This window comes from Perna viridis, chromosome 3 (assembly GCF_037379345.1).
Source record: "Perna viridis isolate PV_CMFRI_1.1 ecotype Kerala chromosome 3, ASM3737934v1, whole genome shotgun sequence".
Classification (NCBI taxonomy): Eukaryota; Metazoa; Mollusca; class Bivalvia; order Mytilida; family Mytilidae; genus Perna; species Perna viridis.
In genome coordinates, this window is record NC_142447.1 from 43,654,291 (window position 1) to 43,798,469 (window position 144,179).

General features: G+C 32.6%; 5 protein-coding genes and 2 long non-coding RNA genes across 8 annotated transcripts; 4 read left to right on the forward strand and 3 right to left on the reverse strand.

The window, feature by feature from the left end:
• Nucleotides 1-394: 394 nt before the first annotated feature.
• LOC148622380 (BTB/POZ domain-containing protein 1-like) lies at nucleotides 395-25,076 on the reverse strand. Of its 2 annotated transcripts, none has more exons than XM_088572255.1 (5): nucleotides 24,985-25,076; nucleotides 10,503-11,895; nucleotides 6,669-6,756; nucleotides 5,698-5,844; nucleotides 395-1,818 (listed from the first exon to the last, which is right to left on the reverse strand). In XM_088572255.1, exons 2-5 carry the CDS (start codon nucleotides 11,843-11,845, stop codon nucleotides 1,660-1,662), a joined length of 1,737 nt encoding a protein of 578 aa, XP_088428381.1. In that variant the 5' UTR covers nucleotides 11,846-11,895; nucleotides 24,985-25,076; the 3' UTR covers nucleotides 395-1,659. The 2 variants fall into 2 exon arrangements, with proteins under 2 accessions (XP_088428381.1, XP_088428380.1); XM_088572254.1 differs by lacking the exon at nucleotides 24,985-25,076 and adding an exon at nucleotides 13,228-13,369.
• Nucleotides 20,536-23,215, forward strand: LOC148622381 (uncharacterized). The gene is made up of 4 exons (XR_015920633.1): nucleotides 20,536-21,293; nucleotides 22,415-22,453; nucleotides 22,661-22,716; nucleotides 23,126-23,215. It is a non-coding gene; the product is annotated as an uncharacterized LOC148622381 (long non-coding RNA).
• On the forward strand, nucleotides 25,067-70,007 carry LOC148622382 (protein mono-ADP-ribosyltransferase PARP6-like). The gene is made up of 23 exons (XM_088572253.1): nucleotides 25,067-25,273; nucleotides 28,126-28,221; nucleotides 30,444-30,533; nucleotides 31,171-31,340; nucleotides 31,559-31,650; nucleotides 34,378-34,441; nucleotides 36,721-36,811; nucleotides 37,214-37,286; nucleotides 37,897-37,992; nucleotides 40,957-41,106; nucleotides 41,377-41,644; nucleotides 42,890-42,985; nucleotides 44,537-44,629; nucleotides 45,706-45,831; nucleotides 47,596-47,729; nucleotides 48,161-48,209; nucleotides 48,877-48,989; nucleotides 50,608-50,680; nucleotides 51,074-51,169; nucleotides 51,999-52,059; nucleotides 53,482-53,566; nucleotides 53,884-53,982; nucleotides 69,589-70,007. The coding sequence occupies exons 1-22, from the start codon at nucleotides 25,186-25,188 to the stop codon at nucleotides 53,975-53,977; spliced, it is 2,298 nt and encodes a 765-aa protein (XP_088428379.1). The 5' UTR covers nucleotides 25,067-25,185; the 3' UTR covers nucleotides 53,978-53,982; nucleotides 69,589-70,007.
• A 10,228-nt stretch (nucleotides 70,008-80,235) lies between these two features.
• On the forward strand, nucleotides 80,236-86,182 carry LOC148622383 (max dimerization protein 1-like). Its single transcript, XM_088572256.1, has 6 exons — nucleotides 80,236-80,423; nucleotides 80,534-80,621; nucleotides 82,157-82,186; nucleotides 82,489-82,603; nucleotides 83,505-83,682; nucleotides 83,975-86,182. Exons 1-6 carry the CDS (start codon nucleotides 80,366-80,368, stop codon nucleotides 84,109-84,111), a joined length of 606 nt encoding a protein of 201 aa, XP_088428382.1. The 5' UTR covers nucleotides 80,236-80,365; the 3' UTR covers nucleotides 84,112-86,182.
• Nucleotides 86,183-99,442: 13,260 nt separating this feature from the next.
• Nucleotides 99,443-103,124, reverse strand: LOC148622384 (RYamide receptor-like). The gene is made up of 2 exons (XM_088572257.1): nucleotides 101,354-103,124; nucleotides 99,443-100,802 (listed from the first exon to the last, which is right to left on the reverse strand). The coding sequence occupies exons 1-2, from the start codon at nucleotides 102,110-102,112 to the stop codon at nucleotides 100,488-100,490; spliced, it is 1,074 nt and encodes a 357-aa protein (XP_088428383.1). The 5' UTR covers nucleotides 102,113-103,124; the 3' UTR covers nucleotides 99,443-100,487.
• Nucleotides 103,125-103,296: 172 nt separating this feature from the next.
• LOC148622385 (uncharacterized) lies at nucleotides 103,297-137,448 on the forward strand. The gene is made up of 19 exons (XM_088572258.1): nucleotides 103,297-103,435; nucleotides 108,201-108,785; nucleotides 117,987-118,061; nucleotides 119,015-119,182; nucleotides 119,397-119,478; nucleotides 120,343-120,512; nucleotides 120,814-121,005; nucleotides 121,406-121,524; nucleotides 121,798-121,981; nucleotides 124,723-124,881; nucleotides 125,887-126,045; nucleotides 126,654-126,776; nucleotides 128,606-128,797; nucleotides 129,342-129,538; nucleotides 130,713-131,288; nucleotides 132,547-132,701; nucleotides 134,739-134,776; nucleotides 135,105-135,170; nucleotides 135,444-137,448. The coding sequence occupies exons 1-18, from the start codon at nucleotides 103,375-103,377 to the stop codon at nucleotides 135,146-135,148; spliced, it is 3,279 nt and encodes a 1,092-aa protein (XP_088428384.1). The 5' UTR covers nucleotides 103,297-103,374; the 3' UTR covers nucleotides 135,149-135,170; nucleotides 135,444-137,448.
• Nucleotides 114,722-119,941, reverse strand: LOC148622386 (uncharacterized). The gene is made up of 5 exons (XR_015920634.1): nucleotides 119,782-119,941; nucleotides 118,749-119,483; nucleotides 115,527-118,391; nucleotides 115,065-115,132; nucleotides 114,722-114,758 (listed from the first exon to the last, which is right to left on the reverse strand). It is a non-coding gene; the product is annotated as an uncharacterized LOC148622386 (long non-coding RNA).
• Nucleotides 137,449-144,179: the final 6,731 nt, after the last annotated feature.

Genomic DNA, 144,179 nt, shown 5'->3' on the forward strand with positions numbered 1-144,179 from the left:
GTGGTTAGTAGTGAGACCTATCTCTTTGCTAGAGTAACTGCCCTTGAAAACTATAATAGATAAAAAAACTTTCAATTGATGAAATAATCTTTACGAAAAACCTACAAAATTCTCCTTGAATCAAAGTTGTTGGATGACTCCTTGTTAGAATTATTGACCTTCAAAGGCACAAAAAAAGAACTAGGTAAGTAATTCCTAGCAGCCTCTAGTCAAAAATTGCTCACTTTTGACTTTACTAAGAGTTCTAATTCTGTCTAACTGAAATTAGATCTTGTTCATATTTTCCCTATATCAAATGATTGCTCCCTTTGAGGAAATTAAGAAAGGAAAATAACCTTTTAAAACACTTGTAACATTTCAACCAGGCATTTAAAGAATAATAAAACAATTGAAATATTTTATAACATTTTAACACCACTGATAAATAAATAGGGACATGATCCTACATTACACAAATAACAAACATCTGAAAGCACTTCATTACTTATAACTAAATATGTATAAGTATCTGTATTAAAATTTACAGCATTTTAATAAAATTGACAAATGTTGTCATATAAATTACAGAAACAGTTAACTATAGAATGTGAGATAATATAAGCTGCAGGTAAAGCCTCCTTCTATTGACACAAATACAAAACCTGACAAAATATAAATGCTACAATATTATCAGAAACACATATCACATGATGATTCCAATATAAGATATGATAATGAAATTATGGATTCATCAGGTTGATCGTAATCACTTTACTTGCATCAAGTATTCAGTTGTCCTTTTTAGTTTATCCAGCAATTTTATGGCATTAAGTATATGACTATAATTTACGCTCAACACATCTGCATGCATTGTTCTATAAACAATAACAACAAATAAGTCTGCAAACAATCAAATCTCTCTAATAAAGGCAAGAAATACCCTAATTTCAACAGGTAATTTCAGTAGCCCAAAGAATAAAATAGAGCATTAAGGAAAAGCAGAGTTAAAAAAGAAATACAAAGGAAGAGGAACAATGTAATTTACAGCATCTTAAATTCATCCACAATGTTATAGTAAGTAAGGATTCCAGTGATCACATTTAACACAATATTACTATTCCATTGATAAAATTCTTAAAGACTTTTAAGAAAATTTAAGAAGAATACAATAAACTTCTCCAAAACAGGAGACCAAAGTCTGGAAATGTGTAGTCAAAAAGACTGAAGGTGGTAAAAACAATCAGAGAGAAAGCATTTTCAACTGATTAATTGTATGAAAAAAAAGAAATGTCAGGAAGTTGTTAACGTATATTTGGTGGAATGCTCTAAAGGTCCAAACAAAATTGATCCTCTTCATTCCATAGAGCAATCATTTGGGGCATGGGTAATATGAAGTGTTCTCCAGAGAATCAGCAATCAAACATTTAAAAAAAATTCATCCGAGATATGCCAAATGTAATATTTGGAGAGGCCTGTTCTTAATCGAAACCACACACTCCTCTGAAGTGACTTCTTTAACCAAGAACAAGTATAACTTGAAACAAAGTAGTCAAACATCTCATCTTTATCCCAAGTTCAACACAGTTAATGATAAATTTGACTGTGAGGTATTTAACTTGATGTCACATGAGTAGAGCAATGACATATGACAATGTACTGATCTTGTTTACAACAATAACATTAGGTATAGAAAATAATTTCTGGTATCTGTCCATCTTCAACACTAGTTCCATTGTTGTTGCCTGCAGCATATGTAAATTGGAAAGTCACTTTGCCACTTGAAACAGATTCATGTGTAACCTTTCTTAAACCTTTGGCACCATAATATGAATCTGGACCCTGTAATTATAGATAAAACTCATCTGTATCAAATAAATAATTCTTATTTCTTCACTTACCAAAACCTGTCTGTATAATAGAATAATCCTTACTTATTCCTTACCACTTCAGGATCCTGTTTCATATAGGTGTAGGGACATAAAGCTATGAATGTTACCTAAAAATATCAACTTTGTTGTAATAATATAAATGATGTTCATAACATGATAAAATATATAAAAATAAGGAACAATAGTATTTGGCATTAGGTCATTATAATGATGTCATTATGGTGCCTAAATTTTACATCATTCAGCAAAAACTGCTCAGAATTGTAAATTTTGCAGTTTTTGCACACAAATTTACCTTTAGAAAACTACATCCACACTCAAGAAATAACTTTATATCTTCATATATGATGAACCGTGTAATAATGCATGTATTCAATAAATATGAAGTTGTTTCTTGGGATTGGGCACCATTTTCTTACCAAATTATGACCAGAAAGAGACCAAAAAGTGAAAATATGACAGAATATCTGAAAATATGTAAACTTCAAGCAATACTTATTTACTTTCAATGCAAGTGTTATCAGAAGTATTTATGTTTTCTCATTTGTGATGGATTCAAGTCTTCAAATTCACAATTAAATCATTCAACAATTTATAATAAATTTTCAGTTGACTGAATTTTAGGCCAATAAGACCCTTCTCCTTACAGTATCTCAAATTCAGTTTTCCTAAATCCTTTCTCATTGCAAAGGACTTCAGTCAACTTTTCTGTGATTTAAGTTAATACTATACATGTATTAAATTAGGAAAAGATTGTTTGTGAAAGAATAAATAATAGGTCTATGCAAATATGATATTTACAGTTGCCCAAATAAAACAAAAAGTATGTAGTTATGAAATTTTTACTTTTTCTCAACACGTGTATAACAAGTGTATGATTCAGTGAATTATTTTTCCATACTGCAAGTAGCAGTAAATATTATCTTTAAACAAGGTCCATTTTGTTTTCTTTTCCCTTATTATAACAAAACATGAAATAGCATGCATTTTGGTATAAGGTACATATATACCCCTACTCTTTTTTTCTCGAACACATTGGAATCTGACTACAACCTGTGCCCAATCTATATAAAGCCACTACAAATAAGAAATCAATCCGTCCATTGGGAGTTGATATATAAAGAATCTAAAAATATTACTGAGGTTTAGTACAAACCAGGAGTGCCTTTTCAAAACTAACAGCCAAATACTATGTTATATAAAATATCAGGCACTTAACAACTAGCACAGGAAGAAAGCATGCATGGAGGAGGTGGAAAAAGGCTTAAAATAATAACACCCTTTTCAATTCATTTTCTTGCAATTATAGTTCCTAAAGTTCGTGTGCAATAAGGTATTTTGAAAATCAGCCAGCTGATGCAGAGAGAACCTAATACGGCAGGGGACTGAAATGTTCTGGATACCTTACACCTGTTTACCATTACATATATCAAATCTTGATCTGTCAGTGTATAAATGCTTAACTACATTTAATCAATATATGCACCAATTTTCAACTTTTAAGTTTTACAAAATTAAAGTGGGTCAACTTGGTGTGCGTAACAGTGCACCTTAATATAACATGTATATAAGTGCAAGGTTGGGAAATCTTGTGGATATAAACAAACTGCAAAAAATAATCAACCACTGGTTATTCTTGATAAAATTATTATTTTAAAAGAAAGCATTGACAATTTATGATCATTCACAAACTCTTAATATATTTATGCCAATTTTTTATGGGAAAGCACACATGCTCTGTCTCAACCTGTGGTTGAGATCAGGAAATCTCTCACACCTAAAGATCAGAATTTTCTTGTCTCTCAAGTGAGAAAATTTTGTTGGACAGATGGAAGGTGAATCCAATATGAGTTGGTGTACTAAAATGTTTGTAGATCTATATTGTGGTGCGAAACATTTCTTCGCACAAAATCTCCCACATACCTGAAGAGCAATGTGGAAGACATTCATCAGGATGATTCTATTATGACCAACTCTCAATGGTAGTAACTTTTAGAGTACTTGCAAGCAGCTATATGTTGCTATTCTTTCCATATAGTTTCACAACTATGCCAAAGTCACTTTTTTAAGACTATGTATCTTCCATTCACTTTTGACTAAAATTCCAGAAACTGCTGTCTGACTCCTACATGAATGTAATCCTACATGTATGTTTGAGTTATTTTTGTCTCAACAGTCTTATTCATCAACAATTATCAACAACTTGGCCTGGGTTTCATAAATTGAGTTTTTTTTTTCTTCAAATCTTCATTTTAAAGCAATTTGATTGGTAGAAATTGGATCCCCTCACTTTTCTATGACTTGTAGATGGATTTCTCAGCACTTTTTTGGCTAATTTGACTTGAAAGGCTTACAGCAAAATAAAAAATGTACCATTTATCAAGGAGGTTGGAGATAAACAAGAGGCTCCCAGGAGCCTGAATTGCTCATCTTGTTGAATTTTGCCTTTCAAAGGCAATAAATTAAACAAGAAGTTGTCCAACAATTTTGACCCAAGAAGTCTTTGGTAGGACTTGTCACAAGATCTTTTCAAAAATTGAAAGTTTCTTTTCCTCTATCATAGTTTTCAAGATATTGACTTAAAACTACTAAAAAAAGTCATTTTTCTCCTTTCAAGGGCAATAACTCTTACAAGGAGTCTGAAGACTTTTGTAGTCCTAATAATATGGATCATTTCAGCTATTGAAAGAATTTTGATAAACCTAATAGTTTTGGAGATATGTGAAAAACTACTGTCTGACCCCTATGTTATATTTTAAGTAATGGCGGCCATGTTTTTCGATGAATCAAAAATCCCCACATCAGTTCTATGCAGTACACCCCAAAGAATATTCATACCAAGTTTGGTTTCAATTGGTCCAGTAGTGTCAGAGGAGAAGATTTTTGAAAGAAATAATATTAAAAATAGCAAAAATCATTGAAAAAGAGCAATAACTCCAACATGGCTTAATGGATTAAAACCAAAATTTGACCAGAGATAGATCTCATCATGCTGAACACTTTTACCCACGTCAGAATTCAGCCAAACCTAACGATTTAGGAGATATATGTCTGACCCCTATGTTATATTTTTAGTAACAGCAGTCATCTCTTTCGACAAATCAAAAAATCCCCACACCAGTTCTATGCAGGATACCCCAAAGAACATTCATACCAAGTTTGGTTATAATTAGTCAAGTAGTTTCAAAGGCAAAGAGTTTTGTATAATTGTTAACGACAATGACGGATGACGACGAAGGATGCCAAGTGATGGTAATAGCTCACATGGCCTTTGGTCAGGTGAGCTAAAAAGAAATCCTGTAGGGGGTTCCAGCTAAATCTGAAAGCCTTACAGCTTTGCCAAATAGCCTGTTCAATAGTGTACAAATATATTTTCTGACCCTACCATTTAAAACAGAAATTAAACAAAAGGCTGCAAAAAGCTCGAATCACTCACCTGGTTCGATAAGAAGCATTCTATTTTTGTAAAAGCAGCCATATTTTTTTCTTGGATAAAAATTCCAAACACTCAAACCTAAGCAATCATACCAATGTCCAGAATTGTCAAAGGAGAAGATTTTTTAAGGAAATAACAATAAAAAAAGTGAAAAAATGTCATAAAAGGGAAATAACTCCCAACATAGCTAAACAGATTAACATGAAAATTTAACCACAGATAGATCTCATCATGCTGAACATTTTAACTCTATCAGAATTTGGCTAAACTAAAACGGTTAATGATATATGTGCAAAAAAGTTCTGTCTGATCACTATGTTCTATTTTAAGTAACAGTGGCCATATTTTTAAACAACAACATATTTAAATCCCAAACTAAGGTAAATATCAAACCTTCAATGTGGCACATGCTGTGTAGCTAGTGTTGGGCAGAATTTCTACAGGTTCCTTGAACATGACTCTGAAGGTTGAGTTTGACCCATCACATTGGAAGCTGGTATCATTGTGTCCCATTACTTTCCCTGTATCTGATTGGATTATCTACACGTTAAAAAAATAACACCTTTATCAAAACCTGATCCCAAATGGATATAAGTCATTTAAAACTTGATGCAAATGTAAGAAACATTATGAAACGAAGAAGTATGAATATGAAAGAGTAAATAAAGGTAATGTTTTTCTTATTTCTTTGATTGCTACTCTTGACTTGTTTGGTTTATAACATTAAACTTCAAATGGTCATCTGTTGTTTAAAGCAGAAGTGCAACTGAAAATAAGCTTATTTAGTTCATTCATATTACGTAAACAAGCTGCACCATCATTACATAATATTTCTGTTCTCTCTTAACTGATTTTGTTTTTATGACTTATTGTGGACAGTTACAATGAGGTTCAGACAGATCATACTCTACCATTATATGTCAGTCTAGAAGGACCTATGCAGGTTCAGGGACTAGCTACATGTATATTATCCATTACGCCCATGCAACCATCCTTTGAGAGTTTATAAGAAGCATACAGCTCTTGTTCTCGCCTTTGTCTTGTAAGGGATACACTAGTTTGTAGGTGTTAAGGTAAACTCAAATTATTTTACATTCTATACCTTACTTCATGTAAATTGATACATCTTGAAAGTTTCTTTCTGATTTTCATTATAAAATTGAAATCGATCTGGAAAGGAGAATCTAAGCCTTCAAGTGTCCATACCATGAGTAAATGTCTAACACTTGATATTTGTTGTCTTTTGTGTATTGATCATATCATTATTTTTCTATTCATTTTAAAAATGCATTTTACAATTTGACATGCAACATTAAGTCTGCCAGTTCTCATCAATATCATGTCTACCATTCATACTATAGTACCTGAATAGTAACATAATATTCTTTGGGTCCATGAATACTTCCATAAAGACCAAATCCAACCACAAATATTCTTCTGTTTACCATAAACCTATCAATTAAAATTTTAAAATACATTTAGATCATATGCATATATAATTCAATACTAAGCAATAAAACTGTTACTTGGTACATGGAAGAAGTAAGTACTTGCATTTGATTAATAAGCATATACATATACATAAGTAAATCAAGCTTTGCACATGTTTGTCTCAATTCTGTGAAATAAAAGTGCTGTAAGCACTGGAGGTTTTTAATTATTGTGAAAAAAAGTAGCATACACAGTCCATTTCAAAAATTCAATAATGCTAAATACAACTGTAATCATAAATTTGCATTTCCCATAAAATTTAAAAATTTTTCATCTGAAATGTTGAATCTGAATATTAATCTTTTTATATTGATTTCAGATATATGCATACATGTACATGGAACAGTTCATGTGATAGACTCTCCCCATTGACAGTCGGATGTAGAAGATTTTTACGTAAAAGGAATTTTTTATGTAAAAATTCAATTATTTTGTATTTTTCACAGAAAATATAGTAATTCAAAGCAAATTTTACTTGGTTCAAATAACTGCTCTGCACTTCATGTTTATAAATCATAAAAGATTTTGATATGCTTAATATATTAAATGCTTCTTGACACATTTTGCAAAAATTCGATTTCCTGAAAGCAATTTAATACTAAACATCTTTCAAGGCCAAAAAGAAGTCCCTCAAATCTTCATTTTATTTAATGACTTAATCTTAATTTCATTTGCATCAATGATAGGATATTTAAAAGGTGAATTACTGCCTGAAACACATTTACCGATTTTTAAAGAGATATTAATTGATATAAATAGCATTATATATAGACTATATTATGTGCATTGTTCAGAAACAAAAGATAACCGTTGACATAAGATATTTTGATCCTGAAGGATCAAAACCCCCACAAGCATGTAACCTCAACAAGTTGAAGGTTTTAAAAAAAAACTGAGTATATTAACTAAATCAGTCAATGCATTAATTATGAACATTTTTTAATTTGTGAGGTTAACATGTAGATGTACAATGTACATGTATGGTAATTTTAGCTCTTTGTAACATTTGATTATATTGTATAGCCCTGCAGTAACATATGTTAATAAATATGTAATTTCATATTGGCCCTGTTGTAGGTTTGAGGTCTGTCATATTGGTTGAGGCGGTCGTATTGGCGCAGAGGCATTGCTGAGGGCCAATAAAATTATCGAGGCCAATACGATTGACCGAAACCTACAACAGGGCCAATATGAAATTACATATTTATTGACAATTTTATTAATCAACACAACTAGATGATTTGTTGAACAGTTGTTTTCATGTTCTACAAAGAACATGAAGGTTCATTTGCTTTAATTAGTCTTAAGTATCCTTTTTGTATAAAATGGATTAATTGTGTTTCTGCAGCTTTTAGTCCTGGTGATCAAAGTTCATGAAATCCAATTCTAACTAAAGATGGGGGTGTCAAAAGACTGGAAGTTATGATGCTGTATTGGTCCTGGTTTGATCCATATTGGCCCAGTATAGATGCCTGGTTTGAATTCATATCAATTGGTCATTTTTTACATATTTTAACAAAAGTTGGGTAGTTGGTTAATAACATTTAATCATATTGTATAGGCCTGATGTCACATTTGATTATATTGTATAGCCCTGATGTCACATTTGATTATATTGTATAGCCCTGATGTCACATTTTTATTTTAGTGATCATGTGCAAAGTTTAGACAAAAAAGCCTGGTACACCCCTTTTCAAGACCCCAAATATTTTAGCATGCTTTACTTTAGTTTTATTTCTTTGAATGAAAAGAAAATTTTATAACTAAGTTTTCATAATGGTAATCAGTATGAATTCAATGAAAGATCTCAGAGCATGGAGACAGCTCAATTTCGGACTAACAGTAGGTTAAGCTATAATACCAAGATCTTTACTCATTAAGTCAAACAAAACAAAGTCCTGTTTAATGTAAAACTGTAAAAGACATAAAATTTAAGGCAAATAAAATAAAACATATATGATATACATGCATATATCCAACCTCGTCCTCCTACAGGCATGACAGCTTACACCTGCTTCATATTAAATTTTCACAATATGCAGCATTGTGGTAATCAAAAATTAGTAGATCTCAATGAAGGGTCTAAGAATTTTCACCTTGGATAAATTTTTTTTGTGGACTTTTTATCATCAAAATATGTACTTTTTTCTGTCAAAAAGATCAGATTATTTTGTTTGGCTCAAAACCATCATCACATTATTATTTTTCCTGACATTATTGATTTTTTTTGCAATTATAACTCAAAACCATATTTTCCTTCAAATTTTTAAACAAAATATTTTTCTGGTTTAAAAATTTTTAACACCAAAACAGTCATTTTGTAAAATTTTGAAATTGTATTACTTTCCTTTGCTTTGAAACATACATTGAGCCCCCAATAACATGGTCTGTTCCGTACACTTACTTCAAATCTGTTAAGAATATCTTTACACCATGAAAACTCAACAAAATATGTATGTAATCATGACTTATTCAGACAAAATTAAAGGGCATTGAGTAAGATGTGATTACCAGTATGATGAACATCTACAACATACTTTGATCTGTCTAAGGTAAAAGTCCCGTCTAAACATTTTCTACAGATATTTTTTATCAATACAAAATTTGTATCAGCAACAAAATTATACATTAGGACCTATCTAAACCAGACATTCTGAGTCTTTTTAGATCAGTTACTGTAAATGTAATTTTCGCTATCTTAACAGTGGACAGGTAAAAGCAAACAACAGAACCTGTGAAAATGATTTTCATGATTTTGTTTTTGAAACAGCAAAAATTTATATGTGCAAATATGTTCAATTAACAAAATCTGGGAAAATTAATATGTTTAACAGTACAATTCAATTGGAACTGTGTAAAATAAAAAGATGCCTAAATTAAACAAATATGTATATTTCAGCCCCTAAGAAATTCAGTTTTGATAGGTGTGAATATAAATACAATGGAATTTCACAATTATGAAATGGAACTCATGGAATATGACATGTATAGGGAAAGAATGAAAAGAAATGTGTTGAAAGAATGGAAATTTACACACAGCCAGCACTCCACAGTTTAGTTTAGTTTCGCACTTTTGGCTAGGGATGAAAAATGACATAAATGGAAACCGGTGGTTGCTATAGTGATTAAAAACGAAGAATCTATTGTTGATAAAACATTTTCTGAAAAAAGGTGACTTTTAAAAGTATTTTGCAATGTTTTATATATTTTCAATGTTGAAGGGGCTTTTTTTTCAATGACAATTTGATTTCATTGTGAAAGTGAAAGTCAATTTTTTACCAGGCTAAATTTAATAAGTGGATTACAAAGTGAAATAGCTCAAAATCTAACTGGTGATGCCCATATGAGGAAGGGGTTTTTGAAGGAAAAAGTTTGAACAGTTTCAGGGGATGAAATAAAAATTTCAGATATTTTGTGGGAAATTTGATATTTTTAAACCTGATTTTATGACCTTTTTTGCAAATTTTCGCATATTTTTGCAAGGTTTCTGTGGTAACCCTATATTCTGTGGGTAATTTTCTTCCAGAAAATTTTTACTGCATTCTGAAGGCCTTGGCTTGAGCTGTTTCTAGATATATAGATTTACAGGTGCTTGACAATTTTTTAAAGTGATAAAAGTTACAAAGCATCAGATTACAAGACCAAAATTAGGCAGTTCTACAATACTGTGGAGTGCTGGCACACTAGGAAGTCTATACTATAAATACCGGATCCTATCACTCGTTCCACTGTAGCCCCATCGACTCTCTATCTGACAAAACCTTGAGACAACTTGTTCTTTTCCTGTTAAACAACATCGTGGAACATCTAAAAAAGCAATTTGAGGTTTGGGATTTACTGTAAAGTACAGAAACAATTTTACAACTTCTTTATCTTCTAAAAGTCCACTTTGTGCTGCACCTTGAGCAAATTCCTCAACACTCATTAATGGAAACCTTATTAATCGCAGTGCACGACCTAACATACTGCGCTGGTTTTCTGGACTAGGCGGCAAGTTCTTCCTAGTGCACTCAGCCTCTGCCCAACGACAAACTGCTGCGAAAAGTTTAAATTCTCTGATCCCTAAAGTATCTCTTTCCAGGACACAACATAATGTTTCCAAGTCAATATCTGTGAAACCATCTGCTTGTAAAGCCTCATGGGTGTTTTTATCAATAGTTTCTAAACACAGTGCTGCCAACTGAGGTTCATCAAACAATCTTGCCTGGGTAAGTAACATAAATGCATTATCACTACTCAAATTCCTTTTCAAGAATTCAACACATTGTTTTTCTAGGGCAGGAACAGCATATTTTTTGGCTGCATACAAAGTTGTCATCACAGAATCAGAACAAATTTTCACTTCATCAGAATAAAGAAATCTTAACAAAGATATGAAAGCGGCAGGTTCAACATCAGGGATTTCTACTATTTCTTCTTGTGTTGCCATTGGACCATTAAACTGGGCATCAAAAACAGCACTCCCAACAGACAGAACAAACTTGTGAGCTGGTATTTTTTGTTGGTGAGGAGGGGCACCCACCATAAAATGTACATCAGCCATGATTTCAGTATTACACAAATAAGACAGTCGATCCTTTACACACGTTTTAGTTGCCTGCCAGTTATATGGAGCATTGCCACCATGCCCAAAAGCTGCTCCAACTGATGATATCACTGGTAACTTTTCAGGTAAAGAATCACTCTGAGTTGAGATTGGAGACACAAACTGACTAGAAAATATAGGCAATTCAGAAGAGGAGGGAATTCTGTCTATTTTCACTGGGTTTTGGACAGGCATGTCTATCATGGTATTCAGAGGAGAATCATTAGTATCATCCATAGCCTCAATGGGTTCAGCACATGCTCCGTTAGAGGCTGCCTGCTGTGGATGTAGTTGTGAATGGGTAAGAGAATTGAGTGGATTTCTAGGATTTGAATTAAGTTTCTGATTTGTACATAAATTTTTAGCAGTCTGATTTTCTTCTCTATTTGCATTTTTCTCATCATTTTTCCTTTCCTTCCTTTTTGAGTGTTTATCATGTTTATCTGGTTTCTCCTTTTCATCCATTTTCTTTTCTTTATGTAGAATTTTATAAAAGAATTTCAGTTCGACTTTACCTGAAAAGAGACAATTAAAATAATGGATCATGTACAACCCAAACAACAATATTATTACCAACACATGAAACATGTACATCAACTATTAATGATAAGTTTTCTTAGAATCAAATTCTTGCAAAAACATGCAAAAGTAATAGTTGTTTAAGATCCAAATCCTGTACCTGACTGAGAACTGATCATGGTACCAGCATATAGAAAATAACATCCTATCTGAGAAAAGCTAAAGAAACTGACAAGAGCATCAATTTAATGAATCTTTGTTCATCTTGACCTACATTGTACATGTTGGCCTCTCAAAAGTTACCCCCCCTTTTTCAAAAAAAAATATATATATATATATATTCAGTACATTATAGGCTTAAATATTTCTGAAGTACCCCAAAAAATCTCTTTTTAAATAGATTGATGTGCTACAACTTAGTAATGAAAAAAAACATAGCTTATAATTATTCATGTTATGTATTCACAAAGGAGGAGGTACAATAAGGGTCATATTTGGCCCTCTATTTTACAAAAAAAAAAAAAAGCAATTTTGATGCAAATGACAAAACTGCAATATGCATTGTTATATGGATGCTTTTATTTTCTAAAAATGGTTTTAAAATTTTCACTTTCATCATTTTTCAGTTCTCTGGAAGGTGAAAACCTGCAAGCCATTTTTCAATGCTATATTTGTTATTTTCAAGGGTCTCTGCCAGGGTGACCCAGGGATATCTTAACTAATTTGGACTACTATTTAAGTCATATCAACAATACTTTTGGGTCAAGTTAGCCAGACAATCAATAACTGAAAAATGTTCCAAAGTGTCCAATTTTGGCATATTTGGTGGAAGATTTTAGCTGATTTCCCAAGTTTCGAATCATATTCAATCATTGAAAACACAATATGCTTATAAATGTAAATGTGGTTGAACATGCTACATTGTAAGTCATTCATTTAACATTATAAACACTTATAACAAAAATTTCATATCAAATGTCTAATATCAAGTCATGCAGGGGGCCAAATATTGGCCATATCATTACCTATCCTTTTCAAAGCCACATTTAGAAAAATTTTGAAAAAAGACACAACATAACTTCACTTGTGCAGTCAATATCTATTAGTGTTGCTACAATTTTTTTTTAAATACCCCACTATCAATGGCATGGTCGACACAATCCCAAATATATTGTGCACTTTAATAACCCATACTCCATTATATCAATTTGTGAAAATGTAGCTATGTGTACCACATGTAGGAACAGCTAGTAAGACAATCAAAATATCAAGGAATCTCAAACAAAAAAATTAATTTGGATAGAAATATACATAAAAATCTGACTCACCCATGATGATTCCAAACTTATAAAAATCAAAATTTATCTACATGTACTATTATTTCCTTGTGTATGTACTTATATCATAATTTCCAAAATAGTACTTTTCACAGACAAAAACAAGGAAATTTTTTATCACTGATTAATTATCCCATACACTGTAAACAATAATCCCACAATTTACATAATTATATAATACACAAAGCCAGACCAATAATCACCAGAACCTCATCTCTAAGATAAACAATCAATTGATGGATTGAGTTACAAAGACTTGCATTCAAACAGCAGAACCATTATGTACAGTATTTGTTATCAGGAAAGGTTTCAAGGTTCACGGTCAATATAGTGTGATGTAGAAGGCTTATTTACTTTTATTTTCCTCAATACAAAGAATTTTCACTTTCCATTTACCCCTACATAACCAATCCCTGAATAAACTTGATACAAAATGTAAACAAAAACCTGAAACAAACTTGGGTTACTGTCTGAAGTTCTGAACCAATCTCTGAATAAACTTGGGATAAAATGTAGCTCCCTAACATAAACATTTAACAAACATGGTTACTGTCTGAAGTTCTGAACCAATCCCTGAATAAACAGGTTACTAACATATCAAAATTTCTAAACACTGCCATACATGTATGTACACTACTCAGTGTCCCGGGAAAATTCAAACAACATCCTGGTAAACTAGAAAATTTGAATTGCATCTGTACATCACATTTGTAATATCATCTACAAGAAAATCAGTTCAGATAGCATCACATCAAATCAAAATAGCTTCATATTACCATGCTGCTAAAAACACTGCCACTGCTAATGAGATTTGTCCTAGAACATCAAAATAGTAGTTCAAGCGTATAGTATGCACAGTATGCACATCTATATATCTATAATTCATAATAATTAACTTCACAAAATATAGAAGCAAATAAGGACATGTATACACAAGGTCTTAAACAGTTTAGAAATCTTGAAAAATAGTCTAAGTAAACAGACCTAGATTAAATCCATTACTCCTACCTAGCTTGATGAAGCTGTATGGTCACCATGTTACGGTATGCATATATGTATCTACACATCATAATATATGGAAGTATTCCAAGTGTTGCCGAAGAGACATGTCTACCAGGTCTATTATTGAGAAATCTTAAAAATTGAAAAGTAAATAGCCCCCATACAGTAATCATTACAAACATTGTTGAATCAAAATGCTTGTAAGGAATGCATATCTATAATGTACCATGTGTATTAATCTCATCATCATCTTAAAGCTGAGAGCTGTACCACAATCATGTTTTATCGAAAATTCTAAGATAATATTGTTATCATTATCATCTTTCTGTATACATCAGTGAGGATGAATCATCTCCAACCTCATCTCTATTTATCATGATCAATAAAAAAAAAACAACTTAATAGTCACTTAATAAATCAATTAAATCCTAATGATAAAGATACTATTTTAAAATTAATTCAAAACAAATAATGAACAAGAACAAAATTTGAAATAGATCTGTAACTTGTCATGGTAAAGTAATTCATCAATTATCAAATGTACATATGCAAGTTTGATGAAAAAATGAGTGGAAAACTTAGTTTTCACATAAAAAAGTCCAAAGTTTATAAGTAATCTAAAAATCAAGGAACTGGAACAAAATTCAAACTTGATCTGTTACTCATCATTATCAAGCAATTAATGTACTAAATACCAAATGAATATCTGCAAGCAAAACAAAACTAAATAGTTATGGGCACAACATTTAAAAATGATACAGCCTTGATCTGTAATTGTGCTTAATTAGACATTTGACACTAAGAATTTGACCCTTTTTTGACATAATTCCTGAATGATCCCAGTCACAACCACAGAAAATTACGACCCCCCTGCCCCCCCCCTCTCCTTTGATGTATGGCACCTTATAGTACGATTTAAAATTGACATTGCCCCTAATGGGACTTTATCTCTCTGCACCTGTTGAACCCTGTACATTCGGGGATCAATATGGACACACAATTAATGGTGGACACAATTTTTACGGAGCACTTTTTACGAACAATTTTGCTGCCATTCTAAAACACCCAACTCCAAGCAGAAATCAGTGCTATTTTTTTCCTGTTGTTGACAACACAGAATATGACTGCAAATTTACTTTAAACATAATTTTCTGACAATATGTACACATCTCTATGCTAATCTGACACTCCATTGAGTTTCACTACAATCCTGCAAGTCATTGAGGAGGAGTTGTGGACAATGCCTCAGACTTGCTGAAAAACGCCCAAGTCCAACAGCCATCATTTCTACAATTTTTGCCCCAACATAAATTCTAGACTAATGAAAAAATTGTTATTTCCAATGGATCGCTGTCAGCAAAAGTTTGCAGGTAAAACATCAATGAAGAATCCAGAGTGTGTATGAATTAGAGGAAATGTTTGTGAAGAATTACTTTTCATAATTTGATTTTGTGTTAAATATAAAAAGGAAAACATAAAAAAAACAGTATTGAAGTTATAATTACTACATTTAAAGACAAAAAGGTAAAATATTTACCTGTGAATAATTCATATATAAACATATACAGCAATGTACATTTTGAATACACAGATCAATTTTTAAATAATACATTAAATACGAAGTGACACATTTCGACACAGTACCTATAATGTTGTGTCACATGCGCTGAACAGCATTATTCAAAAATCATGGGGAGAACACTGGTATTGGATATACACAATGTATCACCACATTATGGACAACGAATCACTTTATAAAGATTAATTTCTACTGTGCAAATACATGTATTTGACAAATACTGTCAATTCAAAAGGTCTCAATTTTGTAGAACCACATGTGTAAACAAATTTCAATATTACCATTGGTGATGCAAAATGTCATCTTCTTCCTTACTTTTTTTTTTTTTTACATTTTCTGTAATTTCATCAGTATAGTATACATGTATTTCCCAAATTTTGTTTGTAAAAGTTAAAGGAAATATTATTCCTTTAAAATAGTGATAATTTTGGACTTGATTAAAAAGAAAATTCAATTTCTTTATTACAACTTATACATGTACCACAGTATACCTGTAAACCTCGAGTCTTTTCAAGAACTTGAAGATATCCAGCCTACGAAGGTTGTGTTTATGATTGTATGAACTGAAGAAATTCTGAACAGAGCTATTTAAATTCTAGAATAATCAGCATAGTTTTTCAAGGGAACTAACATAATGCATGAAGTTTTCCATAAACTTTACACATAGTTTATTAGTTCAATACGCAATGAAACAAAACACACATAAAAAACCTCCAGTTTTCAAACCAAATCTTCAGTTTTGAAGGGACCATGCACATGAACATTGTGCTTGCCTACTCCATATTAGTGGTTTATATATAAAGCATATATTAAAATTGTATTGATAACAAAAATACCCCACTAATTTAGGGTACAGAATTTTGGGTTACATATTTCTGTACTTTTAAAAATAGAAAATTAAATAACATAATCAATTTTTTTAAAAATCATTTCAAATCAGTGATTTTAGCCTAGTAATCATGCCATTTGGCAAATGTGTACACATTTTTATCTGAAAATATCAGGTAATAATGGAAACCTCACCAAAAAATATTTCGAAAAAGGGTACAAGTACAGGTCACACATTTGTATATGTACAGTATATAGTATGTGACCAATACCCATTTGTGCCCCACAAATTTCGCAAGACATGTGCAATGACATATTATTACTAGTTTGATAATCTACTTAGTTGTTTGTAGGTCCTTTTACTCTAATAAATCTGCTATTATCAGATTACCATTAAAAAAGCAAGGCCAGTTACAAATGTATATGCACACCAGAAATTTCTAAAGTGAGATGATTGAAATTTTACAAGTTTATTGACTAATCGAGGATGTACAATGTATAATGGGACAATAAAATGGCCAAGCATATTGTACCATTTTGGTTGTCTTTTAAAAGAAATGAAAAAAAAAAATGTTTGTAAAAAGAAATTAAAAGAAATATATGTACATGTACTTGCAATAGACCATGATTGTTTACCCTTTATCTATGTTGTGAAATTCAATCTAAGAAAATATAATCCACAGTAGAATAAATTTAAACAGTAAAAAAAGGAACAGTTTTAACAAAACAGGAACATACATGTATATACAGTTTAAAACTTTCATTAAACAGAGAAAAAAATGTGTGACTTAAAACTTTTAAGTAACATATTTTTCTCTGTTTAATGAAAGTTTCAATAATTTAAAGTCTACTTCACTTCATAGCACTATGAAAAAAAAAAACAAAAAAAAAAACACTTGTATCTGTTAACAATCAAATAAAAACAATACTTGAGAATAGATCTGAAAAAAAATATTTGTATCCCTTTTTGACATAAAATCAGGCTAAAATAGAATGAACTTGTTCTAAATTGTTGCTCAGAAGGTACAGTTCTATGAATAGGGGCATTCCAGAAATAGACTACTGGCAAAGTTGTTGATAAAAAAAGCATAAGTGCAAGTAAGTAGCCATTTTTTTTTTTAGATGAATTACCTATTCAAAGATAAATAACTTGTTTTTATTCCTTTTATAAGTGGCAAAATGAACTACCTGCATTGTAGTAGGTAGTGAGATTTAAATAGCCAGTCAACTGTCATGGGCTTGTCACTCAGGGACAGAGATATAATTTTGTCAGTCAAATTATGCTCTCCTGATATATTTGGCACCTAAATAAAAACCATGGGGTTTGGATAGCTCTAGTGAAATAGCTTGAGAGTCATTTGTGGCACAAAGACTGTTGAGCTGAGGAAAGTGTGGCAGGATGGGCTACCTGCATTGTAGTACACTATACTCAGAGTGGAATGGTCCTCTAACACTTAAGTCTGACCTGAGTGAATCTCTGTGTTACACCGACGTACAAGGGTTCAGAAACGGTAAAAAATACCAGTCATTGACCAACAAATTTTACAAATGACTGACGACCATTTTCCAATACCTGATATAAAAACTTGTCAACCCTTATAAATTACAGTCTGTGTGGTTTTCTTAGTGCATAGACATCCTGTCTACCTCTCTCTTACATGTAATTGTTTTTTGGAAATTAATTGACAGGTGTGTGCCAATATTAGCCGATGTGCAGCCACCTGTGACTATGATCTACCTGTAACTGATTAGTTGATTGCATAATTAAATTAATGGTACACGTGCAGTACCATTGCATATACAAATTAACTGAAGTCACTTGGAGAATTTTCATATATTTATAACTTGTTTTAATTAAGAAAAAGATTGACAAATCCGACATTTTCCTACTGATATTTCAGTGGTAGCGAATGCACATGGTGCTGAAACTAAAAATTAGTCGTAGTTTGTTATTATTAAATTATCGAATTATTGAATAATTTTAACACAGAAGTCAACAATTCATTTAAATCAATATACAAAATGTATTCACAATTTTCTTTTATAAATAATCAACATTTTTTTATCACTCGGAAGTTTTCGGCTGTTTGCTGATGTGATGAAAAAGTTGGAAATATACAATGTTTTGTTTACAAGTTAGAACCTCCACATGTGGTCGAAACCGAACTTGTTCAAATGTTCATATATTTTGTACAAAACATAATATAATGAAATAACACATATTACAATATTTATCTTTAAATAACTCTAAAAAAGGTTTTTTCTAAAGTTTATTCTTGATCTGAGCATGTAAAAGGCACAAACATCTGCTGAAGTTTGTTAAAATGACTGACCTAGGCTCTCAAAATTTCTGGACCCTTGCTGACATAGTCAGTGTTTAACACCCAGATCCCAACTACATGTAGCCAACACCAACCGTTAGTATATTGTAATAGTTGTAAAATTCAATGAGGCACAACAGGGAATTGTAAGTAATGATGTACATTCTGTTTCTGTTACTTCGGTAATTTGGAGCACTCCAATTAGGATTTAGTAATGTCATTAAAATTTGGTACATTCTATCTTTTAAAAATTTTGTACATGTTTAACTGGCATTTGTTGATATGTTATTTTTTATTTACAGCTACATCCAAGAAGTGAGAGATACATGTACATTGTGTATCATGTAGAAATATTACTTTGTATTTTTATTAATAATGCAATCTTTTGATATTTTGATTTTGCACTTTTAGATAGATAATCACTATAATAAATATAAATAAAACACTTCGAATACATTGATTGTTGTACCAACAGTTTTGATTCAAGTGTCTGGTGATGCTCTTTGTTTCTGATAGTTTTAACAATTAAACAGCTTTTCCAGAAATAAAAGTAACTACTTACAGGTCCCAAGCCATCAAGATTATGTGTACATAAGAACTGAGAAGTAGAAGCCATAAATCAGGGCTGCAAACATTGTCAGTAATACATTTTTATAAATTACAATAGGTTGTCCAAAGGAGGATGAGACAGGGACCTGGTTAAGTCTTCTTCAGCCAGTCATTTTCGACCACTTAAAATGTTAACTTTGAGACATTTCTTACATTGTATTCAAAGTACTTTTCAAATACAACCTACATATATCTTTATTTTAATCAAATTAATGATAAGTTTTGTTAAACTATTTCTGTTGACGATATATCTCACACCAGTTAAAACAACATTTGCAAATTTGTGAGACTCAAATATGGGATAAATTCAGAAATGAGAGCTGAAACTATAGTGAAATAAGAAGCTCTATTTGACAGTGATCCGTATTATACAACATTTTAAGGTAAAATGTTCACCAGGTTAGGGAGAACCACTAATTGACATACATGTATAATATCTCAAATTGACATATAATCCACCAATTGGCATATACAAGGATAGACTAATTAACATGTAATATACTGTTTTTCAAAATTAAATCTTTGTTTTAGAGTTGTGCGTCACTTTTCAAAACAAAACCCAATATATGACCCTTACTGAGCCCAAAATATATTTTCCTTTCGTTGAAGCATGCTGCATTACTTGAGCCTGTCTGTTTACAATATTTCTTTTGTTGTTTCAACTGTTCCATTGACCTTCAATAATGATGATTTAGTATTTTTATAGGGTCAGTATGCTCCTATTCAATTGAACAATACATGGCTCTTACCTGTTGAGTGAAACTCATGTTCACTTAACCGCACACATTACCGATTTCCATTGACTGATAATTAGGGTCAATGTAATGGATAAAATAACAATAGGTGAACATACAAATGCAATTTGCATTTAAATGCAGCATGATGTGTTAACATCTAGAACCAGGAATGACAGGTATGTCATCACACTTCAGCACGGTTTCCTGACACTTACTGACTTAGTGTAGGGAGGTCGGTAGTGCGTTTATCGATATTCTTGCGAGAGCAAAATTCTCAATTTTGAGTCAACTTTAGCACGTTAGAAAATGGTTAAAAATCCATTGCATGACAATAAAAAATATATGTAATTGAAGATAAGACATTTCTCTTTCTAAATATACAACTTTCATTGTTATTGGAGTTGATGGTCATTTGGTACAAACGTTTGAAGTGACGATACTTTGAGAAAAATGGCCGCCTGAAAAACTATGTGTCAAAGATCATACCTATTTCAAAATTCATTCCGCAAGCTATTACTGGACCGATTTTCTTCATTTATGGCTTAAATTTTTGGAAATATCTTCAATTTTGATAATCCGGTTGTCAGGCTAATTTTTTGGTTACAAAACATATTTTTTACGTAATTTTAAGGAAAAACATGTTGCAAAAAAATAGTTTTTGCGTACCCGGAATGCACTGACAGTCGGATTCCGAAAATTTAATCCTTTCTGCGTCCATCCGTAACCCTGGTTTCAGAAGAAAAACAATAATAGCTTGCGGAATCGATTGGATATTAGGGTGGTCAGGGCGTGGTTTTCACAAAAATTAAAGCGGGACCGGTTATCGTTCTTGCTAACCGGATGTTACTGATCCGCCATAGCTTCTGTTAAGATTTTCGAAAACTCGTGGATAAATGCCTTTTACCGACTGTTTTCTGGACGGATTTTTGACTGGTGGTGCAGACAACGATGGACCTAGGCCATGGAGGCCAATCACTTACGGTAAGTACCTAAATTATGTCTAATATAAGCCTAATCGCCCTGTTTCCGTAAGGTCAAATTCTAGAATGACCTTTTATCATCTGCAAGCTTAAAAACTATATTCACCTTCTTGGAAGGTCTGATTTTCGTTTGATTCTGCATGAGCTGATTTAAAAAAGATTACTCTCATTTAGCATTAGTTGGAATATGTTTCCATAACATTTTTATTAAACGATGAATATGTAATGAGGTAAATTCTCCCAACGTTTGATTGCAATCCATTCAAAATCTTTCGGACTTTATCGACTTTCCTATATTATCGGAAGTCTCTGTATTTTACCTTGCTTTTTTTCTATTGGTTGGGAGAATTTGCACATATTGCATTTAATTTCCTTGATAATTCAATTTTAATTTATATGTAGTGCTCAATTTATATGAAACTCACATGTTTAAGCATAAACCTTCTTTATATTTATTTTAACTGTTTTATTTATTCAAAATTATCATATGTAGAAAAAAAATCAACCTTAAATTGCTTCTTCAAATGATACACAACTTTTTTTTTCTGGTTTTCATTTTATCAGTTAATTATATTAATTATGACTTTTATTAGAACAATTAGCATGTAGCCCTGCTTGTACTTTACTTGATAAATAGAACTTATTTGATGAGATTTATATATGTGGCAATTGCATATTTTACATATGACCTGCATCTTCTTAAGTTTACTTTATATATTCATACTGTACAATTTTTAACAGCTAACTTACATATTCATTTTTTAGAGGATTGTAGATGCTCTACTTATTTAATATTCATATACATGTACAATTGCTTGGAAAAGGTTTAAAATCCTAGTAATATACATTATTTATCATTAAATTTTAATTAATTATGGTTTAATATTTTTTTGACCTTTTTAGGATTACATTGATTGACTCATAATACCAATCTTTTGTTGTATGTATATGAAACATACTTGTACTATGTTTTTTTCTTCTAATTATTGATTTATTTCAGAAGAAAGTATTAGTAAACAGGCTGCCTAAATATTTATTTTATTTTGTCATATAAAAAGTAAACACTGATGTAAATTTTATTATGATTTAGTTTTATTTTCTGTTTGTTTTTCATCATTTTAGTTTCATTTTGTTGAGTTCTGGAGATGTTTCGAATTCATGGTAAGTTAGTTTTTATACTTTGATTTAGTTTAGTAGCTTTATTTTAATAATAAAACTTTTGAGTCTTTTAATTATGGTAACAAATAAGCATTTACATTTGAATCATATATTACTTACAAAAACTGTCGATTAGTTTTGTGTTTAGACTCTGCTTTAAAACTGCCTCACAGTACATATTCATTGAATTCCACTACTTGTTTATTTCAGATGGCCTGAGCAGCATAGTGGGCTATGCTATGAGACGAATATGGACCGAGTCTGAGGTAGGACCATGTAGGGTACAGTAAGTAGGGTAGTTCCAGACACACCTGAACCCGATAACCTGATTGGTAAGAGAGTTCAACACTTGATAGAAGAACCAGACGGATCACGCAGCGAAATTATTCATATTAAGTTATTTAACATAACATTAATATAACCTTATAAAACAATCTTCTTGTTTTGAAATGAAGATAATTATTCTGGAAAAGGAAGTTTGGTGTTTTTAACTCCTCGCCACATCTTTTGTCAACCGCTTTGTGAGCAACCAACATCAAATAAAGTTTTACATTTTTTCAGATTGTTAGCAAACCAGATTATGATTTAATAGAAAGTAAACTAACTGTAAGTAAATTGATAAGGTAAATGATGTTAATAGGTGTAATGTCCTTATGTACATAATCTCTTTTGTAGATTTGGCAGACATAGTAGATCCTGGTGAAGAAACCCTTCTGGCCTGAAATGGAAACTTCGAAAAGTTCATTAAACTTAATCAAATGATGATATTTTGTTTATTATCATTTAATGTACATAATAGTACACATGAGGAAACAGCTAGAGCTTCAAAGTTCCCTAGTGAAAGGATGCGCATTGGTTCAAGTCAATGTATTCATAAAAATTTTCTCAATTTCTTGGGAAAACAGCATTTGTTTTTGAAATTTTATTCAATTTTAACATAATAATGAGATTATTATTATGTTAAAAGACCCTATTTAAACAAGAAACCATTACAAGACTACATTAGGAAACTTAGAATTGACCAGACCTTGATATAATATTATTTTGCCACTTTTTGCGGCAAAAATGTATGTTTATTTTGATTATCGTCTGGCTTCATTTAAGGTATAGGCCTAACAAATTTTCATCCACATTAAACATTTTATAGCAAAATAAGATGAAAGTATCTTCATGTGATAGCTTAGATTCTAAGCTTTAAAATGGTACCACATAAGTATATGGTAGGTTGATATTTTTATCAATATAAGCATAAATATGCGGGTTTTTTTTTAAATCTGAAATTTTCAGAAATGTTCGATTTACCCCCATTTTTCAACATTTGCTTGTTGGTTTTTAAATATAATTCAATTATTTCTTGATAAAAATGTGTTTTTACATATTTAATCACAATAACAATAACTGTCATGTGCTAAAAACTGCTTTTAAATTCAAAATGTCTTTTTTTGTCTGACCTTTCGCCATTTTTTCCACTGAAAATAGCTCTAAAATTTACCCTAAAATGTAAATTTTCGACCTCAAAAAATTTTTTTGAGCTGAAAAACATGATTTTTCAAGTCAAGCAACTTTATTGCCACACAAAACAAGTGACAGAAAAAATTAAATATTTTTTTTGAATTCTTAGTAAGCAAAAATGTATTTTTTTGTTGAAAAAACACATTTAAAAAAAAGGGGGTCTGCCGCAGTGTTTCTGATTCCAATGAAAAACAAATCAGAGGTTTTGACATAATATTTTTTTATTTATTTCTGTTTAATGGATTACTCTTGAAAGAACAGCAAAGTATCATATTTCTACTACCTTCCAATTTCCAAATATGAATATCCAAAAATGGCACTTTAATTCACGATGCTGTTGACACATAGCAAAAAAAAACTAAGTCCAAAGTGTTTTTTTTGCCAATTTTAAAAAAGTGTAATTTTCTTTGTATCTAAGATACAAGTTTCCTGAATGGCTTAAATCAAAGTATGAAATGGCTTTATTTAAATGATTAAGACACAATGTATGAATTTCTTCACCTGTTTGACTTATGTGGGCCACAGAAGTGCCCAAAATGTGACATTTTTGCCTTCGCAAGAAAAATGACAAAAATTTTGAACTTTAAATTGTAATAACTTTTGAACCCCTTGACCGATTTTAAAAATTTTTGCACCAGTAAGTTACATTTCTTGGGCTCTTTCAAACTAATATAAACTTGTACATTTTCTATATACTTCATATTTTGACTGACCTCCCTACTTAGTGAAAGGAATGCCCCTTTTACAATTAAAGATGTTTTTGAGAAAATAGTGAATTATATGTCATTTGGTCTATCCTTGTATAAGTCAATCGGTGGATTATATGTCAGTTGAGATATAATACATCAATTAGTGGTTCTCCCTGACTTCTTGAACTTGTTCAAGCTCCTGTATCTGTCACTCTTCCAGTCAGTGATTCATGTAGGTCATGGAGTACTCTAGATTTATTATCGAGACCATTCAACTTTTTTTCTGGTAAATTAATATTAAAATAATATTACTGCATGTAAATGACAACTTACTGAACTACATATCCATACAAAATTAAAGAGAAATTGACAGGACAGCAACAACAATAAAACCGGAAGTTGAAAATTGCAAGTTACGCATGCGTAGCTGTAAAGGGAGACAATATATCATAAACAAATGTTTCTGAAAATTGTTGAATTGCACAACTATAATTGAACTACTTATTTATTTCCACGTTCTAAGGAACTGGCGAAATGTCGTCTTCCAAGCGAACACAGAGGTTTATCACCGATGCTGGACTTGCAGAAAAAATGAGTCAGGAAAGTTCTCTACCGTTTAGAGGTAATTTTCGAAATGAAAACATTTTAATATCAGACTATATACATCAACTTTCACTTTGTCATCCTTTGTTTTGACAGTTGGATATTTATCCAAATTAGTAAAATGTTTGTCCCAATAAAGTTTATACTGTTTTTAGTTACTCATAAGGCATATCCGGAGAATTTCGAATGGTCAACAAAGTATTCACTTTAATTTCAAACCAATACTGTGGCAGGACTGCCTTACAAGTTACATGCATTATAGAAGGTAGTGAGATTAAGTTAATATACTAATGGATGTATTCTTTAGCCAAATCAGATTGTTGCTGGCTTGATATCAAGTAGTCTAGGGTTCGTGGACAGTGCACATGAATAATTGATCTTTTAGCCAAGCCAATTAACTACAACTGGCTATTTAAATCTCACTACCTGCAAATGTACTATGACACAGATAGTCTGTCCTGCCCCATCTGATGAGTCTTCATTTCATGAAAAAGTCTTACACTTCTAGCTCACTAGATATCTAAAATCCCTGTGGGTTTATTAGTTTATTGTTAAGTGTCAAATATAAAAGAGTATGATTTGCCTCCCAAAATTATACATGTTCAGCTGAATTGGTTTATTGATGTCTTGTCACCATGCGATGTAGGCTATTATCGTCAGTGGCAGAAGATAAAACCAAATTATTAACAATATAAGTACATGTCATGTGTACAAATTGAACTGACAATCCATTACATTTTCAGTCCATCTGGTTGGTTGTCTATTCCTCCCTATCCAATCAATACCCTAGTTAATCCCTCTCTTGATAAAAAAGGTGTAGGGTTGGCAACTGTTTAAGATGCTGGATTTGTAATCAAGAGGTTAACTTTGCTTTTGCTTGAGCAGAACATGTGCCCAACCTAGGGTTTTTACTGATTTTCCAGCCTGAAATATCAGGCTTTCTAAGCTTTCTCAAAAGATCTGTTTGTTATATTGCACTGAAGTAGACTCATTAAGGCCATAATATATAACCTGTGTTTCTGCTAACCCTTCAGGTCCTAATTTTTTGTGGTCATTTTTTGACCAGCACTAATGTGAGGTACATAGGTGTAACCAGTAAGAGGTTGAAGTTGAATATATTGATATTTTTAAAAATTATAATTATAAGGAGTATAGGACTAAGGTATGGTGTATATGTCAACGAGACAAAAACCCCACTGGGATGAGAATGTCAGCCAAAAGCCCCTCTATTGGTCTTCAATGAATGGCGAGGAATTACTCCTTTACAAGTATTTCTGTATTTGAGAGTGAGTTCCTTGTATGGGTTGAAAAAATTTGTGAATGTTTTTGCGAGCTTGTGATATCAAAAACCTTGAGGTAGTAATTTCTTGGTTAAAAATGAAGATTCCTTTCTTTAAAATCTGAAATGTTGTTACAAATAAGAACAAATGAAACCAACCGTAATATGTAAACACCATATGATGGTGACAAGGGGCAACACCATCTAAAAATGGATATTTGACAATATGTTATGAAAAGTCATCCCTTTTATCATAAATTTTAGTATTAAGTCTACCATTATCAATACGAATACATGTACAAAGATCCAGAAACTTATAAATAATGAAGTCATCATTATTTAGAGCCAAAATATCATCCAAATATCTATTATTTGTTATTAATTTTTTCTATCAAATGTTGATGGAAGGGTCTATTTATTCTAGCTATAAACTGTGATTTGTAACAGTAGAGAAAGAGGTCTGCAATAAGTGGTGCACAATTGGCCATACCTCAAGATTTCTGGAAATTGTGTCCATACTATTCATCTGTTCATTAACATCTGTAACATTTTGGTATTCCTTTAAGGCATAAATATTCTGGTATATACATGTACATGTACATGATGTACATGTGTATAATTTATTCAACAGCACAAGACAAAAGAATTTCAGGCTAAAGTTATTTTACCAACTTAAATGTTCTTTTAAAAAATGTACTTTTAAGATATAGAAGAAAAATACTTCTTATTCTAGATATTTACATCTGTAAAATTTTTATACCCCACACAACAAAGTCGGGGAAGGTATAATGTTTTTGACCTGTCTGTCAGTCCATCTTCAGTTTTCCAAACTCGTTTTGAAACGCTTGCAGATTTTGACATGATTTTTGGTATATAAGTTCACCATGATATGTTACAGGTTACGCTCTGATGATTTATACAGGAATTATGGCCTTGAAATTAGCAATATTTACAGAAATAACCATCTTTCGGACTTTTTTTTCTATATGCTTACAGATATTGACATGTTTTTTAGTATATAAATTCACCATGATAAGTTACAGGATATCGGTGTGTTTGGTCCCACTCCAATGATTTTTTCCAAAATTACAGGTCTTGCTCTAAGCTAATTTCACAGAAATAACCGTTTTTTATACTTATTTTTCTAAATGCTTACAGATTTTGACATGATTTTTTGTATATAAGATCACCATGATAAGTTACAGGTCAAGTGTACGTTTTGTTCCACTATGATGATATTTACGTGGATTAGTTATAACTAAAAGAAATCACAGTCTAGAGTTTGAAATTACCATTCTGAGTAACAGAATTTAGCTAAAGAAAAATCTTTTTTGAATTTTACTTTGTTGCAGTCTTTTCTAATGCCTGAAAAAACACTCCTTTTTTGTCACGGTCCTTCTACATGTATTTCTCTTACAAACAAATTTACTTTAGTATTTAACATGGGGACACATGGGATATGTGAGTGCGCTCACTAAGGTTCTTTAATTTTGAATATATTGACTTTCAAGCTGTGAACAGACACTGAAAGATTTTTGACATTGCAGTTTTCTTAGAACTGCTGTCAGTAAAAGAACACATTTTTTTTTCAGATTTTACTTTGTCGGAGTCAACTTTTTCTTTTAGTGTGTCAATGGAAACTCCTAAGTTTGAGAAATGCACTATTGTTGTGACAGAAGATTACCCAGGTACGAATTTGTTTAACTGCAATATACAACTTTACTTGTAATTCAGTGCATACAATGTATCTGAAATGATGTATTGTCTGGAAAGGAAACTAGAGGTTTGTTGAAATGTCAATGCCACAATATATTTTTCCTTGAATAGGTGTATTAAATATGTTGTTACATGTAATTGTATCATTGATGTGAGATAATGATGACAGAATACCAGTTCAGGGGGTGTGTTTTGCCATAGCTGTGAATTACAGATAAAAAAAGTACTAAGGTGAAATGGGAATTTTTTTTGTTTTAAGTAGCAGTCTTTGAAAGAATCATGCAAATTTTGTAAAATGTGATACACCTGATAAAAGGCTATATATTTTTATTTTCATTATTAAAATAAGCAGCATTGTAGGTCTAAATGATGAAATGTGTAATTATTCATTTCAATCTGTCTCCTCTTAGGAGATAATCAACATGGAAAATCCAATAGTTTCTGTTGTTTTTTTGTGTCATTTACAGAGTTATCTCACCTAATTTTGAAATCTACAGTACATTCTGTGTAAATTTTATCTCCTATAAACAAGGGTTGTATGAAAAGCTACATGTTACTTTCTGTTTACTATGACATTTTAAACGAAATATAAAAAATAAAAATATGTAGGCTTTCCAACCATGAATCATGTTTTGCATGATTCTTATGTGGGGTGCTACTTAACTACAAATCTGTGAACTAATGAGGTGTTGTTACAATGATTAAGGCAAAATAATTTTGAAATCAATTTCTATTAGTTTTTTTTAAGCCACTTAAAATATTTGAATACTTCAAGTTATGATTTGTCTTGATAAAAGATCATTTTTAAAAAGATATTCTTATTAAGTACCAGTCCATATAAAATTCGGACACTGCCAGTGGTAAAGTGATTCATGGTGAAGAAAAAACCACCAAACATAAATGATTCTTTTTCAGTCTACATATGCTATAATCTCACAAAACGATGATCATCTCTGCATTTAGATCTACACTTTTTAGAAAAAACATACATTCATCTCCAACTAAATGCAACCAAATGAAATCAAATCAAGAACAATAACTTGCAAAGTGCCAAATTCATGTACAATCTATATAATTTTTATCTGTAAAGCGCAGCAATCAATCTAATTAAAATTAGCCCCTCTGATTTTTATTTGTTTCGCCGTACATCAAAAACAAAAAACGCAAGGTCTAATTTTTAATTAGACTGCGCAACAACCAAATGAAAAACTGTGGTTGGTTATGTGATCAATTTAGTATACATACATCCTGGGACTGTTGAAATAAAAAAAACCAAAAATTGTGTTGAAAAGTGAAATATGATTTTTTAAAAATAAATTTAATGAGTATACATGTATAGGATTGAATTAAAACTATCGTTATTATCGAAGTACATATTAAACACAAATGTAAACATGTAATCTTCATATTCTTTATTTATTTGCAATTTCATTATCAATAAGTTGACATTATTTTTTTTGGGAGTATAAATAATTGTTAGTTAAATGAAATAAGATAAACATCATATAATTGAACATTAACTTGATTTTACTTTTAAGTTTTATAACATGATGCAATTTAGTTCTTAAATATCCTTTAACAATTTTAATCGTCCAGGAACATATTTGCTAGTATTATGACTTTGCTCAATTATCGTTTGTTAATGAACATTTTAATTTGCCTCTTCATTGTCATATGCTTATAAAAATTGGGAAGTGCTTCTTTGAGTCATTATTGTGGTGCTCAGTCATATCATATTTATTTAGAATTTTGTTCTTTAGTTTTTATTCATAGTATCCATTAAATATAAAAGAAGAAACAGGTGATTAAAATCAGAAAAAAAATGGAAGATCATTAAAGAAAAAATGTTCAGACAGAAAGCCAACCAATACCACTTAATCATTTCACAAAATGCAAATAAATGAAATTACCGAAAATACTAACAAACAATATGAGATCGACAGATACAAAATGTACATGTGTATTTAAGGTTAAAATGCTATAAAAACATAGGTAGCACTTTTTTTTTTATAATTGGCTGTTTTCATTGTTATTGAGATTTGCAATGGAACAAGTGGGATATTATCAGCCTGAATGGAGTCAATTCTTCCCTCACAATTGTTCAATCACTATTCATGGTCATTTCTCTTTACTTGAATTCAATCATTTTAATTATATGTACTATGTATACAGGTACTTTAATTTTTGTATTCAGATAACACATTTATATGTAAGTTTGGGGTAACAGAAGAAACTGAAGTTACAAACAATAGCTTACCTCAGATTCTCCAAAAACTACACAGTGGTAAGTTTTCTAAGATAGTTACATGGGGCAAATTGTTCAAATGTTCAAGTTATATTCTACGGTGTAGAATTATCTTAGCATGAATTAACCCATATTTCTGATGGTTAAATTAAATTAAGGTCAGATTCAGTTCCTGTTATATAATTTTCATCTGTACAACTTAATATTCTTAAGATAAGGCATTTTTTTATTGCGATCATACATTTGTGGCTTTTAGGCAATATCACATTAGATTTTTTTCCATACTTAACTCCTTAGTGTTCCAGTGTTCCCTACTGATGGGTTTTGTTGGGCATGGGCATCTTGAACTTGTTGATTGGTTTTATAAATACTCTGGCCTTTTCTGCCAATTTCCTTCAAGAGATGTTTATGCTCACATGATAGCCCTTCAAATGTGCCTCTGATATGCTAGAGTGCCCATTTCTCACCTTGATAAAGTAGCCTTTTTTCAAAAGCTGCAACAGGGAATACAGATACTATGTTCCCAATATTCACATTATAAACTGAAAAACTGCTTTTTTCTGTTAACACAAAAAAAGTCACCTACATTTGTTGTACATGATATGTACAGACAAGGCCAGTCTGGTGAATATTATAATGAAGTACATATTTTATGGTATTTTTTAATATCTTTTAGATTTAACTAGTCCAGTAGACATGGTGAGTCAGTCTAATCTATCTGTTACTATGGCAACACATAGATCTATCAGTATGGAGTCCTCAGGGTCCAGTTATATGGACTGTAGGTCTACAGTATCTGATGAGTCTGAAGAGGAAGATATGGACTATTACTATAAGAATGATGGTGTAAGTTCCAAATCCAGTGTGAGGAAATCCTGTCTTGAATGCTGATTAAATCATGTTAAGGAAATTTTTGTAACTTTAAAACTTGACCTAAAGAAAACATTTAATAAAAGAAAAGCTGTAAAATCAAATGGAAATGAGAAAAAGAAACCACATTGTGTGGGTTTTATATTTGATATATATATATATGGACAAATAATTCACATTGATACTTTTTTAAGGGTGAAGAAGTAGGTCATAGAATATGTCCAACCTTGGAAAAAGATATGGAAAAATTAGTGGATTTATATGGTGAAGCTGCTTTATCATTTAGGTAATGTTGTGGTATACAAATGTATAAAGATTTTAATTGGTATAAATACGAAATGACATGACAATGATAAGTAATGAAAGTATAGTATCATGTAAAAACAAAAGAATTGTTAACGGTGTCATCTGGCCTGGACACAATTAAAAATATCTAATGCGTTTCATTAATGACATATCAACTCAAACTTTATATTTTTTATTTAATCATACAAACTTTGAAATACAAAACAGTATATCAGTTGTATATGTGATACAAGATGTACATACATTGTAGTTGCTTTTCACTATTATAAGAACGAATGAAATGCAGAAAAAAATACAGGTATTTTCCTATAAATATTTCCTGGTTTTAATGTATGATTTCACATTTTGTTAATGCTATTTTTCAAGAGGCTGTCCATGTAGCAATCAGGCAAATCCTATGATATGGATGGCACAACATAATTGTCTCCCACTGATTTTTTTATTCAAATGTAATTTTTATATCATACATAAGGTATGTATGGCAAAGTTTTTAATCAAAATGGATGGCTCAGAAAATTACATCATACAAAAGATATGTATGGCAGTTTTTTTTTTAAATCAACAATGGATGATTAAGGAAATTATATCATACAAAAGGTATGAATGGCAAAGTTTTTTTTTAAAATCAACAATGGATGGCTCAGAAAATTACATCATACAAAAGATATGTATGGCAAAGTTTTTTTTTAAAATCAACAATGGATGGCTCAGAAAATTATATCATACAAAAGGTATGTATGGCGATGTTTTTTTTTTTTAATCAACAATGGATGGCTCAGAAAATTATATCATACAAAAGGTATGTATGGCATAGTTTTTTTTAAAATCAACAATGGATGACTAAGGAAATTATATCATACAAAAGGTATGTATGGCATAGTTTTTTTTTAAAATCAACAATGGATGGCTCAGAAAATTATATCATACAAAAGGTATGTATGGCATAGTTTTTTTTTAAATCAACAATTGATGACCAAGGAAATTATATCATACAAAAAGTATGCATGGCAAAGTTTTTTTTAAATCAACAATGGATGGCTCAGAAAATTATATCATACAAAAAAGTATGTATGGCAAGGTTTTTTTAAATCAACAATGGATGGCTCAGAAAATTACATTATACAAAAGGTATGTATGGCGATGTTTTTTTTTTAAATCAACAATGGATGTCTCAGAAAATTATATCATACAAAAGGTATGTATGGCGAAGTTTTTTTTTAAAATCAACAATGGATGGCTCAGAAAATTATATCATACAAAAGGTATGTATGGCGAAGTTTTTTTTAAAATCAACAATGGATGACTAAGGAAATTATATCATACAAAAGGTATGTATGGCATAGTTTTTTTTTAAATCAAACAATGGATGGCTCAGAAAATTATATCATACAAAAAAGTATGTATGGCAAGGTTTTTTCAAATCAACAATGGATGACTAAGGAAATTATATCATACAAAAGGTATGTATGGCAAAGTTTTTTTTAAATCAACAATGGATGTCTCAGAAAATTACATCATACAAAAAGTATGTATGGCGAAGTTTTTTTTTAAAATCAACAATGGATGGCTCAGAAAATTATATCATACAAAAGGTATGTATGGCGAAGTTTTTTTAAAAATCAACAATGGATGGCTCAGAAAATTACATCATACAAAAAGTATGTATGGCAAAGTTTTTTTTTTAAATCAACAATGGATGACTCAGGAAATTATATCATACAAAAGGTATGTATGGCAAAGTTTTTTTTTAAAATCAACAATGGATGGCTCAGAAAATTACATCATACAAAAGGTATGTATGGCGAAGCTTTTTTTAAAATCAACAATGGATGGCTCAGAAAATTGTTTTAAAGGTCCTTAATGAAGCAACAAAATTTTTCACAAATTGAAGGAGTTTTCAATGTTCTAGGTAATTTAATTCTCTGTTACAGTTAATAAAAAACTCTCATTCAACTTTGAGGAAAGATGCATTTGTGATATGAAATGGATGAAAATTGGTTGAAACAAAAATTTTTCATATGCCACCCACTGCCTGTTTTTTGCATGGATGCCCTCTTCAATAATTAACCTAATTACTTAGATATGAAGAACTATATGTGTTACATTTCAGCAGTTGTATACATCATTACATATATCATAAATTATCATTACCAGTTTCACAACTGTCTCAAAATGATTTTTACCTACACAATTACCACACTTGTTATAGTGTGACCTGACCATTTGTTCATTGGAGAAAACCAAGGGCATATACTCTTTAAGGTGAAGGAAACCATTTGGTCACTTCCAAAAAGACCTAATTAATTATGATACTGAATATTTTTATGACATATTTCATATAACTTGTTCAGCAATTAATTTACATTAGTCAGACATTAAAAAAGTATCAAGATGAAGGTTAATGACATTTCCCTGCTCAGTTATAGTAACTATAAATAGAAGATCTAAAGTCCAAAGGATTTCCCTTTGAGTGGTGTTACTGTAAGACCTTAAGATTAGCAGTCAGATATTTAAAGGATTATGGGTATGTTTTAACTTGTATACAACATTTTTTACTTTTATATACTCTATGCATGTAAATTTCTATCAAAGATTTTATTTGATGTAAAGATGATTGAGTCATAGTCCTTAACCTTGATTAGAAATGACACAGAATGTCTATGTAACAGACACAGCATGTGAAACTTGTGTGTTTTTTCTTCTTCAGGTTATTGGATGCTATAGATGAGATAGACATACAGATAAACCTTCCCCTCAGTTCAATCATTGATGTAAGTATGAAATAAGGTCATGAAATGTCACAGAATTTTGATAAATAATTGAATTAAAATTCAGGAAATCAATTATGCTTTAAAGTACCAATCCATAAAAGTTCAGACACTGTCAGTGGTAGAGGTAATTCATGGTGCAGAAATACCCACAGAAAAATTGATCTTTTTTTATCTACATAAGCCATATGTTTACGTAACTATATGTGTAATTGTTCTGAATACAGATTAACATTTTGGAGAAAACCATACATTCATATCCCACTCGATTCAGTCAAACTAAGACTGATGACTTCTGTAAAGAGATAATTTGATTTACAATCTATATATTTTTTTCTCAAAATATGATGCATAAATCATCTCTTGATTTTTATGAAGACTGCTGGTTAATTTTTGATGAATAAACACATTGTTAAGATTGTAAGCAAGTATAAAGTGTTATAATCCCCACTCAGGAGTATCTTTTTTGTTTGTCTGCTGGTCTGTTCATCACAATACAATTTGTGTAAAATTTTTCTCGATCTCCATTTTAGGTCAACTGGCCCAAAGGGCCATCTGAGCTGTTGCCATCACTTGGCATCTGTTTCTGTCATCCGTCATCATCATCTACTGGACCAATTTGAACCAAACTTGGGATGAATGTTACTTAGGGTATTCTGCCTAGAACAGATGTGGGGATTTTTTATCCTTTGACAAATATGGTCTGCCATTTGTAAAACTAGAACATATATGTCATACAGCATTTTTTCTCCAAAACAATTAGATTTTGTCTAATTTGACAGAGTAAAAGTGTTCAGCATGATGAGATTTATTTGAGGTCAAATTTTCGTGTTAATCTGTTAAGCTATGTTGCCTTTTTTTGGATTTATTTTGCTGTTTTAATGTAATTTCTATAAAAATCTTCTCAGACACTACTTGACAGATAACAGCCTGACTTGAATTGATTATTCATTAGGATATTCTGCCTTGACCTAACGTGGTTATTTGGATCCATAAAAAAATATGGCTGTGTTACTTAAATTAGAACGTATGGGTCTGCAGGAGTTTTCACATACATTTATATCTCCAAAATTGTTAGGTTAATCCCCCTTATTCTTTCAAAGGTACTGGTTGCTTAAGTTGATTATTGATGATTAAGTATTAGGCTTTGACTTGATTAGTTGTAAATTGGCTCTGATTTTGAGTTTGCTGCACCCATGCTTCCTAGTCGTTTGGGCTAAAGCTTTTTAAAGTAACAAATACATGTAGTAGCTGAAAACTTTGGTTGCATTTGTTTGATATATGGCAGATTCCATTTTAATGTATTATAAATGTTTTACACAATGGGTAAATTGTCAACTAAAAATTGATTGTTACTGGTTGTTTCTTAGCAAAGTTAACATTTTATAGTAAATACAGGTACATGCATTGTATATGCATTGAATACAAGTTCAAGAAGTGGGTCAAATAGGGGGCCTTAGTAGTTAGCAGTTTTGTTTTGATTGTTTGAAAGTGTAGAAATCATCAAGTTTGAAAATATAATTTCTGTAAGCTTGATATTCCCTCTTTTACATGTTTTAGAAGCTAAATGATGAGTTTAATGCAAGTGTACCATGTATACCTGAAATTTAAAATGCATCTTCAAGAAGCTATTAATTCTCAATTCTTTGTTTTCTCAGCTAAGAAACGAGAGCATTTTTCACACTAAGCTTTTATCTTTCCATTACATTGAATGGGATAGCTTAACCTTTCCTATGTGGAAATATTGCATCAAGCTTTTTGGCAAGATTTAATGATTTGAAATTTGTACATATACTGCTGATAGCAAAGCTTTTTATTAATACTCACATTTCCTGTATGTCTAATGTTTATTTTCAATTTTTGTTTGATCTTTAACCAAATACAGGAAGGCGCTTTTGAATCTATCGGTAAACATAAAAATTTTCGTTGCTCGTGGATTTTTCAATCCGTAGATATTTCCTTATTTTTTCAAGGAAATTTCACATTGCATTGGGATTTCTAATTCCCAGTTTTACTGAACTTCAAAGTCGGTACCCTGAGAATAATAGCCCTTCCACAGTATTTTAATGTTCTTTTTCAGCTGAATATGATAAAAGATCACCCTTTTGCAACTTCTGGTTGAATTTATATATTGAGTTCCATCAATCACAGACATTATTGATGTTATTGTATGTATGCTTTTATTTTCTATTCCTTTGGCACTGATATGTTTAATTTTGGTTTTTTTTTTTGCTGAAAAATATTTGATAAATTTGGATTTATTTGTTAATCTACCATTTAAGGCTCCTGTTGCTGAGGCTTGGAGACTTAATAGAGATGAACCACTCTGTGTATTTCTACATCTGTCATATGCCAATTACCTTGATATTCCCAGTGAGTCAATTCATATTGTAATATCTTTAAATACTTTATGTGTTTCTAGGGTCAATTTTACATTTGAAAAATTGGAATATTGGAAAAAAATACTAAGACATCGAAACAAAAGGGACAATCAGAAACATCATAATTCAAAGACTTGGCAAAAAATGTGAAAACAGGAAACAGAGATGATCTACATTCATAAGATAGACAAAAGAATAAAAATACAATTACGTTTGAAAACTTAAAATAAGGAAAACAATACAGCACACACAACTTTGAAAGAATCTGTTCAAAATCCACTTGTATCAATCAAGCTTGCTCTTCTATATACACCCAAGGTAATGTTACATGTACATGTTTTCAGCTTGCAAGTTAGATTAAGTTTATTTTATTTTTCTTTTCTGAAAATTTAAGGTCCTCCAAAAATTGAAGTGTTTCAGAGCTCTATGAAGCATGAAAGGAATGGAATAGCTAGTCAGATGAAAAAGTAAGAATGGTGGAGTTGTTTTGTGCAGATGTTATATTTGTTCACTGAAGAAAGTTATGTTCAATGGATGTACAAGATCAAATTTAGATAAATTTACCTTTGATGAGCTGTATTATGGTATATTGCTGTCAAACAGCCTACATATTGTGCCAAAATCATCCAGTGGGGGCATTTTCTTAATGAGCTTGCTCTCAGTATTTCTAGTTTTGTAAAAGATAACTTATGTGTGGGATAACTTGAACATTAGTATCCTTAGTGTCCTTGAATGCTCAGGGTTTCAATGTCTTTGGTTATATAAAGCTGTGCCTTGTGAAGCATTCTAGTCTTATTTGTTTTAATAACCCTTATCCTTGTATAATTTGTAGTCTTTGTTAATGATTATAACTTGGACATTATAATAGTAACAAAATTGTATATAATACCTTGTGACAAAGAAAAACTTCACCTTTTTAACATATTTTAAAATGGTCATTTTATCAGATAAGTATAAAATTTGTGTTATTTAAAGTTCCTTAATTTGTATTTGGAACATATTGCTAGACAGAAATGATTTCAGTGTTGTTTATAATATATGTGTGGTTGTTTTAACTTTTTCCTTTTTTTATTATAGAATTATAGAATCTTTTGTGTTTAATCAGTGGCCTAAAAATAGCAATAGACAGATGGAAGATTATCATCGACGCCACGAGATGGTTTATCAACAGAGGTACATTAGGTTTGAACTTCTAAAACATATTTTGCAGAAAAAATGTGGGTTATTATTTTCAGATACAAAAATGTACTAACTATTTGCCAATTTATGGTATTCTGTAACACATTCACACATGGCACAAACTAAAGTTGATTCAAAATGTGACCTAAATGGCTAATCGAAGTTGCAAGGGTATAATGTATTTGACCCATCCGTCAGTCCGTCTGTCAGTCCATCTTCAGTTTTCCGGACTTTTTTTCTAAACGCTTGCTGATATTGACATAGTTTTTGGTATATAAGTTCACCATGATAAGTTACAGGTCAAGTTTAGGTTTTGTCCTGCTTTGATGACTTTTACCGAAATTGCAGGCCTTGAACTTAGCAAAATTCACAGATATAACAGTTTTCAGGACTTTTTTTCTAAATGCCTGCAGATTATGACATGATTTTTGGTCTATAAGTTCAATATGATAAATTACAGGTCAAGAGTACATTTTGTTCTGCTACGATGATATTTACTTTGGGTTGAATAAACTCAAAGAAATCACAATCTGGAGTTTGAAAGTACCATTCCGAGTAGTAGAATTAGTTAGAAGATAAAATCTTATTCCTCTATTTATTGGGGTCCTTCAACATGTATTTCTCTTACAAACAAATTTACTTGAGTATTCAACATGGGGACGCATGGAGTATGTGAGTGCGCTCACTAGGGTTCTTAAATTGCACTTAGATTAATAGGTAACAACTTTTGTTTGTATTATAAAATACCAGATTATATTTTTTTTATCAATTAACAGTCATAATTATGACGGATTCATTAGACTAATTTCACACCTGGTTGCCCACACTTGACATGTTTGCAGTTTTTTATGCCTGATCTAAGGGCTTCAGAATTGAGTATAGATAATGAAACTCAATTGTCTACATGTAGATATACGGGTATACTAGTACCTATAGAAATTCATCATTGATCCCTAGTCCTAATAAAAGGAATTTGTATTTAACAATTTTAATTTTAGCTGTCTTTTTGTAATAGCCAAATAAACAAAAATTAGATTGAGGTGAAAACTTCATTCCTTAAACACACACACAAAAAAATGATATTCATAATTGTTGCTCTTATGAACCTTTTTTATAACAAAACAAAATGGGACTTTTAATACACATTATCAGTTTGATAACTTGCAAAGTGTTGGACAGAATATTTCAAGAAAATCTGGTTTACTGTCAATACAACAGCCTCTTGTTATTTTGTTCTCACTATCATACTTCAATTCCTAATACATAGTATTTAATGAAAGAGGTTAACATAGAGTTAAGTAACAAGCCCTTTTTCAACAGCTCTCTAAGGGTGAGTTTCTAACTTCTATAAATATTGTGATATCTTTCATAATTGTATTTACCAGTGTATTTTCAAATAATCTTTATTTTTTTTACATAAGATTAGTTTGTATTGGTATACATTTAACATGATATTTAGTAGAAAACTAAATGAGTTGAAAAAGGGTGAAATCAACAAGTTTATCAGAAAAACACTTACCGTAAATATGATGTCACTATACTGCGGTCACTTGCATTATAGTCAAAAGTTTATTTTAGATTAAAACAATTAAGTACATAAGACTTTTATGAATAAATATTTTCCTGCAATAATTGGTCTTAGAATGTGGTTTAATTTTTTTGAGGACCAATATTTTGGGCAAGTGAATCTACTGAATGGGTTGAAGTATCATACTTCAGTATTATTAATTCTCCATGAAATTCAACCCAACTTGGAACACACAAAAAACTCTTTGCATTAAATGAGAACCCAAAGGCAATGTCACAAAGCCAAGTAGTTTTAACAGCAAGGAGATGCTACCATTTGCTTTGCCCTTTGTCTTATTCATGACTTACAGTAAAAAAAGTGAATCTGTAGCATTAAGTGTAACTTCCCACTTTCTTTTAAGTCTTTTGAATTATTGAAGATTTTATTTTAATCTTGATACTTGATATATGGACAATAAATCACCTTTATATATATATATATATATATATATATATATATATATATATATAGGGGTCTGAAACTGGACAACAAACCGCCTTTATATATATATGTATATAGGGGTCTGAAACTGGACAACAAACCACCTTTTTATATATATATAGGCGTCTGAAACTGGACAACAAACCATCTTTATATATATATAGGGGTCTGAAACTGGACAACAAACCACCTTTATATATATATAAGGGTCTGTAACTGGACAACAAACCACCTTAATATATATATAGGGGGTCTGTAACATGAATGGCTTAAAATCATATTGTAGGAAATGACATACGTAGTTAGGAAGTAATTGTTTTAATGCAGGCTCAGAGTTGGTCACATGTTCCTGTTGATCAAGATCGCCCATAACTACGTGGTGGTTCATCAGTGTAGTTTTTATTTGAATACAAAAATACATGGGCCTAGTTCCTCATAGGCAAAGCTTAAACTATTGTCAAAACATCTACAAACTGGTAATATATCTTCATTGAAATATGACTTAGTATCAATAATAGTATAATAATTTATTTTGTAACAAGCTTTTTGATTGGTTGGCTATCTTTAAGTGAACCAGGTTATTTTGTATATTCAAGCATGGTATGTGATGTCTTTATCATTGATTGGTCTCCTTTCTTTGTTTCAAATAATCTCTTACAAAATAATGTTAAGACAATGAATCAATTCCATATTAATTTTTAGACAGGAATCCATTAGCAATTAAATTATAAGGAATGTTTCTTATTTTTAGCTGGTTATAGAAATAACCTGGTTTAGACCAGTTTACTCTTTGCAGTTTATAAGTGTAAATTGCCTTAATCAGGGACTTTGAAGGTTGTTCAGTATTACCTGTTTAAAAACATTCCTTAAATAACTTTTTATTAAATTCTTCTTTCAATGGCATGAAAATCCAGACAGTTGTTATTTTGATTATAAATGTTATTTTACAGTGAAATTTCAGAGCCAGCCCCATTGAATGATCGTGATTTAGCTAGAATAATGGAGATAGGATTTTCTGCAGAGCAAGCTAGAGATGCCCTAATATTATCCCGTGGGGATTTTCTACAGGCTGTTAATGACTTGTTTGCCAACAAAGATGTGTATGTATTATACAAATCTAACATTTGCACAAATCATTAAATTATTTGGTTGAAAATACAGCTTAGCTATATAAATGAAGTATCCCTTAGAAGTATTATCCTGGATTTAATAGAGGGAATGATTAGTACCAATAGTTATAGTGATATACACAGTCAATACATATACACCAACCAGTGAACTATTAGATTAAGTGTCAACTGCTCTTTCCTAAAAACTTGCTGTGAAAATGTTGTTCTTTAGAGGATTTATAATTTTTCTTCTCTTTTCAGGGGTGAAAGGTCAGGAATTACATCTTCTACTACAGAAAATAAGACACATAAAGACATTAAAACTACGGAAAGACAGAGTTCTTTGCCAAATGAAATGAAAAGAAAGAAGAATGTTTTTCGTCAAAAAAGTCATGGTGGTGCAATGGGGAAAAAAGTAGAACTGGAAGATTTGTCTAAAACTGCAGATTTACATTTAAAACCATCATCTTCATGGTTTGGAAAAAATTCTAAAAGGATTCCTGAACCAGAGTTTGGTTTTCTTGTACAGGTATGGAGTTCAACCAAGATAAAAATTCTAGTCCAATAATGGTATAATGCTGTTGTCATTGTCATCCATGTCATCATCATTCATAGACAATTGATGTTTTGTGCAATGACTTGAATATTTGATGGTTAGTATTTTTGAAATTTTATAACAAGGTTCCAAACTACAAAAAATATAACTTCAGTATAGCATATGGATGTCTACAATATTGTTCCACAATGTTCTATACCACTTAGATCAGACTGTGATTGATTTTTGTGGTTATGACATTATGGTCTTGGATTTAGGGGCCATATATGGACCAAAACAAGCATTATTTCATGTCTTGATGATAATTTGAGTGAAAGGGAATGGTTCTTTTTGAAATTGTACATTAGGTTCAATACTACCAAAGGAAAATTGGGAGGTTATGACTGTACCATTTAGGAGTAATTTTGGTTTCTGGTCAAACTCTTATCTTGTGTCAAATATCTTATTGCAAATAAAAATCTTAATGGTACGTACATAATTTCTTCAGCTGTGTAAAGTTATATCAAGCTGATCTCCATGAAGCATCTTATTTTTTAAAAGTAAGATGAATAATACATGTACTTCAGATCTTGATTGAGATCCAGGTCATCTACTGAAATTGATTTGGAGGTTTGCTATATCTCTTTTGTGTGTTTTTCCATCCATTTGTCTATCCATCACACATCAGGTTTATTATATCCAACTCTTCTCTTTAAAGATAGAATCAGTGAATGTTATCTTTCTATAACAGTATGATCAGCCATGTTTCTTAGTTATATTAAACCCTGAATTTGAAATTAGCAATAAATTTAAGTTTTGGGTTTTTATTTTTCTGTTATATTTGTAGTTGGATATATGAATTAATTATCATAATATATAAAAACAACTTTGGTTCTGCGACGATTTGAGCAGAATTCATTTTTGTATCGATTTAATGTTGTGAAATACAGATATGATCTGCGCTGATATGAAATTGTAGATATAAATCATAAAACATGTTTTTACAAAAAAAGATGGAGTGTGAAATAGTTACAAAACAGTATTTGATCAAGTTTATATGATCTTATTTCTAAAGAGTCAACAAGAGCAGTGTATTGAACTATAACTAGATAACTGTACTTTTTTAAAATGACAAAAATGAATGTAAAGAAGTATCCTCAATAATCTCTATCCAACTTGTAAGTACTTGATGTTTATTTTTCAATTATATTTTGTATCTTACTCACTTTATGTTGACAGATATTTCAGTATGCCAGACAGAGATTGCCCACATTAAATGAGTTTTGTGTTGTCTGTGATGAACCACATGTCTTTCAAAATGGAGCCATGCTCAAGGTAATTAAATGACTATACTAGAAAAAATAAAAGCAAAGCTCACTAAAAGATATCCGTTCTCCCCACCACAGTGACCATTTGATCAATATATAAACAAAGTTGTCAGACTGGAAGTTAATGTCACTTCAGTCTGAAATGAAATTCAACCATATGACATACCTATATAAAGCTTCTGTCAAAATATCAAGTGGCCATATTTGCCAAGAAAACTGTAACTTCAAAGCAAGGGGTATAATAACAATCCATATATATTGGTTAGATGAGAATAGTAATAACCTGACATCCCATTAGTGTACATTGCCTTATTATATTTTTTTCGTGCATGTTAATTTGTTGAATAAATTTGATATCTCTCAAAATATCAATGAGACTCTGTGGTAAAACTTTTCTCCTGCTGGAAAATTAGATTGCTGTGATTTCAGAAAATGTCTTTAAAAATGAATCATAATCTGATTTTTGTGTAACACTCTGAAATAGTGAATTTTATATTTGACTTCTCAACTTTGTTTTGTGTTTTCTCATTTTTGCCACATACATTGGATGTTGTTGTCTTGGAATTGTCCTTCTCTAATGGTGCGTTGGTGCTAATGGGTATTTATTGTAGATAATTCGGTGGTGTTAAGTCACAACAATCTTCTATGTAAATGCTCATGTCAAAGCGGGTGATTTAATGGCATTCGAAAATTTCTCCCATCTTATTTGAATTTTCAGCCTTAAATCATAAAAGAATACTTCAATTCGTGTTAAAACAATTCGATCTTGAACCTGTGATAAAGACCATCAGTTGACTATCATTGTGATGTAGGGAAATATTGCATGTCATCTTCCATTGGAGGGAATATCACAAGAAATTGTTGCAGTTAAATTTGACTTTTACTATAGATTAGGTTATTTTTTGTCTTTTATGAATAATTTCACTTCATTTATTTTGGGGCCTTTTACAGCTTGCTTCATGGTATGGGTTTTGCCCGTCATTGAAGACCATGTAGTGACCTGTAGAAGTTGAATTAATTGTTGCTTGGCTTTTGGTGGATGACAGTCTCATTGACAATCATACCAAATCTCCTTTTTTTATTTTAAATTCAAATATGGTCTATTGCTTAACATAGAACATTTCCCAGAAACAAAACCTAGGCTAATTTCACACTTTGAGAAAATTTTGAGAGGGAGATCTCCCATTTTAGAATTTTGTAGACTAATACCTATGCAACCAATACCATAAATTGACAACACATCTTTTGATGTGGTTTATCAATCTGCATTAGCAATGGAGATATGTGTACCAATGGAGATATGTGTACCAATGAAGTGATAACGTTTGATAGTTTAATTAGTTGTTTAATCACAGTTGATTTTTATTGAACTCTAAGAGTAAAATTAGGTCGACAAAAAACTAACTGACTAATAATACCTCCAATTTCTTGGTTATGACATTAAATCTTCTTGTAATTTAGAACCTTAATACATCAATTATAGTAAATGGTTAACATAGTGATTTTGGGGGTTTTTCTTTTAAAAAGCATAGTACATACAATTATATTTTTCTTGTAGCCAGCTGTATGTTCAAGAGAGTTGTGTATATTTGCATTTCAAACTTTGGGTGTGATGAGTGATGCTGCTGAAGATGTCGCTACAGGTGCTGAGGTGGGTAGTGTTCTTCATCTTTACCTCTTCAAAATGACACTTAAGGAAGATATAGATAGGCCAAAAGGGGACAAAAACAAACATAATTCTGGTTCTTGGAAAAGTGGATGTTGCAGTAAATAGAACTTCCTCCTAATTTGGAAATATGGAATAGTTCCCTAATCATATGGCCTTACTGGACAAAAACTAGTACAAAAATAAACATTCTCATATGGCAAAACTTTTGTCTGAAAAGTTCTTGGCATCCAAAAAAGATCATGATTGATGCTAATTTTCTGTTTGTGCAAAGTAAGAGCATTGTAAGGCTTTAGAAGTCAACATTCTACTTAAAATCAAACAACAATGATTTGCCATGTAGATATTTCCCTCTTTAATGTGTGACCTGCCATTTGACCACAAACAATCTTACTGGAAGAGGTGAAAATTCATAATTAATAAGTATTTCCTGAATATTGAGAATGGTCATAAAAGGTCTCTCTAAATGGTTCTGTGCCACTAAAGGAAGGTTTGAATTGATTTTGGAATTTTTGAAATTTGGATTTTAGACCAAAAAACAATAATATAAACATTTTATAAAACTTTATATAAACTGCTGATTTTTGTCTGTTTTTAGTGACTGTGTGACTAGGACTGCCATCATTGTATGTTTTAGGTGATTGACTTGTTATTGACTGTGACTAGGACTGCCATCATTGTATGTTTTAGGTGGTTGACTTGTTATTGACTGTGACTAGAACTGCCATCATTGTATGTTTTAGGTGGTTGACTTGTTATTGACTATGACTAGGACTGCCATCATTGTATGTTTTACGTGGTTGACTTGTTATTGACTGTGACTAGGACTGCCATCATTGTATGTTTTAGGTGATTGACTTGTTATTGACTGTGACTAGAACTGCCGTCATTGTATGTTTTAGGTGGTTGACTTGTTATTGACTATGACTAGGACTGCCATCATTGTATGTTTTACGTGGTTGACTTGTTATTGACTGTGACTAGGACTGCCATCATTGTATGTTTTAGGTGATTGACTTGTTATTGACTGTGACTAGAACTGCCATCATTGTATGTTTTAGGTGGTTGACTTGTTATTGACAATGACAAGAGCTGCCAGCAGATCCAGTAGAAAGAAAGTCATACTTGATCCTTATCCAACTGTTGTTGATCCACTTGATCCTAATGAACTTGCATTAAATCCTAAAGTAAGTACATATTCTGATGGAAAACATACATTGTAGAAAGATTTTTTAAGTTATATAAAAGAGCATCTCCTATTCTTTTCATCTCTCAGTCTTTTTCAAAAATAGTTCAGTCCTATTAAAGGTATCTACTTTAAGTTCAGATCATTAAAACTGTCCAAACTGAAACCTAATTTCATGTTTTGGACCATATGTGAAAGTCATTACCCCTACATGACTATGGATTTTTGGGTATATATAACTTAACTCATTTTTAAAATGAAAAAGATAGATACTTTGCAGCAAGTAACTGTAATGGTTGTGATCTGTTCTCATTTGATTGAGTATCTCTATGAAAAATTGCTGCAAGGTGCTGTTCCACAAATGGTATGCTTGGATATATTTTTGGGGGTTGTGATTAGGAATAATCAAAGGAACCAAGATTCTAGTGGAAATCAAAAGAACATAATCAATGGACAAAGCCCAGACATTGTCAACAGACACACACAACAAAGAACATAAAATAACCAAAATAATGCATAGAAAGTAACAAAAGTGACTGAGCAAATTGGACTCCACTGAAAATTGGGAGCATGGACCAGGTGCACCAGTAGGATAAGCCTCCTCTGCTTTTCTAGAAACACCTGCTGAGTTGCTCATATATAGGCAAGTCCAGGGTAGACAAAAGATGAAAGGAAAACTAGGACTCATTGAACAAATCAGTTTTCATGGTGCAGATGGATGCACTGTACTGATCCACAAATTCATGATGATGACCATAGAACTTCTATAGTAATGACTTCAATCTTGTAGCAACATAACCCTGTCTTAATTGTAAGAAGCACAATACAAAAAGTCTATGTTGTTATGGGAAGCTCTTTTGAGTAGATGTGATGTATCAAATACCCAACACTAGGATTGTTTAACAATAATATGTCATCTGTATGGTGGAAACTGAGATTAAAGGATCTTGCTAAACAATGTTCCTTCTTTTGGATTAGATAAACTATAAAGTCAGTCTCATAAGAGTGAAGGAATAGGCACCAAGTAGAGGAGCACACTATGTTCCCATTGGAATGCCGACTATTTGTTGAAAAATGTGACCACCACACAGGACAAATATGTTGTCGATAAAAAATTCAAGCATTTTGAAAACATCTTCTTTGGTATATTTGGAAGATAATACGGAATTATTTTTTACAAAGTGTGAGGAATCTCTACCAAGCTGTATCTAGGTGTATTATTATTATTTACAGTATTTATATAACGCATTAACTGATTACAATTACTGTAAGCTCTTCACAAAAATAAAATACAAACATGAATAAACTACGTAATGTAAGAAAATACTAACGACAAAATTTACTCTAAAAATTGGAAATAAAAATAAACAAGTAAGTGAAAGACCATAAATAAAAAAACAACATAAAAATATAAAATTTAAAACAACAGAAGTTGTACTAATTGTTAAAATAAAATAATTTTGAATTTAGAAAATTAATCAAGTTACTATACAGCGGAAAAAAGTGCACTGTCTTTTTGGAAGTAACAAGAATTTATTGTGTTTTTGAGTCAGCATTTTAACTGAGTATGGGGAATAAAACTGTTTAGAAATTACGGGCTAAAAAAGAGACCACTTTAATTCTATTGACAAAGTCTGTAGCATAATATAACTGCAGTAGCCTGAAATAGAAAAAAAACCAAAGAAATATGATTAATTTTAACATACAACAATGAGTTTACACATCATTTTATAATACTCTTTATTGCTTATATTTGTTTGCCTAGGATAAAGATTTTGATAAAGTTGAACGAATCCTGAAGAATATAATGTCAACAGAGCAGATGACGACGTTATCGCCAGGTGATATTAAAAAGTCTCTAGATGAACAGGATAAATTATGCTATCCTTTATTACAGTGGTAAGTAAAAATTTATCAGGCAAGTAATAATACCCTTTTTCAATGAGCCAAGGGGTTTATAGCCATCCTTATGTTTGTCTGTCTGTGTATCAGAATTATGTAACGGAAGCCAAATATTTCATCAATTTTCTAAAGTACAAAATAAAATTAGATGGCTGATTTCTGTTTGACTTGTATTTTCTAGTTCAGTGTCTTTTTTCATGGGAAAATTATTTATCAAAAGCAGAAAAAAAAGGTAAAAAATAGCAGTTTTGATTAAAATAGTCCTGAAAAGTAGAGAAGTTTAGATTATTCTAATTCATATTGTTCAGGGTTCTGTATATGTTATAGATCATTATTCACATTTTATAGGAGGGTGTAAATTACTTCAATTACCAGCATGTGATTAAATAACAAACGCTAGCATTATAGTCATTTTCCTTTATCAACAGGATTATTACTAGTAACAGATCCTATATAGTCAAACTACCTGCTGAAAAGGTTTGTAAATTAGAAAAATAACTCGCAATTTTCATGGTTGATAAAACTGCCAAAAATGAAGTACTTTTGAAAAACTGTAATACCACTTTTTTGAAAATGAAAAACTGTTGAGATTTATACAGTTACACTAAGATATATGAATTTCACTAAGATCATAATGTGTGATGTGTATTCTTGGATTGTGGAAAAGATCATCGCCTTCAAGACTTGTGCCACATAGCCTTTAATATCTGAAGAAGGTTGTTGTGTAATCATCATATTGAAAGGCTTTAAATTATCAGTCAAAATACTTAAATAATATTTAAAAAAAAATATTATATAATAATCCCTATATAAGACAAAAAAGTCAGAAAATTACCATGACCAAGAACATGTCAGGAACTGCATCATTGACATATATTTGTTAGCACACACACATAAATATATGCAAGTTTAAAAATTATAGTTTGGGTCACAGGTTTACTTCAACAATTAAAAATTCATTATTAATAATTTGTCAAATTTGACCATAATAATTGATTGTGCAAGGTTTGAATTCCTTTTCAGTAACATATTAATAAAGTAGGTACCTCTAAACATGGCAAATAGAGTTTGCTGACTTCTTACTTTCGCCATTTGTGATGAAAATAAATATAGAACAATAACTTGACGTTACTTTCACTTGTAGAGAATAGGTTTCATGAAGACATCTTTCCAGTTTTTGTTGTTAAGTAGTCCTCCAGCCAAAGAAGCAAAGTTTAGAGAAGCCAGGGAGAAATTTGGAAGTACCTTTGCATTTCAGTAAGATTTTCTACTGTTTTGTCTTATCTGTGTTTATATGTACATCATAATATTATATGGTTGATTTATCATATTTTTGTTCATCACATTCCCAGTTTTCATGGCTTTTGTGGTTCAGGCAAACCACAAATTCTAAGGTGTAGGGGCATTAAACTATGCATATTGCCTCAAAATGTCAACTTAGTTATAATAACACAACAAAAGTTGTTCATAGTAAAATTTGTTGATATAAGGAAAATTAATAATTTGTGTCATCAGTTCATTGTAATATCATAATGGTGCAATAATTTTATGTCGTTTAGGAAAAACTAATGTGAATTGTAAATTTTGTTGTTTTTTCAGACATAATTACATCCAGAAAACCATTTCCACAGCAAAGAAACAACTTTCTACCTTCACATATGATAAACTATGTAATAATGAATGTATTCACAAAATATGAAGTTGTTTCTTGGGTGTGGACACCATTTTCTTGGCAAAAATATGACCAGAAAGTGATAAAAAAGTAAAAAATTTGACAGAATATCTGAATATTGGTAAACTTCAAGAATTTTTTCTGTCATTTCAATGCGAGAACTGTCAGAAGTTTTTATATTTTCTCATTTGTGATGGATTCAAGTATCCGAATTCACAATTAAATTAATTTACATGTATTCAACACTTTATAATTAATTCACAGTTGAATTTTTGGCCAATAGATCCTTTATCGCCCCTTCTCCTTTCCTACAATATGTAAGATGCCCATGGGAGACTGGATATTTTAAGGAAATTCATGCATTCAGTATTTTGACAAACCATAAAAACTGAGACCAACAAATTAGAAAATATTTTCTATAGATGTTTCACTCATGGATTGGCCTACAAAAATAATTGTCAACTATGAAGAAGATATTATATGATGTCAGTAACAGTTAAGAATATCAACCCATTGTCTACAAAATAAAACAGATCTTAATTGAAAATTAGTCATAAAATATGATATCATAATAGAACAAAATATTACCATGTCATAACTTGTGACTAAGTTTACACTTACAATTTTTTGTGAAACTGGATCGCAGGCTCTGAATGCTTCTAAGGTCAAAGGGCTTAATTTGCATTGATTAACATTATGATTACTTTATCCTCTATCAATAACAAAATACTATAACTTACATTGAGAAAGTTAATAATTTAACTTGTGTACAGAACAAATTTCACAGACTTTTTGTTTTCCTTGTGCCTTTTTTCATGTTATACTTATTCCCTCCTGCTTATTACTTATGTTAATAATACAAGGTGGGATCATTAATTATGTTAATAATACAAGGAGGTATTTTTTGCAATAACAGCACTATTTGAATAGATAATTTATTATAAATATGAAATAGTAGAAAGAAAAGTAGGATATTTTTTTTCATACTGATATACTTGATTTTTTTAGCCTAGCCCTTTCAAGGGCACCTCATGACTTGTTACATTGGTAAGTATTTGCATCAAAATATTAACTTCAGCAAATATTATGAACAGAAAGAATGAAATATCAGTGATACCACTGACAACATGTATTCTTGTGAAAAATGGAGTTGAAAATATACTGTTAACAGTTTTGTTAACATGAATTAACTGTATATTGTAGTGGTTCCAGTATAGAGAATTGGCATTCTATCATCCGTCAGGGTTTGATTGTAGCTTCTGGAACTAATAAACAGGTATGTAGAAATAGGAATAAAAATGTTACTGTCAGTCTGATGAAGATTATAAAATGAAATTAAATATGCCAGAAAAAAAACAGGCAAATATGGTAGAGATGTCAAATTTGGTATACTAGTACCTGGTGTTGCTAAACAATTCTGCCTGTAATTCTAATCTCAGAAATTCCCTTTCTTTACATGACCAATAAACTTGACAAATATCAATTTAACCGCAATGCCATCATTTACTCTAAAGAAAATTCCTTACTTTCATTAAATGTAGCATCTTTTTCATATAAGTTATATACTTTACATGTATTTGTACCTTTCAAAACATATTTTGTAATTGTTTCAGACTTAAGTTTTCAAATGTATGTTCCAGTTTATTTAGTTTATGTATATATTAAAAAGGTTAATGGAGCTGCTTATGGAAAGGGTATTTATCTTAGTCCAAGTGCAGGAACATCATTTGGTTACTCAAGAATGTATGGAAACTCTAAAGATGTTGTAAGTTTTAATGTTTCATTATCATACACCCACTTGATAAAAGGGAGGTCTATAGTGATCATGCTGTTTATGGGTTCACTCATCTCCAGTTCTAGCCTACAACACATCTCAAACCATGTATTGGACAAAACATTCACTTTTTCTTTAAATGTTGATGCCATTGTGTACATCCTATTTTGTATTACCATCTGAATGACTTGGGGTTTCCAATATGGGTTCTGTGGAAGAGAGCAGGGGTATCAACAAATGAGCTTTGTTCACAGTTTTTCTAGTTATAAATAGGAAGCCTTTAGTGAAGTAATGAAAAGTTATTATTAGAACATGATTAAAAGGACAAAATCACATCACTAATGTATGTCAGAGAAAACCTACATCTACAGTACATTGTTTTAAACTTGAAAATATTTTCCTAAATATTTACATGTCGGCGTGAAACTTTGACATATGTCCATAGCTTTATTTTACGAAGTTATTGATACTGTCTGTTTGTACTTCTATGTATGATTTATCATAAAACAAAAGTTACTTGTTAACTGGTATGATCTCACTCAATAAGTGAGTGATATATTGGTCCATCCTTCCGTTCATTCCAATTTGTCACAATTATCTTGGCCTCCTATAAATGGATTGGTGTGTGGCTTTGTATAAATATAATTGATGCATACATTGTAAGGGATTTTGGTTTTATATCCGATAACAACCTCTGTTTTATTGGACTTTGCATCTTATAAAGGATAAGCAGGGTTATACCTGGCACAACAATGTATGCAATTTCCTGTTTTTTAATGTGTCAAATATAGTTAATAATGTGCTGTTTTTTTATGCAAAGAAATCATCAGAAAGGTTTTTAAGAGGAGATGGGAACCTGTATTGCATAGCATTATGTGAAGGTAAGTTTATAGTTTTCTCATTATAAAAGAGACAAGGTTATTTCCAGTTTTTAGCCATGTGAGATTTCCTTATCACACTCACAGATGAGATAAAACATAGGATGTTTGTGATGTCACAATACACTGTTTTATGATATCTTGTAAATACACAGAACTGTCAGCAGGCAGGTCATTCTGAATTAGCATACTTTTCTCAAAATTAATTTTTAAAGTGAAGAAAAGAAACAAACACTGCTAGAATTGGCAAGACTTGGTAATCTTAGACACCCTCTCTGTAACTTAGCAGAGCCTCATTGGAGATCTTGAAAACTCACCCTTGCGTGTCTGAGATTTCTCTTTCACTGTCAGCAGCATTAGATACTTCATGTCTCATGGGAACTACTGTCTGCATGAAATGAGTAATAATTATCAATGGGGCAGTATGGATAGTTTGAAAAAGAAATGGATTCATGTGCATGTACTTAATCATTTTTTTTTAAAAACTGATATTTTTCTTTAATTGTGGAGAAAATTACATCTTGTGAATTGTTTTGAGATATTGATTGGTCTAAGTTCTTTATTTAAGGAATGTTTCTAATTTTTATGACAGGATACCAGTATATGAAAAAACCTGGTTTGCAGCAGTTTACACATATGAACTGTAATGTGGCTTATTAAACTGTAAGCTGGCCCACACATGGTTATTTTAAACAACCTGTTCAAAAATTAGAAATATTCCTTATAATTCAATTTTAAGACCAAATACTAAGAACTGATTCGTAATCAAAATGTTGATTTGTTTGGGATTTTTTAAATTATGGTGTTTACAAATCATCATTCATGACAGGTTATACAAAATAACCTGCTTAGCTCAAACCAATCAGAAAGCTTGTTACAAATCAAATTATGTTGACAAAATAAATAATGTTATGCACCAAGTATAAGGAAAACATGAACATCTGCTTCTCCTGTTCACAGCAAATAAATAGATATGCACATGACTTCTTATACAACTGCAGAAATGAGCGTTTTTTTCAACTTTGTGTTAATTGCTTTTATCATGATTTTGTATGGCTAGTTGCAAAATTTTGAAGTAAATTTTACTACTTTCATTCTGATGAGAAGAATCTTATGATGTGCCATTTGATCACAATTCAAATTCAGAGCTGTATCAAGCTTGAATTTCATATCTATACTTGTTTTTTTTTAAACTGTTCTGGGTTTGGATCTCTGCGAGTGTATCAAGATGTGCCTAGTGAATCATTTTATTAACCCTGGGATGATGATGAAATTTTGTCAATCAACTTACCATTGTTCATATTTTTTGAGTTTTTTGGGTTTCCTTGGACACACTAGTTCTCCTTTTGTCAACTACTTCTTTATTCTCTTTAGTAAAATTAAATTTTAGAGTATTTTTTAAGTGTATCAATGAATATTTTTCAGTTATAAAGTCTCCTAACTTGAAGAAGACTGGTAATATATGGGTTTGTCCAGAAAGTGATTATGTGTGCACAAGATTTTTTTTCATGTAAGCAATTATTTTTTTGTATTGACTTAAGCTAAAAAAGGAAAAAAAAATAACAAACGTTTTAAACATCTTTTATTTTACAAAAAAAAAATTTCACTGTTTTTGATCCTTTGATGTCTACTAGAAAGGAAATACAAACTGTAAAATTCTACCCTGAGGTCAACAGTGCTGATCAAAATAAGATGAATATAAAGTTTTTTTTATAAGAAACATGTTGTATTATACTTGCAATGATAGGAAATCATAAGAACTGCCCTTATCCTTTAACACCCCACCACCAAATGAAAAAAATGAAGAAGTTTGTCATTATGTTTCAGATATGAACATGCAATAGGGCATGATAACATTAACACACAGGAGAAACATTATGAGGATCAAATATTACAAGCTGTCAACTACAAGACTTCATAGCTAAGGTAAGATATACTGGGTTTAATATGAAAAGAAGAGAACTTCTGAGGTACCTTTATGATCTACTGGATTTGGTATGATAAGGAGAGACCTCAGCAGCTGAGGTAAGATACACTGGCATTGGTATGCAAAGAAGAGACCTCAGCAGCTGAGGTAAGATACACTGGCATTGGTTTGCGATGGAGAGACCTCAGCAGCTGAGGTAAGATACACTGGCATTGGTATGCAAAGGAGAGACCTCAGCAGCTGAGGTAAGATACACTGGCATTGGTATGCAAAGGAGAGACCTCAGCAGCTGAGGTAAGATACACTGGCATTGGTATGTGAAGGAGAGACCTCAACAGCTGAGGTAAGATACACTGAACAGCTGATGTAAGATACACTGGATTTGGTATGAAATGGAGTGAACTCAGCAGCTTAGATAAGATATACTGGATTTGGTTTGAAAAGGAGAGAACTCAGCAGCTGAGGTAAGATATACTGGATTTGGTATGAAAAGGAGAAAACTCAGCAGCTGAGGTATATGTAAGATCTACTGGACTTCGTATGAAAAGGAGAGATCTCAGCAGCAAAGATATACCGGTACTGCATTTGGTATGAAAAAGAAGAGAACTTGGAGTACTAACGATACAGGTACGGTAAAACTAAGGATTGGATTTTAAAAGTAGAGAGCTCGGAGTTCTAATGATATAAGTACAGTATAATTTTTCTGAAGTAAACTGAAAACTGAAGAATTTCTATCATAAGGGCTCTTGTTTGATGTACAAAGAAGAATTTCTATCATAATTGATGTACAGTGGAGAATTTCTATCATGGAGGTTTTTGTTTGATGTACAATGGAGAATTTCTATCATGAGGGCACTTGTTTGATGTACAAAGAAGAATTTCTATCATGAGGGCTCTTGTTTAGTGTACGAAGATTCAAAGTGTTTTGAAATATTGCAAATTTTGGTATGCTGTACATGTGTTTGAAGGAGTAGAACCAAATACATAGGAAGTTCAAGATTCAAAAAGAAATTGTAAACAAGAAATACTCAAAACTATAAAAAAAGGATATTTTTTAATATCGAAATTAATCCAAATTCAGCACTGATAAGTTCAACAAGAGTACATTGTATGTCAAAGGAAGTACATTATTGTAGCCCAGTACTAATACAAGGATTGACATGAAGGTACTACAGTAGATGTCTGTTTTAGACAGGTTTATAGAATGAGAATGGATATGGAGAATATATCAAAGAGCCAACAACCCCACCATTTGTTCAGGGTTTGGATTAGCAGGTTTTACACTAATTAAGTAAAGCAACAGATATTTTTGTACATAACAAGGCTTTGTGAAATGAAAAATGTAGGAAAAAATGTATTAACTGGTTATTAGAATGAAATAATCTACATTTGTCTACATTAATCAGATTTTATTTTTCATATTCATTAAATTTTGCAGTATTACAAATTTTGAAATACTTAAAACACTAAGCCTTCATTCCTTGTACTGCACATGGTAGATCCTTTACGGTGATGGATTCAGCTTTTTTTTTTCTTTATTATACATTTTTATTATTTTGCCATTGTGGCTGGAATTTGTTTTGACTGAACTTTCCCAGTATAATGGTTTTTTTTATACCATCACATTAATTTTGTGATTAATAATTATATGATAGTGTTGTCTTCCATAAACACTTAGTTTTTGTGTGATAATTTATCAACATGAGGAAGGTGAAACCTTTTAACACTTCCAAAGAAACATTAATTAAAAATATGTTTGATTATTTTTGTTTGCTTTGATGAATTATACTTACAACCTTCCATGATGCATTATCCTAATTGTCGTGGTCTGAAATGTGTATGGACCCAAATGTCCAGCATTTGTAGGGAATTATGGGTTGTCTGGGTCTGAAATGTCTTTGAATTGAATACTACGGCATAGGTAAACATTTTGATTCCTTTAAGCTGCGAAATGTTTTTAAAAATTTCTTTTATTTCATTTAGTTTCGCTTCATTTTGTTTCAATCTGTATTGTTTTATTTTGTTTTCATTATGTTTTGATACATTTTTTTCAAATTGTTTCTGTTGGTTTTTGTTTTGTTATCATTTCACAATTTTTAAGTACCCTAGAATTACAGGTAATACTGATTGTATCATTTTCCTAGTAAACATCTGGATGCCATACTGCAGACTGTTACGTCCACCCTGTCTTTGAACTCCTGGATCGTTATGGTGTATCCATCAGCACCATGAAAACTGATTTATTCAACGGGTCATAGTTTTCCTTTCCTCATTTGTCTACCCCGGACTTGACTTTTTATGAGCAACTCGACGGGTGTTTCTAGGAAAGCAGAGGATGCTTACCCTACCGGTGCACCTGGTCCATGCTTCCAGTTTTTAGTGGAGTCCGAGTTGCTCATTTACTTTTGTTATTTTGTATGTATGATTTTAGTTACTTTATGATCTTTGTTGTGTATGTCTGTTTTCCATGTCTGGTCTTTGTCTCTGGATTACATTCTTTTGATTACCGCTATAACCTTGGTTCCCTTGATTACTCTTTGAAAAGCTATGATTTCATTTGTATTTAATCATCGGAACTGGCAAATATTTTCTGAGACTGGTTTGGTTCTCAAACGCATTTACAAATTATACGCAAATGAAGCTGCCATGATGCTCTTTTTAAGCTCCTGAAAATGAAAGTACAAAGTAAATATTGATGCTTTTTCTGGCCATAAGTATGCAAAACCCAGTTGATAATACAACCATTAATGCTCCTTTCGGAAGCGTATTAATTGGTGGATATCCTTATAAAATTTTGCCATAAGGTTTCATATCATAAAAGGGAAGTTTGGATTGATTTTGAGACTTATGACTGTATCCATCTAGGAATGAGAGATTAAAAACGAGCATTGTATAAAACTTTTATTCTTAAACTTTCTTCGACTTTATCCAGTAAGCTTTCATCTACTAACAACTATTTATTCCTTGGCTTTTTTGTTATTATTGGTACAAAAAAGTTCCCAGTTATGCTGTTTACTCTGTTCCCCTAAAATTTCTAACTTTCCTTTCTCCTGTCATAATAAAGAAGACAATTAACTCATTTTTCTTTTCTTTGATGGTAATACTTTTGACATAAAACTAATTGAAATCTTGAGTGATCTCCCTTACCTCATGACCTTTAAAGCATCTGTTACTGTAACAATTGTCATGCACCAGTTCTTCTGTTTATATTCACCTTTAAATACCTCTCAGTTGGAACACTTTGTACCAAAGTTGATGAAGTACATTGACCTTGTGGAAATCAGTTAATAGAAAAGTCTTTTACAGCATCATAGAAAGGTCACAGATGATTTGAATGAATCATATTGTGTTGTTACCATCATGGTTTTTTCACAATGATTGATACAGTTGTCACTCCAGAATAGTTAGACTTTGTTAAATTGCATTTTTATTAAACCTCTCCACCAAATTAAAAGGGAGATTAAACTGCTTTACCCTTGACTGTCTATTACATTTTTTTTCTGCAAGCACTTGTCTCAATCACTTGATATTTCAATCAAAAGCTTTAAATTGGTGTGTCATGTCATGGAATTCCATTTTGAACTTGTGCGACTGCTGACTTGGTTTATAGACGTTTTTCATTACTGCAAAAATTTGTAGTTACTCGTATTTTGACACAAGCTTTATATAAGTGTGCAGTTGTGGGTTTTAATTTTAAACTTGTGCAGCAACAACTTCTAGTTTGCCAACTCTGTTAATATTTGGACCATACACTAAAACTAGTGTGTAAGAGTATCACTGGTGGACACTGCCCATAGATTTCTTACTTACTTCAAGTTTTATATGACCGCAAACAATTTTGTCGTATTTTGGTATGGTGCTGTCATTGTTGTTCGTAGACACTTGGTTTTGTGCTATGACTTTAGTTATGGTTGACCAATTGTTATGAAATTTATTTTTATATGATTTTACTATTCACTAAAGGAAGGGTCCAATTGAATTTTGAGTGTTTAAGAAAAAGGGGCCTAAAAGGAGAAAAATAGATGTTTCATTAAAACCTATGTAGAATGTTTGTTTTTCTTCCCATTTTGATTCTTTATTTTTTATTGTGTTTCTTTTTTAATTAAAGTAAACAAATGTATCAGCAGATATGATGCATATTGGACTGTTTTTGAGTTATAAGGGGTCGAAGGGACCACACACCCAACAAAATCGACTTTTTTTTTCGAAATTTTGTTTTATTGGATTCCATATGAAAATTCCTGTCTGCATTTTTCAATCAGATTTCAGACATCTCGTATGATTTTCTATTTATAAGGGGTCAATAGGACCACACACACAAAATTGACTTTTTGGGTTTTTTATCTACTTGATCAAAATACCTTATGTCATTGGTCCATCACTGGAACTTCCCTACCATTTCTGAACACTACACAAAAATATAGTCCAAATGTAATTCCTTTTATATCATTCAGTATCTCTTTTATAACCAGTAAATATATGTTTCTTGCAATTAATCAGCTCAGTAATATTCTATTATTTCTGCAAATAAAATTAAGATCTAGTCTTCATATCAACTCAAGATTTGAGGGACTCCTTTTCGGCCTTGAAAGATATTTAGTAATAAATTTGCATTTATGGAATTTATTTCTTGCAGTAATCTGGCTGGAAGCATAAAATTTGTTTAGTATTTTCATTTTAACACACTTAATTCTGTATCCTATCATTAATATTTTACCTTTTATAAACAGGAAGTGAAGAGCAGTGATTTTAACCAAATAAAATTGGTGGGAAAATTTAAATTGATAAAAGTGTCTAGTTTTTTTAAATCTTGTGTTAAGGAAATTATTTTCTTAAGCTGGTTTTATTATAGTATAATTATAATGAAGGATAAATACTCTGTTAATAAAGCTTTTGAATGTAAATGCAAGTAACTTTTGGATAGACTTAGATATCTGGAAAAAAGGTAAAATGGAATAAAATTTGTAAATGTGTGTGAAGTTGGTTCAGTAGTATTGATTGACTTTCAGTTTATACAGATTAAAAGAGAGTTCTTAATAGTATTAAAAATGCACAGTTTTATTTAACATCATTGAAATTTTGTTCATGCTACAATTTTCACAAGAATCAAAAGCCATCTTTGCTATCAGTACTTTGATTTATATTTGGTCTGATTTCCAAAACTTTTATTTGATTTCCAAATTTTGTGCTTTATTTTGTCCAAACCAGTTGTTGAGTTCATGTAATGAACTGTAAGTCCCTATTCTTAAGTTTGTCAAAAACTAGCATTGTATCCACACTTGCCCAAACTGTTCAGGGTTCGACCACTATGGTAATGTCATGCTGCACTCTGTGAAGCTTTTTATTGCCTATTGAACTTAGAAAAGGGAGGGGGTAGTACTAGAAACCACTCTCAATGAAAATCAGGTGATGGATCAGAATTTGTAATGAAAACCTTAACTTCTGAATTTATGCATTTTAAGTACATTCTCCTGCTTTGAAGAAAAAAATGGTTGAAATAAAAGAAAATCACTGAAACATGACAGTGTGTGATCTATGGTCATTAAAGAGACATTAATCTGATTATAAGAACACATGAGATAATCTATGAATTTCACATGCTTTATTATTGAGCCTTTAAAACTATATCAACATGTTAGCCATAAACACAAATTTGCCTGAAATATTTTTCTGTTAAAAAACCTTTATACCCTGGATCACAGTTGAAATTGAAATAATATACCTTCTAACTACATATATACCCTATTCAACATTCACCAGCTGTTATCATTGGTGATGTATTCAAAGATAAATTTAGGGAGAAAAATGCAATTATATTTACAAAAGGTATCCTTCAAACGTCACATGGACAAGTACAATGTATCTTATCTGATTCACCATTGTAGTATTGTTGGAGACTTGTCAAACTAAGGTCACCTTTGCCTCCTTATATCACATAAGTATTCTTTGTCAGATGCTGACCTGGATTTCTCAAATTTTAAATACCAGTACATGTACATTGTAAAATCTATTATTTGTTTTAGTTGAGCTCTGTTAAGTTTCTGTGACTGAAGCAGAAGCTCAATTTTCAGAGTTTTGTTTTTGCATATTGATGGCTATGTATACTCAATTTTAATATATTGAATAATTTTGCTTGTGATAAAGTTTATTTGCAAAGATAATCTATATTTCCTGTCATTATTAATATGTTAATATCATAGGTATTTATCTCCAATGACACTGGCAGAATCAGTAGTTAGAGGGGCTGTAGTTAAAGAAATATACATGAAGGAAAGTCAAGCAGGAAATATTCGTTGTTAATTTCATACCAAAAATGCACAATCTATTTATTCTTTGCAATTGGAAATCAATTTAATACAGACACCCTTGTTTTGTTGGTAAAAGTTTCAGTTTTGCTTAAATTGTTAAAATGTAGCAAAAGTATTATTTAATATCCTTTCATCCTTTTTCGAGCTCTAGCTGTAAAACCTTCCATCCTTCATTGATCTGTTCATGATCATGCCTCTAACTTGACAGTGTGTCTTTATTAATCTGCATGTTCATGATCATTCCTCTCACTTTACAATGTGACCATTATTGATCTGTTCACAAACATTTTTCTAACATGACAATGTGACCGTCATTGATCTGTTCACAATCATTCCTCTCACTTGACAGTGTGACCGTTATTGATCTGTTCACGATCATTCCACTCACTTGACAGTGTGACCATTATTGATCTGTTCATGATCATTCCTCTCACTTGACAGTGTGACCATTACTGATCTGTTCACAATCATTCCTGTCACTTGACAATGTGACTTTTATTGATCTGTTCACAAATATTCCTCTCACTTGACAGTGTGACCATTATTGATCTGTTCATGATCATTCCTCTCACTTGACAATGTGACCATTATTGATCTGTTCACAATTATTCCTCTCACTTGACAGTGTGACCTTTTTTGATATGTTCACAGTTATTCCTCTCACTTGACAGTGTGACTGTTATTGATCTGTTCATGATCATTCCACTCACTTGACAGTGTGACCGTTACTGATCTGTTCACGATCATTCCTCTCACTTGACAGTGTGACCATTACTGATCTGTTCACGATCATTCCTCTCACTCAACAATGTGACTTTTATTGATCTGTTCACGATCATTCCTCTCACTTGACAATATGACCATTATTGATCTGTTCACGATCATTCCTCTCACTTGACAGTGTAACCATTATTGATCTGTTCACAATCATTCCTCTAATTTGACAGTGTGACCAGCATGATTTGATAAGTATTTATTTCTAGAAGTGATTCACTCAGTGTTGTCAATTAAGATATGTATGTAGGTGGTTATTTGTTTTGCCCATAGTATTTTCCTTTAGAAGCTAAGAATAATGTAGTCAGGATAGTTAGTCTATTTGATGGTCATTATTATTTAAATGTTACAATTGAGGTCTATTATTTAGAGCATTTTTCTTACATAATGTTAAAAATTAGTTGGATTATAAAATATATATCTGCTAATCTTTGACAATTGTTGACCAACTTAAGGATATATGCCCTTGAGTCACTCACCTATTTTAAGTAAATTTAAATGTCCCAAAATGACATAATTCTAATTATAATCCTGTTGTTACATTGTAATCATACAAGATTTTACCTTTAAATATTCACATTCACCTGATTGAATAGGTGTGTAACACTGACAGTGAATAACAACTGGAAAACAAACATTTAGATTCCATTACATGTTGTTACATTTAATAGCAAATAAAATACTACAAATACTATAAGGAGATTGATCTGTGTGACTAGGGTTTGAAATCTGAACTTATTTGAATTCAGGCCAAGAGCATAATTTGACTGTAAAAACAGGGTGTAATAAGATTGCAAAAAAAAAAAATGAAAGAAAATGAGATTTTGAATAAAAAAATAAAAAAATGTCTCAGAACTTTGTCCCTAAAGATGATGATAGATCTGCAGAGGTTTATTGTAGGATTATTTACGTGGTTTGGTAAGATCTGTAATGAAAATATACAGTGTTAAAGATAAATTGATTCAAAATTTTGACCTGTCAGTTAACTATTAATTGTAGTCCATATAAATAATATTGACGTCTTAGTAGATCTTTTGATAGATGTATTGTTTTGGAGGCACCATTCTTTAAATATTTTGTATATTTCTCCATAACAGTTTAAATTGTGTTTAATAAATAATTTTATGATGATATAAATAGATTCTCCTTTACTAATGAGTGAATTTAATTATATCTTCACTTGAGATGGTAAAATTAAAATTTTCAACATCTGAGTTTTAGTGAGAATGTTAAAATCATAATTTTACCATAGAGGTTGGAGAAGTAATTAAAATCAAGAATAGGCTTATGGAGAATGGGTTTCTCCCACATAATCTATAGAAACCTAGGAAAACATTAAATGGCGGGAAAACTCTTGCAGAAATTTATCACTGCCCAGTGGTTAAAATGTCACATGCATTTTTAACCACCAGCAAAGAATAGGAGAAAAACTACATCACAATATCTTATCCTTTGTTTTAAGCCCCATTCTCATGATGAAAATTTACTTACATAAGGAAATTTACCTGAAATTGCTTACATGTGTAAAAGTAAATTTGCTATTAAGCTTTCATATGCCCTTTTCAAATCTGCACATCAATTGATAAAGTTTTAGGTGATTTGAGGTTTAAGGGTTGGTTATTTTGGCAATATTTTATTGATTAAAGCCTTCAATTATGTTATACATGTACATGTATTAGTGTAATATTATCGTTTATTACCAGTAGGTTATGCATATGTTGGTTCCTGTTATCCATAACAACATGGATTGTAACCCTGAATATGCAGGAATATTAATTGACTGTTAACTTCACAGAATCCCTCCCCCCAAAAAAACACCAGTATCACAAAGTAGAGAACTGTGCAACTGTGTGCGTGGGTGAAACATTGTCATGTTCATTTATTATGTTTCTTGAAAAGAGGGAAAATTTTATGTTTTACATCCTAAACAATATACTTAATCTACACCTATAAAAAGTTTTTAAAATTACGCTATTGCATGTAAATATATGCCATACCCAGATGAAGGTTTGGGGTCTGAAACTCTCTCCATTTATTAGAAAAAAATTGTTAATTTTTTGCAATTTTTGACTGAAATTAGCAATTGATAGATTTGACCCCTCTTTAGAAAATTAGGATTGGATCCCCCTTTTGAGTCCTCCCCAAAGTCTCTACAATTGGAAGTCTTTATGAGTTAATTTTTTGTTAAAATCATAACAGCGTTTCCACCTCAACATTTATGCCCCCTCTGCCTCTCTATAGAGGAAACTCAGCCACTGCTAACTATGATTATTAAAATATTCTGATTGATTTATGATTATATTTTAACAATTGCACAATTTGAGCATGAGTAATAGCCACCTTGAAATACTTAATGCATACATAAATTAAGAGTAAATACTTGAATTGCACAAAACTGGCAGATGTGTGATATCTTTAAAATCATAGCACAAAGTTTTTTTAATATGGATACACAGAAATCACCCAAATGACCCAAAAATGTGTGGCAGAACTAACTTGGACAGTCTACATGTATGCACTGTATGCTGTGGTAGCTCCAACATGTGGTTATATCATGCTGTCGTCGTCATTGCCATTGGCTTTGTTATGATCTTTGTCTTCATTTAGTTTCAGGACAATAATATGAGTATAAGTTTATGGATGTCTTTGGGGTTTGCAACTTGAACCTTTGGGAAATTTGGACTTGAAAGGGGACAGAAACAAGCATTTCCCTAATGTTTAGACAGTAACTTGAGTAAAATTGATTGGATCGAAATTATACCTTAAAGTGTCATGCTACCTAAGAAGGGCTGGTGTTGTTTTTCGAGATAGCAACTTAACTGTTTAGGTGCCAAAAGTGTATAGTCTAATACAATCAGTGTTCCATCTTGGATTAAAAATGTACAAGGAAAATTTTTTAAAAAGGGCTCTTTACCGCATAAATTATGATGGCAGAAAGGGCACACACTATTACTTTACATTAACAAGTACAATAGAAAAGAAGAACATATATATAATTGCTCAACCCAGGAAATATTTCATTTTCATACCATTCATTTTGAAAAGTTTTTCAACCACTTTGTCAGCAACACACTGAAAACAACTGTCATCACGGTTCAGTTTTACTCATAAGATGTTGATTAGGGTTTCCTGTTTTAGCCAGTTACTCTGTACATAAGGTAACCCCCAAGCTCCAGTAGAACTGTGTTTTTTGCATATAGTACACATCATGAATTCCCCATTAAAGTTAAGCAGTTTTTTCCCATTAAGGCTCATATGTGACTTTTACAAGTGTCTTTTATTCAAAATAAGAACTACTTACAAGATTTTTTCTCTTCTTTTTCAGTCATCATCAGTATTGGAAGGGGTTGTTCCATTTCTGAAAATGTTTAGCCTTTTCTTAATATCCCATTTTTTTTTATTTAATTTTTAAAATTGATTTTACTCAATTTAACACAAGTTAGCACATCTTTTTAAATTACATTTTTTTTCTTTTTATCACTAGGAATTCTATGTAGGTCATCATTACCTTAAATTCATATCATCAATTTATGTTGAAAAATTAACAAACTTGAATTTTTCACAGTCTATTTACAAACTAAGAAATATTCATAGAAAAGAAATAAGGGCTGGGATTGATTTTCAAGGTAGTAACTTAATTCATTACAAATGCTTTGCAGAGCAGCTTGATACAATCACAGAACTCTAAAATGCAGGGCATGTATGGATTGGGATTAAATGTTTGACGTGGTATAAGGTTTTATTAGATTCAAAGTGGCCCAGGGTTCTTCAGCATGCGGGAAATGTGGCATTTTCCCCAACACAGTGCACCACTATAATTTGTGGTCAGGTTTCCCGGATTATGGTCTTTCGACTCCAGCATGTAGGATGCCATTGGTACCCTTTCAACCACCTGCGCACACAACCAAGTTGCTCTGTAGGCAGATTGCCCTAACCTGGACTTTTTAGTCGCCAAGTGCTGCTATGGGCCTATACTTTTGATACCAGGAGCTGCACAGGGCTAAGATTAAAACCTAATTTTACTTAAAATATTTACATATTTAGGTGTTTACTGTAAAACCAAATTTATTTGTTGAAGGCATGCACATGCCCTGATTCTGCAAATAATGATTGCAATTTTCAAATTAATTGAAACTGACCTGGTTTTAAAACTGGTCTTTAGCTATTGCCATCACTTGGCTTCCATCGTCGTCGTTAACAATTATGCAAAACTATTCTCCTCTGAAACTACTTGAGGTTACAGACCACCAATTCAACCAATGAGCATTCGGAACGTACGCAAAAATAGTCCTACGCAGAAATTACCCCTGTTCCTCATAGTGCTGTGAAAAAAGTTCTCATCTTATTTAAAAAATTTAAACAGTTTCTGAAAGGAAAAACATTTCTGTACATTTTATAGGTGCATTTTGCTTCTTGTGATGTGAAGCCTAATCTCCATAATGATTTTTAAATATACCCCTATCTTGTGAAATAACTGGGATTTCCCATGCTATTTATAGACCCTTCACTTCCGGTGACCAGTACTGCACTGCAAGTCTGCTAACCCCACATGCCATTCTGAGGATTGTGAGCTGACATATGTAGAATCATGCTGATATATAGTCATCTGCAGGTTAAAGTTAAGGTAAAGTCCAGAGAAGCCATTGAATACTGTGAAATTAGCATAGAAGCCTATGGGAAGTGGAATTAGTGGTTTTTAGCCTTAAGATGAAGCCATGGCAAAATGAAAAGTTTCTTGAAATAGCTTTAAACTACTTGAAGGTCTTGTTAACTTTGCCATGAGAGGAATACACTACAAAAATCCTTCAAAATATGCATTTTTTTAAGTTATAGGTCCAAATTATGGAAAATTGGTCTTTTTGGCTGATTTTTATGTCCTATCTTGTAAAAAGTGTAGAAAATTTAGTAAAAATATCAAATATTAAACTTTGAGGGCTATATTTACCTAAATATGGTAGTAATAAGCACTTGAAATCAAGTTTTGTGTAGATTTGAGCAAAAATTAGGTTAGAAATGAGGAAAAACTCACTTTCATTACTGCGGTTAAGGCCATATAAGCATTCCCCTATGGCAACATGGAAAATCCATTATTGAGCACTTTTTTTGCTTTAGGTGCCCTTTACTGGTCATGTTCTAATGTGAAAACACTGTATTTACAAATTTAAAGCCAAATATATCACCTTTTGTGAAAATTTAAAGATTTAGGATTTTTGACATGTGATCAAGAAAAAGGGGGAGGCATGTCAGAAATAAATTTTTAAAAATAGACCAATTTCTCAGAAAATGATTACTTTTAAAACTATTTCTTCATTAATATTGTTAAAAAACAAGTTGTTATTGATATTTTTTATTTGAAAAGTCAGAAAAAGTTCTTTGCAAATATTTAATGCATTTCAGTATGGTAGAATATTTTCACTTTTTTGCTCGCACAACTTGGTTACCCTATATTTAAAAATCAAATATTTAAAAAAGTGCTTGTCACATTTCACTGAAACTTTGCAAATGCATTCAGTATGTGTGTAGGAAGATACCTGTATAGTTATTTATTTTTTCTAAGACAAAAAGTGACTCTTTAGGTTACAGACCACCAATTCAACCAATGAGCATTCGGAACGTACGCAAAAATAGTCCTACGCAGAAATTACCCCTGTTCCTCATAGTGCTGTGAAAAAAGTTCTCATCTTATTTAAAAAATTTAAACAGTTTCTGAAAGGAAAAACATTTCTGTACATTTTATAGGTGCATTTTGCTTCTTGTGATGTGAAGCCTAATCTCCATAATGATTTTTAAATATACCCCTATCTTGTGAAATAACTGGGATTTCCCATGCTATTTATAGACCCTTCACTTCCGGTGACCAGTACTGCACTGCAAGTCTGCTAACCCCACATGCCATTCTGAGGATTGTGAGCTGACATATGTAGAATCATGCTGATATATAGTCATCTGCAGGTTAAAGTTAAGGTAAAGTCCAGAGAAGCCATTGAATACTGTGAAATTAGCATAGAAGCCTATGGGAAGTGGAATTAGTGGTTTTTAGCCTTGACCAATTGAAACCAAACTTGTTATGAATGTTCTTTGGGGTATACGGCATAGACCTGATGTGGGGATTTTTGATTAGTCGAAAAAACATTGCCACCATTACTAAAAATAGAACATAGGTGTCAGACAGTAGTTTTTCACATATATCTCCTAAACTGTTAGGTTTATCCAAATTCTTTCAATAGCTGAAATGATCCATATTATTAGGACTACAAAAGTCTTCAGACTCCTGGTAAAGTTATTGCCCTTGAAAGGAGAAAAATGACTTTTTTTTTAAATTGTTTTCAGTCAATATCTTGAAAACTATGATAGATTAAAAGAAACTTTCAATTGTTGAAAAGATCTTTTAATAGTCCTACCAAAGACTTCTTGAGTCAAAATTGTTGGACAACTTCTTGTTTAATTTATTGCCTTTGAAAAGCAAAATTCAACAAGGTGAGCGATTTAGGCTCCTGGGAGCCTCTTGTTAAATTAGCAACTTTAAATGTATTCCTTTGGTTCAGTGTAATTATTCCAAGTGAATGAGTTTTATAAGCTATATTGACAATGTCACATGATCTACACCATATGGTGTGTATATAAGAATAGATACTCTAAAGCTTTTAAGTGGAGGGAAATATTTCTTTGCTGGCCAAGTTATTTTGTTTTTATACTTGTGTGAAGATATTTCCTTTCACTCATTGAAAAGGCTAATATTTCTGATGGAATATTCTGATCACATCTCTTTAAAAAAATAAAATAAAACAAAACCTTAACATTTATTATGGCCTTGTATATAAGATGTATATATGTTACAAATCTAGGATTTTTTATACAACAGTTGTGTAAGGGTATCATGTTGTTATCATCAGCATTGTCAGCCATAGACATTTCATGGCTGGACAATAACTTGACTATAAGTGGATAGAGCTTTATGAAATTGTTGCAAAAGGTGTCATACCATAAAGAGAAAAAGAAAGATGGAATTGATTTTTAGGTTTTAGATTTATCAAAATACCTTATGTCGCCAGTCTATCACTGGAACTTCCCTACTGTTTCTGAACACTACACAAAAATGTTAGTTCAAATGTAATTCCTTTTATATCATTCAATGCCTGTTTTAGAACCAGTAAATATGTTTCTTGCAATTATTCAGGTCAATGATATTCTACCATTTCTGCAAATAGATATGAGATCTAATTTTCATATCAACTGAAGATTCTTGTGACTCCTTTTTGGCCTTGAAAGATTATATTTAGTAATAAATCTGTATTTAGGAAATTTAGTTCTTGCAGTAACGTGTCAAGAAGCATAAAATATGTTAAGCATGTTCCGTTTAACACACTTATCAGTCAAATTCTCCAGCCTTTCAGTAATAGTTTGTCATTAATAAACAAGTAGTGAAGAGCAATGATTTTAACCCAGTAAAATTGGCGGGGAAATTCAAATTGATAAAAGTGTTAAGTTTTTGGAAATCTTATGTTCATCAAGGAAATTTTTTTCTTAAGCTGAAATTTGTTTTAACTGACTACATTGTATAATAAATAATCTGTTACTGTAGTTTGTTAATGTTTTGGAGTGTTTAAAAATTTAGGAAAAAGTGAAATGGAACAAAATTTGTATTTGAAGTTGGATCAGAAGTATGGAATTACATCCTGTTTATATGTGTTGGGGAAAAAAACAGTTCTTGATATTAAATATGAAAAATGCAAATGTATGATCACAATTTTATTTTACATCATGTAATCTTCGAAATTTTGTTCATGCTACAATTTTCACAAGATTTGAAGAATAAAAAATCTCCAGTGCTGACTGTCTTATTCCTTTTGTATTCTGCATGCCAATGTATTGAATGCAAGAGCACTCCTCATTTACAAAATCCGACCGAAGTCACGTATTGCTTTCTTTGTCAAATCTGCCATTTTGGAAAATGTGCATCAGTATGTAGGCAGTTATCAGCTGCTGGCTAGTACATGCAATAGTGAGACTGATTATAATTGATCACAATTGGCTCTAATGAGAATGATAGGACTGATTGTGATCAATCGCAATCAACTTGGCTTTAATAGGTATGAACACACAGCCTTGATGTGAACAGGGCCTGAATCTCTTTGAAGTTGTACCACAAGGTCCCATTCCACGAAAGGAAAGTCGGAATTGTTTTTGGGTATTATGATTGGAACCGTTCATTAAAAAGGAACCACCTTGTCCAACTGGTCAGGTTTTGACCTCGGTGGTCATTTCAAGCTACACCCTGTGAAGCATTTTATATAACTGTCAAGATAGTCTTTATGTATTTAATTTTCCAAGTAACTGTAGTACACACTACTGCAGAAACGTATAATCTGTCAACAGCAGTCCTATGTAATTATGTCAGTACTATGTGTGATGTATTTTAGTGCTGATTAGGGTGAACAGGTTGTTGTTTTTCAGTGAATCATAATCACAACAGCAAGTTTAATATTTCTATACTTTTGATTAAAAAAAGATTTCTCTTTGCAGGAGGATTGTGAAACTGTTAAGCAAGTGAACAATATTCAGAGATGTCAGAATGGATCATATGAGAGCTATTTATAAACTTAAATGGATGGAACAAGAACTAATAGAGATGTTTTAGAGAAGTAACTAGGATTAACCTGTTAATCATTGAAGGCTTTATTTGTGTACTACTGCTTGCCTGTGATGAGTGGAAGTATGTAAAGAGATTTATACTGTCAAACAAACAACCTGTTCATGAAGAGTATGATGATGACATAGGTATTGTGGACATACCATGTAAACTGTGATAACTACTTTATCTTGTATCATTAACAATTATGATGAGTTAGTGTTAAAGCTGAAATTTGTAGTTTCACAAAACCATAATAGTGTGGATGTAATTCTTTCACATTGAAATTTGAGATACAAATATTTAAATCTAATTGTTTTTGTTGAGTGAATTTAAATGAGGACAGGCAAGTTATTATTTTCTGCATTTTGTTGGACCTGTGATGCATATCAGTTTAAAATTTCTCGAGTTAGCTATGTAACAAACCCTGTACATGGATATGGACACTGGCTATCAGTCCTTTTTAATGTAGAAATAATTGTGATGTTATTTTATAACAAAAAAGTGACAGGTTTCATATGTATTAATTATCTCAGTAAAACTTGTATAGTTTCTTTGATATCACATCAATCAAAATGGCATAATTTAGGTGTAAAAAACTAAATTACAATAGCTGACACACATTAACAGTAATCTAACATTATTAAGTTTGTTAAGGATGGATAGACAATCAATCAATGAAATGACAAACAATGATGACTTGCAGTAAAGATGACGATGGTACCTCTGACTCCATCATTGATTTCATACCCCTAATCACTTGGTCCATAGACTTGTCCACAACAAAAAAAATGGTAATTATTTTGCTACTTCCCAGCAGAATGACTTTAAATTTAGCTTTGCCATAGATAAAAATTACTTCAAATGAACTAAATGATCAAGCAGAGGTGTTTACTTAAACAGATTTTCCGTATTTTCTACGAATTTTGACTGCAAATTACGCTCTACAGATTGTGAATATCTCCATTGTACCTTGTTCAAATTTCAGAAAATGCAGGATTTTATAGATCATTTCCATAGAATACAGTGAAAAATATGGATTGTCATCAAGTAGTATTAACAGATCTGTTCAAGTGAGCTTATACCATTAGTACCATCAACTTTGCAATCATAAAAAGAGGAATGTAAAAAGATCTTATTTTTATATAACCACAATAAAAGTTGTATAAGGATCTGCTCTACCACAAGGTGTCATACTTCTTGATTATTTTCCTTCACTGATTTAAGAGTTATTGTTCTTTAGGGTTATATTCTACTAATTTTACTGATTTTCAGATTACATGTTTATCTTCAAAACTTTGATTGAAGAATGATATATGTACTAGCTAGTTAAGGACTATTATCACATTGAAGTATTTGGGACGGAAACCTATGCTGTGTCAAATGGTTAATCACAATCCAATTTGAGAGTTGATGAAACTTTTATACTTGGCTTCCATTTATTGGCTCACCTTGTCCATGTGAGCTTTTGTCATCACTTGGTGTTCGTCGTCTGTTGTTAACTTTTGTGTAAAAATCTTCTCTAAAACCACTCAATGGATTATTACCCAACATGGTCATCAGAATCCTTAGGGAATTTACTTTAAGTTGTGTGGATTATATAGGTCAAACTTAAGACATTGACACTGTTGCTATTTTAGAACACAGGGGTCAAGTTACCAATTTTTGCATACAACTCAAAATCTATAAGCAAGATAAGCAATATTTGAAAATAAATGTGACCTTCCTTCTCCAGCTTGGAGAGCTGTAATTCAGTATCCATCAGGTCAAAGTAGTAGGACAACTCCTTGTTGTGTTGTTTGCAGTTTTTTATACCAGCACAAAAAAATGCAGTTGTATAATGGTATGGTCATCGTCTGTATACACTTGGTTTTCATAAATGATAAATTACATATTAGTTGGTTGATCTTTATAAAATTTTATAACAAGGTTCCAAACCACAAAAGGAGGGTTGATATTGATTTTGGGGCTTATGGAATTTGGATCCAAAAGGGGGATAAGATTTTCCTGATGTTCAGTCATTAACTTGACTATTAGTGAATGGATCACTTTGAAATTGTATTACAAGGTACCATACCACAAAGGAAGGCTGGGATTGATTTTGAGGTTTTTATTTGAGCCAAGTAAGAATCAGGGGCCATTAAGGAATCAGAAACAAGCATTTTTATTAGCCCATATCTTGAAAATTATAATTAATAGAAAAAACCTTTCAATTGATGGATGTTCCTTATAATTAGGTCTACAAAAGTCTATATTGGGTCAAAGTTGTAGGACATCTTGTTATTTTCCTTGAAAGCTGAAAATGACATTTTTGGCAGTTTTAGCCAATATCTTTAAAACTATAATAGATATAAAAAAAACTTTCAATTGATGAAATGATCCTTATGATGAAGCCTACAAAAGTTTTCATTCCATCAAAGTTGTGGGGTGACTCCTTACTATCATTGCCTTTGAAAGGTAGAAAATGAACCAGGTGAGTGATTCAGGCTCCTGGGAGCTTGTCATTTGACATTTGTAGTCACATAAAGCTGTTTTTTTCTGAATTTTACTATCCATATTTCTGTGCACTTTTATTAATGTAGATCATGCTTAATATTTTTCATTTATAGATATTCCTGAATGTTTCAAAGATGCATTTGATGCAGGTATTTTAGAAACTTAATTTAAAAAAACTAGATTTTAAAGATAATTGAGCCTAAATGTTGGAGATTCTTTGCAGGTTTTTGTATAGATTATGTTTAGAAATTTCCTTCTTTCATGATGTAGAAAAAAAATGTTAGAAGGATAACTTTCTTAATTCTTTTATATTCTAAAAGAAAATTAGGTGTCACTTCACATTTTTTTTATGTTACTATCAGTTGTCTCCCCTTGAAAGAGTCTTTTTAGAATGATAGCACCATATATAGTTTCATTAAAAAAAATCTTTAGAAATAATTTGAAGATACTGTTTTTACATCATATCAGACCCTTTTGACTAATTGAAAATACATTATACTTCTATATGAATTAGCAAAATGACCCATAGACGAGTTTTCTGTTTATTTGGTATGATCAACATTAATTGTTTTGGTATTTCATACACCTTTACAGACCCTGTGCAGGTCTGGATGTCAAAAGAATATGCCTGCAGCAGTGCTAAGCTTGTCGTAAAAGGCGACTATATAGTGCTCAGAACCCTAGCCAGAGGCTAGGGTGCTCTGCCTACAGAGCAACTGGGTTGTGTGCCCCAGGTGGTGGAATGGGGTACCCCTGGTGTGTTACATGCTGGGGTTGTCAGGCTATAATACCGAAAACCTGATCGCAAACCATAGTGATGCACTGTGTTGGGAAAGATGCCACGTTCCTCGTACGTTAAAGAACCCTACTGTGGTATTCTCCCAGAGTAGGAAAAATAGGGCTCCGCCACAGGAGGCTAAATTGCCCGACCCTACCCACCTCTCCCCATTTCCAGTGGCAATCAAAATTTCTTTACCCGATTATCCTTGTATCCCATTTTTCATTTCATCATTATTTCATGTTCGTTTTATCATCCACTTCATGTTCATCCCCTGAATATAGCTGAAATATTGCTGATATATAAACAAACACCTTTACAGCACTTATATACACACCAAATAATAATTACATTTCCAAGAGAATATTTCTTATAATTAATTTGTGAATATTAAATATGAGATTCAATTTTCTTCCCAATATAGTTTAGTATAAGTGTATATGTAATTAAGTTATAAAACTGAATATTTCCCCAGGGGTAAGTAATTGGCCTGTGATTAATATACTGGCTATACCATAGATGAAAAACCTACCTAAACATGTAATATTAGAGCACTCATTAAATGTTCACAACACATCAGTATCCAACAGTTATGTTATGCAAAATTTTGTGTTGTATGATTACATTGCCAATCAATGTCCATCTTGAAGGATATAATTATAAGGAAATACATGGAAAATCCATTGCCTTTCTGTGGGTTATTTTTCTATTAACACATACCCCTCCCCCTAAACATTTAACATACATTGTTTATATAACACATTATGAGCATCTCAGGAGAATTATAATATCTGCAATCATCTGATTCTTAGATTGAATTTTGAAATTGCTCAACACTGTAATAAATTTGGTCCTTGATTGTTACATGTAGGTACATTAGCTCTCAATATAAGATGCACATTTTGTTGTATATATATATTTGTTACTGTAACATTAAGGGTACTGTTGCAATCATTTACAACCTTCTGTTAAGGACATTAAAATCTTTCAGACCAAATTTATCCATAAGTTTGTTTCTAGTAGGATGTACCTTACCTAACCTTTAAGGTGATCACATATTTATAGTTACAGAGATTGTCAGACTTTTTTTATACTGTGGCACATTTTAAGTTTTTTTTTTTTTTATAGAACTGGGTACTATGATTTCAATTGTTAAATTATTGTGTTATCTTTCTTTCTGTTTTACATTGCATTTCTTTAATAAAATATTAAATTATATTGTGTTTGCTATTTTTGAAGGCTATATTTTAAAAATGAATTTATAGGGTTGATGATGTCAGTTTACTGAGGTCTTTTTATAGGTTAATCACCTAAATGGTGCATTAAATATATATTGTGCAAAGATGAAAGTTGATCAGTAGGCAGTTTCATGGACATGCTTTTTATAAAAAAGAAAATCAAAAGGTTGAGCAAAATAAATTGAACTCCCCCCCCCCCCACCAAATGTTTGAGACATTTTCCATTTAACGTTTATCCTCATGTCACTATCTCAGCATTACATATTTACACTGTTTTTGTCTTTTTTATATGCTGCCATCATCACTTTTGATTAGAAGCCCACCATGACCAGATATCATAGGGAAGTAGATAATTATTTATCATGAAAATTAGCTAAGGCAGATGGCCATTATCTATGTCATTTCATGTTATTATAGTTTTGCATCCCTTAGAAAACTACTGGACACTAAAAACTTTACACAGTCTACAGTTAAGGTTCTTGTTCATATATTGTGTATTATTTTGTGTATTTAAAGCTAGGTGGTTAACTCGTGTATTGATTTTATAACCGTTGAATAATTGAAAGATATACATGTACGTCATGTATATAGCAGCTGACATTGATCGTTCGTTGTCCTCGGATGACCCTTTTTACTCAACTGAACCCTAATTGACCTCAACATTTTACGAAATTCAAATTCCTCAGGAGCAAGATGGATGATTTTTTTTCACATTATATAAACTCCACAGCAGAACACTAGTTTAAAAAAGTCTCGTCTCGAGTCTGTGGCCTTACTAGCCCGGCAACGCTATACAAGCGTAAAACCATTTCTCCTGAATTTCAAATAAACGATGGCGTTTACATCTGCTATTTATAAATCATGACCTAAATATTATTGATAATGGCTAATTCATCAGGGACATAGGGCGTGCATTTTTCGGTCAACTTCAATGTTAACCAACATTAACGTCAAGAGGTGTGTATGTATATGTTCAATTGCGTGTGCATTGTATTTCCACGTTTAGAAATTCGACTGGTACAATATATCTATGTTAAATTAGTTACCTCAGAGTATTGAAATAAGAATAAGGTATGCAAGGTGTCCGTCGTCAACCGAAAAATGCTGCCATCAATTTTTGAGAATTTTGGTGAATTGCTGTGCTTTATGGATATGAGTGCACTTTCGATTTTTATAAATTTCATCTTTTTATACGCTCGCAAACGAAGTTTAGGTTTCACCCTGTCCGTAAGTCCAAAATATTTCTAAGCAGCTTATAACCACATGGTTATATAAATACTGTCAGGAATTTTTGTTTGTACAAGGCTGCTGAACTTAAGCATTTTCAGCAATACTTGGTCTCATGCTTTGTCAACTCCTGATCGACTTCCAGAATTGTTATGAAACTAATTGGAGTGTTAGATTATCATATGAAGATGTGCATATATTGTCAGGAATTTATGTTTGGCCAAAAAATTTAGAAATGAAGGCTGTTGGAACTTAGGCATTTTTCAGCCAAAACTTGGTCAGATGCGTTGTCTACAACTCCTCATTAACGACTTGCAGAGTTGTTATGAAACTCAATGTTGCGGTAGATTACAATATGGAGATGTGCATATTGCCAGGAATAAGTCATATTCTGTTAGTGCGCTGTCAACAAAAAATAGTACTGATTGTTTTTTTTTTTTAGAAACGGCAGCAAATTGTGTATCAAAAGTTTGCAGTTTATCCGCCATGAAAATTGTTTCCAACTTGAATTCTATGTCCGCATTGGTCCCCATATATACAGGATTAAACAGGCTGCAATGGGTATTAGTTCCGTTAAGGGCAATGCGTAGTTCAATTTTGAGTTTCTTTGATTTATGGGACTGTGTTCTTACAACAATTGGGTGATTTTCTGTGTTAAACTCTTGCAGGAATGTCACAAACTGTTTATTTATATTGATTTTAGGTCCCTTTTAATTAGTTTACCCGGCCATAGGCCATGTGAGCTATTGTCATCACTTGGCGTCCGTCGTCGTCGTCATTAACAATTTTTTAAACATCTCTGAAACTATACTGAATGGATTTGGATGAAACTTAGCATAATTGTTCCTGGGATATCCTGTACAAAGTTAACAGTTCGATTTTTTGAACCATTGAAATACATGGCCGCTTTTATCAAAAAAAGAGCAAAGGGTCAGACAGCAGTTTTTCGCATGCATATATCTCCAAAACCGTTAGGTTAAACCGATAATTTTTTTACAATGGGAAAAGTGTTCAACATGATGAGATCTATCTGTGGTCAAATTTTTGAAAATCTGTTCACCCATGTCGGAATTATTGCTCCTTTGGGGCGTTTCTTTTTTTTTTTTTTATTTTGCTGTTTTTGATGTTACTACTTTCAAAAATCTTCTCCTCAGGGAACTACTGTATAGAATTCAGTGAAAGTTGATATATAATAGTTTCTCATGGTATCCTGCACAAAATGACCGTTGGGAATTTTTATCTAAGGAAAAACGTGACCGCTATTACAAGAAATTGAATGTAGCTTATTAAACAGGTGTGCGATTCTTCCTTTTTTTTCTTAGTAAATACTGATTTTATGATTTAGAGTTAAGAGACATATTTCATAAAAAGGGGGAATTTCTCATGCAGTTTTTGAACTAACCAGTAGTGGTTGCACGCATTCTCGGTAAACTTTGGAAGTAGTTTATTTCTATTTTTGTGACCTTCCTTTTCAATTGTTATAAATTTCTGATTTTCTGTTATCAAGTTACGTGACTTTGTTCATAAAAGTGGTTTCCATACTAGTTTTCAAAATAAATTGAAAATGCTTCTTGACTATATAGCAATTTTCAGGAACTTTGGTGAATTATTTCATTCTATTAATTTAAGCTCCCTTAAGATATATTTTGGATGATACTTCTTTGAGTTATGGGACTTTATCCATACATAATAGGGCATTTCCTGTTTTCGGACTATGGCCTAAAAAAACGCTTCCATGGACATTATTCTCTTTGATTAAAGCTGTCTATTTTTTATTTTTCATACCCACCCACATAAACAAAAAATCAAATTTATAGAAATCACATTGCCCATCCTAAAGTCCATCCGTCTGTTTTTCTCTCCATATTTATAATCATTTGTAAGACTTATTACAATTTTTTTATTAGTTTTTTTACCACTTCCATTCTAATAAAAATTTCCTGATTCCAATATTTTACTCAATCAAAATTAAGAGTTGTAATAAGCTTGAAATGTGTGTCCAAATTTCTCCCATCTGTTCAGGTTCGAACTCTTGCTGGCGTATCAAGCTGCGCTCCTCGAAGCTTTTTATCATATTTTTCTGGACCCATTCCTGGTCATTGAGTTATGTGTATAATAATTTGAGGATTCATGACTGATCGGCGATTTATCGACGTGCATAATCAAACTCTAACCACCATCTCAGTGCCCGACGTTAACTGCTTTGTCACTTTGATTAATGTACTTCAGGTGAAAAGATTACATATGCCATACTACACTGAATTGCGTGGAGTTATTTTCAGTCATCGTTATCTATACTCCGGTTTTATATTTAAACTACATTACATAAGGTTCCCGAAATATGTATTAATATTCCTAATTATTAATCACATGACGGGGTAGCATGTTCACCTTGATTGTTAAATAGTACATTTTAGTTTTAGATTGAATCCTTGAGGGTGTAACGCGTCGTCTGGTTAAAATTATATTCAACTTCAATTTAAAAAAGTAGTTGAATAAGAACCGCAATGGTTTCTGTGATTGGGTAAAAAGGGACCTGAAGCATAGTGGTTGGGGGGGCTTATGAATTTGAAAATTTATGAAAATAACTTATTTTTGTGTGTATATGTGTATATGGTCAGCAATCGAAAAATTACCGCAACCGCTATATACAACCCTGGCTTACAAATGCGTAAAATGTTTCCATATTATGTTACCGAAGTAAAATCTGTGTGATTCTGCGTATGTTGTAAAATATTATGTCGCATAAAAAGTGGTCACTTTCTGGAAAACTGTGTTAGAAGAAAGAAATAGTTATTTTTGAATGGACAGATGTTAGCGATCTTATTCAAATATCTTAATTCTAAACCCGCCAAAGGCAATCCAGACCGTTTTGCTGAATAAGCACTCTATAATGTTCCCGTTACGAATGCAAATGATTTCAATAGGTTCAAATGATACCACGCGCTTACCAACTGTAGTTTATGGGGCTTATTTGAAACCCATTTTATCTGGCACCTGTCCCCTTTGTATTAAATCTCGTCAGTATTATAATTAAGTTTCTGTTTTGATTAATCAATACTTTATACGACAGGCGCTGATGTTTGCTCTTAACAGCAGATGGGTGTGCATATGACCATATACATGTAACTGTCAGTGGTCGTTCTTCCGCTTTTGATCTTATGGTGAAAGGTTAAAACCCGTTACGTACTGGTCTTTCCGTAGAGAAAAACCGGATTTATAATACGAATTAATGCTTACGATTTTTCTGTTTTGATCTTAACATTAAAATCCGGACATCCTTGCTAGTAGCCGTCATTTCCGCTTTATTGCATCATATATTCGTGATTTTTTTAACTATTATGTTATTTATGAATGAATTGCTTTTTGTACATGCATGATGCAATAATTTCTTTCAATTTACCTTAAAATTAGGATCAGAGCAGTTACACGGTTCCAGGCACCTCGTAAGCTTAATTGTCTCCATATTTATATATGCTGTCAGGCTATAATACGGAAAACCTGACCGCAAACCATAGTGGTGCAACGTGTTGGGAAAGATGCCACGTTCCTCGCACGTGAAAGAACCCTACTGTGGTATTCTCCCGGAGTAGGAACCATATGGCTCCGCCACAGGAGGCTAAATTGCCCGACCCTGCCCACCTCTCCCTATTTCCAGTGGCAATCAAAATTTGTCGACCCCATTATCCTTGTGTCCCATCCCTTTTTCATTTCATCATTTCATGTTCATTTTATCATCAATTTCATGTTCATCGTCTGAATATAGCTGAAATATTGCTGCTCGGACGTTAAACCCCAACAAACAAACAAATATATATGCAGTCATAATTTTTCGTACAAAAATAGTAATAAAAAGGGAGTGTCCTTCCTTCAAGACACATTTCCATCCCGGTGGGGTTGTTGTCTTTTTGACAAACACACCATACCTATCCCCTTTAAATCAAATAAAATCCCTTTTAGGCATGCTCACGTTATCGCAGAATGTGCAGGGACATATTGTACATTTTCAGTAATTTAAATAGGATGCCTTATAAATGGAAGAAGTATAGACTATATAGGAGTTACTCATGATCAATGACATGTCACGGCCTTAGTTATATGATTTAGTATAGACATCAGCGACACAAGAGAGAATAAAGTATCTATATTAATTTCTACATGGTGAGAGAAAAAGTGAATCTTACCTAGGAGTATTTTTTTTTTTTTGCTTATCGGTAAAGTCTAAGTATAGACCTGTAATATTACTTTAATTACATTCCTATGGTATAGACCAAGGAAAACATGCTGCATTTCATAATTGTTTTCATCGTCTCCTTCCGAAATTTCAAACGGAACGAAGTCATACAGTAATTAGTATTTTCACTTTGTGGGTACATTTGGTGTTACTCAGTACTTCGTTTGTTTGTTATACGTATATTTTCTTGAAAAGAAACCGTGCGGTGATTGTAGGGTAGTCTCCATTGTGTTACTATGTAAGTACAGACAGAATATGGATGTCCAAACTGCATTAACTTCATAAAAGTTTACTGTAGAAACTTCCTCAATTCAAAAATGATACTGGTACATACTGTACATGAAGTAAATGATGCAGACAAGATCACGCGCGCTTTAGTTTATGGCATTGCTCTCAAATCTGTTTTGCCAGAAAAATAGAACAAATTAGAGACACCTGTTTAATTTTGGAGCCAATTTGTTAGGGGCGTGTCATGAAAAGTTTTCATGCTATGTATTGATACATTTTATTGGCTAGATAAAAAGGTCAACGTTGGCTTATTAACCAATCAGAAGTAGTCGCAGTTGAGCCTTCGAAGTAAACAAACATCGCTTGCCTCAACGTGTAACTTTGACAGAAGGAAATAATACAGCCAGGGATCACAACATATCTAATGCTATAGTGATCTTATTTTGAGAAAGCAGCTTGAAATTGATAATATGTTTAACATCACAACATTGCTACAAGCTGCAGAATATTTAGAAAGGCGTGAAAGAGGTATATTATAGTTTTATTTCGGATATTTAACGGACATTTGAGTGTTTGTTGACAGAAATTGCTGACTACAGGTATCAATTTGATCTAAATGCTTTCATTTGCAATTTTAGAGGCAGAGCATGGCTATGCATCCACAGCACCTATGCCTGAATATGTGAATAAAAAGAAAAACAAACCAAAGAAATCTCAGGGTAATAGGTAGGTTTTGTCAGCAAGTGTCAATTTCACGTGTCAATACATGGCAGCCATGTTTGAATCAGCTGATGATCGCTTTCATTTTCGCCAAAAACAAAACAGAAAGGAGGGACTAAATTTCAATGAAGTATGGATTTTTTTCAAAAATGGAAGTTGAAGAAAGTCTGCTTATCAATAAGATAACTTTAAAAAGTGCAGGTTGATATAAACATGGATGCTTTTCGCTAAAAAAAAATACTGGAGCAAGATGACCCAAATGATTGAACCGCCATTTTGGATCAATTATCAAATGTTTACAAAAACAGCAGCTGAGAATGTAAATAAATAAATGATTTTGTTCTGTTACTTATGTGATGTACAATGAACTTAGAGCTACTATTTGGATTTCATTAACTGCTTACTAATGCAAAAACTTATATATATCGTTGCTATAACTCCGGGCTTTATTGAATTTTTAAATTTTTTTGATAAAAAAATTGGAATTGTTCCAAATAATGTCAGATGGGTTCTGAGGATTTGAAATGTTTTTTTTTTCAAGTTTAGTTTTCACCTTCTTGTTGCATTGTCATTGAGAATTACTTCAATTATGGTGGTACAATGGTGAGATACAACATGTACAATGGACTTGGTACCATCAAATAATTTTTAAAGAGTGGTTTCTTCTGTAGTAGCTTCAGTTTAAACAGATATGAGACTAGGCTTGTGTGTAAAGCACTAGCTTTTTCCTTTACTACTGAGATCCACGTGGAAATAATAATGACCTGTCAATCAGTGGACTGGATCATTAAATCTATTGTGCTTTAAATCAGACTATATTTACTATAGAAAACCAGTTTTTGATAATGTATAATCATAATTACATAGAACAATTGATATATGCTGTGATAATACACCATTTAGGTGTCGAAGGCATATGATTTGAAGTGTGTCTTGCAGTTGAACCATATACTTTACAATGTTTACATAAAATAAAACAGTATTCATGGTATTCATGTTCTGTAATAAAATACAAAATGTTGGTGAGGTCTTTCTCACAAAAAAAATCACTTCTGAATTTTTCTATGCTTTGGTCCTTTCTCTAACACTTGTTATAACATATCAAGCATGTACAAAATGTGGTACAGGTGTAAATGATCAAAACTTCCGTACATATAACCATGGTTCTGTAGTGACACAGTTTTGAACTTGAATTCAAAGCTAAAAAGTAAAAGGTTGACATGAGTTGAATTTTTATGTATGTTAGAAAAATTGCTAACTTGCCTATTTGTACAGTTAATTTTAAGTATTGGAAGGTTTCTTCTGCGATGGTAGTTGCATTCTTTTTAACATAAAGTGGAAAAAAATTGAGTTGAGTGTATACAAAATGTAGCACTGTGTCCTTTTTGTATATCAAGCAGTTAATTGTCATTCGTGACTATAATTATTTTTATGGAAATCATGCATTAGAATGAATTATAACATTAAAATGTTCACTTTATTTTCTTCCTCTACAAAGAAAAACATCCTGAATCACTTAATTTTGAATCGTTTCATTTCAGATCTACACACAATGAACTAGAGAAAAATAGGTATGTTTACTATCTATAGATTGATTGGTCATGACCTAGTTACTATGTTTACCTGTTTATGCTGGCAAAGGGAAATAATTCAAGCCACAAAAATTTAGGCCAAGCAAGAGATGAGGTCAGAGTTTAGTTATAACAATGTAATTTTAATTGTCATAATCAGATGTTTTGTTTAGAATTAAAAGAAATGGTGGGTTTAAACTTCTTTCTCACAGGTATGAGTACAAAAGAAAAATTCTATGTGAAATTATGATATATGATTTTTTTCTGCTTGAAAAAGGATTATATGTCTTTATTTATTGCAGGCGAGCTCATTTACGTTCTTCACTTGAAAAGTTAAAAGAGTTGGTTCCAGTTGGGAGTGAGAACACACGACATACTACATTAGGACTTCTAACAAATGCCAAAGGTTTTATAAGGGTAATTAATTGATTAAATCATTCACAATCTATTTACACACTGTAATTAAGAATGCTAAGATGAAAACAATAAATGTTGATAAATATGACGTTCTTTGTTAAGGTTCATTGTCTAAACTTACAGGGAGATTGAAAATTGAAAATAAAGCCAAGTTATATAAACTAAAATTTTTTTATTTTTTTTTGTTGAAATTTTTGAAGTTACTTGGCTGTTCATATCTAAGATTTCATTTCCATTGGTTTAAAAACCATTAACTCTCAAGGCCTTGTTATTTGTTCTCTTATGAATATGAGGTACTCTGTATGCAAAAGTATGATAATACATCATTAGATGTTAGTGGATCATTATACTAGCAGTTAAAAGCAAATTTTATACGAGTCTAGTACATAAATGTACCATCTGAGGTTTTGAGTATGACAACCCTTAGGCTGTAGAGCCAATTAGTACTTTACTTATGGTTTTAAGTTGCTACTTTAAGAGAACACACTTCAAATTCTATTGATTCATCATGTCAATCAGAATACTGCACTTTTCACTTAAATGTTTTGTGGGTGAAAGTTCAATGATTTAATACATTGAAGATGAAATTAACAGACACCTTATAACCTGACCACCCATTGCAACATAGTAAAACACATATGCCCTGAAGCAAATTGTAATCACATGGTCTACTATTATGACATACAACTACCAGTAAGTTTCACTCATGAATGTCAGATATTGTAAATATTATTGATTTCACCTTTCCTATGTGATATTATAAATACTTGAGTGTAATGTTGCCTTTTACAAATAGTTTATTAGTGTCATATTGACATTTGAAAAAAAATTTTCTATATTACATGTACGACTGATGATTCTATTGAAAAAAAATTTGGTAATTCATCTGATCTTTTTATAGACATTAGAAGATAAAGAGAAAAAGTATAATCAGACAAAAGATCAACTAAAAAGGGAACAGAGGTATTTACAGCGTCGGTTAGAAAGTTTAATGGAAGGCCAGTATCGTGTAAGACAGGAACGGAGTATCAGTGAATGCAGCACAGCGACAAGTTCTACCTCTTCTAATTCTGAGTCAGGTAAATGTTTAGCTAGGATGAGAAAATACTTTCGAAAAATTAAAATTCATAGAAAAAGTCTCATATTTGATTGTTAGTAAAGAAGTCAAGTAGGTAAATAACCTCATAATAAAAAGTGAGAACTTAACATTCAGCCAGCACTTGACTCTTGAAACTATTTGGTACACCCTAAATTGATGCATGACCTTTAGTAATGAGAGAAATGTGACATTTAGATAAGTCACTGTCCTTGATTACAGTTACTTTTCAAATTTTAAAAGTCAACGTGTTCTTAACATGTTTTTTTTTCCAGATGAAATCGACATTTTAGGTTATAACAGTGGTCAAAGTGATACTGATGACCACAGTAGCATTGAAAGTGGCAGCGACGGCTTTTCTGGGGCCGCTAAACATTTAGTTTTGAAATCATCCTCCTTCGATTGCCTGTGAGGGTGACCATACCCTGCTGACTCAGCAGGACATCGTATGACTGAATGTGAATGTTGATATTACCAGATCTGTTAGAACAGGAACAGTTAGATTTTTATTATTTATTGATTGTAAGAAGTATGTGTACATGTAAATCATATTTTTGTTAAATATTTTGATGTTGTAATTGTGATGACCAGAGAGATTGGAAGATATGATTTCTATTATGACCAAGAGAAGTATCAGAAAATGCTTATGATGTTACTCTTGCCTTTACACTAATACATGAATATTATTATACACTATAACTATCAGCAAGGAAGAGAAAGTGCTTGGATGATGTTATATTTTTTTTGGGGTTTTGGTATTTCTCTTGGTCATATTTTGTCCTTTAAGTATAATGGGTCACGCCAATTGATCTCATGTTCTGCCTCTCTTGAATCTATTTTTGAAATGAGGCGGACAAACATACAAATAATGTGGTGCAATAGTATACTACCCCAGCAACCAGTATACTTGTTTTATGACCCTTATACACCCACCTTCTTTTTGATTTGGTAGCACTAATGACCATAAAGGGGTTTGGTGTAAGGCAGCAATTTGATGACAATTCTATACAGTATCTGTGACTCCTGTAAATATATTATCTTAATTTATTGTTTTTACTACTAAATTAATTGTCTGTTTTTATTTGTTGAAATTTTTAAGCAATATCTGAAGCATTACATCGCATCAAATTAATTATTTACAGAATGGATTATCTATCCCATTTAGTTAAAGCACATAAACTTACCCTTTGTGCGCATTTATTCTTATAAAAGGTGAAAGTTTTATGCAAGAGTAAGAAATGTAATAGGTGTTTTGGAAGCAGTAGGTTGCTTTTAAATCAGAGAAAAAATGTGTTTCTAATTTAAGTGACAAAGTTTTTAATGGCTGAGAAGAAACTCTCTTCTTGAAGAATCCTTTCACCTATTAATTCCAGGACTCCTCAGTGTAAAAAATTAATTTGGTGCAATCTGAGTAAAATATAATTGTCTAATGCTTCAGACTACTTGAACAAATTGTTTTCTGGGCTTTTTTAAGTACAAAAATTAAGCTAAATGCTGTGATATCTCTTCTACTTAACCTTGTATATCTCATGCTCCACAACTAGATAATGCAAAATCTGAAGTGCTTTGTATATAGTAGATTTCTCACATGTTAATTTGTTTTATTTGTGAAATAAGGCATTCCGACGGCAAATAAGAGCAATCTTCCATACTGCTTGATAGTTCAATATTTTTAAGGGTAGCTCTCAATGCTCCCGGTGATATGTTATTCTATTTTTTATTTACCGAAATACGAAGCAGAATAATAGAAGAGTATTTTAATGGTTAATGCTAAAACAGTGCATTTGTTTGGTGAATATGTCAGCAAAATCACAATGAATCTTGTTGAATTTTCAAACCAAAGATGACATGTTTGTTTTCATTAAAATTATTTGTTGGCAATATATGATTGGTAGTCTGAAATTTAGTTCCCTCTTATGATTATCCCTCCTGGTGCAACATTAAATGAAGATAAATCTGGTATGAAGAATCTGTTGCAGCATTATTTCCTACTCCAATGAACAATCAAAACAATATATGTGTTAATTGAGTGAGTACATGTTTAAATTATGTTCACATGTTCATGAAGTAAGCCAAAATGCCAGTGTAATTGTTAACTAAGTTAAAAAATTCACAAGTGCTAATTGATATCTTAGATATATGCATAATATCAGCTGAAATCATTACATGCTAAACTGAGATGATTGCTTGTTGCAAAAAGGAATTGGTTTTTATTTGAAGTATGAAAATTATTTGCCTGTGGGTTGCATGTATTTTATTTGCCAGGTTACTGGACCTGAACTGAAATCAAATGAATCAAGTCCCCATCTGTAACATTAATGATTGTTTGTAATACATAAAGATACTGTATGAATTGTACTTATATAAATGTGCATGTGTTAGACTAGAATAAGTGTTATGTTGGTATAAATGGCAGTGTCATCATTTGTTTTATTTTCTCGCATCAGAGAATTCAAAGTCTATTAAATTTTTATTTATAAAAACTTGTTTGTTGTAGTATGATTATCTCAAAGACAAGTAATAATATTTATTAGATATACATTCATGACAGGCATTGGTCCATGGAGAGTCATTTGCCAGGTATACGCCCTAAAAAGTTATGAATTAATTTTATTTCTCACAAATTCTAGTCCCACTTCCCTAAAGATGTTTCTTGCCTCGCATCAATATGCCTTTACTTCTATATATGCCACCCTTAACCTGAAACCCATATTGGCCCCTGCTCAAAGCACCTTTTGAATTTTGGTGGAAAATATATTCAAACATGTATAAAATAAAGGAGCTAAGAGGTAACGCCCAATGATATCCAGTTAGTTAATCAATAAATGAGAAACACAATTAACTTCTCAGACTGGAGTTTGCTCCATTTCATTGTGTTGAAAGTTCCCCATTTTGTTCTTGTTCTGTTTGTCAATAGTTCATACAATGTTCAATACTTGTCCGAAAGCATGAAAAGTTAAAATTTCCTTGAATTATAACAATATAATATTGTGCAACTTCAAACGAATAACTGCAGAGTTAATTTCAATATGTTGCTTTTCGCAATTACTGCTGACTAAAACAGCGCTTTATTATCATTGATGGGCCAACAACAAATTATTTCCGGAAGATTGATAGTAGCCTTCAGCCTTTTTGTGACGACCATTTGTTTGATATTCAAGCTTATTCCATAATGTGCTGTTTTTCTAACTGTTACTCGTATTTTATTGGTTATTTGGTCCCATTAGTAAACACTATCATACAAACAAAACTGTTGCTGAGTGAACATGAGTCATCCATTCTCTCCGGGGACTGAAAATTAGTCTAAAAACCTGTTTATTATCTAGAATAAATGTTGATAGGTTTAAGAAACCATAACAAGACCTACGATTGATAAACAACTACACCGATCTACAAAGCGCCTTTCAATTAATTAACCTCTTAAAGCAACAATCGGTCAATCAGTTCGTCAGTAGATATATTGGATTTTTTATTTGTGGCAAAATCGAAACCTTCCCCGAACCTACTCAACTTGAGCATACATTAACCTATTTTGATTTAACCCTATAAGATCTTAATACTTCTTCTAGCCATTACTTTCCAATTGGTCAATGACCGAAGATTAAAGAGGCAACCTATGGGCAATACTGTCGAATATCGACCTTTTTCTATGAATGGACGATCTAAAACCTCTATCGTAATAGCAACATGAATCAATAATTACATGTGTTGTCAATAGGAGAATGCCTATTAATTCCGGAATTAATGAGAGAAACTTAGCCAAGTGGAAAACGTGTTTTCTTTTATCCCGCTTACGCTGTTAATTCATTCGAATATCTGTTGGAAATTATATATTGATGATTTCGTATTAAATAAAATGATTGTAACTGATAATCTTTTCTATCCACCGTATATTAAAAGTGTAGATGAATCGGGTGAATGTCCGGTACGTGAGACTTGGCGTATAAGCTATTTGAACTGATGAACATTTCAGATATATAACCTTTTTGACCTTTAGGCATCAAGTTGATAATGATTATAACATACTAGTATATGTCTTTTCTGATGTCTTTACTGGTGTCGGTAAAGATTTTGCAACTAAGGTTTTGGCGGAATAATTCTTTTATTGTGTGTGTAAAATCTGTACAGTAATATGATAATTTAAATCGCTCAAGTTTTCAGAAAAGGGAAGTTTGCTTATATTAATAGATAAAACCTTTTCCTCTATTTATAAATCCAAGTCAATTCTTTACATTTAAAATTCTTGAAACATTAGACAAAGTGACCTATAAACCACACATATCATATTGAATCGTTTCGAGGAATTACCTACGTATGTTTATTTGAATGATTGTCGTACAGCCACTGATCAGAGGGAAGACATTATAACGGGAAACAACCCTAATCAGTTCCATCTGTCTCTTCAGATGAGGAAATGGGATAGTACTATCCAACTGATTGGTCAAATAAAGTACAGCTTTTCATGTCATCGTTTACAATGAACGTTTGTAGAACCTCTTTTATGCCCTTTACTGATACCCCTATAGTCAACATAATGACCCCTCCATGTACTTATATGGCCTCCTCATTACGTGGTTAACTTGCGACAACATTTAAAGATAGGGAAATAGGTGACCAATGTCCCTGTAGTAAACATGATTGATCGCATTCCAGTGTTATGGTCATTTGGTATATGTTTATGTGAACACGTAATGGTCATGCATTAAATATAGATGCACTTATAGTTCAAGTGCATTTCACTTCACTTTAGGTTAGCAACTTAAAGCAACAATGCATTTTTCTTTCCTGTAAACAATTGGCCACTTCAAGGGCTGTTTACTCTCTTTTTTTGTGTAGTTGGTATCAAATCTAGTATTGAGTTGCGTAGTCAGTTATTGAAGAAATGATCAAACAAATCGCAGTTGTCTTCGAAAAACAATGTTTTTTACACCATATTACGAGTTTAAATGAAATAGCTAGAAGAAATGAATAAAAAAAAATCTGCAAAATATTACGAGTTTAAATGAAATAGCTAGAAGAAATGAATAAAAAAATCTGCAAAATATTCGTATATATACGAGTGCTTTCTTAATAATATGGTCATACATGTAGGTCCAATATCTTAATTGCAGGTGTTAACAGAACAACCTGGTAAATGGGACTTCACCATGTCACATAAAATACATGTATGCACTAAAAATATATATCAATCTAGACATTCCCCAATGGTCGTTACATAATTTCCTAATTTGTTTACAACAGTCATCCGATATACATGAAGTACTACATGTAACACAACGTAGATAAAAATCATTACACTCAGGGACACTGAACCATTCTGACGTCGGCCATGTATAATTACACGTAACCGTGTGGTAAACAAACGACCTGGGATTTTAAACCGAATTTTAATGTCAAAGCTAGTGATTTTAAAGCGAAATGAGATGTATTTGGCATATCAAACTGATACAATACAATACGGTCTATTTATAACGTACTACGGTAGTGGTTTAAGTAAATTGATAACAAAAACAGCTTTTTCATTATGATTTTATTGTGTGAAATTTCCTTAATATTTCATTATTTCCCTTTCTATGATACACGTAATGATTAACATACCGAAAGTGCACACTCATAGGACTAAAATAGGTCGAAACTAGATTATGTCTTATAACCCAATGGTATATCCTTTCCTGTCCATATTCATGATACATTTTGATTGCGTGAAACAGATTGATTGATTGTTTGATTGTTGGGGTTTAACGTCCGAGCAGCAATATTTCAGCTATATTCAGACGATGGACATGAAATGGATGACAAAATGAACATGAAATGATGATGAAATGAAAAAGAGATGGGACACAAGGATAATGGGGTCGACAAATTTTGATTGCCACTGTAAATAGGAAGAGGTGGGTAGGGTCGGGCAATTTAACCTCCTGTGGCGGAGCCCTATGGTTCCTACTCCGGGAGAATACCACAGTAGGGTTTTTTAACGTGCGAGGAACGTGGCATATTTCCCAACACGTTGCACCACTATGGTTTGCGGTCGGATTTTCCGTATTATAGCCTGACAACCCCAGCATGTAACACACCAGGGGTACCCAATTCCACCACCTGGGGGCACACAACCCATTTGCTTTGTGGGCAGAACCGGCTAAGGTTCTGAGCACTGTTTAATCGCCTTTTACGACAAGCTTAGCGCTGCTGCAGGCTTATTCTTTTAACACCCGGACCTGCGCGGGGCGCGTGAAACAGAAGAAATACACACAATACCAAGGTTATAACTGTTGAAGCTGTTTTCATTTGCTAAGTAATAAAATTTGACTTCGATTGTGCTAAATGAGATATGGTTTCCCAATACACTAGTTAAAAAATAACGCAGACCTAAAAAAAATCGTAATGAGAAAATTGAAAAAAAAAACAACAACAACACAAAAATATTATGAATAACAATAACGATAAAAACAATAGACAGAAGATAAACAAAAGAGTATAACAAATCGAAACGAACAAATGAAACAAACCAATAATAACAATAATAATTATATAAATGTTAATATAAGTAATAATGATTAAAAATGAAGATAACTGAAGAACCCAAATTGAAATGAAACATAAAAATTGAATTTGCTGAAAAAAAAAATCTTATATGACATTAAAGCCATTAATGTTACGCTATTTTGATCCTCACTAAGTCAGGTATTCGAAAAATTCATGTATGATACATATTCTATTTTATTAACTGATGACTTAAAATACAATGTAAATTGCCCCTTTAATACAACAGGAGGTTTTAGCAACCATAATTTATACAGGGCAATTGCCCTGTATTAATTTAATACAGGGCACATGTCCTGTATTAATTCTGACCCTGTATAAATAAAATGTTTTCGTGGGTAAAGCTAAAGAATGCATTAAAAACCTAATTTGAGAAGGTATCAGCAAACTTGGTATATTAATATAGATCTATATAGAAAAGAACAATTGGGGTGAATAAATGCATCAAGAGATCTGGAGTGTTACAGTCTTCACTAGGAAATATGTCATACTGAGCTGTATTTAAAGGTTTGTACAGATAACTCCTGTTATTTTAAGTCATCAGTTAATAAAGGGATCATAAAATGGTTATTTTCATATTAATCCTGTATTATGTCCTCGTACAGTCGTATTGGGTTTCGACCACTTGTATTGGCCCTCGGCTTCGCCTCGGGCCAATACAAGTGATCTCAACCCAATACGACTGTACTTGGACATAATACAGGATTAATATGAAAATAACCATTTAATAACCCTATAGTATTGATATTAATACAAGGTATATCTTCGATGCCTCATCTAAGCTAGAATATTTCAGAATAAGCGAGATAACTCTAAAATATCACCTCCTTAACAATTAATAGTTTATCTCCTGACCTTATTATCGTAGAAACATTTGTCGTGGCCTTTCAGAAATGTATGTTTTAATACTCTCAATCTACCCACAGACTGTCACAGCTTAATATCAGTTACTATCTATGTTGATATTCCCAAATAATTGAAAATAACATCTGAAAGTTAAAGACATTTTATACAAATTTGAAAATAGACCAGTTTATTTCGAATTAAGATCACATTAAAATAGGTCACAAATTCATATCAGTTAAACGATGGTTATATACAAAATTAAACGGATTTTATTGAGAATTTAAATAAGTAAGCACCAATAAAAACAAGACAGTCGACGAGACGACCACTACCTAGCTGCGAAATCGTAGCTCTTGATCTTTTTTTTTTTGATTTTGCGATCTAACGTTAAAAAAATACAAAAAAATAGTTAGAGCTACGTTTCGCAGCTAACCACTACCTTGCATTATCAGTCACTTGCATAAAGCCATACATAGGACACAGATGCTTTACACATAATGTACAAAACAGGCAGAATATAGAAAACAGCAAATATTGGCACAGAACGATGCATAGCAGGAACAAAAAAAAAAAAAAAAAAACAGAAACAAAAACAAAAACAAGAAAAAAAAACAAAACAAAGCAAAAACAAAACAAAACAAAAAACAAACTCTATTGGCCCACACTACAGCCTATATCTGAAAAGTGTCACTCAGGCGAACAAAAAATATACTTAATGAAACCAACAACATTGTAAAAGGGTAATCAAGAGAACCAAAATTCTAGCGGAAATAAAAAAAATGTAATCCAGGTACAAAGACCGGAGATGGAATGGAAAAGAGAAATATACAACAAAGAACATGAAATAACCAAAATGATACATACAAAGTAACGAAAGTAAATGAGCAAGTCGGACTCCACTTTACATGGGATCATAGACCAGTACTCCAGCAATGCTTGAGGTTGTCTGGCAAGCTATTTTCTGACTTGGTGCCATCCTAACCTCTAGCATCTGATACGTTGAAAGCCACCGCAAATTAATATGTTTTAAAACATTTGAAGTCTTATTTTTACATAAAAGAAGTTTAACCTAATGGAAATTGAGCAATAAAAATCCTAAATATTTGTTAAATACCTAGAAAACATTTGTAATGAAGATAGTTGTCAAAATGACCAGCAATTTTGAATTAGGTCACTAATTTACGGAATACAATATATTTTTGACAAAACGAACTTAAAGTTGGTAAAGGCAATTCGTTGGTTAATTTGATATGTTCGTTTCGCAAATTTTAAAATTCGTAATTTGATCAACCGGAATTACGCACTCAAAAAGCTAAAAACCAAATATGAAGTTAATTTTAACTGCATTTACAAATGATTTCCAGGATTGCTGGATGTTCTCATCAGGTAGGTCATTTGTTTTTTTTTTCAGTTTAGTCACCTTCTACCGTATTATGGTAAAGAAACTGTATAAAACGTTTTAAATGTTAAATAGTTTACTTTAATTCTGCTGATTTCAAATAACGGCGGAACGAGCGTTATACAATGTGGCGCTCGGAAGTAAGAGGTTGGGGTATGGAGGAACAGAATTCCAACCTCTTACGTTGTAGGCGTAATAGACCAGGTGCACCGATAAGCGTCCTTTGCTTTTCTAGAAACAACCACCAAGTTGATTCTAAAAAGTCAAGATCGGGGGAGACGAAATAAGAAAGGAAAACTATGACAAATCGGTTCTCATGGTGCAGATGGATTGTCGTAAAATTTGGCAAATAGCTTTCCTTTACCATCTATCTCTAAGTGTAGATCAAGATATGAAGCTGACTTTACAGTGTCTGTAGTATCTTTTATATCAAGTTCTTTGGGGTAGATGCGATGTATAAAATCCCCGAAACCAGGATTGTTTGACGATGATACGTATTCTATATAGCGGAAACTGGGATCAAATGATCTGTCTAATAGATGTTTCTTTTTTGGATCAGATCAGCTATAACGTCAACCTCATTAGAGAGAATGCATAAATCTGCGAGTAGAGGAGCTCAATTTGGTCCCATTGGAATGCTGATCGTATGTTGAAAAACGCGTCCACCACACTGGACAAATATGTTGTCGAGAAAAATTTTCAGCATTTTGAAAAAAATCTCCTTCGGTATACTCGTATTTGGAAGATGATTTGGAATAGTTTTTTCCAAAGTATAAGGAATCTCTACAAAGTGCTACATATCTGTATCGTCTTTGTGGAGTAACAACGATGTATAATGTTTTGAGTCGGGATTTTAACTTGTATGAGGAAAAGAAGTATAAATAATTGACAAATCATAGGTTTTAATGCTATTGTATTCTGATAATAATCTTGAATTGAGAGTTTCCAGAAGATATTTAGATTATTCGGGATCTACTCTTAATTCATACCACTACGAGAGGAACAAGTGTCGAGGTAGGACTGGAGACCCTTTTGATGCAAGTGAATGATACTAATAGTATCAAAGCATTAAATGTTTTTTTTCTCCAAAACAGTTGCTAATTAAACATTTTAGTAGACAGTGATGTGTCGTATGATTCAGCAAACCATCATTTATATTTACATTGCATTTTGCAAATACAAGAGCATGCACCGGCAGATATGACTATCAATTTAAAATTGAAGAAAAAAAAATCAGTATAAATAGGTGTTTTCAAAGACAGTCTTAAACAGGCTTAAGTTACACTACTTCATAAGGAAAATAAACCACTTTTCAAAACAAATCAAAGTCCTAACAGTGCGCATCCTTAAAATAATTGTGAAAAGGTATTTGAAATTCAACTTAGTGATTTGTTTTGAAAGTATATTTCATCCTTATTTATGCGCGTTTAGCGTGGCTATGGTTGTTTCATTGACTACATCGTTAAAACCACTAGGAAATGCAACTTTTGACACAGTACAGCCCTCATGGATTGGTGATTTGTCTGAGGTTTTTGACTGCTGTCTTGATGAAATGTTATTTTCAAAATTGCCAGCATATTAAGTTTCTCCTCATTCCAACTCTCTCTTAAATCATATTTATCAAATCGGACGCTAGAAATTAAAGTAAACATTGTTCAAAATGCTGGAAATTTTGATCGACAACATATTTTTCCAGTGTGGTGGACGTGTTTTTCAACAGACGGTCTGCATTCTAATGGAAACAAATAGTACTCTGTTGCTCACTATTCCTTCACTCTTATGAGGCCGGCTTTATAGTTGATCTGTTCCAAAAGAAGTTCTTTTGATCTCAGTTCTACTATATAGATGAGGTATTGTATTTAAGCAATCCTTGTTTCAGGAATTTTATACATTGCATCTACTCCAAAAAGCTTGAGATAAAGGACACTACAGAGACTATGAAGTCAGCCTCATATTTTGGCATGCCCTTAGCGATCGAAAGGTTAAATGCGATGACCTCTCATTTCATATACTCTCTCCTTTCATCTGTGGCAACATCCCGTCAGTACCTTTTCTTATCACTATATAAGTCATACATTATGCCAGAGCTTGCCGAAACTACCCGGACTTTTTGTACCGTGTTAGACTTCGTACAATTACAGTTCTGGAATAGGGCTATGTTGCTACATAATTGAAGTAATCATTATAGAAGTTTTATGGTTGTCATCATGAACTCGTGGATCGTTATGGGGATAAATCTGCTTCATGAGTCCCAATTTGTGCTCCGTGCTCCTTTACTTTTACGTGACCGGGTAATAATTTATTAACAACCGAACGGCGGGTGTTTCTAGAAAAGCAGAAGACGCTTACTCTTCCAGTGCACCTGGTCCATGGTCCCAATTTTTAGTGGAGTTCGGGTTGCTCATTTGGTTTTCTTTCTTTGTACGTGTTAGTTTGGTTTTTTCATGTTCTTTGTTGTGTGTCTATTTTCCTTGTCTAGTCTTTATCCTTGGAATATATTCTTTTGATTTCCGCTTTATCTTTATTCCGTTGATTACTTTTATTAGTTTGACTGAAATGCACAAAGGAGTTCGCCCAGGGTCCATCACGGCTCCTGTTATTCAAATGTTTTGTAAAAATATATTTTTTATTTATAGAATATGACACAATGTCCAACTATGCCGACGGCAGCACTCCGGTTTGTGTATGAAGATCATGCGAGGTCATATGAAATGCTGTTAAAAAAATAAGATGTTTTCACTACAATTAGAATACAAAGAAAAAAAATCACGATAGAAAACAAATATCAACAAATTAGCACCTGTATGTTTACATGACTTAGTGAAATTAAATGACTGCAAATATTCTTTCAGATATAGTAATATTTTGGAACTCCCAAAATGCAAGAACCACAAATCATGTTAATAAAAATTTCAACAAAAAAATTCTGCTGCTTCATTGTTGACTAGACTTCCGAACCATTTCGGGAGTGTCCACAATTTCTCACAATTTAAGAGTTTGATAAAGTCCTTGAATTGGTCGGAATGTCCTGTCCATTATGCTAATAACTTGCTTATTTTTATTTTAAGTCATTTTTGAATGTGCTTCAGATTGCTGCTTAATTTAGTATATGTATGGTGTAAGTCTTTTATCAATGACTGCAGGCCTCATATTGTGATAATTATTTAATGTTGTTTAAAACTGTTAACGTCGACATTTAAACTATCGACACTACTATTTATGACGTCATATATATTGTAACGTTGTATTTGAGAAACGAATAGAATGTCTAACCTGGCAGCCCGGGTAATATTTTCGTTCCACGAGTTTCTCTCAAATATAACCCCGGGTCACCAGTGATGTTTTCTGTCTTTTGATTGGCTGACTGGATATGACGTTATTTTACTTATTTATACGTTCTAATTTTCAAATTAAAAAAAGCAACGTTTAAATATTTCTTTCAAATTACTTAGATTACCTTTCGATACAAATGCACAATAAATAAGTTATTTTAGATAATTTCATCTTGGTTTTGACATTATTTTATTAGCGGCAATTTACTCATATATTGTGCACATATCCGTCGCTGGTGACCTGAGTCTATATTTTTAGCGATCCTAGGGTCGCTTATGATATTGACCAAGGAACCAGATTAACAGAATGTCAAACAACAAAAATGTTATTTCTTCAAGTGAGCCATATACCCCTAAACACAACGCAAAGTACGCAGATCAAACCTTTACAAATGTTATATCATATTTGGTAAAAAGCACTTTAGTGCTTGTGTTTGTAGTTATTAAATATATATAATCAAAATAAAACTTTCTTATCTTATTGCAAAGGACCATAAAGTACTGATTAAACAAATTAAATCGTGCTTTTACGTGACGTTATAAAACGACGCTTTTCTTTTTCCGTTAAGTATCCGAGTTCAGTCAAGGTCACGTGCAATTATAATAACCGCCTTCACTCGACCAAAAGTCTATATGATACGGGGTGTTCATTTATTCGTTTTCTTTGCCTTTGAATCATTGTGTTCAACATTTATTTGTTTTATTTGAGTGAATGATTGCTATATTCATATGTTTCATTTGTCTACTTGCTCTGACTGACGATCTATTACAGTCGTAACACATTGATATTTATTGACTTACTGCGCGGCGTATCTTTATCCGATACTAATTTTTGACAGTCACTTCAAATTGATTTCGCTTACATGGTCAATTATGTTCCTTTTGATATTGTACTAACTAACGTACTGTATTTCACTATACTAATATAGTGTCTTATTATTGAGATTATATTGCTTTTGAGGTAACTATTTTAGCATATTGCTCTTGAGATTTTTAATGTAGCAAAATGCTCTTGAGATAGTTAATTTAGCATAATGCTCTCGAGATTCCTAGTTAACATACTGCTCTCGAGTTTCCAGTTCAACATATTGCTCCTGAGATTACAGATTTAGCATATTACTCTTGAGATTCCTAGTTTAGCATACTGTTTTGAGATTACTAGTTTAGCATACTGCTCTTCAGATTTTTAATGTAGCATATTGCTCTTGAGATAACTAGTTAAGATGGGAGCTCGTCCTTAAACCATGAAAAATGATGAACTGACTGAGGAGGTTTGAACGTCCTTTTCGAGTATCGCACGAACGAGAATGATTTACCGTCAAACAATATAATTTATTAGTATACACTTTACTCAACACAAGGTGAGATGTTTTTCTAGTGGAGAAGGTAAAACCGACACGCCACATGATGTATGACGTGTACCTGACCCCAACATTACCAGCTTACAGTAATGAGCAGACATAGTGTGCTGTTAAGTGTTCACTTCAAGACCAAGCTGCAAGGATAGCCATGTGCAAGGGAGTTGATAGCACAATTGATAAAATATTGAACGCACTGTGCACAATATGTATGGTAGTGGTGAAAATAGATATCAATTACTTGTTTAATTTCATAGAGATCGGAACAGAGAAGATTAAGATGCTACATCATAGAGGGATAGTTTTGAAGGTATACCTTACATGGAAAGGGTCTACAGAGAAGCAAGTAGGGAAGCACCAGGATGTCAATACCATGTTGCATTTGGTGATATAGTTTAATTCAAAAGATATTACTGCCCAAGTGACTTTACCCAAGACTTCAATAAGCTAACTATAGCCATGAGACAGAAAAAAAAGAGGATTCGTGCATGAAAGAGGCGTATTTAGGAGATCAATGAGCTAAAGGGAATGGCAGAATTTAGTCATTCCATATCTCAACTAAAGAATCAACTAATACGCCCGAAACCATGTATTAATAAACAATACAAACTAGTAGAGTAGGCGATTGCGGAAGAAGCAAAATAGAACAGCAGACCTCCACGTCACAATTTCCAGTTCTGTCAACCAATTCCACTACAGATGATCATACAGATGATGTATTGTCCAATAACAACCCTTGTTTTGGTAAATTGTTACGGTCAATATATCCACCAGAGCTCGAGATAAATGACACTACAGAAACAGATTGTTCTGAATATTTTTTGGACCTATATCTCGAATTTGACCAGATTTACGATAAAAGATACGACTTTAATTTTATTATCATAAATTTTCCTTACCTGTGCAGAAATATCCCTTCCTCTCCTGCATATGGTGTTTATATTTCACAATTGGTTTGTTACGCTAGAGCAACTACTCTGATTTCCTTGAATGCCATAAATATCTGCGTAACAGTCTCTTGAATCAGGGGTATGAGGAAATATGTCTTAAAAGGTCTCTTACCAAATTATTTTTTTTAGATATATCAGTCCTCGGTTGAAAAATATGTTTTCTTCTAAAATAATGAGTAATGATTGTTTTTTTTTGTAAATTGTTCTCTGTGTTGATGTGACCGCTGATATACCGATTACGACAAAAGCATAAAAATACTTTTTAATCAGCACCGGACTTGAGTTGATTATGAATCGGATTAGTGTTTGGTAAATTTGTTGTTACCCTTATTTTCTACATATTTCAAGTAGGCTCAACATAGATCTCTATAACATGCGTGATGTATGTTTGGTTACACTTTGCTGGAGTTTAGTCTTAAACAATTGTCATAGTTCATCTATTGAACCATATTCATATAATTCATTTTCTCATATTTTATCTTTTATTGTATCCCATTTAGCCTTTCTGATATGCTATTTGCTGTTTGTTTCCAAGATTTTGGGTTTCATATCAATTCTACTAAAGACAATGTCGTAGTCTGATAATCCAGGTATTACTTTTGCTCGAGGGAATCATATTGGATTGTTTGTTATTATAAGATCTAAAATGTGTTGGTCCTCTTGTTGGTTTTTCAAATAGCTGTATTAATCTTTTATCGTATAAGATGTCTCCAAATTTGTAATGCTTTATCTGGCAGGTGGAATCTGGTTTAAGGTTTTAGCGGTCCATATCAATAGTGTATCCAGTTGTTGTTTGTTTCTTTCAGAAATGAAAACATTTTGAAATGTGCTAATTTTCTTAAATTTTAAGTGAATTTATTTTCAGCCGCGTAAATTATTTCCGAGTGTTGTAACTATAGAAAGCAAACATGGCGACCACCACTGCAACAAATGAAAGTCGATTAAAAGTGGAATTGGGTTTTTAGTTTTGTTCCCTTCATGTCGTTTAACGTGAACATTTTGAAATGTTTTCCCCAAATATTGAAATTGACAACCACGTCAGGATGCCGCCACTCTCAATGTCAATTACAGTGAATAAAGGACTGAAAAATAAACGATAAATACATTTTCCTAGCTTTTATGGTTGGAACTATATATATTTACCACTGTTTAATTTCTGTAATTTATCGTAAGATACTTAATTTATCGATACGTATAATCGGACCATTCACTCACAAACCTGACATATAAGTCATTTATTTGTTTTGTTAGTAATGTTACGATTTTTCACATCGATTTTTATAGATTAAATCGATGTTTAATCAACCCTGTAATGTAATAATATTTCAGTATTGTATTTATTTAAAAATATAATCCGTAAGGTACAAGCAAATTCTTTACTCCAATCAATTGAGCCAATTTTAATAAAAACACACCTCTTTTTAATAACAATGTACCTCTTGTTCTAAATGATGTAAATTGAGCATAGCGATCTTTAAAAAAAACTACAACCTACGACTCACTCAATATTCTTATATGCTGAACCAAAAGAAATTCATCCCCACAAAAAAAAAAAAAAACAAAAAAAAAACCAAAAAACAAAAACAAACAAAAAACACAAAAAAAAACACAAAAAACCCCAAGAAACAAAAACAAAAAAACAAAACAAACGCACAGAAAACAAACAAAATAAAAACAACAACAAAAACAACAACCAAAAATATTAAATTAAATAAAAATAAAAGTCAGAACACAAACAAACACAATTTTTTTTAAAATCCAGCCGCGATAAAAAATATTCAAAAGTGAGTCATTATTATCTTTGTCTAGCCGATGTTTACATGTCGTTGAATGTTTTCTTTCGAATTCTTGCATTATATACAAATATTTGAAGGTGAAAAAGCAACTGCAAAAAGGGAGGAAACTCGTTGTAAACAAAATTGTCTACAAGGCAATTATTTTGGTAAATACCTTCCTACATTGTGAAAATAATTCTTACAATTCTATACATTTTATCTACAATTCAATTTTAAAGCTATTCAACTCTACGCAGAACGTTATTTACAAAATTGTCTCCTTTTAGAAATAAAATGGAGAGTACCACATTACTTGTAAGTACACCAAAATAGCATGTCTTACATTGCTCTGTTGTTAAAGAGCATCACAATTATTTACGATCAACACCATCGTCAACATCATTCTGCTCACGTTCTTTGCATTTCCAAGTCAAGACCTTTGCAGTGTCAAAGTTTGACTATGTATCAAGTATTCTTTAAAATATCTCCACCACACTTTTAACCTACATCTTAGCCTCCACAAACCAAAGTATAAAACATGACTCTCAGTCAACAGCACGACATTCGCAAAGTCATTTTGATCATATCTCAATCATTTTCTGTAATCGAAAATCTATTGCATTGGTTTATTGACGCTTTGCGAAGCGGCACATGCGTGGATCGGGTTTTCAAACATCCAAGCAAACGGAAAAGGCTTTTCCGGAAATTTGCATTGCATCGGAAGAATATAATAGGATTCACACCAGTACTACTGAAAGCCAACCAATGAAAAAACATCCACATAATGTCAATATTGGGCATGTCGTAAATCTCTGGGTAGGTGTCGCCTATCAAGGTTAGGGTGTGAAGTGGTAACCATGACAATGCATATACTATAGTCAATGTAACCAACATGCGCACTGTCTAAGAATAAAAAGAAAATAGCATATTATTAGATAATGTGTAATAAAACACAGAATCCTCCAGGAAACATAATAAAACATTTCATTACTGTCTCGCTCGGTTCAAATATAGAATTGTCTCAAACACTGGAAATTAAGAATACGAAGATCTATCGCGTAGAAATCATGCTTGTATTTAAGGCTACATGTACGTTAATATATGAAGTAAAACGGATAGGGAATACCAAAAGTAGTTTCATATCAATTTCATCCAAAACTTTAAGCGTCATAATTATTTTAAAATATTTGAATGTTATGAAATTTATGTGAAATAAAATATTTATAGATCATCACAATATGTATCTAACAACCAAAGCCTGCATTGTATCTTATGATAATGACAAACAATGTATACACACATTGGTAACTAGAATAAAATATGAGATCATAAAACATGTACACGGGGGTTGACTGACGTACTTTAACATGAGGTTATGTCTACCTTCTCATATGAACAATTATAACATTGACAATGAAAACAAAAGAAATCAAATCTAAGCAATTAATATATACCCGTTTTTTGCTTTTGAGTTGATTGTTGTCTCTTGTTCTGTCCGTTTCTCCAGGTGTCTCTTTTAACCAGATTATGAATCCAATATGAGTGTAGCAGACAATCATAATGGCGAGAGGAAGAAAATATTGTAGTATCATTATAATCGCGCTGTATAACCTTTTCTGGGATGGGTCTTTCCAATCCTCCATGCAAATACCAATTGTCCCATCATCCTTAGGCATCTCAACAACAGTTGCGTATATAGCAACGGGGAGGGAAGCGGCGGCAGCACAGCACCATAAAATGCATATCAAGACTCTTGCATTTCTTTTCCGCAATCGCTCGCGTAATGGATGCCAGACCATTTGATGTTGGTCATAAGTTATCACCACAAGCGTGAAGGCTCTTTGAAGAACAGATGTCACCTGTAAAAATCCAACAATGGGACACATTACCGCCCCAAAGGCCCAATAGTGAAACACCAAGTTGCTTAGAATAGTAAATGGTATGCATATAGCAGCCATCAAAATATCACTGCTGGCCAAATTCGCCATAAAGAAATTTGTCACTGTGTAATTCTTCATGTTAAAGATGGTAAAGCATACCAATATATTACCACCTATTCCAACAAGAATGACCGCAGTGTAAGCTATTAGGAATGACACGAGTATCGTTGTATTAAGATTCGGTGGTTGATACTGGATAGTAAAGGATTCATTGTAATATGTTTTGTTTACATCGGAAATATTTTCCATCAACTGCGATTCAATTTCCATCATTATTCTGGTTAAGTCAGTCGTAACCTTTAAGTTCAAGTTTTCGAAGAGGAATGAATCCTAGGCTCATGTCTGTTGAACAAAGCCAAAGAAATGTGATAATTAAAACAGGTGTTTCTGGCATCTTAACCACATGTATGTGTTGACCTTTAATCAATTACTATACTTCACGAAGTCCTGTTGGAATATGATTTAAACACATCTTATTGGAGAATGATCTCGATTTTCATAGTTACTGGTTAATTGAAGAAAATTAATATGTAGACTTCGACGAATCCTAGATTTGGTTAGCATTGACAACCAGAGGAAAGTTGTTCGCAGGCTTGCCCAACACTATCTTTTTATAATTACTCGGATACTTCGGATTTGTTGATTACTTATAATTAAGCAAGCACAAACTTTAATAATCCGACACTTTATAATCAAGTTGTCAGAAGCTAAGCCATAAATTTGATAAGCAATACAGAACCAAAACAAACTGGTGCATTTACATTGTAATAAAATATGTATCAAACATATCTTTGTTTCTGTGCTTCTTAAACTGAAATATTATCCTTCTTAGTTGTAAAAACCGTGTGTCTTACAGGAATAATGTTCGCATACGGGAAAACAGGGATGAAATCGAAATTTATATCAACCAATGTGATGGTGATAAAACTAACTATCATTCAATAAAAATATTATATGTGTAATTGATTTATACAAGGTTTTCAAATGTGTAAAGTGAAATACGTCTCGAGTGAAATCTTTGAGTTTTTTAGGATTCACATCATTGACATACTTTCTGTTAACCGATTTATAAGGTGACCAGTTCAATAATGCAAAAAAATGCTTTCGGTACAGTTTTAAACGAGAATACTTTGTAAAATTAGGTTTTGAAAAGGATACAATATCACAATCATAGCACATCAGTTATATTCATATGAGAAGGAAACTCCGCAATTCGGAATCAAAATAAGATCGGAAAAGCATGTAAAATAAAGCAACTCATGTACACAAGTTGCATTACAAATAATATTAAGGCGTCTTGTATCGTATATAATTTTACATTTTTACGAATGAACAAATGATATGGTCTATCACACAGATTGAAAGAAACGTTTACTTAAACAACATTTAAATCTTCAAAATTTGAAACAAAGAGAATATGTCAAAATATAATGCCGATTCAGTGGTCTGTAATAATCAAAAGTTCGACAATCACAATAAAAACTGTTTGTGGCGGTTTACACCAACTTGTCGTTATAAGATACAAGATATTTGAGATGTTAATACTTGGATGTTTTAGAATCTTTTTATTGTTTAAATTCTTTCAGATATACGAAGGTAAGACTCACAATGTTATTCAGAGATACAACATAACTGACATGCGTGATAATCATCTAACAAACCTAGTATGTTGTATAAATAGGTTTAGCGAAATTCTGACAAGATTAAAGCGTTCAGCATGATGAGACCTATCTGTGGTCAGATTTTCATGTTAATCTGTTAAGCCATGTTGGAGTTATTGTCCTTTTTCGGCTTTTTAGCACACCTTTCCGAAGGCCATGTGAGCTATTGCCATCACTTGGCGTCCGTCGTCGTCGACGTTAACAATTTTTCAAAACTCTTCTCCTCTGACACTACTTGACCAATTGGGACCAAATTTGGTATAAATGTTGCTTGGGGTTTCCTGCATAGAATTGATATGGGGATTTTTGATTCGTCGGAAAAAAATGGCTGCCCTTACAAAAAATAAATATAGGGATCAGAAAGTAGTTTTTTTCGCATATTATACCTCCGAAACTGTTAGGTTTAGACAAATTCTTCCAATTGCTGGAGTGATCCTTATTGTAAGGCCTAAAAATGTCCCCAGGTATAAATATTGTCAGACGACTCCTTGTAAGAGTTATTCAGTGAGCGATTCGGGCTCCTGGGACCCTCTTGTTTGTTCTTACAATATCATGTTTACATCTAGAATTTTTTGGAATCTATGTTTAAAATTAACGACATTATTGGTCTCTAATCTAGTTCAACTATTTCAATTGGGAACTGAAGTAGTACTTGTCGCGTTAAGAAAGCCGTCACTTGTATCTTTATACACGTGGGTGGGTCCATCGAGCACTCTACAATCATCAATTTCAGGTATCATTTTTTATCATCTTTACGAATCAGTTAGTCGCATATTTTCTCGTACTTGGAGCAAGTACCTATGCATCGAACGACCATTGAGCGCAAACAAAAAATTGTAGGGGAATCTGGCAGACACTACTCGGTGTTACAATATTCCCCATAAAAAAAAACCCAAAATGTATGATGACTCAGAATAGGCGTTGTGAAAAAAGTGTACGCGACTTTAATAAAAATGAAATTATTTTTGACGAAGATGAAATCCTAAACAACCATAATTCCTACATGTCTTCTCTCAACATCGAAACAAAATGTAAGGACTTGCCTTACTTGTATTGGATTCCCAAACTTCATAAGCATCCATATAAGGAAAGTTATATAGCTGGATCTTCATCTTGCTCCACAAAAGAGATGTCAGTTCATTTTACAACGATATTGTGCGCAATGAAAGATGAACAACAAGCTAGTTTCAATACCACCTACTCTCGCAGTAGTATAAATTATATATGTGGATACTTAAAAATTCTAAAGATTTACTTGAAAACCTAAAATCCCGCAGTTTTTCGGAAATTAGTTCTCTTCAAACTTTTGATTTTCAACACTTCATACTATTTTGCCATATGATAAATTGAAATCTCGTTTAAAAGGTCTCATTCGTAAATCTTAAATTTGCTGATTCGAGAAATTATGTTGTTCTAGGTTATAAATCCACACATTTTTCTAAACATCTCAGAAGGGTAAAGTGTGCTACACAGAAACGCAGGTTTGTAGCATGCTTGATTTCCTCATTGATTACATATTTGTCACATTTGGAGGAGCTATTTTTCAGCAATAAATTGGCAATGGGCACTTATTGTGCTCCTCTCCTAGCCGACTTGTTTTGTATTCGTACGAGAATGAGTTTCGGTAAAAATAAAAATATAAAAGATACAAAATCTCATAATATCACAGATAGCTATGCGAAATGGTGATGTATTGTCTATTAACAACCCTTCCTGTGGTGAATGGTTACCTTCAATAAATCCACCAGAGCTAGAGATAAAGGCGACTACAGAAACAGCTTGTTCTGCATGTTTTTAGGACCTATATCTCGAATTCGACAACAGTGGTCATCTAAGTACAAAGATTTATGTACCTGTACAGCAATATAGTTACCTCATATTCGAGTTCATATTTCACAATTGATTCGCTACGCTAGAGCAAGTACTAACTACTCCGAATTCCTTGAACGCCATACATATCTGGGAAACAGAACCCTGAATCAGGGATATGAGGAAATGCATCTCCAAAGGTATCTTACCAAATTCTTTTTCAAATATCAGTCCTTGAATGAGAAATACTCTTTTCCCCCCTAAAACAATGAGTAATAATTGCTTTTATTAAATTATTCTTTGTGCCGATATGACCACTGATTTACCGATTATGACACTATAACATGCAGATGTTATTAAATCACCACCGGTAGCTTCACGCCACAATGGAAGACGGAGATTTGGTGCGCTGCAAAACCTAGATTTAATCCACAATTTCGTTTTTGAAATGCCCGTACCAAGTCAGGACCGTTGCGATACCAACTACTCCGGTGATGTTATATCTCTTTATTATGGATCGGATTAGTGTTTGGAAATTTTGTTGTTATCCACATCCATTAAAATGAATCCGGAATAGAACTTTGTAGGACGCGCATGCATGATTACTTACCAAGAACGTTAATATGACACCGAAGTTTTTTTGTTTTTTTTAATTAGACTACAAAATACATCCACTCCATTGAAAAAGAGAAAGTTGACCTTTTTTTTTCAATTTAATTTTTGTACAATATTACAATGAGTAAAATTGTTACTTGCAGAGTCCGTGACAATACCACAATTCAAAATAAATCCCAAATATAAAGACAAAAAGATTTTTGACTATCAAAATCAATTTTGATAATATCCCCGCGAAAGTATACCATTACGTATAAACTTTTTTAAATCTGATTTTTGGTAGAATTGCCAAGTTATTTGATGCAATGACTGTGTAAATTTAGATGTGGGTACCATCGCCTACCAATTTAGGTAGGGAGATGGCAACGTATTCCCAGAAAAGATCGTTTTTGTACACCTCTCTCATATCACATGATATTGGTGATGAGTACCACTATGTTATGATACGTAATTTTTCGAAAACGATAGAAAACAATTTTTCGCAGTTCATTGTTATTCAAACGCAAATACTTTGAAATTTTCAAAACTTTTTTCCTTATTGAATATACGCAGAAATATAGCTAAATTTTAACAAAGGTCATAGTACATACAGGTTCATTTCATTACATGTACAGTTGTTTACACATGAAATTTATGTAATATTTTCAATGTCAGTATATTTCTCTGTAACTGATATAGTTTAATAAAATCAAGTAAAAAAGTAATTGATCATGGATATGTATAATATTAATCTGTTAAATAAAGATAATATTTCTCAGTGTTGACAGTAATAACAAATTAGTTAAAACATTCAACATCATTTTTTTATGAACTTGTTCCTATTCGCCTTAGCTGTCGAATTTGGTACATAAAATTATTCCCATTTCACCATAGTAAGATTTGGAGTGAACTAAGGCGAAATGGGAACTTGTGTAAACATGTAATTAATTGCTACTTGTGTATTTATTGTAATTAAACCTATAAACACGTGTATGTGTAGATCTTTATATTGTTTTATTTTGTGAAATGATTAAGTGGAATTAGTTGGATTTCTGTCTAATATTTTTTATGAATGGCCTTTTTATCTTTTTTTCTGATTTTAATCATTTGTTTATTTCTTTTTTTGATGGATACCATAAATAAAAACGGCGAAGAACAAAATTCAAATGCTATGATATGGCTGAGCACTTTGATAATAATTTGATTCAAAGAAGCATTGTGACATCCCATTTTATTAGCATGCCAAAAATTAAAGAGACAAATTAAAATGTTCATTAACATATAACAAAAAAGTTTCAGGCGTAGCTCAGCAGCACAATTGTGAATGTTCATAGACCACATACAATAATCAGTGAAGCTTTAATACAACATCTTCAAAGTTGATGCAGTTCTTCTCGCAGGAGTAGTCAGACTGAAGCTGGTGAAAATATCTGATTGTTTCACTAGCATACACGTATCTTAGTACAGAATTAAAAAAAATTCTCCGAAGTGAAATTAATACTTTTTTCAAAAATATCTCAAGCTCTCTCAATAGAAAAAAAGGTCGGTGTCTAAGTCAAGTTATTCTGTACGTGTACGTGTAGAACGTCAATGTTATAAATTTAGCGACTGGCCCGATATGTCTTCCCAGCTAGTAGTTTTTTCCGTTTCTAACCCCTACTGGGATGGTAGACGTCTATATATATGTGTGACGGATGCTGCGGGTCAAGATATCTTACAACGGGCACCTGTTATAGTACCCCCTTTTTTCCGCGCGTATCACATTTGTAAAAATCGGTCTTATGGTGTTAAACTGACAGAAACTTGATTTGTTCAGAAAAGATAGGGCATGATTTGAACAAACAATTACGTAACAGTGAATATAAATTCCTAAAAACATTTTTTTTTCATATTTTAAAATTCATTTTTTTCTCCGAATAAGGTTGTTTTTTACGGCTCATTTTGAAGCCTGGAATTGTGTAATTATATCATAAAAAATTCACCAACAGATACAGAAAATACTCAAATTGAAAATAAAAGTGCTTTCCTTTCACAGTTGTCGGATTTGTTTGAAATATATTGTACAAGTTCTTGCCTACGCGTGGTCGCCTCCTCACACGTTGACGCCAACTAGTGGAATGTGGCGCGCAACGCAAATTGATGACGTAATACGCACTATCTGACGGGAAATTCTTTGCTACATGTACACGTACCCGTACGCGTCGCTTTGCTTAACCTCTCTATTAGAATTTTGACAACGGGTATTTCGTGCTAGGGAAACGGATAAACTTTGGAATATAACCATTGTTTCATTTTAGGATGTTTAAACAACATAAACGCAGATATTGTCTTCACATTGGACGAATCATCGAGCGCTAACTCCGCATCTAGTTATGGGGGCTTTTCTGATGTATTAGATGCTGTGTCAGAAGCAGTCGGAAGATTAAATATAGATAGCTCTAGAAACATCAATGTCGGAGTATCAGCCATTCACAATGTTTCTTACGTAAGGACGGTGTTTAATCTCGGGGATTATTCAGACCTTTCGTCGTTACAATCGGCCGTGAAAAGCACAGATTATGGTGGACTGTGGGGTACAGATATGGCACTCGGTTTGTACTACAGTTGCTTCCAGATGTTCGGTGGATCTGGTGATCGTTCATGGGCTCGTAATTACCTTATTTACATTACACATGGGTGGACTAATACGACAGTAGCACCATCTATAGCACAAGCTTGTAAAGATGCAGGAATAACAGTTGGTATCTTCGCTATTGACAGCAGCGCCGATTCATTATCATCAATGGTCTCATCCGGTCATTTTGTGAATACCAATTTCAGGGATGGATGTATACCAGGTGACATGTCCAGACTTACGTACGAGATGACCGACTGTCAGTGGTGTAAGTATATGTAGCCTCAGAATTAGTCAAAAAGGGAAAAAACTTACATTTGACTAATCTTATGAATCTCGCATGCACTAGATCTGTTCATCTGTGGTAAAATCCCTCCCTTCAGCACTTGCGTATGGAGTTTGTATATCACAACACATGCGTTTTACTATAGCTCTCATGCCAAAACTACCGCGGATTTTTGTACCGCGCTAGACTTGTTTACAATAAGGCTTCTTGAACAGGGTAATATTGCTACAATATTAATGTCATCACCAAAGTTATATGATCGTCATTATGAACTCGTGGACCGTCATTATGTATCCATCTGCACTCCAAGAAATAGTTTGTTCACGGTATCATAAAGCTCCTTTCCCTTTTAATCTACCCGGACGTGACATTTTATAGATTTCAAGAAAAACAGAGAACACTTACCATATGCCGGTTGACCTGGTCCATGCTCCCAGTTTTTGTGAAGTCCGGGTTGTTCACTTGCTTTTGTTTCTTTGTTCATGTACCAGTTATTTTGATTATTTCACATTCTATGTTGTGAAAGAGTAATCAAGGGAACCAAGATTCCAGCGGAAATCAAAAGAATGTAATCCAGGGACAAAGACCAGACATGGAAAACAGACAAACACAACAAAGAACATAAAGTAACTAAAATAATACATACAAAATAACAAAAGTAAATGAGCAACTCGGACTTCACTAAAAACTGAGAGCATGGAGCAGGTCACCTGTAATTTTCTAGAAACACCCGCCTAGTTGCTCATAAAAGTCAAGTCCGGGGTAGACGAAAGAAGAAAGGAAAAGTATGACATGTTGAACAAATCAGTTTTCATGGTGCAGATGGATACATCGTAACGATCCACGAGTTCACGATAACGACCGTAAAACTTTTGTAGTGATGACTTCAATCGTGTAGCAACATAACCCTGTTCCAGAAACATAATTGTGAGAAGTCTAGTGCAATACAAAAAGTCTACGGCAAGTTGCGGCAAGCTCTAGGATAACGTTGTGATATGAAAACTGCATATGCCGGTGCTGAAGGGATGTTGCCACAGATGCAAGGTGATAAAAAAAAAAAAACAAAACAAAAACAAAAAAAAAAACAAAAAAAACAAAAAAAACAAAAAAAAAAACAAAAAAAAAAAAAAAAAAAAAAAAAAAAAAAAAAAAAAACGGTTAGAGATATAAAGTTCCATCCCACTGATTAGTATAATTTCTCGTAACCATTTAAATCTAATTTAGACTACACTGAAAAATTAGTACAGTCCAAAGGTGCTTTATTTCCGGTGCTAATTAGATTGTCACTTGGAGCTTATCTTAATACTACGCAATAGAAAACGGAAGTTCAACATATACCATGAATGCTTCCGGCATCAATACCTATCAACCTCTGTAAATATTGCCTACACAGCACCATTTTCTCTCTTCAAATATTTACAGGATCTAAAATATTAACAAAAATACGACAGAAAAGAAAAAAAAATAGATATGTACATGTTGTATACAATATCAGGAGTGAATATGGATAGTGGTGGGGTTTTCAAAGATGCTGAAAATTGCTGTGTAGATGAATGTAAATCACGTGACTTGTGTATATGTGCATGTACATGGGGATTCCCGTGCGGTGCACGCATAAAGACTACTCGGAACTTTTATCCGAAATAAATATATATAAGAAAACATGAATTTCCCATTATCTTTACGCGATAAACACGGTTAATAAATGACTCAATCAAAAATTGAAACAAAATAGAAAATGGCGAAAATGGCCATCTGTTATACCCCGGCAAATGATCTGCTAATCTGATCACCGCCACGCAGACAGACCACTTCGCCCTAATTTAAGTAATGCGGGTCTTCATTCCAATGACGGAAAGACCAGTGGCCCTTCTTTCGATTGGATATTGTTCAAATACATATCATTCCCAGTAGTTGTAAGATGTGTACCATCGTATCTAAACAAAGATTTTTTCTCAAGCCCTTATATTTGTGTGTCTAATGACACAACCAAGGATACTTAAAGTAAGATTTCTAACCATTAAATGGTTAGAAAAGGTTTTACGGGTCAAGTCGACCGCATTTCAATTATCGGCTTCATGCCAATATCTCCTCATTAGTATTTCTCACCAATCTATCATGGCCTTATGGCATTCATTTTTAGTCTTAGCATGTTTTTTTTTCAATGTCCACGTACAAATCTGATGTTTTGGCTGTTCCCAGATTGTTTGAACCCTATTGAACTATAATGCATTTTGCCGCATGAAAATTAGATACATTGTCAACAACTTCATTGAATTCCCGCTATTTCATACCCCTATGTCCGAGCCAGTGAATGTGGTAGCCTGCATTTTGCAAGGTGAGCGTTGTCCCCTGGGTCTTGATACCGCACGTTTTTTGGGCCCAGACGATCCTATGATCCACAAATCTTCAGCACCTAAATAAAAAAGATGCGTACATTTGCTGTTTTTTCAATGAAGCTTAGCATCACCTGCATATACACTGTAGTGAGTATTTACAAAAGTTAAATATTAAGTTCCGAGCAAATGTACACTTTATATGTGTCAGAGGACCACCTACCCCATTTCATTATCGTTTCATCATTAAAACCAAGTCTTTTCGCATCGCTTGTGCCCCCTACACGTAAGGAATGAGACATAAAATGTCCCTTTTCTTGACAGAAAGCTAAAGCTTTTTGTAACACAGTAGAAAACTGGTACCTGATCAAGTTAGTTTCGTCAAAATGAGTGGAAGGGTTCGTATCGGGTAAGTTGCTATTTCTTAAGTCTAAGTAACACTTATGGTTTCTAACTGGACAGATAAGCTGGTCGTAGTAGAACGGTGTCGCTGATCGACCTTTGCGCTACATAATTTAATGTGCGTGTCATGTTTGTGATAGGTAGGCAGTGAAATAAAGAATATCATATAAGGAAGCAGGCAAAATTATGTCTATGCCGTAGAGTTGTCGAAAGTTATGAATGGATTCTAGGGCAATACCGTAACTTTTCCAACAAGCACATCTATCTCTGACGTTAAATTGTCCTCAGATGGCCTGTGATTATAGCCCTCTTCTTCCGCTTCTGGACACAGGGCCCGGAATTTCTGTCAATCAGAACGACTTTAAGCGTCAACTACTTCATTTAATTTGCCAGAAATATGTATCGCTTTGATAAGTATGTAATTTTTAAGTGTAGACAAAACTAAGCATCTGACTAGTCCCATAACCTTAGGAGACTTTTAAGTTCTTCTATTAATACTGTGAACCACAGACTGATAATCGATGTGAAAAATAAGTTTCTTGTTTTTTCAGGTTGTCGTCCCATATATGCAAAGCAACCACTACCTGGGACAACTCCAAATATGTTAACTCTTTGAGATTTCTCTGACCATTCTGCGAGCCAATTACCCTTGGCCAATTTCTCCCAAAAATGTACAACCAAATCTCAGATTTCCACCCAACACTGTTGGTATAGTTCAATAGAGTCTACGGAGGACCAATTTTCGTCGGAAATAACAGTAACACCGTTGTAATGTTCCAGAGAGGACAATCAAACCTCAAGATCTTTTTTCATGGGCTTTGATACTCGAATTTTATTTTCACTCCACGTGAAGCGTCAATAAGCCTTCTACAGAAAACCCTTCCTGGAGCCACAACTTGACAAGTAAAATTCAAAAAGCACCGTCAACGATTTAAGTTTGCGTAATGTTACCTTTCTTGAATTTAAAAGGAAGCTAAGCATTTGTTTGATCTTAGCAATCTCATCTTCCTTAGCCTAAGTTCTATGGTGACGGTATCAAATTCTATACCCAAAAATGTTAATATCTCTACAGGTTCAACAGTTTTGTCTTCGGCCAAGGGACCTCCATTCTTCACAAAATGTTTGGAAATCATTCAGTGTATTACTACATTTGTCGTAATAAAATTTACCATCAAACTGGAATCCTAATTGGTCGAAGTCGGAGGGGGACGACCTCAACAATCTAAGCGCGCTCTTTATGTCAGCTTTCGCTTGTTAAGTTCCCTTGCCTAACTATTTTTAATCATATCTACCGCGCCATCTACCTTAGCATATCGAACTGAACGATACTCGGGATCAATAAAGTCGTTTACCGAGTTGTTAAACGGGTGTGAAAGATTATAAGTCGGAAGTCACAATTCTTTTTCTCTGATAAAAATATCGGCGAGATTCGCCTATAACGGGTGAGAGGGAATGGGCCCGGCTATTCTACTTAAAAGTACTTCTTCGTTATTTTTTCCCCGTACTATCTGAGGATATCGAGAAACAGTAGATGAGTTTTTTGTTTCATAGGCAACCTAGTTCCTGCATATTGCAGTTTAAATCCAAATTCGAGACCAGGGATCAATTATTTTGCAATATTAGTTTTCGGGTATTGACCATGTCGACACGGATGTGAGGCTCCAAGCGAATAGAAAGATTTATGTTCGAATGCAAAATTTTTCGGGGTGTTTACCAAAGCATTCTGTGCATTTGTGTGCATATTTGCATTGTTCTTTGGCTTACGCTTTCCCTCATTCAATCCCAAACGGGCACAAAAGGAATTTGTATATCTCTCTGAGGAGGTTGAATGATGATTTACGTCATTATGACATTGTCTATTGTTATCTGATACACCGTTGAGGCTAAACATTCTTTGATGGGTAACGACATACAGAACCCAGAGCTCCATGTCAATGACAGCCCATGATGACTCACGATACTTAGCTTCCTGTAACCTTAACTTTTCATCATAGGATACCCAACCTAGTCTTGAACCCCATGTACTTGCTAGTCTTACCGTATGCATATGTTTAAGCATTAAAATTTTTCCTGACCCCTATCTGGTCATTTTTCCATTACAAGACTCAAAACCATGAAAGCCGATGTGAATATTGGATATCCTAATTTATTTTGGTGGAATTATACACAGCTTGCCAGAATTCAATGATAGGATCTCGTTCGTATGAGTGTCAAGGAATATATCTTTTGCCGACTTTAGCAAAAGTAAATTGAATAACTGCTTAAAAAAATATCCACGGTAAGCACGGCAAAATCTACTGAAAAGCAAAAGTTTCATCTTGTCAACAAAACTGAATGAGTATCGCATTTGTTTGGACCAGTGTCTTTAGGTATAACGTTTTCTTTATCATTTACGATATCAGTATACATAGAATAAGTTCTTTACTCTTGCCGTCGATTGAGTTATTTTAGACAAGTTATCCTTCTGAGAAGAACTAGCACTACATGTACGCATATCGTCCTTCATTTGTTACGTTCCATTTGAAGTTTTGCCTTTTGATCGCGTAAATGGCTCATTTCTAACTGAAGTTAAAACACTCGTTAGTTCAGCTTCTTTTGTTTTTAATTTAGTTTTCAGTTCCTGTATTTCGTCTTTAAAAGTTTTATTTCAGTCGTCAATTTTCTTATCAGTGTTTGCAAGAGACCCACTGGAGTGCAGTTTCATGTCAAGAACCATGACAATAATAACTGAATTGTCAGAATGTTTTGTATTTACTTTGTTACAAAGTTTTGAACAAATATCCGCAATAAAACTGGCGTTATCGCCATTACCCATATGAGTTCGTCGATTACTTTTTAAAATAAACTGACGTAATTCCGTTACGTTATTTGCCCCTTCAAGAAATTGGAAAATAACGTAAATGCCGTCCGCTAGTTTTTCACCGAGCGATATTATTTTCACTTTCACGACTAGCTCTTTTGACCAACTTAGTTTACTTCATAAGACGTATGTCTCGTACGCACCAGATCAAAAAATGCTTTCCGGATTAGACACATGTCTTGTACATCGTAAGTTTTAACAAGTTAATGTTTGAATGTTATTCTGTAGAGTTGACAAAAACATATGATTATCATTGAATTGACTATCAGGTATTTCGCAATTGTTATTTATAGTAAAGCAGGCCGTATCGAACACGCTACTAGGGTTTTAGATCTTTATTCAGTAAAATAAATAACCCTGAAATGACAACAAAACAATAATAAAGTAATCCCAGTATCACAAATTATATAAGTAAGTATAACAACTTGCTCTCAAACTATCATTAATAGAATGCAGTTCATACTCTAGATATGTAATTAGAAAACAATGACAATAAAAGTACTCAAGTTCAAAATAAATCTAACAGTCATACTAGATAATAGCTATAAATAAATAGACAAACTTCTTCACATATGAATGAATGACAATCATATATTTTATCAAATAACTAAGCTTAATAATTCTCATATAAAACCAAGTACACTATAAAACATATAAACCTACCAATCTATGGGACTAGGTTATAATAGTCTACAGCTACATATATAGCATACAGGGTCAGTACATATCTCCTGAAATTAAGGAATAAAGCATAAATACTCGGATCAAAGCTATGAACCCATCATATAATACAGAAACTTATTACACGATCTATAACACGTCTCTATGATGAAAATACTAATACATGTATATACTACCCTACAATAAACAAGACTAGCATAAACAATTATCATGCGATGTCAACTATAGACCCTTAACTGCAAGGGTCAAGGTCACTCCCAGTATCTCTCTAAAATCTTCCAGTCTACAACTAAACTACAGATTCATATCGTAATACATTCACAGATTCATAAACGATCTCGCATCGATCATATCAATCGAAGCAAGGCCAAACGTACCGACTACGGACATAACACACACTGCATACACCATTCACTTTACACTGTACAAAATATGATAACATACCAGATAAGTGCTTCTTTTAGCCACACCAATCGAGTGTTCCTTTGAATATTGTCTTCTGCACTCAAAGTATGCACTAAAGTCTATATCACAGTTGTGCGATAAACTTCTGAGAATGTGAATTATTTCAAATGTACAGCATTAAGATCGAACTTCCATTTCCAAGTATAATTAAAAAAAAACCCAATGAGTTTATTTTGACCAATCAGAACTGAACTAAATCAGGCGTGACAATTAGCATTGTAAAAGCAGAAAACTATTACAACCAGGCTCAATGAAGTGAAGTATGACTGATCAAAACATACTAGAGACCATATATAGCAGATGACGGAAAATATAATGAATACACAATATCTGGCAAGCAATACACAGTAATGGTATATTTATGAAATAGTAAAAATACACCCCATCACAATAGTGCTCTGTGGGTTTTGTGTATTGGCATTAGTTACTACTTTGTTTGAATTGTCATGCATACATGTATGTACATTGTAAGAATTTACCGTAAAAGAAGTATCACTCATTATGTGAGCACTTGACGACATCAACTCACAACTCTTAATAATGACGGATACACAAATGTTTTCATTTAAAAGTGTCAATTTTCTATTTATAAACCCAGGGTATGGACATATGTTTGTTTGTCCGAGCAGCAATATTTTAGCTATATTCAGAACATGAAATGAATGATAAAATGAACATGAAATGATGATGAAATGAAAAAAAGGATGGGACACAAGGATAATAGGGTCGACAAATTTCGATTGCCACTAGAAAAAGGGGGGATGGGTAAGATCGGGCAATTTAGCCTCCTTTGGCGGAGCGCAAAGGTTCCTACTCCTATCGAATACCACAGTAGGGTTCTTTAACGTGCGAGGAACATGACATCTTTCCCAACATTCCCAGGTACCTCATTCCACCACCTGGGGCACACATCCCAGATGCTCTGTGGGCAGAGCGCCCAGCCCCCGCTAGGTTTCTGAGCACTATTTAGTCGCCTTTTACGACAAGCTTAGCGCTGCTGCAGGCCTATTCTTTTGACACCCGGACCTGCACGGGGCGACACATGTATAAATAAATTCAAAGCTTTCTGTGGATCGTTACGGTGTATCCAACTGCACCATGAAAACTGATTTGTTCAACGTGACATAGTTTTCATTTACTCTTTCATCTACCCCGGATTTGACTTTTTGTGAACAACGCGGCGGGTGTTTCTAGAAAAGCAGAGGACGCTTACCTTACCGGTGGACCTGGTCCATGCTCCCAGTTTTTAGTGAAGTCCGAGTTGCTCATTTACTTTTGTTACTTTTTATGCATTATTTTAGTTACTTTATGTTCTTTGATGTGCATGTTGGTTTTCCATGTTTGGTCTTTTTGTCCCTGGAATACATTCTTTTGATTTCCGCTAGAACCTTGGTTCCCTTGATTGCTTTTCTATATGGGAAGCCAGGGTGGACCACTCGAAGTTACAAATTTTTCTCCATAGGTTCCACAACCAATCGCAGAACTGAATATCGGTCTTTACCTTGATAATATCACATCTATAAATATGTAAAAAGTAAGAGATTACATGGTGCATAATTTGACTTATTCTGAAATTCGATTAAGTGTGTTTGAACACAAATTATGGATTCTATCTATTTTATGGTAGCTATAGCTATATAAACCCGACCAATACTTCCGGTTTATAGCAGCATCATGCGTGGTTTGATTTAAGCTATCTATCATGGTTTGTCTGTTTTCTTTGTCTAGTCTTCGTTTCCGGTTTAATTATGTTATGTTCTTCCTTCTAAATCAGTTTCTGTCTTGCTTTATTTGTCATATTGAAACTCCTGGTTATCTAAGTTCAAGATTGAAAGTATGGGATGCTAGGGTATAGTCAACTGGTATATTTACAGACCCTGCAGTGTCCATTACATTTCATGGAGGATTACTATTTCTGCCCATTGACAGAAAAAGGAGCAATGCACGATTAAAATAGTGTACCAGTATTGCGAGACAGTTGTCTATCCACATAAAGGTTCTACAACATTACATGTTGTAAGGTAATTTAGAAATGTCAATTTTGTTAACAATTATGATATACACAAAATGGAGGCGGAATGGGATTATCACTTCTATTATTGATTTTTAGTCCTAAGTTTTAGTAGGATAAATTTTGACTAGCCTTGTGGACATAAAATCAGACGTGCTATAGGTTAACATCAAACATGTACTCTAATCCTAAAAAAATACTTCTATTCTCACGAGAGGTACAGGATTCCTACAAGTTATACTGATGCACAGTCAAGCGCGGATGCAAAGGGCTGGCGTACCGGGCGTAAATCGGTAAGAAAAAAAAATTTCACCACAAGTTTCACCCCATAATATTTGTGCTCGATGCAGGAGCGGGTAAGCACATCGGTAGGAAATTTTTTTAGATGACTCTGCAGTTTCATACGCAATCTTGGCTCTATATTTCAGATTGCGATAGTGGCAGTGGTCTTGTTCTCGGTGGCAACCCAAGTACGAGCTCTATTGAAAATGTTGGAAACTCTGGTAAGTTGGCATTGGAAACATTAAAGCCGTGGTCTACATATTGAAAAAAAGTAACTATGGTAAGTTCTCGATTGAAATGCCAACCAATCTAACACATTCGCAACCAGTGTATGACAAAGTTATCCCTACGATTCGTTTGTTATACATGTTTTCTTTCTAGTATGTTTTTCCTTTCATATTGAAGTTTCGACAACAGAGCCTTCTGTTTATGTTGGTTCTATATTCACACCCAGCAAATTTAAACGGTGTATGATTTCTAGTTATATTTCATTACAATCTGTACCTCTTTTATTCACTATAAAGCCATATACTTACATCTCTATGATTCCACTATAAATTAAAAAAGGAAGAGATATTAAATTGTAAATGGATACTGATAAACAGTTTTATATTTTAGTCTAAATGATAAAAACAACATCAATAAGACAGAATGGAATAAATATACTAGTTCAAGGAAAAACTTTATGGTTGGTGTAAATGTAAAACCACAATATTTTACAATACATGTATTACAGTATAAATTATAAAATAGAATAGTTCACAACGAACATTCATTTCAACCTCTTGTACACTTTTTAATGGTTCTGTTTTTAATAATGACATATAACGATCACGTACCGAGAACTCTGGTTCCACAGTACAAGTAAAACAAATTTAATTGATGTCTCGGATATGATTTTAGCTCACCTTTCCAAAGGCCATGTCAGCTATTGCAATTACTTGGCTTCCGTCTCGTCGTCCGTCGTTGTTAGCAATTTTTCAAAGCTCTTCACCTCTGACACCAATTGTGACCAAACTTTTAATTGCTGAAATGATCCTTACGATAAGTCCTACCAAAGCCTTGTTGAGTCAAAATGGTCGGACAACTTCTTGTTAAAGTTATTGCCTTTGAAAGGCAAAATTCAACCAGGTGAGCGATTCAAGCTCCTTGGAGCCTCTTGTTTAATTTAAAGGATATACGTACATATTTAAAAGTCCTGCTGCCCAGTTTCAGTGCTGTGGTAGGATACATACATGGGAATTCGTAGCTCACAACAGTGGCACCCTTACTCTTCAAGTCTGGAAACCCACCAGCAGTACAACATACATGCTGACAGGAACAAACACTGTTTATATACCAAGTAAGTTTCTAAAGGTGAAACTGATTTCAGAATTCACTTATATTTTAGTACGTGAGTTACCTTTACAATATGTAATTGGTTGACTGATTAAAACATTAATAGTATGAGTTCTGAGAAAACATTATTGTTTTCACTTATATAAATTTCAAGCGAGTGTAGACAGAATTATGATCTTGTGTCTAACAATACACGACGTATTTCCACTCAATTTCAGGCAGTGCAGTAGGTCATGTTCACACATATATTGTTCCCAACAACGAGCGGATTACTGTCAATAAAGGAGATTTTTTCGGATGGTATGCTGAAATTAGATATAGTGAAACCAACTTAGGTCAAAAGTCAAATGACATAAACGCTGATTGGGACAGAAACAATATCCAACCTATAGCAACACACAGGAAAAACACCGCGATCGTACAAAAAATGGAAACTTGAGTACAGAAAGCTTCTCCTGCTTTAGCTTAAACACTCATATCATTACAAATAGTCGAAGTGAAAGGAAACATAAGATAAAATGATTTAGTCCTAATGATGGATTTGAACAAATCTTATAAATCAATGGCGGTAGTAGACAATTTTGAAATGATGACAAAGCTTACCTTAAATAAATGCATGGTACAAAACTTTAAAATAACGACAGGGTTAGATATAATAACTCAGTTACAAACATAAGTGGCAGTAATTGCTCTGTACAATAGGTTTTCCTAACCGTTCAAATCCTTATTTCAAAATGATTTCACAGCACTGAAAACATTTGACGCTAAGAGAACCATGTGATCATGACGTGTAGTAACTATCTCTCATATTAAAACCTCTTGTTGATTACTTTATATCCTGCAATCTATACATAGCAATGACTACTTCCGTTTTACTTAATTCTTTTTCATTTAATATAAGATCTCTGTAATATTTTGTTTTGATATTCATTAATGCTGGAATGCGGTGTCATGTCGTATACTAAGTATTAAAGTATTATGAAATAGGAATTGACATAACGTAAGCATCCTGTATTAGTTATGAATTGATTGTGTTCAGAAGATTTCTCCTTGGAAGTCGCGACTGTTCAAGTGAACTATTGGAAAAGAAAAAGAATACGAATAGGAAGCCACATGACTTCATTATTTCCTATGGGTTATTTTAACACAAATTAATGATTGTAGGCACAGCAGTGACAAAAACATTATTCCCTATCATAGTACTGGGAGTTCACAAGACCAAGTGATGTACGTCAGCTCCGGCAGCAACATAGTTCCTGGAATGACAGTCTCTTTCGGGTCATCTGTGACACAATTTTATAGAAAACACGCAGTTAGAGTTACCTTAGAAAATGGTAAATAATGTATGCTAAGTAGAATAACATTTATAGAAAAACAAGGAGTGCTGTAATAATTGTATCTGAATAACAATATTTTGTTGAAATTAGTCTTCTTGTCTGTCTCATGGACGCATTTATATTATATTTACTGTAAATGTGAATTTGTTTTTCTCATTTCAAAATAATCAAGGTATACATGCACAAAATAGGGTATATTCAGCATTTACAGAGTATAATTTATATACCATATTCGGGCTTGCCCAAATAAGTAACAATATGATGGCGACATTTCATTTCTCCATACATATTATTGTAGACGACAGCAGTTTTTGGTTCCCAGAATCAGGTTATAGTGTAACAGTTTTTGATCATGAAGGTGCTGGGACATCAATATTTCAATGGTCTGCAGTTCAGAAAGACCAAGAATTTCTAACTTATGGAATTTTGGTTGATCCTAAATCCTCTGAAAGTTCATTTGCTTACTACCACTCACAAGGAGAAGTTACTGGTAATTATTTTACTGTTCCAATAACACAACCAAATAGATCATGAAAAAATAATATTTTTAATGGTGTCAGATTTTATTATTTAGAATATAGTAATATCAACTGGAGTAGTTACTACTTTTCTATAATCATTTTTTTGAATTTCTTAAACGTAATGCATAAACCACGTGAAGACCATTGCACTAATTTACAATTTTCCGTTATTAAGTTTAGTATATTTGTGATCACATGGGAAATAACATTTGAGTTTTTTATTTTATATTCAATATTTGTTTAACCTATTCAAATTTTTAAACAAAATAATGAAGATAGCATGTTGATAACCTCAAACGCCAAACAGCTGAATAAATGTAATACGCAAGTCCACAGCTTAAATCACGTTAAATTTTATGCGAAAAATAGGAGAGGTCCAGTTAACAAGGAATTTAAACAACGGTCAGAGTTATCAGCTGACGTTTGAAGCCGTGGATACATGTACCCACTGTGGCAGAGGAACCCTCGGCGTTTCAGTTAAAAACCTGGTAAGACGACTGAATACACTTTCTTTGAGTTTATTTGATTAATTTGTCTTGGGGATTTATGATGGAGGTTGAAACGTTCTTAAAAATAACAGTTCTTTTTAGTATTTTCATATGACTGGTTTTAAAGTTTTTAAGTATTTTGTTTTCCCTTCTTCGTTTATGTCGAACCAAGTCCCCAAATTTTGCCATCTTAGCGTTGCAGTAAAAATATGATTAAACAACTTCTAAATCATTAACGTTTGCTTACTACACGAATTTAATATAAAATTTCAGCCTCCTAGGATTCTGTCTCTTCCATCATATTACGAGATACACGAAGATGCTGATAGATCATCACATATCGATATGCATACCATTGTTTTTGCTGATGATTCTGGCGATACCGTCACTTGTTCGAAAGATGGTGTGACACCAAGCTCTGCTAACTCCTGGTTCCAAGTACTGAACAGTGGTGGAAGTAAGGAACTTAGCTTAGTGTCTCTAATACAAACCAAGTCATCTAATAAGATGAATTACTCCTTGTATATGCCACAATGAATGCACCTTACAGTTTAACACACAATTAGTTATATTGACTGATTTTGACCATATACGACCATTTTCCATGGTGAACACATAACCATATGCGCAACATACCGAAATTTGCTATATTAAACATTGCACCATGAAAACTGATTTATTCAACGTGTCATAGTTTTCCTTTCCTCTTTGGTCTACCCCGGACTTGACTTTTTATGAGCAACTCGGCGGGTGTTTCTAGTAAAGCAGAGGACGCTTACCCTACCGGTGCACCTGGTCCATGCTCTAAGTTTTTAGTGAAGTCAGAGTTGCTCATTTGCTTTTGTTACCTTGTATGTATGATTTTAGTTATTCTATATTCTTTGTTGTGTGTGTCTGTTTTCCATGTCTGGTCTTTGTCCCTGGATTACATTCTTTTGATTACCGTTATAACCTTGGTTCCCTTGATTACTCTTACAATGAGTGGTATTTTTGTATTTAGCAGCCACAGGGTCGATACCAGTGTTGGTGGACCAAAGGTCCGCAAAGGTATTCCTTGGAATATATTCCTTTGATTTCCGTTCGAATCTTGGTTCCTTGATTACTCTTTTTCTTTGGACAACATAGTTTACTTAGTATTAACATAGAAATTTAGATATTATTTTCCATGGTATAAACTAATATTGTAATGTCAATTGCGACCATCTGTCCTCAGTCTGCGATTTAGATAATCCCAAACAAGAAGACGTTTTTATCAAGATGGATCTTAGAACACTGTATATATACTGTACAAAGGAAAAATTGCAAAATATGTTTTCATATGTATTAAACATATGAAAACATATGTATAGGACCAGTATGGTTAAATGTAATTTAGTGCTTTTAAAAATACACGAAATCATGTTTTTTTAAAAACCATACTCTTTTAATGTATGAATGTAATGACTCTATTCGCTAAACTGCTCCATGGGATCAAATTGATACAGGGAAGATAATGTAAACGTATGGAAAGGTCTTAAAAATTCCCAACGATGTTAGAACTGTCAAATTTGTGATGCAAATTTTTGGTCGTTCCCTCCGAGGGACTCGAACTCGTACCGCTGTGACATCTGACATTCTGACACGTTCGTATAATATTGATTTGCTGTGACATGCATCATTAATTTGATCCTCTATCCTACATAATAACACCTAGATGAACTGTACCGTACTACCATACATCGTGTACTAAGTTACAGCCCTAGATTAATCCTATGAGGAGGAATGACCCGGCCAGCGAAAGTTATATTTTTATATAGCCTAGCTGACCGAGTTGTCTAGGGCGTTGGACTTTGTGCAGGCGGTGTTGTCATAGATGTCACAGCGCTTCGAGTTCGAGTTCCGTGGAGGGATTTGAATCGCAAATTTGACAGTTCTAACATCGTTGGGATTTTTTCAGACCTTGCTATACGTCTGAAAAAATCCCAACGATGTTAGAACTGTCAAATTTGCGATTCTGGGTAATGATCATTTCGTCTATTAATGTAAACTTCTCGTTCTCCTATGATTAAGAACTGTGTATGATATTTTAGAGGTACATTTTGATCTCGTATGAGGCCAGGACTATGAACCTATGACGGTTAACACGGCACCAATCAGCAGCTTAACGTGGAGTAGTAATTTATGATTATACAAATGTAAAGACTGAAATTACGAGTGCAAGAAGTCGCAAACAATATTAGCGACTTACAAAGTCTTAACTTCCAATAAGCCAACGCTTTAGATTACCAAACCATCAACAAAATGCAAATCGTAAAACGAAACGCGATCTGGAGCGATCTACGGAGTGAAGTGGGAGGGATTTTGGATAGAGGAACTTTTTTTAACATCCACACGAAATAAATAAGAAACATTAAGTTCTTCCTGTTTTGCATAGTTTATTTTAATCACGGTGTATTTTTTTAGTTTAATATTTTTACACAAAGTTCAAAGCCAGCTCAAAACGTGTGCCTTCAAGATCTATGTTTATTGTCAATAAAAATTTAATACGTTACAGGTATTCACCTGATTAAGTAGTTAGTTGTGTTCACAGACCATAAACTTTCCCACACACTCATTTTGTCTAAGGCGCCGAAGAAGGTCATTAGCTGACCGAAAATTTTGATTATTATATGTTTCCTTGTAGTGTAACATCTGTATTCAGTATCGTTGTGCAATCACCTAGACTTATCTAGACTTATATATTTTTGTTTGTTTGTACTGAATCTTTATGTCTCGACGATCCGATATCCATTAAGGTTCATCATTACCTTTTGACAAATATAGCCTCAATTTCACCACTAATTTCCTCGATGAATTTCCTGGTCTAGAGCACTGGACTTACTGTAGGTGGTGTTGCCATAGATGTCAAAGAAGAGAAGAGGTTGGAATCCCGCGGATCGATTCTGGAGCTGGGGTGTAGCTTTATATATACATATACTTCGTTCAGATAGTTACTTTTCTATATAGATATTTCGACTTTAGCACAGGAATCTGGAACGTTACATCACGTTACATTTACTTAAAGATAAGGATAATGGCTTAATTTGGACATAAATTATTAATTATTTTAATTAAATGTCATCGCAGAACTTGTTCGGAAATCAAAACAACCCTATGAAATAAAATCTACTTTGATTATAATGTCAAAGTTGTGTACACTGTGTGCTGGTTATTTTTCAGCATCTGCCATTAGACTTAAGAAAACAGCAGCTATAGATTTTGATAGTACACCTGAGGTTAGATTAAGAGTAAAATGTTCGGATGGAAAAGACTATGACAGAGAATACTTTAAACTGTTTTTACGACGTAATGTACCTCCATCTGTAACTAACATGTTCAGTGAGTATTGTTTGTACAAATGTAACCATACTTTCACCTTTTTACACAAATGGGTAGTTTGAAGAGTATATCTGGACTGACGAAGCCAATATTAACCACATGACGTCTCTTTTTATCTCGACATCCAGCAGAATAAGTTACGACTTTATATTTTACACCGGTTTGACAATGTTAATTTTATGTTCACGTCGACTTTAGGATTGATTTATGTCTTAGAATTTTTATTTACGTTAGCGAAATCTGCACAATTGTCTATTTACTAGCAGAAACGAATTTTGGTATAATAGAAAACACTGCAATTTTCTTGTTCAATATATGTTTAGTTATACTGTGAGTTTTGAAGAAAGCCACTAGTTTTATTAGACACATGTATAATAAAACTTTTGTTTGTTCACCGTAGCATTTACCATGGTGGGTGATTGAAAGTGTAGACTCAACATTACATTAATATTCCATTAAGATTCCATTTAAGTTACAATCTAGTCGCTTCTTAAAAATGTTTATATCAAAAATTAAGAAACAATAAGTATATCTAAAAAGATAGAAAAAAGTCAACTAAAAAAAATGAATATCCTTCCGGTGTTCGTGAGCGTGCTCCTATTAGATTTATGAACCATAAATTAAAATATTGTAGGTTGGGGTTGAGGCTAGGATGAATTTTAAAATATTAAAGCCAGGATTAAAATTTTCTAGAAATGAATAGGCAGATAGGCCACAAGAAAAAAAGGCAGTACTGTTTTTTTCATCATATTAAGAAAAGGGACAGGACCTATATTGTCTTAAAATGAAAAGGCAGTATAGAAAATTCCATACTGCCTCCCCCCAAAATCAAATGATTTGTCCGTAAGATTTACTCGGAAGAGAGGGAACTGAAAACACTACTGATAAATAAATGACAAATACAAGAGTTGCTAATAAAAAACAAAACAAATAAGGTTTATTGGATTGTTAATTTTGTTTTAATTCCAATATAATACAACATATAAATGAAGTCTGTTTTAACAGCTCAAATAGACTTGGTTGCTGGTGGTCATGGTTCTGGAAGTTCATTAGTTACCCCTGTGGCATCTGATGATGATAGCACTTCATTTACATATGACATAAGTTACTGTGGTTCGCCTCCTGTTAGTAATACGTGTCCCGCACAGCTGATTTCAGCCTCTAGTAAGTTTTAGTTTCTGTTATTTTATCCATGCTGAAATTATGAAATTTTCTTTGTGATAGGCACCACAAAAACAACAATAAAAAACTAATCTGAACAAAACATAAAAACAAACAAATACAAAACAACTTAAGTGTCAGTCTATGTAAGAATCAGGCAGTGGGTGAAACATGGTATGAAACAACCCATCATTTTGTTAGTGTGATTTGACTATTTGTACCATAAGAATCGAGGAAAAACGACAATATTTTCCATATCATTTTGGCTAACTGAGTTATAATTTCATTGAAATGCACAGAAAATGAACATTTTAAGTGCAGATAACTGTGTCAAACACCTCATTTTTCTAACATTCCATTGAAAAAATTATGTATCATTGAAAAAAGGAAGTGATGCAACGATCAAATAATGACCTTTTCGAATAGAAAAAGCATCCTTGAGTGACATTTTATTGTCAGATCGGATGGTTTTTGACATGCATGTTTCTAATTTTACCTGACTCTTACAAACACTTACACTTAATGCATAAATACAAAGACCTATGAAACATTTATAAACTATTTTTTCCTTTTTACAAAAGTAGCTTATGATGTTGTATTTTCAATTTCAGCTGGAGCATTGCAGACAAATATGACTCTGTCAAGTTTTACAAATGGGGGTTTCAACATTAGGTTGAATATTTCTGATGGGCAAACTGAAACTGGTCCATATCCCCTGTCTGTCAGAGTGTATGGTGAGTCAGGATTTTAAATGCAATTTCAATCGTACCCTCTCAAAATTTCATTTAAAAACGAAGGAAACGCTTACACATACTTACCATATCGGAGCAGAAATACCACGATTAGGAAAAAAAAAGATCGACGAAAAAATAAAATTGAATTTGCTTATGTAATAATTATTAAAATTGCACCAGATTACTTCCAAGATCTTAAACCACCGACAATTCAATCCATTACAATATTCCCGCTTCGAAATGATGAAGATATAGCCCCTTTTGTAGGCTGTTGTTTACTCTTGCATCTTCTTCACCAGCAACAAAAAACGTCGAGTGAATTATAGACCGAATACCAAGAGAGCTTCCGGTCCCGTATTAACTGATCACCAGTGATACATTAAATAGTTCTAATTATTTAGCATATGAAACAAGAATTGTTGGTACACCGCTATACCATTTTCTTAATTCTTCGTCATTGTAAAAAGTATAAGTCCGTCGTGTAGCTATATGATCATATGCACGTAATTATCATATTTCTGTATGCCCTCTTTATATTTGCAATGGCTTTTTGGCAATATAGATCTAAACCTGTTTGTTGGTCTTACGGCAGCATGAGGTTGTATTCCTTTGTAAAACGTATAACCCATTTATAACCATGCGGTTAAGGTCAAAGTTGTTTGTAAAATGTTTTTGCGTTAGTCTTTTGTTCGGGAGGCAGATATTCCACACGAAGATCTTGAAGTAACTTTTGAATAGTTTAATATCTTTGGCCAAACGATAACTTAATTACAAAAACGATACAACTGAAGTTCACAGTATAAGACCTGATCCAGTTGTACATCAACATACCGATTGGTGGTTTTTACGGTCCTGACTATCCTTACGGATATCGCACGACCGCTCCTGAGGGGGACTGTAGATATCTGTTAGTAGTTGGAAGTAGCGAAGCCCAGCCTTCGGGATACCTGACATACTCTGAATATGTCCTACTAGCGGCTGGGCTGCTATGTTGACGCTCTGGCCTACTCCCAGACCCCACGTAAGTCCGTCCCTAAAGTTTCACCTTGATTAATCTTTCAAATATAATTATATTTTATAATCTATCACATACTTACAAAGCTCAATTAATATAACATTAAAAGTTCTGCAAACTAACATGATAAAATATATACTGTAATTCCTAATAATCATTTTAAAATATTTTAAATAAAAAAAACATTACTCTTTATCTTTATTTGTTTACAAGGTCCATAGTCACTCAGTGATAAACGCATTAAATTATTTAATGATTGATTTAGATGTAAACTTCACACCACATTACATCACAAAACGTTATGACACTTTCGTTATGTTTCGTTCAGTCTTGTGAAATTTAAATTAACTCTTGTAAACTATTATGATTTCAGGAGTCGACTTTATATAAGATTGCTATATTATTTTTATGGTTATTTATTTTGAACTTAGTATGTTTAAACATAACTAAGAAAAGCTTTAAAAAGAAAACCTAATTTATTATATTAGTAGTAGTTGGAGAAAAACTTCTCTTACAGTACCATATACCTTTAAGAGTCAACGGAATTTCAACATTCCTCAATATAAATTTGTTTTCTTGGATATGTGACGATAGATTTTTGCAAGTTCCTCGTCGCAGCAGTCGTTTGTTTCCTCTCCTACGTTACACGTTGTTTTGGAGCTGGAGATTATGATGATTCAGAGTTCGACGTAAAGGGAATAGAACTTTATTTTAATGAAAAAAATCATTTGACAGTCATAATGTAAGATTGCTAATTCGTGATACTCTTCAACTGTTAATAAATCGTCTGTTGTCTAACTTTGGCATGTTCTAGATTTGAACGACAGTCCTGTCATCTTTAACCTGCCGCTCCCTGAAACGATCACGATTACAGAAGCTATCCCACCATTCACCTGGCTCTACACTGTACAATATTATGACATAAATAACTGGAACACACTGACATTAACTACTAGTATATCTCCTGCAGAAGGAACTGAGTATTTTGAAATTACTAAAACACTCCGTAGGTATTTTTTTATGTGACTGATATTTTCTTACACTAAATTAATAGAAAAAAAACATATGGTTTTGACGTTTAACTAATAGTTAATGTCGTTTCAATAAAACCACACAAAATTGGGAAAAGTTATAACTATCCGGTGGTATTAATACATATTTAGTATTTTTTTTAGAGATGAACAAACATACTGAGAAAACGGTATCACTGACAGCCAGTGTGATACTGGCGTGTTTTTGTCTGTCAATCTCGATGAGAATATAAAGATTTTTATCTACGGTGTCTAGTAAATATTTGTAACGAAAATTAATTTATTTCGAGTATTCCAAGCTATAGAAGATTTTACTCCACCAAAGTTTTCTACTAGTAAATATACATATTATTTACCTACAATAAAGCCAGAATTGAGTTCATTAAGAACTTTTAGGGGATATGAAATTGAAGACAACAAATGAATGCGACAATGGAAATTTGAAGGGTTCATCTTATGTGTTTGAAACATACAATAAATTATAGAAAATTTTGTAAACAATTATTTGACGTCTTTCAGATGACCAAGATACCGTAAAGACAAGTTCCAAACAGATTAATTATGAAACTTTAAGCAGTAATACTTTTACAGTGAAGTTTGTTCTTTCTGATGGTAGATTAAGCACATCAACAACACTGACCATCACGATACAGAATGAAAACGAGGGTTTCTCGTTTCTTGCCGGATCTTACACTGTAGCTGCAGACGAAGGTCCGGTATGTACTTCCTCCTCGACACTTGTGAACAACCTGTCAAGTCATTCGGTTTTTGATAGGCTCCTCCAGTTTATCAAAAATTTTTACCAGACATTTTTATATATAGTTTATATGATCAAGATGGCATTGTTGTAGTGAGGACTGACGAAATGGCATTTTTCGTAATGTCTGTAGGTCGTCGGTCTTTCTTATCCTCATAGATTGGGTTTATTCCCAAATACTATATAACATTGCTTTATTAATGGTCAACTGACGATTTCTATGCAGCAGAACAAAAATATGACTTTTGTTTCTTAAAATTGCGAACACCTGTAATTACAGCTCAGAACCATCGACAAAGATAAATCATGTACGATACCGTCTTTACTAGTATTGACCTCTTAATGCAAGAGGAATCAAGAAAAGCGTATATGTACAAAAATGTTTCAACAAATATAGTAGAATGTAATTTATAACGTAAGTAAAATCATATTGGAGAGTCTTTTCTTAACGAATCGTCTGTAACTGTCACGAACACATTCTAAGTATATTAATGTATAATGGCAGTGTTACTCATGAGTACACCACTTCAATGATTCAACTTTTATTTAAAACCTGCCGACCAGATAAGCTTTTTGCCTTCGTTGAAAAGTCTGAATTAGCTGAATTTTGCTATGATAACTACTGATATACAAAAATGTCACTTGAGATGTGAGGCGATTTTGGACGGTGTTCGAATTTGGCTTATCTTCAATATTCCAGTTACCTACATGTATTATCAATAGGGTCCAATGAGTCGATAAGATGAAAACAAGCTTAGGTAATGACTGATAACCCCAATCCCAATTAATTAGCTCGGTTGTGTTATTCAAAACATTAATAAAAGCCAGTTTAAGCCAGAAAGCAATTTTTGGCAGAGTTGTTTGAATGACCTTATAAAAAGTAAAATATGAAATTCATACAAATTTGTTTTGCTGCCTCTAACGTTGAAACATCCATATGTTATACCAGATAACAAATTCTTCCAATTAGCAACTTACAAGCACTTCACATGTGTTAACATAAATTGCGAAGAAATTATCATTTCAGCTTTTATGGAAGTATCATCGAACGGTGTTGCTTATTTTTTTTTATCTTGAATAAGAAGGACGAATATGTCTTTATTCACGTAAATGTTGTTGTGTTTATCCTGAAGGTTGACACGATTGTTGGAGACCCCGGATTTGAGGTAACACATATTGACAACGAGAATGACAATATCCAATTCAGCTTCGATTGTGGAACTAATTCTAGATATTTCAAAATGGACAAGCTATCAGGTCTAGTGTCTTTTGCTTGGAACATGGATGTTGATAAGGGATATACTAAACAATCTGTATGTAATGTTACAGCATGGGATTCAGGTTATCTAACAGCTACTACTAAACTGACAATAACTATCTACGATATTAACGACAATGCCCCTCGGTTTGATAAAAGATACTACACTTACTGGACAACCGCATTGACTCCTCCAGAAACGGTTCTCGGGATTATAACAATAACAGATTCTGATATAACTCACCCTCACAACTTCATCGAGAGAGTATGGATTGTAAACCAACCAAACGACATTCAATATTTTGACAGAAATGCTACAAATGGGGCATTTTTCATCAACCAAAACTTGTCATCTATTGGTGACGGTAGTGTTATAGAGATGACAATCTATGCTGAAGATTATGGTCATTTGAAATCGTCTGCCAAGATCACTGTTATACTACCATCTGAGGTAATTTAGATTTGAGTAGAAACAGGGGGTACAAGCGGTAATGAGAAAGCATATGGACACGTTAAACATTATAAAACCGAACCAGTATCATTTAAAGATATTTAACATTGCATAAGTTACATACATTACAGAAATATATACAAGGCGATAATGGGGATTGTGTCAAAAGACATCAACCTTACCAAACTGAACAAAATAAGAAGCTGAAGGCATTCTTCAAGTCTTCAGTGAAATGTGGGAATTTTCCATCACTCGTAGTCTGCCTTCGACGGATCCGTAAGACGACTCATATATTAATTTAACGGAAATGGCATCACACTAAATAAAGAAATAAAATAAAATGAATAACAAATGATAAAAGACTGAAAACTCCCGTAAATACAGCCTGATATTAACAAACGTTTACACTTCTTGCAAACAGCTCTCATAAAATTGTACATTTATATTGGAAACAAAACAAGAAAGTTGTATCAATAAATAAACATTGGTAGCACCTGTCTAATAGTTCTTTCACAGTGATCAGTATAACATATCTTTACTGACCTGTGGGTTAATTACTTGGTTTGTATATCAGTACTAACATTTGACTAAAATATGCAAATTTTTGGTCGTTTCATATGGCCTAGCTGGCCGAGTGGTCTAGGGCGCTGGACTTAGTGTAGGCGGTGTTGCCATAGTTGTCACAGCGGTACGAGTTCGATTCCCGCGGAGGGAACGACCAAAAATTTGCATTGCAAATTTGACAGTTCTAACATCGTTGGGATTTTTTCAGACCCTTCTATAAGTTTACGTTATCTTCCCTGTATCAATTTGATATATTCATGATTAATTTATGATTTTTGTAGTTATTTAACCAAACACTTTGATGTTAGATAAACAACCCAATTAAATTTTAAATTTAATCCTTAGGATTAAACGCTGACTGTGCACGTAATTCACAAAATCAAATTCTTTAGTTAAAGTATGAGGAAAGATTTGTTATTTACAAAGTATGACTCTAGAGCATACTTACTCGTGGTAAAGTAAAGGAAGCAAGTTATATTTCATTTTTAAAATTTTTTAAATTTGCTTATTGGCATTTACAAATACAAAGGCAGTGACAACTTATTCATATCAATACCACATCGATAGAATTTTATTCGGAAATGATTTTGAACATTAGGTCAGAACATGAAGCTTTAGCTTAACACGAACTTACAAAATACCAGTTAAGCATGATTGATACATTTTTGTGTCTTATGACAAATTAACGTTTTAGACAACAACAACTTCTACCACGACGACGGATTTACCATTAGATGTTTTTGATGATGCTGCTACAACTGTCTGGGTTTCAATAGCCTCTATCGCAGCAGTTATCTTTATGACACTTGCGTTTTATATGTCATGTAAATACGCATCATCAGGAGGAAGGTAACTTTCTTCATTACTACTTGATTGCAATAAAATGAAATGAAGAAAAAAAAGATGAAATTAAAAAAAGAAAGAAAATGCAAAAGACGAAATACGCCTGATGTAATAATTAGAAAACAAAAAGTTCATTATCTTAAAATCATAATTGGTAAATCTATTTACAAAATTGTTATATTAGTTAAGAAGGTTCTATTACTCTTTATGGTGCCCCATTCTCGGTATTTATAACAAAATTAAAAAATGACAGGTACAATAAGATAAACAGCAAGATACTCCTACGAAACGAAGATTGTAGGTTATTAAAAACACAGAAAGACACCCTAAATACGATTCGAACTTTAGTTCGATTGGTTCTAACAATATATTTGAGATTATTGTTATTGTTGAGGAAAGAGTAATAAAGGGAACGGGACCAAGATTCTAGCGGAAACCAAAAGAATGTTATCCAGGGACAAAGACCAGACATGGAAAACAGACAAACACAACAAAGAACATAAAGTAACTAAATTAATACATACAAAGTAACAAAAGTAAATGAGCAAATCGGACTCCACTTACAACTGGGAGCATGGACCAGGTGCACCGATAGGGTAAGCGTCCTCTGCTTTTCTAGAAACAGTCACCGAGTTGCTAATAAAAAGTCGTCCGGGGTAGACGAAAGGGGAAAGGAAAACTATGACACGTTGAACAAATCAGTTTTCATGGTGCAGATGGATACACCGTAACGATCCACGAGTTCATGATGACGACCATAAAACGTCTGTAGTGATGACTTCAATCTTGTAGCAAGATAACCCTGTTCACAAGCCTAATTAAAAGGAGTCTAGCGCAAAATAAAAAAGTCATAAAGTGGCATAACGTATGAGTTGTGATGTTTTAACTCCATACGCATGTGCTGTAGAAATGATCAACATGTCCTAATGTGTTTTAATTAAACTACGACAAAATTAGAGTAACACGTATATCAACATTTCGTCAAGTGTGATAACTTTAGAAGTTCCTGACGTAATAACAAGGTTTATTTGCGGTATTGCACCCAGTTGCATTGAATTGTACTGAAAATATCTTATATAATCTTCGATTAGGTGATGAAATAAAAACGTATGAAAACATCTTCAATTAGCTTGAAGATTTTCTGTTGAACGAATCCTTTTGGTTAGATCTGAGGGGTTAGCGCTATGTCTGGTTTTTGATTCCGTACAGCTGCTTTCTGTTAATCAAAAAATCATTTTCATGTCTATTCAATCAAAACTATCAATGAATAGTTGATGAAAATAAAATCCATTTCTTAGTCATTTGTTTTTGTTAAAATTTATTTCAACCTTCCGGAGGACATGGAATTAATAATTTACATATATGTAAATGTTAGTGACAGTTTTGTTTTCAAAGTTTGTGTTATAATTTAAAACCATTAGGAACTTGCTCCCAAATCGTGTAATGTAAAATGTATACAACTGTTGAGAGCTGATGTTACACTAGAGCAGAAGTGCACGTGTTTTTCTACCATTATAAATTATAAGCTCCCTGGTGACCGTCTATGTTATTGAGACGGTCAGTAGATTCTGTTGGAGATGATGCGTTAGCCGAATCCCACCCACAGATCTACTGACTATCTAAATAATCATTCTATATTATGGGGAAACTAATATATCTTTATATCGACTTATATTTCTTCGAGGGTCTTAGAAATCATTCGGTGATTCCTAGGTTAAATCTATTTTTGTCTTGGCATCCAGGTCAAATTATTAAAATGTACACACTGGTCAGTTGCGTGATTCTGCAATTGGGGTTATCATTGGTGGATGAGTTTTCCTTTTCTAGTCATTTGCATAATGTTCATTCAAATATGTTCATCGATGGCGGATGGACTTTCTATATTTCATCTTCCTTTGCATATTGCTGCTTCGTCTATATGGATGAATTGTTTTATCCAATCACGAGTGGTCAACACAACGCCATATGGTACAATTTCTTGTTTTGCAGAAGGAAATTTCACCTTAATTTTTATTCTGCTATTTATTTCATTGTATGATGCAGGTCTCCAGATAACCAAGACCTACCAAGAAAGAAGAAAGGTAAAATAAATTAAAACTATTCACTATTCAACTGTAATGGTCTTTCAGAACTACAAATAGATAGGAAATACATATTTGATAGAATTAGTATGAAGTTTTTATAGGCAATATATTACAGAGAGACTTGATTGCATCACGTCCAAGAAAATACTACGCGTTAAACCAAATACAAAAATGTGTAAAAAAGTGTCACACACATCTATAAGGATTTTCTGCTGATGTCATTGTAATGGCTAATATCTACCCTTTCTATTATCTGTATATGTGCGTTACTTATCGTAAACTGTACCTAATTTAGCATTCTAGATAAGTATTGTTCTAATTACAGGACGAGGGCGTGACATTGTCTTCAGAGATTCTGGAATATGTTAATGGTTATGATTATCTATAGATGGTAATTTAATGTCTTATCATTTTGCATACTGAACGTTTGTATAAGCCTTACATTTTATAAAGCCTGCAGACAGATTGGATGCAGTATTTATTTCAGAACTAACAAACTTTCCATTATTGATATTCTTAAGAAGCAAAATCATTGATATTGTATTCATAGTTGCTGAAATGTAACCGTAGACTTTAAATATTTATACATATCATTAAAAAGTCACAATTTGAAACCAGTCACTGTTTCGATATAAATACATGCATAATACGTTTTATATTTTAGGGAGCCAGGACATGAATGAAAAAAGCCACCCTCATAGAATGTCTTGCATTATGGTGTCATTCAAATGCTGTGTATTGTGTAATACAGAGGATAATCAAAATGAATTACAAAATCAGCCGTTCTATTACTGTTATAAACGCTTTTTTGTTTTTTTTTAACGGTTTAATTTCCTATTCATCACTTTTTAATCTGTTCATCAGTCAAGATGAAGTCATGCTAGGTAGAAAATTTACTCCTGATAGCTAAGGTGGGTTTTTCTGGGTACCCAGGAAAGGGATTTCTGTTGAAAAGCAAGCATGTTGGTACTGTTGCAATGTCTATGGACCTGATATATCGAACAGTAATCGATGGTATAGTATCGATGTATATACATGTATAACATCTTTATCCACAAGTAGTTGATAATTTAATAACCAAAAATGATAGATTTGAAACTTTATAGCTTCTTGTGAGAATATGTAAAAATTGTACTTATGAGACTAAAACAATATGATAATGAATCGCTCATTAGGCTATAGAATTCAAATATTTTATCTTTTTTCTGCTTTCACAACAGATTTCTTTGAAAGTGTATATATATATATACACAATGTCTATATTTGTATTTACCTTTATAAGGATTTCTAGAGAATCTGTTAATTTAACGTTTTAGACCATTAGGTATTTGAAAACACGAACAAAATGTTTGACTTCTTAAATTTCATTCAAAATATATTCTTTTGAGAGAAAAAAGCTAGGTGATTCATTTGAGAGAAACATATCTGGTGGCGACCTGAACCGCTCCTTACAACTTTACTGTTCATTTACATATGTTTATCATTTCAAATATATTAGTTGTATATCAATCTCTATATAAAATGCAGTATAACATATAAAATACTACACAGTTAAAATCTGTTTATTTTGAATGAATTGAAATAAACATGAATTTTATATATTAGACAGTGCAGCCTTATTTACCTATTGAAAAGAAATCTTGATTGATAAATATTAATAAATCACTCCTCGATATATCTATAATTGGTACTGTAAAGTATTTATTTTATTTGTAAAAACAATTAATGGTACTCCAGTTTTTGCTCTTATGTTATTGGTACACTATTTTAATCCTACTTCTATATTTGTTATCTGTAATGATTTTCGTGATTCTTATCACGTAAATTAATTTGAGATAAATACTGTAATCTGATTGGTTAAAATAATTCTGTCATATCTCAATGGACAAAAAAATATTGACACGCCCCTATTCAGTTAAATTCAGAGCTATTTTCCTCATGTTTAAAGAAAAAATATGTTTTAAAATTAATTTATAAGAATTGGCAATAACAAAAATTCTGTCTATTGAAAACTAACATAAATTTTCCATGTGCATATTTGGTTTATTGCACTTCGCGTAATAAACAATATGCACATGGAAAATTATGTTATGTTTCAATAGACATGCTTTTTATTATTGCCAATTCTTAAATAAATTTAAATTCGTGATGAGAAGGAAGATTTCATTATTTAAAACTTTAAGCCTTAATGTTCAAGATTCCATATTCTGATCCATTGTACTTTTATATTGTCTGATCTTCATAATATTACGCAGATGCATGATTGTGAAGTAGATTCAATTCAAAGTTCTTCTCAAAGAATATTAAATGAATTACATTTACTTTTAAAAGTAGCACTCCAGATAAGAATTATGAAAAATGTGATTCATAGTTGATATTTTGTTTAAAGTAATCAGAAAATAATACTTGGTTTTTCATATAACCCTTCTTCTTGTGAAATAAAAAAAAAATAAAAATAAAGGAACGTACCGTAAAATTCAAAATTACTGGAGATATCTCAGTAAATGAGACTGAAATACAAAAGAAGCTATTGGGTTTTCGATGTGAAAGATATGTAGCCATTTTTTGGGTTTATCACATATAACAAAATTTGCGTGATTCTTACAAAGACTGCTACTTAAAGATAGTCTCACTGTTAATCAAATCTAGTCGTAATGATAAGACCATTGCTTAAGTGATGTTATTTTTTTTCGAGCCCAACTCTGTCTTTTTAAATATTGCACAGAGAAAGCTGCTTCCAATGAACTATTTATTTGACTTGTACTGTTTCTATGCCAACATATTCAGTTGATTTTATAATTGTCTTGTTGTTGGTTATGGCCTAACATTGCATCATGTAACAACAATATTTAAAAATGTTTGACGCAAGTTTTTACTTATTGATTTTTCTGATACAATAACGTATCATTAATCGGATTCAATCGAAGTTGAATATTATGTTACAAATGTATATAAATCGACCTAGATGGCATCGCTTGGTTTAACGATTATCTAAGTTTAAAAGAGAAAAAATAAAGGGTGCTGCGTTTGTCTAGCAAGAAATGTGCCAGCGGCACCCAAATTAAAACACTTTTCTATATAAGTAGATACAAGAGGAAATGCATATAAAATATTAATTAACTCTACCAAAACCAAACCAAAATTAAATAAGTTAGGTTTCCCATGTTTCTGGGGAAAATACTTTTACGATGGCAAACACAATTTACATATCACAAGGCTTTAACTATTGACATCAAGATATTGACTCCGCTTTCCAATGTATAGTCGAGCTTACCAAACTCGTGTATTGTGATATCGAATGAAGCTCGTCGTGGTTTCACATTGACCCTGGTTCAGTAGTCAAATCCCATAACATAGTTGAAAGAGCAATACAAACATTACCAGCAATTACATTTCTCATTGAATTTTTATTTTCTGTAATTCTCAATGATTTAATATTTTTTTCTACTTTTTGTACGGCTAGATATTTGCGATACCACACCATGGACGATGTGATGCGACAATTATAAGGAAAGTGAGCCGTTTGTGATAAGTTGTATTGCGTTTGTGTCACAATGTCTACAAAACCTGACGTATAGAGTACGACGTTGTTTTCCCGTATTAGATGATGAAGTTCAGACGAACAATTGCTAGAATTTCCGCCATGACTGATGTCAGAGGAATCATAGCGAGCGGAAAAGATTTCATAACTCATGAAAGTTGAACATCGCAAAATATCAACGCGTTTTATTTAATTTTATCATCATAACAAATTCGTCAAGTCTCGTTTTTCTATGATGTAAACTTAAATAAAATTACTTATCGTTTAAAAAGATTTTTTTAGCTGTCTAATCAGAAACACTTAATTACGAAGGCTGAAACAAGAAGGACAAAGTCCTACCAACCGGCGATGAATACATACATACTAATAAGTAATCATTCGCCTTGCCTTTGAATTGCTGGAGGCACTTTAACATGCATTGTAAGTAACTAATCTTTCCATTGCTCTAAAGATATTGCCACGAATATAACAGTTTTTCTTTGAAACTTACTTAGCTATTAATCGGAAGATTGGTTCATCATTTCACACCTATAAATTCTACAACGTCTGGCTCCATCATTATGAAGTTTTCCTATGGTAAAGTGTTGCAAAAATGCATTTTATTTAACGACACAGAACCTCGTTGAACGTTTGATAGCTAGTATAATAAGGAATTAAGCATTAACTTGAGTGTAAACTCTAGAACTTAGTACTGATTAGCCTGGTTAAGTACAGGTTAGTTCAGTATGACAGATGAGATATTCTATTGTTTCTGATTGCTTGAATTGTTCCACAATATCGTTAATTAATGAGTCATTTATCATGCATCGTCTAACGTGATGGTTATTAAAGTTTTGATGGTATCACGTTGCTGTCGTTGTCCCCACAAACAAATATTACCTATATTTTGGCAAAACCCTGACACATTTAGACTTAAAATGACCAGTACAATATTTTAGGAGCGCAACTAATAATTTAAACATTCACTATTGAAAATGTGTTAAACGTATGACGTGGAAAAAGACCTAATACTTAGCATTTGGTTTTAGTTTACATTATTTATTTATATTGTGTACCACCAAACCTCTTTCAAAACTTTTAACTTCCATACTCACAACTGTCAAAGAGGGTCTGCAGTCCTACCACAACACTTGTTACTCCCGTAGTGGTATTAATTCAATGTGGATCCTGAAAAATTCGAAAGATCTTTTGGAGACAATCAGTTCAAGACTATTATCTGAATATAATAGCATTAAAACCTATGATTTTTCAACACTGTATACTTCTATTCCCCATACTCAATTAAAATCCTGACTTAAAAACATTATACATCGTTGTTTTTCCAAAAAAAAAGATGGTACACCTAGATACAAATATATAGTTCTTGGTAGAGATACTTCATACTTTGTAAGAAATAATTCCAAATCATCTTCCAAATATACAGAGGAAGACCTACACTTAGAAATCGATAATAAAGGAAAACTATTGACCAAACTTGATGACTTCTCATTCAGAATTGTCAATTTTCCTTTCATCTGTGGCAACATCCCTTCAGCACCTGCGTATGGAGTGTTCATATCACAACTCATGCGTTATGCCAGAGCTGGCCGAAACTACTCATACTTATTGTATCGCGCTAGAACTCTAACAAATAGGCTTCTGGAACAGGGTTATGTTGCTACAAGATTGAAGTCATCACTACAGAAGTTTTATGGTCGTCATCATGAACTCGTGGATCGTTATGGTGTATCCATCTGCACCATGAAAACTGATTTATTCAACGGGTCATAGTTTTCCTTTCCCCGTTTCTCTACTCCGGATTTGACGTTTTATTTGCAACTCGGCGGGTGTTTCTAGAAAAGCAGAGGACGCTTACCGTACCGGTGCACCTGGCCCATGCTCCCAGTTTTTAGTGGAGTCCGAGTTGCTCATTTGCTTTTGTTATTTTGTATGTATGATTTTAGTTGCTTTATGTTCTTTGTTTTACATGTCTGTTTTCCATGTTTGGCCTTTGTCCCTGGATTCCGTTCTTTTCGTTGCCGCTGTAGCCTTGGTTCCCTTGATTGCTCTTTCACATCAAAGGAGTATGAGTCACAAATAATATAAATGTGAAGAAATTCAGGAACACGTATGAGGAAGATTTACTAGTATTTTGTTCTAACATAGGCTTATAATAGTCGTTAGAATATCGTCATTTAAAATAAAATTATGTTGTCGCCAGTCAACAGCTGCTTCAACAACTTTACCTACTAACATTGTTCTTCAGATTTCAATCTAGACAATCTATGTAACAAGACGTTTTGTAAATTTTGATAATCATCACTTTAGTAAACATTCTTAAAATTTTAATGCGAGAATATTACAATCGACTACAGTATTCTCGAGTTCAAGTTACAAACAATATACTGACCTACATGAAATACTACTGACATTTGAAGTTATCACTTGATTGTATTGATATTTCATTGGTTTGAGATTCGGTTGGAATAGTATGTTAATAACAACCGGAAATATTATTATATCTTCTATCACTATCTTTGAAATGTGAACCAAGTCAGGACCATTGGGGTACCAGCTACTCCGGAGATGTAGTATCTATTTTGCCAGAATTATATTGGTCTTGACTTGATTATGAATCGAATTAGTGTTCGGTAATTTTGTTGCTGTTACCCTTATTGGACTGAAAACCTTGTGAATAGTCATCTGTAAAGGAGAGAATGGTTTATTCAGTTTTCATTCTTAAATAATCATGAAGTTTGTCGTTTTATTATTGTAACATTACTTAGGACACGATAACCGAAAGTATATTGCTCTAGTGTTGACCAAGTGTCATTCCTGCTACCTTTAGAATAAAGAATCAATTAGCTCCATTTAATTAAAGCATATATTTTTCTTGTTATCACATCATGAAGAAATGAGACATGTATAACTCATGCTTTTGAATTGGAGAGCAATATGACAGAAAATAGTACAGGAAATTGCTTTCTTTAGTATCACAATTTTTGTCTCAAATTCCGAAATTTACCTTTGTACTTTAGGTTACAGACAGATTTTTTTTCAGCAAGATAAGGTATACATAACTTTGCCTCTCCACAATATTTGTCTATTTCGCTTTTGTGCTAGTACCGACATATCACTCACTCACAAGTGCTTAAAACACAGTTATATGGAAAAACTGATTGTTACGAAAACGGTGCTTATCGCAAAAGCAGTTGAACAAAATTTAAGATGATGCTTTTTTTTATTGTTTTTGCGATATGGAAAAAATGTTTCACTTATTTTCTTGCCTAAAAAATATTTACTCATACTTTTATTTGTATTTTCCTTAAAAAACCAACCCATAACAATATTATTAATTCTAAAATTAAAACCATCTAGAGATAAAAAAAAAAGCACAAAAAGCCGAAAAGCTATATTTTATAAAACGTCTGAGGTAATACCGGTCCTACACGGTTAAGTAGTGGTCTGGATTTTTTAAAAGGGGCCATTTCTGCATTTGTTTTTTGTGTGTTTTTTTTACAAATATTTTGCACCGTTTAAGTTCTGAACCATTGAACATACTATGTAGACTGACCTCATGAATAATAAAAGCACTAGGATAGAAGAGACTTCGATCTTGCTTTTAATATTTTCATTTTGTTAAATGTTTTTTGCCGATATGGCCCTGTTCGCCGAAAAAAAAACATCAATCAATCAATCAATCAATCGTACGTGTTGTATGACTGTTTCATGTTTTAGTTGTGCTTGTCTGTTGTCTGTGTGGTCGTTATCCATTATCATATTCTTTAATTTCTTGTTATAATCTTGATTCCCTTGATTACTCTTTTTTTCTTATTAATTAGATTGGCAAAAATTTTAGTTTTACTTCATTTCATTTTATATATACGTTCGTACAAGAAAATAATAATTGTTATAAAAGGTTGGTAAAGAAGGAGTGCAAAAGTGTTATTCTTATTTAATTCGGCACAGAATCACCATTCGGAAATGTCGATATATCACTTTAATTTATATAATAAAATATTTAATATGATGCAGGTGTAACCTGTAAAACAACAGAGATATAAGCTGGAGAGGCTTATTGATGGTTGTGTGACTTATCATAAGTCCAATGACGCCATAGGTCACAGAAAAGATGTGACTTTGTCATTCATCTAACTTGACTGTTTTCTGATATAACTTTTGTTAACCACAAGTAATCATCTATATTCCCTTTGCAGGTATTGTTTTAATACAATAGTGTTAGCATGCAACATAATTGATTCCATTGACCTTGACTATATTAAATTGTATGGTTATCACAAATCATCCCATCGTATGATTAAAGGAAATGAGTGAAATATGTTGCACGTCATTTGGTCAAATAAAGACATATTGAATGGCACCTCAATTCTTGAAGAAATAATGTATACAGATATTTGTAGTTCACTTACAATTGTTTGTTGGTGAGTCTACAGTATTTAAATTGTTTACATGCCCTCACCTACTTTTTGTTCCATGTAAGGTTGGAACATAATTGCTGAACTGATCATCTCTAGGCAATACTCAAAGAGAATAGTCAAAAACTATGATGATATATTATGTATCATGATTAAGTGAAAATATATACAAACTGATTTATAACAAAAACACAAAGGAAACAAAGAAGTGAATACTAAAAGAAAACGAATACAAAAATACATTTATAATATCACGAAAATCCATCATTATAATCAGAAACATAATATTTCTTAATAAGATCTGGATATTGAAAAAGAATAATGTTTAGGCAGCGTATGAGAAGTATTTATTGATAGCCTTGGTCCAAAGGCCTGTGTCTAAGGCAGCGGTAGTGCATTATGAAGTCAGAATAGTAGCCAATTACTCTGGCAACAAGTGAGGAATAGAAACACCATATTTTGGGGAAGTTGGTATATTGTTGCACAAAAAAAGGAAAGATATAGTTTTAAAATCAAAATTGTCATATTTGTCATACATCTTTGTAATGAGATGACTATTGTCAATAAATTTGAGATGAAAGTATTATGATGACGCAGAGGAAGCTATATCAGTAGTTTCTAGTTTTAGTGGATAAACATTCTTCAAATTTAGGATTATTAATGGAGAGAAATCGGGTCGATATTTAAAATGAAAGGATTTAGCTTCTTTGACCTTCATGACTTTCAAAACCTTTTGAAGAATTTTCAATACATATGAATAAAGAAACAAACCTATTACGAGAGGGTCACGATTAGTGCTATTGGAATGCCTATAATTTGATGAAAAATATCGCTCCAAAATTAACAAATATGGTGTTAAGGAGAACATCTAGCACATTGCGTTTTATAGCACATTATGTTATTTTGTTTTATGGTTGTTAAGTATGTTCAATCGCTTGTAAGAATTACAAGTCTTGCAGTCAAATGCCTTGTGGTAATTTTTATCGCGGACTAAAGTAGTTATTAATGTAAAAATTAGGATAGGTGTTCGAAAAGATAATTCCAGTTTGTGAGAATCAATATATGATTAATAACACTATGTGAGTATACCGTTTCACAGTACCAACACTGCGGAAAAAAAACTGGTCAGCCATAAAGACAACACCTTTGTTGAACAATTTGATGATCATGCAATGTACCTTTGTTTGTATGGATTTTAATGTTGTTTTGGAATCCGATACAAATAAGGTGACTCCTTAGACTTCTCGTTTGAAAGAAAATATAACGAGGCCATAAAGGACTTTTGGTTTGCTAAAATCGTACCTTTGTCTAAAATACTGCGTCTGTATGTAGGATTATCCAAATTATCTTTCATTCCTTCTTTAATTTAGTCAGCATTTGTGGTATTGCGCTTTACATAAAAAATATGATACAGGCAACAACATGTTTCTCATGAAAGGAGGAG

What these genes read in the sequence shown, in the direction of transcription:
- LOC148622380 (XM_088572254.1), bottom strand. An exon ending in AATATTATGTTACTATTCAG is followed by an intron (nt 5,845 to 6,668) that starts GTACTATAGTAT and finishes TTTAACGTGTAG; the next exon opens with ATAATCCAATCAGATACAGG. An exon ending in CAGCATGTGCCACATTGAAG is followed by an intron (nt 1,819 to 5,697) that starts GTTTGATATTTA and finishes CTATAATTACAG; the next exon opens with GGTCCAGATTCATATTATGG.
- LOC148622382 (XM_088572253.1), top strand. Translation starts at nt 25,186, where the DNA reads ATGTCGTCTTCCAAGCGAACACAGAGGTTTATCACCGATGCTGGACTT. An exon ending in AGTTTGGTTTTCTTGTACAG is followed by an intron (nt 41,645 to 42,889) that starts GTATGGAGTTCA and finishes TTATGTTGACAG; the next exon opens with ATATTTCAGTATGCCAGACA. An exon ending in TGCTATCCTTTATTACAGTG is followed by an intron (nt 47,730 to 48,160) that starts GTAAGTAAAAAT and finishes CTTTATCAACAG; the next exon opens with GATTATTACTAGTAACAGAT.
- LOC148622383 (XM_088572256.1), top strand. Translation starts at nt 80,366, where the DNA reads ATGTTTAACATCACAACATTGCTACAAGCTGCAGAATATTTAGAAAGG. An exon ending in ATGCCAAAGGTTTTATAAGG is followed by an intron (nt 82,604 to 83,504) that starts GTAATTAATTGA and finishes ATCTTTTTATAG; the next exon opens with ACATTAGAAGATAAAGAGAA. An exon ending in CTCTTCTAATTCTGAGTCAG is followed by an intron (nt 83,683 to 83,974) that starts GTAAATGTTTAG and finishes TTTTTTTTCCAG; the next exon opens with ATGAAATCGACATTTTAGGT.
- LOC148622384 (XM_088572257.1), bottom strand. Translation starts at nt 102,112, where the DNA reads ATGATGGAAATTGAATCGCAGTTGATGGAAAATATTTCCGATGTAAAC. An exon ending in AACTCAAAAGCAAAAAACGG is followed by an intron (nt 100,803 to 101,353) that starts GTATATATTAAT and finishes TTTTATTCTTAG; the next exon opens with ACAGTGCGCATGTTGGTTAC.
- LOC148622385 (XM_088572258.1), top strand. Translation starts at nt 103,375, where the DNA reads ATGTTAATACTTGGATGTTTTAGAATCTTTTTATTGTTTAAATTCTTT. An exon ending in ATTCTTTCAGATATACGAAG is followed by an intron (nt 103,436 to 108,200) that starts GTAAGACTCACA and finishes GTTTCATTTTAG; the next exon opens with GATGTTTAAACAACATAAAC. An exon ending in TACGCATCATCAGGAGGAAG is followed by an intron (nt 132,702 to 134,738) that starts GTAACTTTCTTC and finishes TGTATGATGCAG; the next exon opens with GTCTCCAGATAACCAAGACC.